The sequence below is a fragment of the Uranotaenia lowii genome, chromosome 2 (genome assembly GCF_029784155.1).
Source record: "Uranotaenia lowii strain MFRU-FL chromosome 2, ASM2978415v1, whole genome shotgun sequence".
In the NCBI taxonomy this organism is placed as follows: domain Eukaryota; kingdom Metazoa; phylum Arthropoda; class Insecta; order Diptera; family Culicidae; genus Uranotaenia; species Uranotaenia lowii.
Genome location: NC_073692.1, coordinates 15,913,554 through 16,057,137, shown reverse-complemented (window position 1 = coordinate 16,057,137; position 143,584 = coordinate 15,913,554). Strand labels below are relative to the sequence as shown.

The following is a 143,584-nucleotide window of genomic DNA, read 5'->3' as shown; positions in this document are numbered from 1 at the left end:
ATTTAAAAGGAAAGGTTTTCTTACATCGTTTGTCACTCATGTTCAACACATAAACTAAAAAAAAATGACTGATAAACAAAATTTTGGAAACATATTTTAATTAATGTTTCAAATTTTCGATAAGTCAAGAAAGTAAGAAATAAATTAGTTTCAAAAGAATTTCTTGGCAAATTTAAAATTAAAAAATCTGGATTCTAAAATAAATGTCCAATCTTGTACAAAACTTACCATGAATAGATGTTAGGAAAATGATAATAATTGTTAATTTTTGTTCATCTAAATTTGGAATTCTTTTCCTCATTTTCAACTGAAGGTTTAGTGAGAAATTCCGCTGTAATTTTTTAATTTGAACAAAAAATATTTATTCGCGATTTAAAATGTGAATTACCGATAACTGAATAAGAAATGAATTTTGAACAGAATTTATTCAATGTTCGATGGTTTAATTAAATTTGATAAAAAGAAGAATATATTTATAATTATTTTAAAAGTGCCAGTTATATAAGCCAGACATTAAACCTTTAATAAAGTAAAATCCTCCAGTTATCAAAATTTCATTTTTGAAGCTTAAATAATAACCTCATGTTCAACTACACTGACAAAGAAATGTTAGAAAATGAGTAATTACCTGAATGATAAAAACTGATGAAAAATTAAAAATAATGAGTTCAAAACATTTGTTATTAATATTGAAAGCACAAATCAAATACAAAGTTAGTTAACACTGCGTATTAAAATTTATTTTTATAGTTGCTACTTAGAACAATTTTTCAAACTTTTTAAATTAATTTAAAAATCATGATCGATCCAAAAAACATGATTTCATATAAAACATATTAATAAAAAGTATTTAAATTTTCAATCGCAGGTTTTTAAGCTTTAAATTACAAGCTCTGAGTATTTTGTCTCTTTTGATTAAAATATTGGGTCCTGAAAGAACTGAAGGTTGAAATTATGTTTTACTATTTAACATTTGGAGTTAAAGGCTTATGGTTGAAGAACAAGAAAAATCAGAATTCAAAAACAAGGAAACAATAAGTTAAAAATATGTCTAAATAAATTTGAAAAGTTTGATTAAAAAAAATCCGGCAAGCTGATTAGAAAATTGAAAAAAAAACTGTACAATAAAATTCGGTAAATTTATTTGAAAATTGAAAAAAAAACAATATGGAAATAAAAAAGATAAGTTTTTAAAATCATTTCAGGAAAAGTTTTTTCAATAAACATGTTTTACCATAACCATTTTGGTGCTTATTTTTTTAAATTATTGATTTGGTAAATAGTGTCCTAAACTAGAAATTTTGTCAAATTCGGCCGAACACATTTAGTTTTGGTGATAAAGAGTTTATTACTAGTAAAATCAAATATTGATAAATAACTGATTATGGAAAAATGTCATTACAAGTATTTTTGACATCATAGCAGAAAGTGAAAAAAAACTTGATTCTATTTAAAGCTGATTAATTCATATAAAACGTTTATTTTTAAATAATATGTTTTTGATTTGAGTTTTTGTAAAAAAAAAGTGCAGAAACTTCTCTTATTATTTTCAAAAGTCGTAACAAAAGCTGATAGAAATATTGCATACATATTTAGATTCGGGGAACCCAAATTAGTTTGAATTCATTGCACCTAAGAAAAATGTAAATTTGGTGGCCTTGTGTAAATTTTTAAAACCCTTTTTTAAGTATTTAGAAGAACAAAAAACACGAAATAAAATTGAGTATGAAATTATTTTTTTTAAGAATATTTCATATCAACATAACATTTGTTATGACATAAAATGTTTTTTAATAAAAAAAAATGGTTCGTTTCAATTTCAATCTTAGTTACACTTCTTAATAAAAACCCATTCTAAAGACGAGATAGGGTTTTTGTATATCAAGTTTTGAGTTCCAATACAAAAGGTTGATTGAACTAAAAATTAAAATCTACAATCAAAGTTAGTTTCAATTCATGAACGTCAAATAATGTCGTAGATCGAAATGTCTGAAGCCAAGGGTGATTCATGCCGAAATTCCGCCGGAGGCGAAAAAAATTTCTGATTGACTGATCAAGTAATTTACCGTTACTACCGTCAATTACTCTTTCATTGGTTTATTTTCGGTGAAAAAAGTGACTTTTGGTGATAAAAGTGACCATTTTTCGGAAAATAGTGACTTTAGTGACCAAATGATGAAAAAAGTGACTTTTTAGTGACTGACCCAAAAAAAGTGACCAAGTCACTAAAAAGTGACTCGCTACCAGCCCTGCTTTCGTTAGCTAGAAACAAACAAAACTCATGTAGGGGCGGGGCGTCCAAGTTTTTTTTTCCATTTTCGAATAGCCAATCAACGTTGAGCAGGCTTGATTTGTCTTTTAAGAAAGATGTCTCTGAAAGAGGCGTTTTTCGTGACGCGAGATCTGTTCGCGAATTTCAATTTGCCCCCCTATAGTGTTGCCGTAAGACGTAATTCTATGTCAAAAAAAATCATACACAGCTTGCAGCGGTCTAATGGAGACTGTTTTGTCACGTTCATTGTGGTGTAACTAGCTAACGCGCCGTTGTACTGAAGTGGAATTGCGGGTTCAAGTTCCGTCGGTGAGCCGTTGTTGTATCTTTTTCAAAAAAATGTATGGTATTTTCGGCTTATGTTCTTTTTTTCTTTGATATCTCATGTTTTTATCTAAAACTTTCCGCCACCTTCGAAAATTTAACAATTAGTTCATAATTGCATTTAAGAGGCGAGTACAAGGTAACAATTGACATTTTTTTTGCACAGAATACCCAGCTCCAATCGAATGTCGATTAAATCGATATTTTCTAAAAACTTCAAAAAAAAACATTGCTTTTTAGTAATTTGTCTGATTAAGACAAAATTATTCAGTAATAATTTGTGTTATCCGTCAAAGTAAAAAAAACATCTTGCGTGTAATCCATTTATTTGGGTGTGTGAGGAAATTACAATACAATGATGCAAGCGATTTTCAAGGTTTTATTGGTCATTATTTGATTGGCATAATTAAATGATATTTGTTAAGATTCTCACATAGAATTTGCTTCAGAAACAGTTGCATCATTTCTATTTAATGGTTATGAAATTTTAAATTTTCCGTGAAATTATAGATTACTCATCATGCAAGTGGAACCAACGTGATAAGAGAACAAAAAAGTGATTTTTCTAGACGAGGGTATTTGAACATCTGTTAGTTTAAACCGGCTAGGAAGGTTGTGCCTTATCGTTGTAATGACCTTCATAACGTTTAAAGTCAACAAACCATTTTGAATAGTCATTGAAATAACTGTAAGGGTATCAACAGATTTTTAGTTTTATTTGTTCTCACAACAATCAATGTTTTTTTTTTTGTACTGATCTGAAACTCAAATCTTTATGATAGAGATAGACTCATATTTTCACAAAAATAATTAATCTTTGAAACACTAGCGATTCTTTCCAAATATTTCAAAAAATTTAGCATTGGTTTCGCAAAAAATAACAGTAACTTCCTAATTCTCTAATTCATACGAAACCATTACGTTTGGTTTTTTTGCATATTTCAGCATAATCCAGTATTGTAACACAATTCAAACTATTTGAACGGGAATATTGAATCATCAATTGAATCAGTCCATCTAAAGGCTATAACAACATCGAACATTGTCTCTTTCAATGTGGAACGACAAGGAGTTTTTATCTTGAGTTCCTATCTCTTTTCTACTCTGAATAACTTTTCTGTCGTAGCTCGTATCACCTTACGGTCTTCGAATCAAATGATTAAGAACACCAAATTTGTAGGGCAATTTGCAGAGCCAAAAAAGTACATTTTACAATTTATCTAGATCAAATGACTTTGAAAATTTCCACACAAATGTGAGGCTCGTTGAGCGACCCCTCAGAGTTAAACAAGTGAGCTGAAATTTGGCATGAGGCTTTCTGGTAAGCCAAATACCGATTTCAGCTCCTTTTTTTTGGAACACCCTAATGCACTAATGCAATAAATTAATGCCCTCGGAATAATTTTTATTTTGTCAAAAATCGACTTTAGAATTTCAAAAATCACGTAAGAAGGGAAAAAGGAAATTCGGAAAATTGAAATAATAATTTCGATGCCAAATAACTTACAAACGCATGAAATGTCGAGATCTTGTGTGCTCCAGTCCCAAAAAGTCGATCTTTGACCAAATTTTTTTTTATAGATGATACCAGAATTCGACGTTTTACGCATTTTTATGTTGTTTGGCTCAACATTCAAATTTGGCGTTTTCTGATTTTTGGTGATTATTTATGGTCATAACCCGAAACTTTGATCGCTTTGAGGCACCCCTTATTTTAGCCCGTTGGAGCTGAAATTTTGCACAAGTTAGTTTTTGAGAGAATTTGTAAAATGTATAAGGTCGGTTTTCGAAATTCGACATGACCCATTTGTTTCAACCTGATGTGCATAAAATCTAATTCTAGAAAATTACGCTTTGAAGTTTTCATATGGGACGATTATCCATACATTTTTTAAAATGTTTGAGATTTCGATCGAATAAAAAGTAAGGAAAATAAAATTCTAAAAATTAAAAAAATTACAAATTTAAATAAAAACATGAAAAATAATTTAGGATAATTATCATAAAATTAACAAGTTTTGCGCTTAAAGCACTTTGACTCTGATCAATTAAAAATTGTTTCCAGTATGATCGTTTGTGGATTATTTGAATTCAATAACGTCATATTATTCGTATGTACCTAGTATGTATGTAGGATATCCACCATGGGTGCACTTATTCACCATAGTTTCGCCAACGCGTGCGCTAATTTGCATCCTTTAGATTACACTAGTTTACAGCATTTACGAACTAAGTAAGGCGAAGATCACTTTTAATGGAAAATCGGGCGGCTGCATCCGAAAACGAATTTAAAAAATCATAGTAGAACAGTTTATTGAGCTATTCTCTAAATATGAGATTTTTGGAAAAATAAAAAAGTACTTATACTTAGATTCAAGATCTGACCATGAGGAGGAGTTGCCTTGAGTCTCCAGCATGAATAGAATTTCAAGGTATTTTGCTCTGGAGGAGCAAAGATATTGGTGTTTTTAATAAACTATTTTCAGCATTGGCTATGAGCTTTTTCTACAGAAGCAACATCTTAAAATTTATAAGACATATTTTTCTATTTAAATCCAAACAAATACTCTACGGTTTCTTCTACTGAATCCAGCAAACAGTCACGATAGTAGGGATCTTTCTGCAGGAATTCCATGATCAATTTATCTCTACTGATCATCCCAAACTCGTGGTACGCAGCTGGATCTTCCTGATGGAGCTCTGCCATGAAACCTTCCGGGAGTTTCACCAAGGCCAGCAGTACACCGGACCACAGCAGTCCCACCAAGCGATAGTGGTCTAAAGTTTCAAGAAACTGTTTTTTCGGTAGAATCGAAGCGATGTTCAGGTTTAAAAGTCTGAGTTTCTCGTCCAATTTACTGTAGTAGTAGTTCACGTAGGTTTCATAATATCTATCCCGATGCTTTCTTCGAGTTAGGAGGTATAAGGCACACCAAAAATCTACTGCAGGAGGTAAATACCGCGACATTTGAAAATCTAACAAAACGCAACTGATAGGTTGGCCAAAGTCTACAGTGTTCGAAGAATTTTCACAAAACTGGAACATAATATTACTGAACCAAAGATCTCTATGGACGAGTACACATTGATAGCAATCAGTTGGCTGGACTAGATCGTAGACTATACTCATTTTGTCCAGCATAGTTGACTCGATAGCTGTACGATATTCGTCTTTATTTGAATATTTTGAAGCTTTCAAAGCGACTTTGAAAATACCCTGTAACAAAAAAAAAATCCTAAAATAGACTCAAAATTTTAAATGTAAGATCTCACCTCCAGACCAACGACAAACCAGCTGTTCTCACGGATAAAAGTTGTTTCTGACATCATTGTGGAAAATTTTGGTTCCAGTTTTTCACCGTTCATTTGCTTATATTCAAGCTCCAATGAGCAAGCGTGCATTTGTGCCATGCGCTCCCAAACCAGCAGCATGTGATCTTGTTCGAAGTCCTGCCCATGTGGCATCGATCGGTATCCTTGAACGTTAAGATCCTCCATGACTAACAAATCATCACGCATGAACCAACAGTTCGGACGCCATTTGATCACTTTGCTCTCGTCTTGATTGAATCTTGAAAGCAGATCTCGGTAACTTCGTGATTCCTTGGTAAATATTCCAAATTTTTGAATGATACTGCGTTGTTCTGGATCACTAAATGGAAGGCACTTGACGAAGTATCGTAGATCTTGTTGGTTCCCTCTTGCCTAAAAAATTAAACTAGGTATATGACTAGCCGTAACGACTTGACAGCGCATTGTGGAAATTTTCTTACATCTTCAATAGTTATCAGCAAAAAAGCTTATTCACCCAAATATCCCGGCTGTCCAGGGACCCTGTCCAGATGGAAGGACAAAACTTTACTTTCAACGAATTGAGGATGTGACTTGCCCACTATCACTACGCAGTCCGCGACTGTGAGAAAATCTTCGAAAGACTGAGCCATTATTAGATTCACTATTTCCACCTGGTAAGAGCTCTATTAACCGTCTGTTCTGGATGCACTTTCCACTGCAACTCATTCTCGCGTGATGATGATGATTGCACCGACGCGCCATTCTAACCTATATCAAACTGCAAATTAGTTTAGAGCTGACGCGAAACTACAGACTGGATCGGTTGTGAAGCTCGGAATTTCCGAGATCAAATTGTTGTTTAAGATTCAGGTTTCAAAGTCACGAAGCGGTTTAGAAAACCCCAAAATAAAGTGAAAATACTTAAATGCATCAGCTAATAAAATTAGGTACATTTCTTAGTTACAAAATGCACATGATTCAGCGCAACTGTCTTATTGTCCAAATGTATGGCGTACAATTAAGTGATTGTACGCATTGAAAACAATCCGGGCTTAAGGCGTCTCAGAAGGCAGACAAATCGTAAGAAAACGAAAAGAACACAGAGCATCGTATTGGATTTTGATTTAAAAAAATATCAACTATTATTATTAAACGCGGTAGAGATGAATATTAAACTTATCTAATTAAATTAAGCGAAATATGAACAGTGTAGACCGCTGCGAGCATTGTATGAAAATTTCAAATTTATGCATTTTTACACCTCCCATAACTTTTTTGGTTGTTTTCACTGCCACAAATAGCAATACAATTTTTGCAAATAATTTCTAAATAAATATATTTGATTGTTAAATATTCAATGATTCTTGCAGTACATTTCTTGTAAAATTAGCTAACTTTTACCCCAAAAAAATATATATTATGTTACGCAAAAAAAATTAAAATATGCTAATTTGCTAATATGCTAATTAAAAATGCTCATTTGAAAGCTGTTTAACCATAGGATGAACATAAAAAATTCAAAAAAAACTGCATAAGTAATGTAAATTGTGACTGTAACTGTAATTGTAACTCATTTAACCTTGACAAAAACAATTTGTGAAAGCTCTAGCGAGCAAAACCTGTCATTTTAAAATAATTTCCATTGAATTCAGATATTTTCATTTTGAAATGGTTATAACTTTTTTCATGAAAAACTTAGCTTCTTCTCATGTTACCAAAAAGAAAGAAGCTTAAGAATAGGCAAAACCCAAACTAAAGACAAACTTCATTTCGAGTTTTTTTTTTAAATTTCTGGATGATTTTATACGCAAAAATTTCTTCCTCCATACAAATTTCCATACAAAATTGAAACGCGTTTTCCTAATTCAGGAATCTACCAAATAATCTCAAATTTTACACTGATGCTTGCTGACCCAAAAGACATTGAAAAAACATATGGGAGCAAAAAGTGTTTTTTTGCAGCGGTCTAGTGTACATACACTGCCGGCCAAAAGTTTGGGATCACCCACTAAAAAACATGCAAATTTTGATCGTTCATATCTCAGCCGTCTAAGGACATATTGAAAATCTTCTGATCTCATTTGAAAGATAATGAGCAATAGCTATCTCGGAGGTATTTTGCCCAAATATAATGTTTTAGTTTTGAACTTAAAACTTAACCTAAAGTTATAACATTTTCAAAAAATTGCACTCAATATTCAAAGCCGATCATCTCGGAATAGGGTGGACCAAATCTCAAAATTTGAGTGGCATTAGAATTCCTGTTCTTTACTTCTCAAAACACAATCAAAAAAATTTGAGAAAAAATTCAAGAATGTATTTTTAATTAATAAAATAGACACTTGAGTTATCGTCCAAAAGTTGTTTTGAGAAGTAAAGAACAGGAATTATAATGCCACTCAAATTTTGAGATTTGGTCCACCCTATCCCGAGATGATCGGCTTTGAATATTGAGTGCAATTTTTTGAAAATGTTATAACTTTAGGTTAAGTTTTAAGTTCAAAACTAAAACATTATATTTGGGCAAAATACCTCCGAGATAGCTATTGCTCATTATCTTTCATATGAGATCAGAAGATTTTCAATATGTCCTAAGACGGCTGAGATATGAACGATCAAAATTTGCATGTTTTTTAGTGGGTGATCCCAAACTTTTGGCCGGCAGTGTAGGTATAAGCCTACGAACCGGAAAGAAATCCTATGAAAATTATCAACTTGAATTTTTTTACCTCGATAATGATTTTCAGCTTAAATTAATAACTTTAAAATTCGTACACAGTTTACAATACATTTTTAAATTTTTATTGTTCTAAGTATTCTAATTATGCATATGTAAGCCGCCATTCGGTGCACAGTTTTCCAAAAGTGCCCAAAGTGGAACTTTTTTCCTAGTGCTTTTGTCTTTCATTTCAGCTGTTAGGTGTCTTCAGAACATTTGCTAGTTAGACTTTTCTTCATAACGTGAAAATATCAAAAGCCTACAACGGTAAAAATTAAACACTAACTTTTATGTATGATGAGATAGAGACATAATTTGTTCAATAAAGTTATATTATCAAAATATGAAAATTTGCTGAAGTAATGAGTGCTCTATCTCTATGCAGTGCAGAGTTATAAAACTTTTAGTTTAAAATATACCTAAAATTAGTTTTTCATACTTAACTATTGTTATTTTGAATCAACAAGAATATAATGTTCTTAACATTTGTTGAGACACTCGATACGCACATTTTGCAATTATGTCTCTAAGACCTTTTCTTTCGAAGTTATCACAATTTCATGTTTTACTTTTCCTTCATTTTGCGATCTGCTAGGGTGAAATGGGGCAAGTGTGGATAAATCAACAAAATACTGCATCTTGAAGCGTGATTCAAGTACTTCAAAATAAGACAGAAATTACTTGTCTCCACTTGCCCGTTTTTCAATACAGTTGGCATAAATAGGTTTAATTCATAGTTTTTAATGAGAAAAGAGATTTCAAATTAAACCATGTTCAAAATGCACATAACTTTATCAATTTTCAACTGAAATCATCAAATAACGCATCGAAATGCATTGAAATTTTACCAGCTTATCGAATAAATTTTTTTTTTAAATTAACAAAAAACTGTTTCATTAAAAATAGTAAAAAACCTTTAAAATTTATTTAAAAAAAACACCTGAATCACCAAATAAAGAGTGTATTAAAAAAAAATGCAACACTTTGTTGGGTGAATAACTTTTGAATTCACGGATGGAAATTGATGAAAATTTCAGTGAAGCTTCCTAGTAATGTAATATGTACGTGTACAAATTTTTGTGACGTTCTGTCAAGTGATTTTTGAGAAAGTCTCCAATGAATGAGTTTTTTTACATTAATTTTTGGGCACCACGTATGCCATTTATAATGCATGCTATGAACCAACCTTTTTTTAAAATCAAGGATATTTTTATATTTCCTGGAGCTTGACCTTCCAAACAATCAAAAATTTTAAATTTGGTCGAAGTCAAATCAAGCCGATTGTCAGTAAAAAATAACATATTTTACCATTTTACCATTTTTTGCGTAATGGCACGATTTCCGATCCGACCAAAACAGAGTATCAGCTTTGTTCGAGTAATTGAAGTGCTATGCAGGATAATGGCTTCCACAGACCGTCAGTTTCCTCAAGTACTAAAAAGACATCAAATTTTTCCATTTTTTCTCCTAGTTTATCTCTGGAACATCCAGGCGAGACGTGTCAACGAAAAGTTTCCGTCTGGAAACCTGTCAGGTGCCCGCTCAAAAGTTCGAATTGCTGTCCATCACGACAATATCTCCCCTCTAGCGGTCCAATCAATTTTCGCACGATTTGACCACCGTATTTTGTTTATTTTACCGGTGGACAACTCAAAAATTCTGTGATGGTTTTCTGTGACGATGTATGTAGATTTCAACTCTCGGATTCATCTTACTTGATTAAAAAAAATGGATAAAGAATTTTACATATGATTTATAAAGAAGATCGCCTTTCTGTTTTTTGGTGATATGTGCTAGGCGAGATGTGAGAATAATGAAATAAAACGTGAGAGATGAGACGTGATTTATAAGACCGTAGGAAGAAGAATAAGAAACTATACCTGAGACAAGAAACGTGAGAAGTCCCAAGTAACCAAAAGTCACATAGCTACTTAATCGTGTACATTAAAAGTTCACATTTGGCTGAAAAAAAGGTACTCCAGAGAAATGAAAACCGATTCTCGTTAGTGCTCAATTTGTACTTCTGAACGAACGTGAATAGTCCATAGAAGTATCATAGTTCATGTATGTGCGTTTTAAAAGACTTGTGTAGTTTTGGTTCCATTCTATTTTTCAAACGAATTTTTTGGTTCTAACTTCTTTGTGAATTGAGTTTTGTCGATAACATTTCCATGGTTTTTAACACTCTCCTGGAAATTTTTCAGAGTTGTTCTTAATTTTTAACAGCGAATGTAATATGGATTATTTGAAAAATAAAGAGGCCGGTAATTTGCACAAAATTTGGCTCAGGGAAATGAATCACGACGTAAATTCTATTTAGCAACATTATTAATCTATCAAAAGGTATACATCATAATAAACATCATAATAATTGAAAGTAAAGTTTTTTTCATTAAATGAACGTAATAGTTTAAAATTTTTATTTACATTTTGTTTTGAAATTTTTATTTGTTAATATTTCTACACACCTATTCTCCTTGATTGTTTCCTTAAAAGCAAAATTGTCACAGTAGGAACAGAGCGGCACCCCCAGCACCTATAGCAAGGTCGTCATTGGCTGGCACGGATGACATGCCAATACTTCAAGTAAGTATGAAATTGCTTCGATAGCTTTTACTTAGGCTCTAATTTTCGTCCGATTTTTTCTCCCCAATAACGAAAAGTAAAAACGGTTTTATTTAAATGATTTTTTGCTGTAAAGGATTGATAAATTGTGGCTGTTATATTTGAGTGCTGTGTTTCAGGGTTGTTAACAGTAAAAAAGTGGAATTTCGTGAAAAGGGGTGATCCTACGCGAACGAGATCAAAGGAGGTTTTCCGAAGAAGGAGCCGTGCGCTAAGAAAAACGGATCTTAAGATAAGTCAGCTCGTTTCCATTTTTCTTTATCTATATTTTTTCAAATTTATCTTTTTAAGTTAATTAGGAAAAAAAGAATATTTTCAAAATTTGAAGCTGAATTTTTGACAGCTTCATAATGGGCTCTCTAGCATTATTATTTTTTGTCAAGGTGATTCAGGAAATAGTTTATTAGGTATTCCTGTTGTGTTTTCATACTTCCAAAAGTTGGATTTTTGGTTTTAACACCGCGTATTTCCAGAAGACGATCAATCGAAATAAAAGATAACTAAAAAGTTAGCCAGTAAGAACACTACAACTTAACGTTTGAAAAACACTTAACGTAAAGCGAAAATCATACACTGTGCTTATCGTTACAATCAACGCACAGTACCTTTTAATTAATTTATTATCCATTGCAAGAATTCGAAGACAACCGGTTTTCATTGCATAAAAACACAAAATTAAAATATATAGCAGGTACAGGTTTTCAAAAGTTTTATCACCACAAGGCTGAAAAAAACAAATTGGGGATTTTCAAGAAAGCATTGATTAAAACTGTTAAATTTGCATTATATTTATAATAATAAACAGTGCTTTAAGTTGAAATAAAACAATAAGGCCCAATAAATAACATATTTCATTATTTATACTTTGATAAATAATTAATAATTCCATAATAATTTTGATAATCATCATGGATATTTATAAATAACAAAATAATTTTATCATCAAAATCTATGTTTGAAGGAAATATATTTTTCATAAAGAGTATGAGGCAAAGAGTTGAATTGCACTGATGAATTCCAAAAACGATTTTATTTAGTTATCACAACCTATAACAAGTTAGAAATTAAATAAAGCAAAAAGGAGATTCACTTCATCCATGAACAAAATTCTTATATTTTCTATATCTTCTTAGAAATTCTCTTCGAAGTTTGATAAATGTCTTAACTCTGAAATATCGTTTATGGAAAAACATAAGTGTATCAGGGATAAGAATTAGGAAAACAAGTTAGTTAAAAAATAAACACATTTTTCATTTTACTAGGTAAAGGTCTTTCTTAGTTTCTTTCAAATGCCTCAAAGACACAAATAGGAGTTTCCTTAAGAAAAATCTAGGAGCCTAGGAGGTGTAGGAAAACTCGATCGCACCATTGACCAAAATGGGTCCTGATCTATAACCTTTTCCCTACTAACACAACCCTTTCCTTGGATATTTAAATATGTATAGATTCGCAGACGTATAGACGGTTTCTATACTTGGTGATATTGACTTACCTTTGTATCTGAATTTTTCAAAACTAACCTTTGGAATACAAAGGGACAAAAGGTTGTTAATTGATCCTATGAAATATCCTACTAACAATCCCTCCTTCATTCCTCATTGACTACTAGGACGTGGCCGGCGCCGTTATTGATCATTTTCAAAGGAGAGCATGAGTTTTGTGCATTGTGAATGAACTGATAGTCCCAAGCACCATTCTTTTGGCCCTTGCATAAAGCTGATGGCCTCGATCAATCACGGAGTAGCAACCATTGGCGACGTAGAACTTGTTCTGCTTAGCCACGCCAGCGATCATGGAATTTGAAGTGCATAAGTAGAACAAAGTCTAATCAAATATGTTATCTGAAATTTTGAATGAATTATCATATCTGAGCACTTCAAGTTCAATGATTTAAGGTGGATATGAGTAGTCAACTAAGCTGAGCTAAGCTAAGCTAATTGCTTCGATAGCTTTTACTTAGCTCGAACTTTCGAATGGAAAAATTTGAAAGCATTTGCTCAACTAGATATAAAAAAGGCAGAGTAGAACATTTACTTTCAACCAGCCTCGGATTTAAAATATGCAAGCCATTCGAAGTATTTGACTCATAAAACTGCTCGAAAATAGCAAAAGCAATTACCTAGTAGAGCTTTATTCATGTCAGCCATTATTCTACAACAGATTTGAGAGTTGAAAGATTTCAAAGACTATGTTCAAAAGTGAACGATATTTTTTTTTCTATTTTTCGGTTTTATTGAAAGTTTCATGCAAAGGCTGAATAGCCTTCTGCTCAGCTTTGATTATAGAAATTGAAAGTTTGGATAAGAATTAAAGTTTTCAGCTGAATTGAATACTATACAGCTTTCGAAAAGGGCTGAGTAAGCTTTTAAGAGATTGTTTTATTGAACTTTTGGTTACTTGGGGTAAGGTTGTGCTATGTAAAAAGTGAGAAACGAGACGCGTTAAATGCATTTATAGATTGCTTTGCAACACAAATTCTACTCTACTCGTTGAACCCTTTCAACAAATACCGATATAGTAGGGATTCCATTCCACTTGTAAAAACCTGCAGTTTTTTAAAGTGAAGTGAATCTGCCATTTTTGATTTCCAGAATGCATCGGACAATTTCTTTCAATACGCATATTTCAAAGAATTCAGGCAACTTCCGGTCATTTATGACAAATCCCAAAATAGCCCGAAGTAACATTAAAAAGTTCCATCCTCGGAAACTTCTCAAGAATTTTTCAATAAAAAGGACCTTCCCCATTGTGAAGAAATATTTACAAAGCTTTGTAAACCTAAATTCCGAACAACCGTGTAAAAATTGATATTTTATGACAACTATCGCTCCTGATAAAATGCTCATCCATTCCCGATTTCCGAAACATCTTAATGTCATCGCTGTAGGCGTATCGCACATATTGGTATGGGAACAGCTGATAATGATAAGCAACCGGTTGGAAGTGATGGACAACAAACGGCCGAGAGGGGATTTATCATCAAGCAAAAACACATCGTTCAGTAGCAATGGTGTTGAGCTTTTGAACAGAGCTACGTGATTAGTATTAATTCTGTTTGGCATTCCTGTGCTGCATATCCCTTGTCAAATGGCTGTGTCTTTAGCGAATCTTGTCAGTCTGAAGGATTGTATAGCTGTTGTAGCCGAATCTCGTCCCCAAAAAGCTCCGGAAAAGATTCTCAACTTCCGAGTTGAACAACTTTCTGATCAACCTGGCTACTTGGGCGAGTACGCTTATTTGCTGGTTACAGTAGAGGATGTCAGTACACTTCTAATTATTGAAAAAATGTAATTAAACTAATTAAGAACTCTGTTTCAGATCAAAGGATGCAACCATGAGCTTCGGTACTTCGTTAAAAGTTTACCATATAGTGATTCCAAGCAGCGAAAGATTGTTCAAGAGTTTGGAATGTTTGCCAAGGAGGCACACATCTACAGGGACTTGTTTGCTCTTTTCGAGCAGTCTCAGGGAAAAGTCACCAAATGGAAACCGAATTGTTGGCTGATGAAAGATGATTTGCTTATTATGGAGGATCTACAAGGGCAAGGTTTCAAGACGATGCCCTATGGACAGGACTTTGATAAAGAGCATATGCTGTTGATGCTCGACTGTATGGCTCAGATGCATGCCTGTTCATTGAATTTGGAGTACAACCGCATGGGTGGAGAAAAATTGGAACCACAGTTTTCACCGATACTTTTTGAGGGAACAATCAAAAGGGACAATACCTGGTTCGAAGTTGGATTAAAGGTATGACAACTAACTTTTCTTGAGTTTCAATTTAAATTACTCTAAGTAATTTTTCAGGCCATCCAGCAAGCAGCTTTATCCTACTCGAAATATTCTGAAAATATAGAATATCGAAAAGTGATCCAAGAAGAAATGATGTCACGAATGGATAAAGTTTATGATCTTGTTCAGCCAACTGATCGCTATCAATGCGTAATAAATCACCGGGATCTATGGTATGGAAACATGATGTTCCAGTTTGCTAAAGGTTCTAAGGATGAATCAGTAGATTACACCAAACCCACGAGCTGTCTATTGATAGACTTCCAACTGTCCAGGTATTTACCTCCGGCAGTGGATTTCCGGTGTGCAGTTTATTTGCTTACGAAAAGAGCCCATCGAGATGAGCTGTTCGAAACTTATGTAGAGCACTATTACAAACAATTAAGCGAAAATCTATCTAAACTAAACCTAAAAGTAGATAACATTTTACCAAAAGGCCAGTTTCTGAAATCGTTATAACACTTCCGCCTGGTTGGACTTCTCTTGTCCGGATACCTGCTGCCGTATGTGAATCTACCGGATGGCTACATGGCAAAGCTCCTACAGAAAGATCCCGATGCGTACTACGAGTTTGGTCTGGTGTGTCGAGATAAGGTGATCCAAGAGCATCTGCAGCAGGGTGGTTACTTCCGGGGATTGTTTTTTGGATGTTATCAACGAAACAGTCGAGTATTTGTTTGGTTTCAAATAGTTTGTCACTGTCAGGAATAAATTCTGAATTTTGTTTTAACTAAACCGAATATTTTTTTTGTTTCTCGCTAGTATGACAAACAAAATTTGTATCTGAAATATGTATCTGAGTCTAAAATCTGAATCAGAAAACTTAATCTGAAATCTGAATCTGAATCTGAAATCTGAAATCTGAATCTGAAATCTGAATCTGAAATCTGAATCTGAAATCTGAATCTGAATCTGAAATCTGAATCTGAAATCTGAATCTGAAATCTGAATCTGAAATCTGAAATCTGAATCTGATATCTGAATCTGAAATCTGAATATGGAATCTGAATCTGAATCTGAAATCTGAATCTGAAATCTGAATCTGAAATCTGAATCTGAAATCTGAAAACTGAATCTGAAATCTGAATCTGAAATCTGAATCTGAAATCTGAAGCTGAAATCTGAATCTGAAATCTGAATCTGAAATCTGAATCTGAAATCTGAATCTGAAATCTGAATCTGAAATCCGAATCTGAAATCTGAAGCTGAAATCTGAATCGGAAATCTGAAATCTGAATCTAAAATCTGAATCTGAAATTTAAATCTGAAATCTGAATCTGAAATCTGAATGTGAAATCTGAAACTGAAATTTGAATCTGAAATCTGAATCTGAATCTAAAATCTAAATTTGAAATCTGAAATCAATCTGCATCCTAAATCTTTTGTTCAACAATGAAATCTGGTTCTCAAATTCGATAGTGAATTAAAAATTAAAAATTGAAAATTAAAATTTGGAATCTTATCATTATGTCAATTAATATAAACTAATTGTTCGTAAGTTGAGTAAAACATATCTGAACTTCTTAACTTTTTATATTTAATTGATTTACTTAAACAAAATGGAATGTCAAAGGAACTTTAGTTCAACCGAAAATTTATCACAGCACCTCGAGAAGGTCTTTTATAATTCCACCGATGCGATCACGATACTCCGGATTTTCCGCCATAATCCTTCGGCACATCCGAATCTTATCATCTCCGCTGAAATTGTTGTACTGTTCGGCCGAGGAAAAAATCTTGTCCACACAAGATCGCGGCAGCAGCGTCACGTGGTTCATAAGAAAGTTATCAATCAAACCGGACGTTACGTAGTGGTCGCAGGAATCGTAAAACTGCTTCTTAGGTAAAATTTCATCCGGCGCCAGGTGCTGTTGGATTATTTCGTTCCGAAGTGTTTGATAGTAGAAATCTAAGAGCTGTTTCCGGTGTTTCTTTCGAAATTCGCCGGTAGTCGTCAAGGTTATAAGCATGTTCAGATCGTAAGCTGGGGGTGCATAGCGAGTGAATTGGAAGTCTACGATCAAACAATCGATGGGCACATTTTCCTCGGAGTATTTGAACATCAAGTTACTTCCCCAGAGATCTCCATGGCAGGCCACATTGCGGAATTTTTCCGACGGTTTCACCAGATCGTAGATTTGGTTAATAAAATTTGGTAGTTTTTTCAAAATATCGTTCAAGTCAGGGTTATCTTTTTCAACGATTTTCACCAACTCCCACAAAACTTCGATTGCATTTTCAAGCTCCGCGACACGTGGATTATTATCGTTGAGAATCCAACAATTTTCGGTTAACGCTTCGGGGAATAATTCCGTAAGGGTACGTCCAGTTTTGGTTTCCAGCAACAAAGAGGAACAGTGGAATCTAGCCAATGCCTTCAAAGCTTGCTCCAGATGTGCCTTATCAAAAATTCCCAGCTTTGCATTGGTTATCGTTCGGAACCCCTCTGAGCTCACGTTCTCTAGCACCAATAGGCTATCATCTTTTCCCAGATAAGCTCGTGGAGCAAAACGACTGCAATTAGACAACTTGGGAAACAAATCTCTATAAAGACGAATCTCCTTGCGGCAGGTTCCAATCGCTTGCAGGTACTCGGCCAACGCAGGAATACCTTGGGACAATCGCTTCAAGAAAAATTTCAAACTTTCATTTGTTTTGACTTCTCCTTCGTCCTTTCGAATCGTTACATTGATTTCCAGGAAAAAGTGGTCTCCCAAATATCCAACACGACTTTTACTGAATGGTACAACTTGTGCACCAATAATTTCTGACACCAGCACCTTAGAATCCGATTGATAAACCCGCAAAATTTCTTCCAGGTCCGTTCGAGTTAGATTGAATTTTGCCGGATCCATTGATTGAAATGCACTTGACCTATCTAAGAGAACGAATGATGGGATGATGTTTTTACAACCGGCTCCAGTCAACTGGCTGTAGATGATGACAAACAAAGCTCTATCAGCCACTGTTTACTGGAATATATGTTTGTGAATGAACAGGGAAAAGCGATAACAACGGAATGTGAGGTGTGTTTGTAATGTGCTTAGGGTTTGTTTTTAAGGGGTGTCCTCAAAAAACTGGGCGCGTGAAAACTATAAAACATATAAATTCTATGATTTAGAAAATGGAAGACATTCTTTCTTTTTCGAATGATATCGACATTTCTAGCTACAAAAGGTAATATTTAAAACTCGGTTGAGTTAATTTAATTTGATTTGATGGCAATTGAAAGACAATTTAAAAAAAGACATTCGAACAACTGACTATCATTCGAGCTTATTTCTGAAGATCATAAAATTGGTGCATATTCATCAACACCATTCGTATCTGTGTAGTTTGACAATGTTCTGTTGAATATCAAAACTCAGGAAAAACGAAACTAGAGAAAAAACATCGAAAAATTTAGATATAAAAATCAAAAGACAGAATGGCACCCAGGTGATTTTTTTAACACTTTCTCCTAATTGAAGTCTCAGATTTTAGAAAAGTATGAATCAGACTCTCTAACTATTTAATTTATTTCTTAATGTGAGTTTCAAACTAAAAAAAAAATAAAAAATTTTTTAAACTCATAATTTGTATGTATGATATTTCTACTTCTCCAAAATTATGAATTTTTGAAATAATGATATTTTCAATAAATAAAAAAGCTACCCTTAGATTGAGCTTTTCAGTAAACAACTTACTAAAAAGATGTGCAATATTATGAAAAGCTAATTTGCAAAAGAGAGTCTTTTTTTTTCATTCTGTGCTCGACCGTTGAGCAGACAAGTTCAGTCGTGCTTTTTGAGCTTCAAGTGGCATAAGTTGTGTTCCCCTACCGTCGCCCAAGATGGGCAAAGGGAAGAAGAGTAATAACTCCAAAAGCAAGAAAGCGGCTGATGCCGAAGGTGGCAAGCAATCGTCGGACTGTGCCTCTCCGAAACGGAAGCGTCCTCCAAGCCATGCTCGCTCGAGAAGCGACCGCTCATAGCGTGAATCCGAGAGTATGGAATCTGCTAGTGAGACCAGTGCATCTCATTTCACTCCCAGCGTGGCCCATTCCCGTTCCTCAGCGACCACGGAACGTTCCTCACGCCTGACGGAAACCCAACCGCATCAATCAACCAACCTGAAATCAAGGTGAAACTCCCGCCACTGGTAGTGAAGGATGTTTCACTTAACAAACTGGTTTAGCTTGCTAGCCACCGTCAACGCCCAAGCTGAATACAAGCTCACGTCAAATGGCATCAAAGTTCTGCTACATGTTAAGGATGAATTTGAACGGATCACAAAGGTTCTGAAGGATTCCAAAACGGAGTTCTTCACCCATGACATCCCCGGCGAAAAACCGTTCAAGGTGGTCATCAGGGGTCTTCCAAACATCGAAACCGAGGTGATTGCGGCTGAAATCAAGAATCGCTACAAGCTGGTTCCCATCAGAATCTTTCGTATAATACGGAAGAATGAAAGCTCCCGAAAACATCCGGATTGTCTCTTTCTGGTACATTTTCAGAAAGGGACAGTTACGCTGAACGCCCTACAAGCTGTCCGATCGCTTTTTTCGATTATCTTCCGGTGGGAACCGTACCGTGGTGGGCATCGTGATGTCACCCAGTGCCAGAGGTGCTTAAGTTTTGGTCATGGTACCCGAAAAAACACTCAACATCCACCTGCCATGTGGCGGAAGCAGCTGAATTCAAGTGTGTGAACTGCGGAGGGGCTCATCAGGGTTCGGACCGCCAACGCCCAAAACGCGAGGAATACAAACAGATCCGAAAGGATGCATCAACCAACCACCAGCCAGGCCGAAACAGGATTCGAGCTGCCCCGACGTTCACTGACGTGAATTTTCCTACTCTGCCAACGCGTGGTTCGGTCCCCAAGCCATCTGCCCAACCTCCCGTTGGTTCATCATCATCCCTCCCTGGATTCCAATGGCAAGCAGCTCAATCAAACAACCAATCCGATCTGTTCTCTGCGGATGAACTGATGGAAATCTTCGTCAACATGACTAGTGCCCTACGCAATTGTCGAAGCAAACCCGAGCAGATCCAAGTGCGCGGAAAATTTATCATCCAATATGGCGTCTTAACCACTAACCATCTTTACTTGGAACACTCGTTCTATTAGAGCGAAAACAATCGAGCTTGCCGATTTTCTTCGTAAGCATAACATCGATGTGGGCTTCTTGACAGAAACCCACCTGAAGTCAGGCGAGAGCTTCTGGTTGCCAGAACACAACATCATTCGACTTGATCGCACCAGCTCTAGGGGGGGGGGGAGGGATGGTGTTGCGATCATCGTAAGAAAGGGTATCCGGTACCTTATCCTGCCACACTTCCGCTCTATTGTGATAGAGTCCCTCGGTGTGGAACTACAGTAATCATCCGGTATTATTCAAGTCATCGTTGTGCACTGCCCCCGTCAGAGTACAGCAACGATCTAGCAGCCCAATTCAAGCAAGACTTGACGGCCATCACTCGCAACAGCTCCCGTTTCGTCGTAGGTGGCGATCTGAACGCTCGTCACGAAGCATGGCGCAACTACCAGCAAAACCAAAACGGGCGACTACTGTTCGACCACTCCCAGCACGGACTGTACACGGTGCAGTTCCCAGACGAGCCCACTTTCATCTTTCCGGCGGGAAATACTTCCACGCTGGACTTCTTCCTAACGAACATCGGCCTATCCAAGCCGGTGACCTACAACGACCTCAGCTCCGATCACCAACCGGTGGTGGCAGAAGTCGATTCCAACGTTACTCCGGTCCCGAGATCTCAGCGCAAGGACTACTATCATGTGAACTGGGTTCACTTCAGCCGTATGGTGGACCGAAACATCGACGAGAACCCACGGTTGAATTTAGAAGAGGACATCGACCTGGCAATCGCGGGACTACAACGAGCCATATCCGTGGCTGACGAGGCTCCCATCCCAAACCTGTCCCTCCTCTTAAAATTGCTGATTCAATTCTTGTCACCCCTGAAGAAAAGGCAAATGCCATAGGCGACCATATTCTTACATCGCATTTGCTTGGCTCTAACGTGCAAAGCCCGCTAGAATCTCAGGTTGCGCAATGCGTCCACAATTTAGATTCCTCCCCTTGTGTCGTCCCTCTATCAGACAAAATTTCTGCTGACCAGATTTGCTCAGCGCTGAAGTTTTCCAAAAATATGAAGGCCCCTGGGTTTGATGGTATCTTTAACCTAATTCTTGAAAAGCTCAGCAACAAAGTATACCAACTACTTAGTACTATTCTTAATAAATGCCTGGAGCTTCACTACTTCCCGATTAGCTGGAAAATAGCCAAAATCATCCCCATCCGTAAACCTGGAAAAGATCCAACATTGCCTTCAAACTACAGACCAATAAGTCTCCTTTCAGCGCTGAGCAAACTTTTTGAGAAGCTTATACTAAAACGGTTGCTTAAGTTTGTGGAGGAACACAAAATTATCCTTCCTGAGCAATTTGATTTCAGGAAAGGGCATTCAACCTCACACCAACTAGTTCGGGTGATAAACAACATCAGAAGGAACAAAAGTGTATCTGAGTCTACAGCCATGGCCCTACTAGACGTCGAGAAAGCGTTTGACAATGTTTGGCATGATGGACTAGTTGTATATCTCATCAAAATCACCCGAAACTATCTTCAGCATAGGTCGTTTAGGGTGTCGTTGAACAGTTGCTTATACGACATCATCTCCATCCCGGCAGGTGTTCCGCAAGGTAGTTTGCTGGGCCCACTACTCTACATCATCTACCCCTCTGACATTCTTCCCCTTGGGGACGGCTGCATGTTTTACCTTTATGCGGATGACACCGCAATTGCCGTTAAGGTAAGAAAGCCCCGTGAAATCACAAACAAACTGCAACGATCCCTAAACACCTTTGCAAACTATGCCAAAACATGGAAAATCAAAATCAAGCCTCAAAGACTCAAGCAATCATGTTTCTCCACAAACAATTCCCAAAACTTAAACCTCCATCCAACTGTACGGTAATCATGGACGGCACAAGGGTCCAATGGTCCACTGAGGTTGTTTACTTAGGACTAATGTTTGACGAAAAACTGCTTTTTAGATCACATATCGAAAGAACGTTAAGCAAATCAGCTTCAGAAACTTCGGTTGCAGTAGGTTCCGATATCAAAACAGCATCAGACTGGCTCCCGCCAAATGTCGAAGATAATTAACCTTTTTGGTGTGATCCAACAGCTTTTACGATTTTAGACTTTTGTATTGTATAATTTTCATACAGAGCTATTGTACATAAATCATATGAAGTGTTTAGTAGGGAACTCCACGCTTTATTCCTCCTCTTGTATGCGGTATTAACCACATGGTTGACCTGGCCGTAGAAATCTCTGCAATGCATTTTTAAATGAAACAGAGATTACTCTGAACAGAAAATTGAAGGACGTAAGTCTTCCATTTTCCAGGATGCTTATATGTTTTGGCTATGTTGGTAAAAGAAGAAGAAGACGAAGGAAAAAGTGTCTAAAAATTGAGCACTAAATCAGATGATCCCACATGTATCACCAATTACCGTCCAATTTCAACGGTTAGTGTTTTTAGTAAAGTATTTGAACAACTTCTAATAAACAGACTAAACTAATTCAAAAATGAAAATAATATTTTATACAACTTGCAATACGGCTTCCAAGCCGACTGCAGTACACTGATAGCTATGTGTGAAGTGATTGATTCGGCCTTTGATACTTAAGATCACGAAATCCTTCTCAAAAAACTTGATCGGTATGGTATAAGAGGTGTTACTAATACCATCATTAAAAGCTACCTTACAGGTCGGAAACAATCCATTTCTATCGACCTAACAGAAAGCTCCTTGGAACCCCTTGATATGGGTGTACCACAAGGCAGTAATATTGGGCCATTATTATTCTTATTATTCATAAACGATTTAAGCAATCTGCCATTAAACGGCATTCCCAGACTGTTTGCGGATGACACTGTTTTGTTTTATCCTGAAAAACGCCCAAACATTAAAGTTAAACGAATGGAAAAAGATTTAGAGAATCTTCACACATATATCAATAATAATTTTCTAACTTTAAACTTATCGAAAACTACATGATCTTTCGTTCGACTAGATAAGTTATCACTAGCAGTAGTCACATTTTTTTTCGCAAATCCTACAATTGAAAAGTTGATAATTCTAAATACTTTGGTTGGCACTGGACGAAGCTCTTTCCTGAAGTCGTCATATAAACAATTTAATCAAAAAAACATCGTCATTGAGTGACATTCTTTGGAGAGTTTGGAACTTTGACCGCGTCATGTTCTTTTGAAATTTTACTTTGCATTTATTCACTTTCAGTTTAACTACCTTACCGCAGTGTGGGGGAGGGCATCTTTGTCTCTTCTTATCCGGTTGCAGAAATTGCAGAATCGTTGTATGAAAACTATCTTTGAAGTACTTTCCTCTATCTTAAAATCTCCCTTACTTTATTCAAATGCATCTTATAATGTTTTGTCCTTACCTATGTTGTGCAGCTTGCAAATATTAATGTACTTGTTCGATAATTTTAACTCCACAAATAATAACCATAATTTATTGTTTAGCTCAGGTACTCGCACTCTAATTACTCGTCAGTCATTCCATTTACTTCCAAATTCGCTGTTCAACATCTTTCGGTCAACGTAGAATCTCATACATTGGATCATTATCCTACAACAGTCTTTCAGAAGTCTTAAAGAGTACTAACAACCGTAGCTCTTTCAAATCCCAAATCATTCGTCACCTCAAAGAAAAACTTCAGTTTTAAATCAAATCACCTTGCCAGTTTTTTTTTTGCGTATTAAAGGGTGATACGGTCAAAATTTGGTCAAGGGAAAAGGCGTGTAAATCGGTCAAATCGTTTATTTAAAAAATCAAATTAAATTTCTTTTTCAAGTTTAATTAGTATAAAATTCAGGAAAAATATTCATTTAGGCTTCCGCTTTTCCAAATCCGAATTGCCGGGCCTTACGCTTAACACCTGCCATCAGATTTTGTACAGCCATCTTGTCCACCTTCTGCCCCGCAGAAAGCCAGTTTGCCTTGCACTGCTGCTCGTCCTTAGCAGTTTTTTTAGTCTTCTTTAGGTTCCGCTTCACAATAGCCCAGTATTTCTCAATTGGTCGGAGCTCTGGCGTGTTGGGAAGATTCTTGTCCTTGGGAACCACCTGCACGTTGTTGGCGGCGTACCACTCCATGGCCTTTTTACCGTAATGGCAAGATGCCAAATCCGGCCCAAACAGTACGGAACAACCGTGTTTCTTCAGGAAAGGCAGCAGACGTTTATTCAAACACTCTTTCACGTAAATTTCTTGGTTGACAGTCCCGGAAGCTATGAAAGCCACAGGTACAAACCAGATATTTTTTCGCAAACTTTGACAGTTTCATTTGCTTGAAAATATCTGCTACCTTTCCCCTTCCTTTTGCCGTATAAAACTCCTGTCCCGGAAGCTCCAATTTCCAATGCTATTATTACATATGTGCAACTTGTAATTTCAATTAGATCCTTCATTAGTTGATGTTAAGAATTTTGGATACAGACATACATTTACTTAAACAAAAAAGAGGCTGCAAGTCAAACGGGATTTGACATATTAAAGACCGCAAAAAAATTCAAACCAGAAAATATCATATTTCAACCAACATTTTCTCGGTAAGTTTGAAGTTTACAATTTTATCTTTTTGAGTTGTTCGAAGTGTGTCCATGGTCCAAAATTCTGTAGAAATTGCACCTTCCGGTGCACGACTTAAACATTGTAATTTGCGTAACTTTCGAATTGTAAAAAACTTTGAATAATCGCTAGTATAGTATCTAACAATAAAAAATTTGGATCAGTTCTTTCATTTCTATTTCGAGAAGCACTAATAGAAATACTTTGAGGTAATTTATTATCTTTCAACAGTAAAAAAAGGGAAAAATAAAGGCATTTACTTACATTAATGTAGGTGCTCAAAACTCGATATCCACGGGCTGGTCCATAATCTTCATCAACTGATTTTCGAGATTGATCTGTTGTGTAAGACAGACACCATTCATCTCGTCGTCGGAATCGTTTTCCTTATCGGTTTTCGGTTTAGGAGAATCGGGATTGGTGGTGGCGTTGTTCGTCGATTCGTCAGATTCCAACGGTTGGCGCTGCTGATGACGTCTATCCTGGACCAGCAGCAACGATTGCAGAAAGTCCTTGCAGAGCAGGCTAATCGGTGCCATCGTGTGGGCGGAGGAGGAAACGATCTGGAAATAATCGGAACAGAGGAAAAATTTATTTAGTTTCATTCATGTGTTACTGACATGTTACAGATGCGAGTATTGAAAATGGAAATGTCAATCAATAGCTAAAAACGAATTTCTTCAAAAATGCACAAGAAGTTGTTGGTTATTTAACATTTCTTGGAATATGAAATGGCCAATCTTTTTTATAGATTTCAACATCCAAAACGCACGTCCTACTCATTATTGTCAGAGCAAGGTGATGAATTGTCAGCACGTGAGTAGAATAGGGCTAAATTTAGTTCATCCACTTTTGGTCCAGCCAAAGTCAGAACGACGACGATATGATAGGGCACTCGAACTTGACTTGCCGTTATATAAGATTCCAAACAGCTAGTTGAAGGGCCAAGGTAATGAGCTCCAATTGAATTAACTACTGATGCTAGCTTCGTACTCCTGAGAGTCGAATCGAGTCAAGATGCTGGTGCAAGTTATTTGCATATGGCGTAATAGTCGTTATTTTTCAATAAGTGAACATATCAATGCGCACTCGTAAATGGGTGAGTTGTTGACACTTTACATATTTACGACAGCAAATATTACACAATGATAACAATCACGACTCCAGTAATCTAATAGAATTTAGAAAAATTGCGGATTATGGAACAGTTTAGGAGTGAGTTGTAAAGAATTAGGCAGAGCATTTCGTACCGTTGAGCCGTCAACACGTACGCCGGAGCATCGTATCGTTGCTGTGTACCTGCAGGAACATTTTACATTATTTATTTTTTCCTTACCTGTATTTCAATCAGCACTTTTCAGTGCTAAAATTATTTTCATTTTCTTTTATTCATATTTTCTCTTTTCTTTCCAGCATGGGGAAGTCTTCGGCCGGCTCAAGGACTGGAAGAAAACGGATTGCTGAACCTAATCCAGGGCCATCTGCCAAAAAAGTTGAAATTTCCAATTCATTCGATGTCCTTCATAACATTGGTGATGAGGAAATATTCATATTTAATTCTGATAAGAGTACTAAGAAACCTTCTTCTTCTTTTTATACTCTTAAAAACGAAAAGATTCCACCAATCACGGTCACGATTCCTGACTTCAATGCCTTTCGAAAAGAAATCGTCACTTCCGTCAAGGATGTGAAGATTTCTTTTCAGATCGGTCGAAGGGGAACTGCTCGTATATTGGCGGAATCTTTTAATGATTTTCAAAAAATTTTAAATTATTTGAATAATAAAAAACACCAATTTTTTACGTACGACACTAGAGGTGATCGTCCTTTTAAAGTTGTACTTCGTGGTCTCACCGGCGATCAGACACCGGATGAGATCACAAATGAATTAAATTCTTTGTTAGGTTTTTCTCCAATTCAAGTTATTCAAATGAGGAAAAGAACCAACACGAATAATACCAGTAGTGTTGGTTTTGCTCCTGAACTTTATTTGATCCATTTTAAAAAGGATCAGGTCAATAATTTGAAAATTTTGGAAAAGGCTCGTCTTATGTTTCATTGTCGAGTAAAATTTGAACCTTTTCGTAAATCCCATACCAATTTTTTACAAAATATTACGCAATGTCGTCGTTGTCAAGCTTTTTGTCATGGCACTAAAAATTGTAGAATGAATGCCAGATGCATGTTTTGCGGCTCATTCGATCATGAAAAATCTAAATGCCTTTTTGGTGGTGATAAGCCAAAAACAGAATTTTTTAAGTGTGCGAATTGCGCAGGTAATCATTCCTCGAATTCTCTAGATTGTCCCGTTAGGGCAAAAATTGTTGCTTCTAGGAAAAACCCCAAAGTTTCCAGAAAAGTTTCTTCTCCTCCTTCCTCTTTTTCGTCTACACACGTCAGACCGGCAAACAACCTGCCTGTTCGCAGTCAGCCTCGGCCTACATTTGAATCACGGCTGGGTAATACCCGAAGTGATTTTAATGTTACCTGGGCTGATTCTGCGCCACAGACTCGTTGTTTATCGTTCTCAGAGGTGGTTGAAAATGGGTTGCCTTCTCCAGGCATAAATAATAAAAATGGGAAAAAACCAAGTCTCAACGTTCATGCGAAGGCTTGGGAAAATCCCCGAAATTCAAATACTTTTTCTTCTCCTTCCTCTTCTGATTCTAACAATTTTGTTGATTTGGGTGAGATTACTGAGGAAAAATTAAAATTTTTGCATCAAAATTTAATGGAAATGATGCAACTTATGTTGAAAGCAAATTCAATGTTTGAAGCTTTCCAAACTTCTTTTAATTATGCTAACAAAATTATTATGACTTTACGATTCCCTCATGGATCCAAATAGATGTTTAAATATTATGAATTGGAACGCTAGATCTTTGCTGGCTAACCAAGACGAGTTCTTTTTATTTTTGAAAACTCAAAACATACATATTGCTGCCATCACCGAAACTTTTTTAAAGCCAGACAATAACTTGAAAAGCAATGCTTTCTTTAAAATTTTACGAAATGATCGACTTGATCGACAAGGTGGGGGTGTAGCTATTGTCATCAATAGTCGTCTCAAATTTAGACTTCTTCCTTCTTTCAATACAAAAGTCTTAGAAACAATTGGAATTGAATTAGAAACTTCTATCGGGAAAATTATAATTGTTGCCGCATATTTGCCTTTTCAATGTAGCGGTGAACAGAAAAATTTTTTGAAGGGAGATTTACAAAAACTCACCAGAAATAAATCTAAATTTTTTATTATTGGTGACTTTAATGCAAAACACCGATCTTGGAATAATATTTCATCAAATTCAAATGGGAATATTTTGTTTAATGACTGCTCTGCAGGTTATTATACTGTTGAATATCCTAATGGGCATACTTGTTTTTCTTCAATTAGAAATCCCTCCACAATTGATTTGGTTCTAACGGATTTAGGCGAGCATTGTAGTCAATTAGTTACTCATGCGGACCTCGATTCAGACCACCTTCCAGTAACTTTTTCTTTATCCCAAAGTCCCATTGAAAACCCTTTAAAATCAACTTTTAATTTTCAAAAGGCTAACTGGGAGCGATATATGAATTTTATTGAACGTAATTTAGATGTAAACGTTCCATTGAATTCAATAGAAGATATTGATTTGGCTGTAGAAAATTTGACAACTTCAATAGTCAATGCTAGAGCCGCTTCAATACCTAAAGTTAAACATAAATTTAATCAACCTTTAATTGATGATGATCTTCAGTTTTTGATACGACTGAAAAACATTCGTCGACGCCAATATCAACGTACTAGGGATCCTTATTTGAAATTAATTTATTGCGACCTTCAAAAAGAGATCAAACGTCGTTTAAATTTCATTCGTAATGAAAATTTTGCTAAAGCAGTAGAGGACATAAAACCCTACTCAAAGCCATTTTGGAAATTAACTAAAATTCTAAAAAAGCCCCAGAAGCCAATTCCTACTTTGAAAGATGGGGATAAACTTCTTTTAACTAATTCAGAAAAAGCTCAAAAATTAGCCCAACAATTTGAGTCTGCTCATGATTTTAATTTAAACGTTGTAAGTCCAATTGATGCTCAAATTTCCCTAGAATTTGATGATATTCTTTCTAAGCAAATTGTGTTTGAAAGTTCTTGTGAGACAAATATTGATGAACTTAAATTGATTTTCAAAAAATTTAAAAATATGAAAGCCCCGGGGGAAGATGGGATTTTCTATATTCTTATTAAAAAGTTGCCTGAAAGCACTTTAAATTTTTTAGTTAAAATCTTCAATAAATGTTTTCACTTGGCTTATTTTCCCAATAAATGGAAAAATGCCAAAGTAACTCCAATTTTGAAACCTGGAAAAAGTGCTTCAGAGCCTTCAAGTTATCGACCAATTAGTTTGCTTCCATCTTTAAGTAAACTATTTGAGAGAGTTATTTTGAATAGAATGATGATTCACATTAATCAGAATTCTATTTTCCCTGATGAACAATTTGGTTTTCGTCATGGACATTCTACTACACATCAACTTTTGAGTGTAACTAATATGATTAACGCTAGCAAATCTGAGGGTTATTCAACTGGTGTTGCTCTTCTTGATATTGAAAAAGCTTTTGACAGTGTTTGGCACAAAGGTTTAGTAGCTAAATTAGCTCGATTTGATTTTCCTGTATATCTCACCAAAATTATTCAAAATTATTTGACTAGCCGAACTTTGCAAGTAAGCTATCAAAATTCATGCTCTGAAAGGATACCCATTAGAGCTGGTGTCCCTCAGGGTAGTATACTTGGGCCTATTTTATACAATATTTTTACTTCTGATCTTCCTGATGTCCCAGAAGGAAAAGGTAGAAGATTATTTGCTGACGATACTTTGCTTTCAGCCAAAGGTCGAAATTTACGGGTGGTACGCAGTAGATTGCAACAAAATTTAAATTCCTTTTTGAATTACTTGAAAATGTGGAAAATTTCTCCTAACGCTTCCAAAACTCAACTTATTTTATTTCCCCATAAGCGAAGAGCAAATTTTTTAAAACCTAATGAAAATCATTCCATAACTTTTAATGGGGTTTCTTTAGAATGGTCTGATCACGTGAAGTACTTGGGACTCACACTTGATCGGAATCTTTCTTTTAAGAATCACATTGAAGATATTCAATCTAAATGTAATAAATACACTAAATCTCTTTATTCTCTCATCAACAGGAAATCCCGGTTGTGTCTGCGAAATAAGATGCTCATCTACAAACAAGTTTTCCGACCAGCGATAATGTATGCAGTTCCGATTTGGTCTAGCTGCTGCGCGACGAGGAAGAAAGCCATCCAGAGGATTCAGAACAAAGTTCTGAAAATGATTTTGCGGCTTCCACCTTGGCACAGCACCGAAGATCTTCATCGGATTGCGGGCATTGAATCGATCGGAGAGATGGCCAACAAAATTATCTCCAACTTCAGAGGCAAATCGATGCAGTCTTCCATCGCAGAGATTCGTTCTCTTTATGTTTAGTTTAATTTTAGGATAGTGTTTAGTTTTAAGTATAAAATATTTTTGCTATTACAGGATGTTCTCCTACATTAAAAACTTGATTGCGCTCAGCAAATTTAAATCTTATAAATAAATTTTTATAATCTAGTTAACTATAGGGCTATGAACAGTTCATTATTGAGCTGAACACCTAGTTTAATGCAATAATGTAATATAAGTGTAATGATGATTTGATACAAATAAAGACATATTTAAAAAAAAAAAAAAAAAAAAAAAAGGCAGAGCATTTACAAAAAATGTATTTATTCAGTAATGAATAGAGTGAAAGTGAAAATTTAACTGAGACTAAAGTCAATGATTACTGCGATAACTCTTTGTCAGTAACTTAGCACGTAGCTGATGGTTGCTATACTTAACATCCCCGCTCAACCAGATAAGCTCAGCTTGGATCACAGCTTCTCGAAAGGTCCTTTCGACAGTCCTTTGGTGAATATATCCGCAATTTGATCCGTTGTAGGTACGTAGATGATTTTGAAGAATCCATCTTGAAGCTTCTCACGAATGAAGTGAAAACGGATTTCAACATGGTTCATTCGCTTGTGTTCCTTCGGTTCCTCCGATATTCGAATGCAAGATTGGTTATCTTCGAACATCGGAACGGGCTTGATGATCTTGATATTTAGTTCCCGCAACAAGTTCCGTAACCAAATACCTTCGCAGATTGCATAGCTCAGCGAAATGTATTCGGCCTCTGTTGACAATAATGCCACACAATTCTGTTTTCGGGTCATCCAGGAAACGGTACTGCCAAAAACTTTAAACACGTTCCCAGATTTCGATTTTCTGTCTTCCAGGTTTCCCCAGTCAGCATCACCATATCCTCGCAAAGGTTCGCCATCGTCCGACCGTTGGTACTCCAATCCATAGTTCACCGTTTGCTTTAGGTACAGCAAAACCCGTTTGAGATTACTCCAGTGTACATTGGTAGGAGCCGATTAGAATCTGCTGAAGTAATTAACAGCTGCGCTGATGTCTGGTCTTGAAGCCAAAGCCAAATAGGTCAAACAACCGATCAGTTCTCGAAACGGCTGCTTGGTCAATTCCTCAACACTTCGGGTCTTCAATTTCAGGTTTGGTTCCAGTGGAGTTGCGCATGGTTTGCGATCTGCCATTTTGAATCTGCTTAGTAGGTTCACGACGTATTTCGGTTGACTAATCTTCATTCGACCGCGCTTCTGATCGTAATCCACCTTCAGCCCAAGAAAATGCTTTATCGGACCCATGTCCCCCATTTCGAAACGCGTAGACAGTTTGGATTTGATGTCCACGACTTCCTCTCGACTGTTTGAGACCAACGAAATGTCATCCACGTACAGCAGCAAATAGACATCATTGTTTTTGTCTTTCTTCGTGTAGAGACAGGTGTCGATCTTCGAACGTTGGGATCCTATTTGTAGCGCAAATTTGTTGAACTCTTCGTTCCAACTCCTCGGTGCTTGTTTGAGCCCATACAAGGACTTCCTCAACCGACAGACGAGATGCGGTCCTCCCCGTTCAAATCCAACAGGCTGACGCATGAAAATTTCGTCCTTCAGGATGTCGTTGAGGAACGCCGTCTTGACATCCATTTGGTGCACATGATGCCCCATTTGATTTGCAACTGCCAACAGCACTCTGAGGGTTGCAATTTTCGCCACAGGAGCATATGTCTCGTCGTAGTCGAAGCCTTTCCTCTGCGAAAAACCTTTGGCCACCAGCCTCGCCTTGTATCGGTCAACATTACCAGCCTCGTCACGCTTGATTCGGAAAACCCACTTGCAAGCTCCCATGTTTCGTTTTTGCTCGAGGATTCCATCTCACTATCGATCGCCTTCTTCCAATCGTCCCAATCGTCACGCTTCTTCAATTCAGCGATCGTCGTCGGAATGTTTTCCACATACGCTTCTGCATTAAGCGCATACGCCAGAATCGAATCATCACTCGCCATCGGGGAACCTGACAAATAAGTACCAGCAGTATTGGCTCCAAAATTGCGGTGGGAGCGCGAAGTCTGGATCGCTGTCTTCGTCATCGGTCGTGCAATCGGCATCAGTCGCCATTTCCGGTTGCGTAGCATCAGCACACTGTTCCGATTCGTCCACACCAGGCTGGCTCGACACCTCAAGGATTTCCGGTTCATGTGTTTTTCTTCACGCCTTGGAAAAACATCATCTGGGCTTGATTCTGGTCCATCACTAGGCTTGACGTCATCTTCAGTAGCAGCTTCAACATAACGGTAAGATTTTTGAACCACACTGGACCATTTCAGATTTTCGTCGAAAATCACATCTCTCGAGATGAACGTTTCCTTGGATCACAAATTCGATAGCCATTGGGAGCGAATCCAACCATTACGTTTTTCTCCGTCTTACTGTCCAACTTTGTCGTTTTGCTTCGGCACCCAAGTGTACGCCACCAAACCAAAAACACGCAATTTGTCGACCTCAGGTTTCCGATCATACCAAATTTCATACGGTGTTTTCTTGCAGTTCACAAAAGACGTAGGACTTTGGTTCAGGATGTAGGCAGCCGAACTCACCGCCTCATCCCACATTTCCTTCGTCAAGACAGCTTCCTGGCTTCCTGCAACATCGATCTCGCTCTCTCCAACAACGTGCGGTTCATCCGCTCAGCTGCTCCATTCTGTTGCGGACTGTACGGTGCGGTTGGCTCCAGTTGAATCCCTTCGGTGCGGCAAAAATTCTTGAAGGAAGCGGACATATACTCCCCACCGTTGTCGCATCGAAGACGGGCAATTTTCGCCCCGAAATAAACTGTTGCTTCTGCCTTGTAGTCCTTGAACTTTTCCAGCACTTCATTCTTCGTCGCTATTGGATACACCACCGTAAAATGGCTAAAATCTTCGATGAATGTGACAAAATAACGTTTGCCATCCCACGTTTTCGGATTGAACGGCCCACAAACGTCGGAGTGTATCAATTCTAGTAGGGGAACGCACCAGGCCATTTAGGGATTTCGGATTTCGTTTCAACCAACCACTCCTCGTCCTCTATGGCATCCGTCAAACAATGCAGCAGCCCTCTATCCTCCATCAGCACCTCGACACGAAATTTGCAGTTGCTGAAGTTCGTGCCGTCAAGCAGCCACAACTTTTCCTCGCCCATCTTGCTGACCACGTTTCACTTCCGAAACAAAAAAAAACTACAAACTACTTCCTTTTACTCTGGGCCCATAACCTACATCTCGACGCTACACTTCGACGGCAACAAGCTAAATTCCGATCCAAACGATCATGTGACCACATCACAACGCTACGAATAATACTGGAACAAAACAACGAATTTCTGGACTTTCCTCTGTTGATGTTCGTTGATTTCGAAAAGGCAAGGCAGTCACAGTAGGCAGAAAGTGCATCGTCGATTGTCGATTTTTCAAATGCTGAAGGCCAGTTTGTTTCCGTCAACAGTTCTGCCACACGATCGATATCACAGTGCCCGAAGTCTAATGCCGTATTCGTTTTCTCCACAAGCGCGGGGCAAAACTTTTTCTGAATAAACAAACAGAATCGTTACCCGGTGCGATGCAAATATAGGGCTACCTTACAATTTTTCATATAACTCGAAGACTATTTAAGATATTGGAACCAAATTTGGCATGGGGAGGTATTTTGATACGAAAAATATTTCAATGATTATTTGAGACCCCTCCCTCTTTCCAGTAGAAAGGGGGAGGGGGCCTCTTTCATATTTTTATACATAACTCAAAAACTAATAAAGCAAATGGAACCAAATTTGGCATGGGAGGGTATTTGGATACAAAAAAAAAAATTTCTATGATTATCTAGGACCCCTCCTTCTTTCCAGTAGGGAGATATAAAGGAGGGAGGGGGCCTCTTTAATAATTTCTTCATAACTCAATAACTAATTAAGCTAATGGAACCAAATTTGGCATGGGCGGGTATTTGGGAACGTGACATATTCTTATGATTGTTTGAGACGCCTTCCTTTTTTCTAGCAGGGAGAAAGGAAAGAGGGAGGGAAGTTTCATACAGTTATTACTGCATATCTCAAGAACTAAAACAGCAAATGGAACCAAATTTGACATGGAACGATATTTGGGTATTAGAAATGCTTCTATGAATATTTGGTATCCCTACTCCTTCAAAGAGGTGGATGAAAAGGGGGGGGTAGAGGTCTCCCTTACAATTTTCAGTATAACTGGAGAGTTGATCGATCAAATTGAACCATATTTGGCATGTGAAAGTATTTGGATACGAGAAATGTTTCTATTGTAAATTGGGGCCCCATCTTTTTTAGCGGAAAGATATAAAGGGGGAAAGGGGGGCTTCCATACAATTTTTTTTGCATAGCTCGAGAATTAATCGAGCAAAAACCAAATTTGGCATCAAAAAGTATTTGAGTACGAAAAATACTTTTTCTATGTGAAACAATTCCTTTCTTGCAGTAGGATGATAGAATTAGGAATAAGGTACACCGGGGTAAGTGTGGACGGGTTTTCGTATAGTTCAACTTTAAAAAATCATAAAAAAATCAGCCGTGGAGCAATTTTGATAAATTGACGTTCAATGTGATGCAGAACATGTTTTTTACAAAAGCTGAAGAGATGAGCTCGGTAGAAGCAAAGCGGAAAAAGTTATCACGCAAATCGTTATGGACGGCTGGTGTCTTCACTTACCCCGCTTTATGGGGTAAGTGTGGACGGTACATTTTCCCTTTGATTTCTCAGGAAATTTTCAAAAAATTTTTGTTTCTTGGTTGAATACGTTACTTTTTTGCTCGAACCGTCCAAAATTTTGAAAAAAGTTCATGATACTATAATTTTAGTGTGTAATTTATGTTACAACACACGAGATCCGATTTCATCAAAAACACAGAACAAATAAGTACTTTACTCAAATTTTCATGATCCGAATGCTTAATATAGCTAAATAATACAACTCATAAAGGATGAAGGACAGAAAATTGAAAAAATGTGTAAACATCAAGTCTTTTTAAAGCCGTCCACACTTACCCCAGGTAGGGGTTGGAGACAAAATTTTAGTTTTTTGTAAATAAACTCTTTTTTCTTAATTTTTAACCGCCGTTTCTTTTCCTAACTGGTTGTTTGGAATGTAAGGATTGTTTCAATGTAGAGTTTTTCATCGAGAGCCAGCTAGTTTAGGAGAAATTTGCAATTGAAAAAGATGCACATCAACTCGACATCGTAGTTGAAAATAGAAAATTCCGAAAAAGTCGCTGTAAACAACCGTTATTGTCTGAATCGTATCTTTTTCACAGTTATTGGATAGATTACAAGTAAATTGAACGTTCTGCATCAAAAGTTTGAAAAAATAGTGCACAGTATTGTTTTTATAGCTATCGTCCACACTTACCCCGCGTCCACACTTACCCCGGTGTACCTTATAGGAAGGGAAGAGGAGGCTTACATTTAACTTTTTTTTTTACAAAATCCGAGAAATTGACAAAACTTAACATGGAAAATCATTTTGGTATGATTCTATGATTATCTGACACACTTTCAGTGAGTAGGTACAAAGGAGGAGGGAGGTGAGCCCAATACAATTGTGTTAGCACGAGTTCTCAACGAATAAGTTCTAACGAAGCCAACAAAAGGACACTTATATGACATGGAAAAGAACTTGGTTACGAGATATGTTCCTACGATTGTTATAGACCCTTACGCTTTACAGTGTAGAAAGGGGAAGAAAGGAGGAGGCTTCATATACATTTTGTTGTAAAGCTTAAAAACTTATCAACCAATGAAACTATATTTGATTATTAAAGATCACGACCTCCATACAGCAAGAGGTGAAGAAAAGGACAGGGGAGGGGGCTCTCTTATCAGTTTTTTAGCATAAATCCAGAACATATCAAGCAAAAACAACCATATTTTATAAGTTAAACTGTTTACGTACAATCAATTTGAAACCCTCCAGACAAATTAAAATTATCAGATCATTAACACAAATTCATAAAGCAAGATTCAGAATATTAGTCTAAGTTATCTTTGTGTTGCAATTCAAAACTCCAGCTGCAGCTCTCATTTTATAGCGGTTGCTCATGAATTATGTTCAGAATGGGGTAGGCTTAATAGCGGCACGTTATCCAAACAAACGGGAAAATTGTGCCTAAATTAAAGGTTACCTTTCAAAACATTTACAATTTTTTTAATCTTGAATATAGAGCTCGGAATTATGAAATTACGTCGTTACATATCAAAACAAGTGCAAATTTTTTTAAAGTAGTTACCTACCTAAATGTTTTTGAATTTTTTTTTCAACCTATAGGGCTTTTGCACAGTGCATTAGTATTAGTAAGCCGTTGGGCAAACAAAAGTTACAGCTTAATGCAAAATGAATACGATTCGAAGAAAGAAAGCTAGTTCTCGAATTTATTTATGAAAACTATCGAAAGTTTTTCAATATGCAGCACATTTTTGAGAAGCCAGTTCATTTGTTTATTTGTTTGCAAATTTGTTTTCTGATTTCGAGTGAGGTTCTTTGAAAAAATTAAGATTCTGTATAGGATACGACTGTTTCCTGAGGATGCAGAGGAAAATATTGCTAAAGATCTTTATAAATTCCGTAACGAAAACACTTAACGTCATGACCCAAATACTTTAACAAAAGATTTTGGGGAACCATTGAGTGTACCTTTCAAACAAATTTTTTTTTTTTTCATTTTTTCTGCTAGTTTATGCACTGCTACTCAATCACATATTCACCTAATTGATTCCACTTGTTAGCCAATAATTTGAAATATACTTATTGGCCCTTTTTTTTAAGAAAACAGGCGCATTTATTTAAGTTAAAAAAAACATTTTCGCTAAATTTTTCCTTTTCCGCATATAAAAACCACTAATGTGTGCCCAACAGACCTCTTGTATGTGTGAGTAGCAAAAGCCCTATAACTAACTGAAACTTTGATAATGCTGCCAAACAACGAATGCAACATATTTCCGTTATCGACAGAGTATGGCTATATTCTACTGATTGAAACAGGTGGCTCACGAAGAATATACAAAGTGCAGAAAGGCAATCAAAATCACTTCCCCACAGTAAATGCGGATTATGAATGGCAAATCAGTAGTGTTTGGCTTTTCTATTTTTTTCCCATTCATTCACAATGCTAATGCAACGATTACAGCGGCAGAAATTATCGATCAGCTTGGAAAGGAGAGGCTGCTCCAATGCTCTTTCCACGCGAATGTAACGAATCTAAATAGAAAATGGTACCTGCCGTAGGAAAAATTTCCATACTTCTAACGCCACTTGTTGTATGGTGGGTTATTGAGGCGTAAGCATCCCTACCGGAAATGTTGGAACAACTAAATGCAGGTTATGTAAGTTTATGATGGGATTCAACATTCGGTAAGCGTGCAGTCGAGGGGGCCAAACGAACAGTTGCATCCTATCCGCGGAACCATGCTGACTTCTCGTTATGCTCGTGCGGCACCATTGAATCCAGACTTGGAGCAGCGTCGCTTCTGTTGCGTTGTTCATGAATTTGATGGCTCTATAAAAGCCATTACGGCTCGAGTTTCATCAATCAATCGGAAGCGGAATTGCTACCAGTGAGGTGCTTGTTTGACTTCTCCAGAGGTGGTTCTCGCAAACCGGTGACCTCCTCTAGGAGTGGATTTTTTTTTCTTTTCGTTTGGTTGATAAGATTTATTTTATTTTCGGGTGGTCCACTTTCAGAATTGTTCAGTCAAAAGGTTACAGTGATACTCGCGCACAGAACTTAAAATATTAACGTAGACCGTGAAAGTGTGCGGTGGCAAGTTTTAGAACCATATCGCGTGTATTGTTCCAATGCTTCAGTAGATTCGGCAACCAGTGCAAAACGTTCGCACAAACTTGAAGGAAACAAATTACATATTCATTCGTTGTTGAATCCTTTAGCCGAGTGGTAATCCTTTTACCGGAGTCACGCTACCAGGCGAAGGCTACGACAGCTCTCGGTAGTTCTCGGTCAAGATTCTGCAACCCTCTTTTGTGCTGTTGTGTCGTTTGATGCTCGTTTGCCGGAAAGGCAAAGGATTTGTGAAAGCGCGCCACTTCATCAACCCGGCCGAGCCTTCGAAAAAGGGGGGTGTACACACTTGAACTGAACAATTCTGTAAAGTGAGTGAAAAAAATTGAAAAAAAAACAGAACAGCCGTCAGCAAGGGAATACAATTGTGTAACGCGACATTCTTTTCCAGCTAGTAGAGTGTAGCAGAAGTGATAGTAAAATTTCCCAAGATCCTGGTACAGTTGTGAGTAGTGGGTGGTGAAATTCGCTTTCTTCCCGAAAGTGCTGGTGCAACGGTCGGCGATGCAGATAGAACGACGACTGGCGGCGCTGATCCTGGCAGTGCTGTGCTGTAGCTTAGGAACCGTCCACAGCTGGCCCATCACCAATCCGGAAATGGTGGACAGTTTGATTTTCTCCAACCCGGAAGCGGTAAATTATGGGTTTTAATTCAACTACGAATCAGCAATGGAAACATTGTTTTATGTATTCGATTGAGAGCGGATTGATTGGTGGTCTTGGTTTTTTTTTTTATTGAATTTCGAAATAGCGACCATCAAACTTCAATATGAGGCCCTCAGACCCAAAAGGGTATAAGTGCAAACATGATCGATTTTGAGTTGATAATTCCAAACAATTCTTAATTCCAACTATATTTGGTGATTTTTCCTGATTTTTATAATTTATTTTAAATATTTTTACCTTCACCCCTTATACCCCTCTTTGGCTTTGTTGAATGAATAACCAATTTTTATTAGAAGTGGCGTTGAAGGAATACGCCTAAATTTATGCTATTAAATTGTTAGAATGTTAGAAAAGTTCTATTTCTAAACATTCAGCGTGGTTAAAAACCAAACTGATGTCAATCATTTACTAAACCAGAAGAATCGCTCTGTCTGAGAGGACATTTTGGGTTATATGAGCTGGCCTGGCGAAATTTCTAGAATAAGTTAAATCGTTCCATTCCACGATGAAAGAAGCGAGTTACATTTCACCCGAAGAAACTGCCACCCTTTTTTTCGGAATTTTTCCCATGGCTTTACATCGCGTGATGTCTCATGCAAATGGGGACGGAAATTTACGACTGTTTTGGGGTACAGAAAAAAAAAACAACTTAGAAAAAACAACTTCCAAACTAGCGGAGCTAATTTGCTATTTTGATGGTTTAGATTTTATCTTCACTGTAGCTACTATTTTGGAAACTCACTGATGGTCTTCAGACGACCGACATCGGCCAAAGGTCAAAGGCACGCTCCGGAATTGGGTCGATTTGATTAGGAATTTATTTGCATAGTGTGTTCTGGATTCAAGTGAATGTCCTTTTGAGATATCTGAAATTTTCATGTTAACTTCGGCATTATATATCACATAAACCGTTGGACAAAACTCTACGAATTTAGTTTTTTTTTTTGAATTATTTGAACTGTATGCTCAATTTGAAAATTTAAGACATTTGAATTATGCTTGTAAGTGTAGCACATTGATGGCGAGCGAAAAAAAACTTCGTATTAAGTCCGCAATGTGTAAAAAGCATTCGAAAATACCACAAAATATCATCTACAAATTGCTCTAGTTTGTCTAACAGTTTTTGAAAAAGTTCGAATCTGACATGAAGCTTTTAGCAAATAAAATTAAAATTACACTGGATACATCGCGAGAATCAAGATAGCGCAATGTTAGAATTTAATTGCATCTTGAAGCGAAGACATTTTCCCAAAAATTGGTTCCGCGATAGATGATTTGGACTCCATGCATGCACAATGGACTGAGGATTATCATTCGCAATTCATAAGCTAACCCTTGAATCTCAAAAACTAGAGATAGCAAAAAAAAAACCAAACATATTAGGATATGTCACCTTCAAATTAGTCAAATTAGCTCTCAACCCCCCGGACAAACGGAAGAACGTAAATTCTGTTACTTTTTGCTATCGAAAAGAAATAAACTAAAAATAATCGATATTATTGCAATAGTTTTTTTTTCTCTTAAATGCTTCACTCAAAACACAATTGTGTATTAGACTGGCCCATAACAAAAAAAATCCTTATATTCCACGCGGCACCCCCTAGATTGGTGTCTCTAGGTGAAAAAATGACATTCTGAAAGTTTCAGGTCAGTTGGCAAAAGCACGAGCTGGCGCAAAGGACTTGAAATTTGTATGGAGATTTTCGGCAAAATGTATGGAAAATCGACATACTTTCACTCTTTGTGTTCTAAAATATGTTTCCAGTATGCTAGAAAGCTCAGAATTTCAGGAATTGTAGTTTAAACAATGACGAACAAGTTTGTAGAAAATTGTGACGCAATACGAGTTGACTGTGATGAGTTATTTGCAATTGAATGTGTGATTTATTTCGCATTTCTTTGATATATCGTGAACGGTGTATGGGCTTAATAATCGCACTATCATGATCGCAGTCACACAATGAAAATATCGAATAGAAAGTTTGTGTCCTTCGCAAAGTTGCGAAAAAAGCTCTTACAAACATTATTGTGGGGCATTTAAACCTTCGAAGAGAAATGTATGATGGTTAAAGCCTTGTCAAAAAAGTCAACTCAAGAACAAAAATATTCTTGTGGTAAAAGGTATGAATGAATTCAGAAATTTAACGTTGAATGATTTAATGAATTCAAAGTCGCTTAAACTTTTCGATCGGTACGATATACCAAAAAGTTTTTGACAATAGATCCTGAGCATTGGAAGACTATCAAAGAATTCAACAAAGGACAACAACGTATAAGCAGTTTAAAGGTAGTAAATGACACTGCAAATTGACCCCTCTTTCCCACCATAAAAAACTTCTCACCCACGACAAAGCCGAAAAATAAATTATTTTGCAAATAATCAGTCATTATCGAAAACTTACCAGAATCAAACAAAATCTTCATTGTTGAAAACTTTCAGGATCTAAGTTTAATATACTTGCTTGATTTGAATAAACAATTTTATTGATTACCAATTTAATATAAACACCAAAAATTTTGAAGAAAGATCATTTAAACCAAAACTCTTTGTTTATACTCAAAACAATGCAGCAGTTCATAGTTTGTTATAAAATAAGCTACAACTTTGCAAAGAACACAAACTTTCTATCTGTTATTCTCATTGTGTGACAATGCGATCAAATTAGTACTAAAAGTCCACCTATACACCGTTTACAATATATCGATGTAATGCGAAAAAAATCACACATTCAATTGCAAATTACTCATTACAGTCAACTCGTATCGCGTCACAATCTTCTACAAACTTGTTTGTTATTGTTTAAACTACAGTTCCTGAAATTCTGAGCTTTCTAGCATACTGGGAACATATTTTAGAATACAAAGAGTGAAAGTATGTCGATTTTCCATACATTTTGCCGAAAATCTCCAAATTTCAAGTCCTTTGCGCCAGCCCGTGCTTCTGCCAAATGACCTGAAACTTTCAGGAAGTCATTTTTTCACCTAAATGCACCAACCTAGAGGGTGCCGCGTTGAAAAAAATGTTGTAAAAATCATCCCATACAAATTTGGGCCAGTCTATTGTGTATGTGAAAAAATCTAAGGAATTTTCTAAGTTTTATTTCAATTTTCGTCACAAACCATTTTAGAAATCAGTTTATTCGACATTTTCAAAAATTTTCAAAGAAATCTTAACATGTTCAAGCTATAAAAAGTATAATTTGAATAATTATGATCGGGGATCGAAAAAAGTAAATTTTCCAAACAATGCGTTTGATAGAAGATGGTTTCCTTTTTAACCAAACAAATTTTCAGCGATCTCTAATTTATTATTATTAAGCTACAAAAAACACCGTGCCGTGCATAAAGATGATTGTCTTGCGTTTAACTCCTAAATTACATTTCCAAATCGGCAACAAAAGGTTCTGGATTCGAAATTTAACTTTAGTTTGATTGTTTTATATGATTGATAGTTTTTTTTTAAATTATTGTAATCGAGTGCGATACTTGAACAAATTTAAAGAGCCTTTTTGAATTTCTCATCTCATTCTTCGAGACAGTTTAGTGGTAATTGTAGAAAAATCAGAGTAGTTTATAAATTTCCAACCTTATGATATTTTTCTTACACATTTCTTGAACTGTTCAATTCTGAATTGAAAATTTAATTTTGAATTTTGGTTTGAATCCCTGATCTTGGAACCAAAACTGAGTTTCGGTTCCTTTTGTTAATTTTCCCGGCTTTGGGTCTGAATTCCCGATTTTTTCTCGGTTTTCCCGGTTCGATTTTCAATTCCCGGTTTTCCCGGTCCTGTGGCCACCCTGAAAACTAAGATCTTTACACTTGTCAAAAGTGTCCCCTGATCATTTCAAGAACGCAATACGTCAAACTGGAGAACGTGAGATCTAGTACTTTCACGGTCAACAGTGGTGTTCTACAAGGGAGTCACTTGGGACCCCTTCTTTTTATCGCTGTTATGAACGAATTTCCTGAAGTGCTGACTGATGTGGTCGTGGCACTTGAGATTTGAAACCTGCAACCTGAGAACTGAGTTTCGAGACCTGAGACAAGAAACACCCACGTGACATCTGGGACCTGACCCATGAGACATGAATCCTGAGATCTGAAACCTAAGTAAGACCTGAGATCTGCGATCAAAAATCTGAGACCTGAACCTGAAAACTCAATATTTTGCATGACGCTAAAGAAGAGTCAGAATGTACGGAAATAGCTGGAAAAGCTCGTTCTCTGGGGGAGATAAGGGCATAAGGCCATAGAGAACAGCTATAATATGTGGATTACATCATTGTTTCGTGTTCAGACACTCAAATAGTCTATTGCCTAATTGGATAAAACTTGAAAAAGTAGATAAAAACGTTCAAAAATGCATTTTAAAATTTTTTGCCGAAAGCTGAAAACCAGTCATTGTAGGGGCATAATGAGAACCCCCTCTGGGGCAGTATAAGCACCATTTTTGGGGCAAGATGAGCGCTTTCTGCCGGGAAATCTAGCAGCGAATTCGACTCGATGAAGTCAACAGACTAATAGAGCTACAGATTGACTTGTTTCATCTGTCGATTTGGCTTATTGGTAAGGTGTCGGAGAGGTAATCTGTAGACTCGAGTTCGATTCCTGGTCAAGGTAATTTTTTTTTTCCATTTATCTTTCATGATCGATGCATTTTGCACTAGACGGTGAGGCGTAGATTCATCGAACAAAGCAGTAACCAAATAATCTAGATCTGTTTGTAAAATTCAAACAATTAACACATGCTCATACATTATGTTTCTGGTGTTTCGTTTGACGGATGATGCTACTAGCAGGTTATGTACCAATAAAAAAAAATCAATCATGAATGGTATGTAAAAAAAAGTCTCCTCGAACAGGAATCGAACTCGAGTCTACTGATTACCTCTCCGACACCTTACCAATAGGCAAAATCGACAGATGAAACAAGTCAAGCACTATTATTCAGTTGACTTCATCGAGTTGAATTCGCTGCTAGATTATACGGCAGAAAACGCTCATCTTGCCCTGATTAAAAGTGCTCTGTTCACCCCAGGTCAACAAATGTAAGTAAAAACGCGCTTTAAAATTGATTTAAGTGAGGAATCAAAAATTTTATAATGGTGAAAATTGAGAAACAATGTGTAAATCATGTTTCAGTGCGTACATTTTAGATCAAGATGATTTAAAGGTCATAAAAGCGTATTAGGTGGTGCTCAAAAATTATAATATTTTCGGCACTTGAGAACCTAACTGGTCTTTATTTCATATTTCTGTAAAGATGATAAGGATATTTCTGTTTTGGTGAAAAATTAATACTATAGGTAGTACGGAACAAATCCTCATAATTTTTTTTTTAAATAAGTACTTTTGTAGAAAAAAGAAGTGTTTATTGTGCCCTGGGTGCTCGTTATGCACTTATCTCCCTATCTACCTGCCCTCCCCCCTCTCTCTATCGTTTGTTCTTTTGCTCGCTTCCAGTTTTGTCGGAGATTATTTTCAGAATTAGAACTGACCGAGAGAAAATAAATTCAGGCGAGTTATCTTGATCGTCTTCGGAAAGAGATTTTTTTTTCTGGGATTTTCATCCTGTCGGATGATTCGTCATATTTATCGCAAAGTGTTAAACAAGCGATAAGCCAGTTATCATAATCAGTTCTGCTCGATTGGCTGCCATGGACATGAGACGGACCTTAAAACCTGAGCCATGAGACAGAGGCGTGAGACCAGAGAAGTGAAAGCGGAATGAGACAATAGAAGTAAGAAGTGGTTTGTGAGAAGTGAAACGTAACACGTTAGAAGTGAGATGTGAGACATGAAAATTGGAAAGTGAGATGTTAGACGTGAGAAGTGGAAAAGAGTCATGGGATATGAGAAAAGAGACGTAACGAGAGAGAGAAGTGAAACGTTAGACGTGAAACGAGGAGTGAGACGTAAGAACAGAGAAGTGAGATGTGAGACCCGAAAAGTGAACAGTGAAAATGATTTTATATGTGAGACGTGTGATAGGTTTCATGTCTCATGTATCAGGTCCTGAGCCAAGCTTCTCTAGACTTAAATTTGTTTCCGAATGAAAAGGACTTTAAAAAAACCGTGTAAAAAGAACCTTAGTGAATTTAGTTATTTGAAATTGTTTTGAGTTTAACCGTGTTAAATAAGGTACACCGGGGTAAGTGTGGACGCGGGGTAAGTGTGGACGATGGCTATAAAAACAATACTGTGCACTATTTTTTCAAACTTTCGATGCAGAACGTTCAATTTACTTGTAATCTATCCAATAACTGTGAAAAAGATACGATTCAGACAATAACGGATGTTTACAGCGACTTTTTCGGAATTTTCTATTTTCAACTACGATGTCGAGTTGATGTGCATCTTTTTCAATTGCAATTTTCTCCTAGACTAGCTGGCTCTCGATGAAAAACTCTACTTTGAAACAATCCTTACATTCCAAACAACCAGTTAGGAAAAGAAACGGCGGTTTAAAATTAAGAAAAAAGAGTTTATTTACAAAAAACTAAAACCTGGGGTAAGTGTGGACGGCTTTAAAAAGACTTGATGTATACACTTTTTTCAATTTTCTGACCTTCATCCTTTATAAGTTGTATTATTTAGCTATATTTAGCATTCGAATCATGAAAATTTGAGTAAAGTACTTACTTGTTCTGTGTTTTTGATAAAATCGGATCTCGTGTGTTGTAACATAAATTACACACTATAATTATAGTATCATGAACTTTTTTCAAAATTTTGGACGGTTCGAGCAATAAAGTAACGTATTCAACCAAGAAAACACAATTTTTTTGAAAATTTCCTGAGAAATCAAAGGGAAAATCTACCGTCCACACTTACCCCATAAAGCGGGGTAAGTGAAGATACCAGCAGTCCATAACGATTTACGTGATAACTTTTTTCGCTTTGCTTCTATCGAGCTCATCTCTTCTTTTGTAAACAACATGTTCTGCATCACATTGAACGTTCATTTATCAAAATTGCTCCACTGCTGATTTTTTAATGATTTTTTAAAGTTGAACTATACGAAAACCCGTCCACACTTACCCCGGTGTACCTTATAATGAATTTCCAAGTTTGAGTGAGATCTAGTAAAAAGAAAAATAACTCCAAATTTGAAACTGGATTAGATTTGGGACCAAATATTTCAAACTTTCTCAAGAACTAGAAACTCAGTTATAGAAAATCTTAAAAATGTATACGTATATGAAACCGCATGAGTACAGCCTCCCAACATAGTTTTTCAGTTTATTCAAGAGACACTATAACCTTTGTCAAAAATCAAGTAAAATCTATTGAATGTATTTCATTGCAATTTTACATCACATAAACATTATTTTTTATCCATTTCAGGCCACCCCCTCCATGAGGGACATCCCTCAGTGGCACTGCCTGCGGTACTTCAAGCACGACATCCACCTGATGCGACGCTGTCGAAACTACCGCTTGCACATGCTCCGGAGACCGAACGACATGATGTAAATCAGGATGGGGCGATAGAAATGTTGGTGCGATGGCTGTCTGAAGAATTAATCGTATAGCAGGATGAAATCGAGAAGAAATGAATCCTAATTACCCAATGGCTACTTACATATACGTTTATATTTCAAGTTCAACGCCTCACCAAAAAAAAAACTGGAACTTCTCGACCCCGTTGGAAAATAACAGCTATCAATGTGATCCATATGCTATTTCAACACTGTACAGATAATAATTTATTATGTTCGGGAGAATTTGTGAAACAATGTTGGTAAAGGTACTTCCTAACGAACAAGTTAAAGGTGTGTAGTTTAACAATGAGAAGAACTTATGTTTCAGTTATAATTTGATCAAATTTCCACTAAAATCTGGAGATCACAATTGGTTCTTCTTATTGATAATGGAACGAAATAAATACATTTGAATTATAATACGCTTTAAATAGAGTCGTACAGACTAACCATACACGGTTGATGAGTTGCTCGACTAGATTATCTCTATCATCTGAACAACTGTACAAAGTAAATATCGGTTCGATGGTTTTTTTCATTCGGCAGGTGATTTCTGTTCCCTGGTAGGTTAAGAGTAAGTAAAACCTAAAATTTTCAACGGCGGTGTAGTATAGAAATATTTGTCATGTGGCATTCAAAGCAAAATCATACCAAATAAACCAATCAATAGAATATCTTTTACAAACATCAGCGAAGAGAGATAACGGGCTTTTATTTCTATGATCTTAATGCTGTGACTTTTAGTATTTAGTTAAAGTATACGGCTCGGAATAATCGGAAAATAAAAACTTTATGAAACCATTAGCCAATAGTTTTCTTTAAGTTGAAGATAACTATCACAGGCCGACACAATCTGGTAAATCTACCGACGACCCAAATGAATTGTCATCTATCGTTAAAATCATGCTGATGAACTCGGATTAAATGAAAATAAATACACCTGACTCACCTCTTTGATGGTACCCTTTCCGGCGACCCCCATTGGACCAGCACCTAGACCGTTGGCAAACGATCCGGCCGTCGAAACAGCAGCACCAGTTGACACCTGCTTCGTTAGCATGGCAGCGAACGGTGTATTTGGTAGCCCGTTGCCAAGCATCTCGTTCATGTACACCACGGGTCCGAGTGATTCCTCATCGCTATCGGACACCAAATGCAGCAGTTCCTGGTTTTCGTTTAGGAAGTACAGCTGCGAAACGGCCTGCCAATCGATGTTCAGCGATTGCGACTTTGGATAGCGTCGGGGAATCCAGGCGGCCCCGTAAACCACCGGCAGATTGCGTCTGTGGTACAGCGGCATCGGGATGTTGGGTAGGAAAATGTATACTGCGATAAAAAAAAAGTTTGTTTAAGATCGTTTGATTAAGTTTAAGATCACTTAATTAACTTACATTCGTTATCGACGGTGAAGGCAGCTATCAAATTTGTAAACGAATCAATAGTAATGCGTTTAACGCTTATGTTAACAGTAACTTGGATCCTTAGGGTCAGCAAGTTCCACACTAGAAGGCGTTTTTCAGTAGTCATCACAACCAGGTGCGAGTGTTCTCCGTGGCAGAATAGGACATGATTGATTTTGGCCAAAGGCTTCATGGCATCTGTTATGCCTTTCTTTTTTGGAGCCGACCGCGATTTTCGACGATGGCTTTTGTCTGCGACTCCAAATATTTTAGTTAAACTACGCAGCATGACCGAGCTTGTCTTTTTATACTGATAATTGCGCAATTTTCGTCTGCTGCGAAACCTTACATCCGAGCATAGCTTATCAACGGTTTCCTGGAGTCGACGTCCAGCCGCGGTTGAAGATTTTTTCGCATTCGCAAGTTTTTCGGCAATTTTCTCTTTCATCTGATTTGACGTTCGACATTGAATTTTCAAATGATGGAATAGTTCAGTTTTTTGTAGAAGTGTAAGCTCATTGGCGAACTTGGCCTTACCGAATAGCGATTTTCTATCATCGGTTGAAAGTTCTTTGACGGATTGGATGTTATCGTCCAAATGGCGGATCTTTTTGCAAGGTTGTACATGCTTGACTAGGCTGGAAGCGTCCTTCTGCTTGAGAATCTCTAACAGTTGTTGCACAACCTTGGATCTTTTTTCTAGGTACTGCTGTTTATTGATGTTGTTGTTTTTTTCCGGAATAGATAAAACAACTCGGTTAACTCCACCATCATTTCCGCCGGGAGCCGAGAGCACACACTTTAACTTGAGGGTCTCGGCGTTCCAGGCACATAGCACATTTCCAAAACCACCCGCCAACAAAGAACCATCCTGGGAGAATGAAATTGACTCCACTGGCAGCCCTTTGTAGTCCACTCGGCCCACACAAATCCAAACCAGTTTCTCCCCTCCACCGGTAACTTCAATTTCTTCCAAGGACCAAATCTTCACACATCGATCTTTCCCGGCGCTAGCACAGACCAGATCACGTTCCTTTAGGCCATTCGAAAACTCCAACCCATTCACACCATCTTGGTGAACATTTTCCACGTTGGTACTCAACTCATAATTTTGGCGGGAGTCGTCGTAGCGCCAGAACTTAAGTCTCGTCTCCGAAGAGTAGCAATTGTCGTTCCAGGTCTCGACCGTAGCCAACCAGTGAGCGTTAACGGCCACGTTCGTAACCACCGTGTTATAAATCACTTGCCTTTGCTCCACGGTATTGTAGTTTCGCAAAGTTATGTCCAGCTGAAAGGAGATTTGGTATAATTTAGAGTATGATTGACAGCAAAAATAGCCATGACAAATTTAAACCCCAACCATTTTGTGGGGAAAAAACCTGACAAACCAAGGAAGTAATAATTATATTCTAGTCCAATAGAGCTCAAATTTTCTTCGGAGTAATCTACCACCTTTAAGAAGAAACAAAAATTTGTAAAGATAAAGTTTCTTACCGTATAAAGTAAACTCCTGCTGTAGGTCGAAAAAAACTGAACGCACCCGACGCGCCCGTTCAGAATCAACGCCTGGGTCCTGGGATTCACTCGCAGGCCTACAGGAAACGCATTGCGCCCGGTGTGGTCGTCGGAAATTCTCGAGAAGCTTTGAACCACGGCTATCTGCTTTTGCAGGGCATTCAGAATTTGAATCCCATTGTCGGCGGTGCAAAGCGCAACCCTAAGGTTTTCCGGTGCCACCGCTATCTGTTGAATTGAGTCCGACAGTCTTGGGAGGATGTCTTTGGTGTCCTGCTTGCCGACCGTCCATTTGATTAGGCATCGTTCCAATCCACCGGAATAGAAATGGGTACCGGTGTGTGAAAATGTGACACACTGCACAGGATTGGCATGCCAGTGGTAAGTTTCCGGAACAGCCGATCTCTGACGGAGGAAGTGTTTGTAAAGGACCACTCTTCCGATGGAATCTCCTACGGCTACAATGTCCTCGGTCGGGTGACAGGAAATAACGGTGGCAGTCACTGAGTTGCAGTGCTTCTTCGTCGTTATTTTTATATGCTTGTGTCTAATTTCGCCATAATTCCACAAGTGTCCGGTTATAAAAGCAAAGAAATTCAATCCTTCTGCACCTGGTGCAAACTTTATAGGTTTCGGAATTGGTGTGTCCGATCTTAAAAAGTGCGTAGCTGTTATAGTGCGCTTCGTAGGACAGTAGATCATAATTGTCGGTACATTCATTTTGTCTCCAACGACCAAAAACGAGGATTCGTTTTGCTCTTTGTACAGAATGCTAAAATGGTTTACTTTTATGTTGTCCATGATAACTTCTCTATTATTTAGTACTCCGGAATTTGCTTTCCAACTCAACAATTCCCCGGTTCTGGTGCAAGCATAGAGCAGCTTTGGATTAAACCGATCAATAATCAAGCCCACGATTTCGAATCCCTCTCCATCATAATCACGGATGCACTCACCGGTGGCCACACTAAAGGCACGTACAATGTTATCCCAAACCACGTACAGGGTGCTGGAAACAGAAGCAATGAAAAAAAAAACAATATGGTCATCTTTTCAAACGAATTTGCAAAATACTTACTCTCCATCCGGTGAAAATACTGGTTCATGGTTGATCATACAACCTCCGGCAATCCGACGGATCCGGAGCCCATCTCCGTCGGCTTCCTGCTGCCGGTCCTGTGCCGCCAGCGATTTGCGATTATCGAAACTCATGTCGGCCGACAAACTATTGTTGAAGCTCGCCGAAGTACTGACGTTGCTGTTGGTGGAATTTGCTACTTCACCAACGACATTATCGATACACATTGTCTTCCGGAGGAACTTTTTTTAAGATATTTAGGCTGTAATAACGTTGAAATTCCGGTTCCGAAAATCACAAGCGTTCACACCAAACCGAAGCACATGCACGTTTTGAATATTTTTGTAAACAAAAACGCACGCGAGTGTTTTTTTCGGAAGACGTCAAATTTGGTAGTCTGTGCTAGCAATCAAATCACTGGTGCTCAATCTGTGAAGAAATAATCGATATTTTCTTAAAGTTATTGAAAATACGTTTAAAAAAGCTTTTGAATTATTTATGAGCATTTTTATATCTCGCGTGAGCTTTCATTACGTCGAATGAAACAAAATTTGAAAAACTGAGATATTCACTAAAAAAGCTTCATTATAACATTATCTACCTATGTGATTGAAAAAACAATCAATTTAAACCCTTTTAATATATAAAATTTAAGACTTCCAAAATTTCAATGTTGCTTACGTCCCTTTTTCCAAACGGCGAATGTGCAGAGGAAGAAAAACCTAGCACATTCGCTATGGATTCCATGAGCAAACAAGTGTGTATAGGTAGAGGTTATCAGAATATCAACCTAGCAATGAATATTATTTCAGATTCTTCTTTTCAAGCGTTCTTAAATCGATACTCAAGCAGGCTTTCGAACGCTGTAAAATAATGCAGCAACGAAAAGAAACCGAACAGCAGCAGTAGCAGCAAACCTAACAACTAACTGCATCAGGCTGAGCGGCAGCAGCCTGCTGCTGTTAGTCACCCAATCACCCGATTCACACTTTTATTACGCATTCACTAATAAATTTATCGCTGCACTCGACAACTTAATAAGTTAACATTCACTATGCCGAGAAAATTGAAAATTTACCGGTAATTGCCTCAGAAACATTTGGGCGTAAGTGCAAGTTGAACGAATCAAAGGACGAATGAGACGAATTTCCCCTCTGGTCGGCAACAGAAAGCTGATCAGCAGCAGTGAGCTGGTTTGACCGATGGCGCACCCGATTCACACATTTCATTATGCATTTACTCACCAATTTACCGCTACACTATAGATATTTCACTTATTAAACAGCCACTACGTCGAGAAAATTGAAAATTTCACATAGTATTTGCATCAGAAACATTTGGGCGTAAGTGCAAGTTGAACGAATCAAAGGACGAAAGAAAAGAGACGAATGAAACAAATTTCCCCTCCAAACGACGAATGCGTTCAGACGTATGAACGATTTATGTTTGAGTATGTCGTATGTTCCTATATGATTAAAAAAAAGCTCTAAAAATTGCAAAAAATTAAATTCATAATGTGGAATATCTGACACAATTAGTTTCCATGAATATTGCGTATTTTTTTAAGGGTTATCGGCGAAGGAATGAAAATAGGATTTGAAAAACACTCTTCAAATTTCAGAAGCGTTTTTCTCGGTTCGGTGTTTCTGTTTCATTCGACGTAATGAAAGCTCACGCGAGATATTATGAATCCATGAAATTATTGCACAGTTTGAACAACAAAACAACGAAAAAACCATAATCGCATAAAAAAATCATAAGGAGAAGGGGGTATGAATTGAAATTTAAAAATCTCTTTTATATGCATCTTTTTTAAATATTAATAACGTTTTCGCCTTTTTGAAGAATACCGCGCGAGTTAAACGTCAAAAATTTAATCGATTTTTCACACAGCGAAACGCTTGTTGTTGTTTATCTCCGCACCGTGAAAGAAGCGCATTTCTGAAAGTTGAACAAAAAATTGAAATTTTAACATGAATTCCGCCACAAAAGTAGGTTAAATGCATTCAATTACCTTAACCACATTCTACTAAATCCTTTCCCTTTCAGGTTGGTGAAATATTTACGGCCGCTGGGGCGGCATTCAACCGACTTGGCGAACTGACGATGCAACTTCATCCCTCTTCCGATTCACCCACTGGGTAAGAATTTCTCCCTCCAAATTTTTTCCGTTTTCTAAATATCTGAATATCTCAGGAGCAAGTGGACAGATGAAGAAATCGAAATGCTCCGATCGGCCGTGACCAGATTTAGCGAAGATCTGAACAAAGTTAGCGAACGTATCAAGGGAAGGACGGTGTAAGGAACTTTTGCTTATTTCCTCTCTAGTGTAGGGTTACCAAATTTGAAACATAGAAGTTGTTATTTTTAGGATTTAGTTTGAATAAGATTTTCATTCTTTGAATTTATCCAATTCATGGAAACGGTTCCTCTTTTTTCATATATTTTTATTATGTGATAAGAAAAATTGATTTTTTTTTGGCATTTTCATCCTGTTGGATGATTCATTCCTAAAAAAAATCGAAAAATGAAATCGAAAATTTAATGAAGAAATTAAATTGAATTCATTTCCAAAAAATCAGAATGCAATACAATTTCTTTAAATTGAACTATTTTTCAAATTCTTTTTTCATAAATGTTTATAATGGAATCAAAAAGTTAGTTAACAGTTTATCAGAAAAAAATGAAAGTAAAAATTGCTTTCCAAACTCAAAGTCACTTAGAAGAACGCAGACACATGTTCTATTCCTGTGGACTTTTCATATTCGTTCAAAAGTACCAATTATGCACTAACAAAAATACGATTGCCATTTTTATCGAATTTAGCCAAATGTGAACTATCAACGTACAAGATCGCAAGGCTGTAAACCATGTAGCTTGCTGCTAGATGATGTGCTTGGTAAAAATTCAGCTATGCATCCCAATCAATGATCGAAATTCGAATCATACTTCGAATGGTTTGGTAACCCTACGTCGTCTGTATTTCTTCATCTGTCCTGGCCGACCATCGGAGGTGACTGGTTCATCTTGGTTATCTTTCAGATCGCAAATCAGGCAAACGCTCAAGAAGAAAGCATTCGAAGACGCAGGAATTCCGCTGAAGCAACAGCAGCAGACGACCACACATTTGGCCGGCCCCCAACAGCAGCTTCCGCAGACGCAAACCATCCTGGTCCAGCAGCAGTCCCACCAACTGGGATCACCTCAGTCGGTCACCACCAGTGGAACCGACCAGCAGCCGACACTGATCGTCAAACAGGAGGATAGCAATGATCCCACTGCTGTGACCGGCTCAGCTGCCGGTGGTTATTTGAATAAGTCTTCCGATGTAAGCTGATTCTTTACCTGCTAATTGATCTTTTTAACATGCATACATATATTTTACGTTTGTTGTATAAATTTTCGTTTGTTTTCTTCGTCCCGTCTCTATTCGACCATGCGCTAACCAAACCCGATATCGAAACACTAACTTGTTTCCCGCCGACTTAAAAAGATGATGATGACCCTGAACCGGCTCAATGTGCCGGACATGGACGTAGACGCCGTCGATGGGGCGACGCTGACTTCCTCTAGTACCGAGATCAAGCTGGAATTCGAACCGGGCGCAGAGGAAGTGACCGGGTGAGATGAGGTGGCCGCCGCTTTCTACTTTGGCGTTCCGCCGCGGGGATAACGGGTGGTGGTGTCCTCTGAAAGCAACCGAAAAAGAAAAGAGAATGAATGAACTATGCACGGGAAGCTCTCTCTTCTACCCATTGCCGAAAGCATCCCTTTTTGAGATTGATTGAGACCTGAAATGAAATATTCTGAATAGAAGCCCAAATGTTTCGCTACCAGGGAACTAGAGTAGTAATCGATGTGTTAAGTATTAAGTGGACGAATTGATAATCCTAATCGTATTAAGAATTCCTTTCGAAATAAAAATAAGACGTGTGATTGTAACGTTGCGGAACGAATGTTCTATTGCAATAAATAAAATTATTAACATTAATTTGAATATTTTTTCTTCAATTTCCGATGTTAAATTGTTAAGTTTTCGATGCTTTTAAGCAGTAGATATCATTATTTAACAGTTTGTTTTTTTTTATAAATGCTGCCCCAACTTTTGATAATTATGAACTAAATATTGTTTGGTCGATTCTCTGCAAAAGCGGAATGTTTTTTTTTTTTCAAATTAAAAAATCTATTTAAAATCTCTAAGAACGAACTTTTAGGAAAAAAAGTTACAGCTTAAAGAATATACAGGGGAAAAATTATATGGTTTAAGGAATGATTTTCAGAAACTGGGTAAAGCAAGAAGATTTTGGAAACACCCAAGAACAATTCATCGTGGATTCGCTACTGCAAAAGCAGGTCAAGAACCATTACCACCTATTACCAATATCTGTAGCCGCAGTTTATCAGCAATGCCTTCAAATCTCGTCTTTCCCAACCATAGGTAATGTACCCTTCGTATGAAAAGCTTTGCACGACCCCAACAGATTAATATCCAAATTGATAGCAGAATGAGACCAAAATAAGACGCATTTTTGTGTTAATTTGTTACGACGAAACAAACTTCGGTATGATTGAGCCTTAAAAATGTTTAACATTCTAATTAAAAACTTTGTTTATTTGATACTTTCTAAACCAAAATTCGGAATGCATACGTAAAATTAAGTAGATTGAAAACAAAGAAAAAGTCGATACAAACTTCCCTTCGTGTACCAAAATAGCTAAAAATAACTGAAGCTTAACCCAATGTTGTTGCAAAAAAAAATCAAGTAAATCGCGCAAGCAAATTGAGCTTCAAGCAAAACCAAGCTATCAACAGCCAAAGCATTTCCGCTGATGGAAGTTTTTTCGTTGTGCTGACGTCGACTGGAGCTCTGTAGACCGTCGGTGAGTAAAATAACAAAAATTTAACATTCTACTCCAAAACCCAGTGGCTGACGTCGGAAGAAGTCTGCCCAAATAGCTGGTGGATAAAACGGCAAGGCTAATCGAACCAGCGGCACAAAACGCATCGCACTCGATTCTGCACGTTGCCGGTGAGTGAATCGGTATTTTTTGTTGGATTTACGGCAAAAATCTAAATCAAATCCTTTTCTTCAACACAATATTCTCGATGAAGCAACCACCGTCGAAGAAGGAGAACCGAAAAGAAGAAGCGTCAAGAAAGCCCCTGGATAAAGGGTGAGTTAGAAAAACTCGAGAAAATTCAGTTTCGGAACTAACGGCAGCATGTCATACTTTCTTACTTCGGGATGAATAAGCAATAACGATGCTTAAAATCCCTCGAGAAAAAAAAATACTTTCTTTCTTTTTTCCTTATTCTTTCCCGGAGTTTTCTCAGCTGTTTCGTTTGGTTCTTTTGGCAGGCAACACAGGCTGGCCGGATGGTGTGGCAATGAGCCGGAGCGGATAACAAATAACTCGGATTCAAGAAGCCCGAAGTGCCAAGGTCGTAGGCACGAAACTGCTGAAGAATCAGGTCATAGGGGCCCAGTGGTACTGGAATCGTGAAAGCGTAGCGACCGAATGATCGGTGCTTAAACCAATGATAGATGTGCTTAGGAGAACATACGGAGATTAGAGGCAGCCAGAGGAAACCGGATCCGCAAGCCGAACGAGGAACTGGACGGACAAGCCGGACCGTGACCTAACCCGCGAGTAGAACTCGCTAGCTGTCCTTATCATCCCGCCATCTAAGCGTGGGAGTTTGCCGGCTCTGTTCAGATCCACCAACGCGCGTGTGCCATCGTTTGGTTCATTGATGACCGTTTGTGACCAAGAGGATGAGCGTTTTCGCTGCTTGTTCATTGCCATTCCGGAGAGGCCTAAAGGCTTTAATGTAAGTACGAACTTCGTTTTGCTTTAAATCATTAAAACATCAAGATGAGTTAAGAATATTGAATCCGATACATTTGTTCGATAAAATTGGGTTAACCATTCAACAGTGTTCAAAATCGCCACTTTTTCTTGTCCTTTAACTTGAAATTCAAATTGAGATGCTGATCGGCTTTTCCATAAAATTTATGTGAGAGTGTTTTCTTCTCAATCGGTTGCAAAATCACGACATTATGACAGAAACATGTACTATTTGTTTATATGCACAACTCCTCTGCTTGACCTTCACACTAAAATTTTATGCCAAGTATCATAACCCTTACTTTTTTTCTTTCTGAACCACTCAGAAAGAAAATCACGGAAATTGATGCTCTCTGGAGCCACGACATTAAATGTAAAGCATATATTTCAATATCTTCGGACTCACATGAGATAGTTTTTGTGTAATTGTTTAATGTATCCAGTGGCTGATTACGTTACGATAGTGCAAATGGAACAATGGAACTTTTTTTTTTGTCAGCTTCTATTACACTCTGGAGCCACGATTTTCGCACTTCATCATTTAAAATCACCTTGATTGTTCGCATTATTTATGACAGAGCCTATGTGTTGAAAGTTGATAATTAAAAGCGTATGAGACAAATTTCCACTCTGGCGACGAATTTTTTCAGACGTATGAACGATTTATGTTTGAAAATGTCATATGTTTCCTATATGATTCAAAAATAGCTCTAAAATTGTATAAAATTAAATTTATTATGTCGAAAATCTCATACCAAAAGTTTCCAATCATATTGCGAATTTTTAAATACTTTTAAAATTTCAAAAGCGTTTTTCTCGTTTCGGTGTTTTTATTTCATTCGAGGTAATAAAAACTCACGCGAGAAATGTTCATGCTACACAAGAATTTTGCCAACTGACTCTATACTGAAGGGCACACGACTGCCTATTTTACCCACAAACCAGACTCTACTCCAATAATGATCTTCCTTGGAGGGAAAATTATCGGCATAAGATTCTATGCCAGACTGGCACTAACAAGCTTTCTCATCTCTGGCATTGTCCTCCAATGCAACAGGATTGCATATGTCTGAAAGCAACCAAATAAAACATATCCTTTACTCTATCACAAGACAATGCAGGATGGAAACAATCAGCCAGCAAGGATATTGTCGAATAATCTACCAAGCGCTGTGTGAGTATGTAAATCGGCATAAACTTATAAAATTATTGCACAAAACACTGAACTTTTAATGTAGACGACCTCTTTTACCGTCCCATGCGTTAATAAAAAAGGGTTGTTAGATTCTAATATCATTCAATTTAAGTATTTTATGATTTCTTTTATTCACTGTTGTATTATCATATCGAACCATAACATTATCGTATCATATTTTTTTTTTATATTTTAATATTATTTCATAACATTATATTACTTATATTATCATTGCACCCATTTATCCTGGTAATATTAAAGGAAATGCATCTGGGGATAACCCAAAGCAATTATTGCAAGCGGAGTGGATTGCCAACCATTGTAGGTTTCTGAGGGTTGGATGCCTTCCCTCGACAACCATCGGCCGTGGAAGCCCTAGAAGTCAATTCGAAGGCCAAGCCACACAGACATAGGCTGGACCTTGCTACCGATGGGGGAATCATACATACATACATACATATGACCTTGTTTACCGTCCCATGGTCCGCCATTCGATAATTAAACAAGTCGGAAGTCTTACCCCGCTCAATCGATCCATCCCTAGGATCATGAACTTACTGAAGTATGCAGCGCAGAAGTTTTGGAGAGCTGATGATGCAACCTTTCCAATGCCATGAGGAACAACTGTAGATCAATGACTGAGGCGCAGTTTTACTCAGTTTAGCGCAAATTCTGTATAAGCTCATACGTTATAGACGGATTACATTAAACGCATAACAGGATCGCCATTGTAGATTCCAAAGTAAAAAGGAAGTTTTGGAGAACACTGACGATGAAGAAAAATCAATTGACCCATTGCACAGTGGTGCAGAACATCAATCACAGAGAACAGACATCGGGCCCCGAACAAAAATTTGTTGAAATCGTGTGTGAGAATACCCACCTAAGTTTCAAACCAAATTCGTAAGTGGACTAACATCCATAAGATGTCGCTACCAGTACACATATTTTTCCATTTTTTCGACACACTTAGAAATTAATACTCATAGCTTATCTCAAATGAGGCCATTGCAATGTATGAGAGTAACACAACTTTTTGTGTAATAAATTTTAAGAACATCTTGATTTTAAAAAAATGCAAATCATATTTCAATAATACTTTAATCGCTGTCATATGTCCCAGCATATGCCCCATATTGTTCAATCAATATTGGCGCTGAATTGAAAGATGAATTCCAAGTTTTAAAGTATGTCTTTCAGTAAATAGTTTTCTAGAACAGAGAATGTGAACATAAATGTTATAATTGTTAATTATGGGTCGGTATTCCGGTTGATCTTATCTTGTAACTCATGTTTATTAATAACTTTAATCATTTCTACTGATTACTAACCCTGAGTTACAAGTTCTCATCTATCGATCTCAGGTAACATCAACCAAAATATCGAGCCATAGTTTACAATTATAACATTTATGTTCACATTTTCTGTTCTAGAAAACTGTTAACTGATAGTAAAATCCCAACACATACTTTAACACTTGGAATTCAACTTTCATTTCAGCGCCAAAATTGTTTGAGCAATATAGGGCATATGACAGCGTTCAATTGTGATTGAAATATGATTTGCATTGTGTTGTGGTATGAGCCTACTTGGTTGAATGATTCAACTGAATCAAAGCAATCGAAAGATTCCTTTTAATTCAACCACGGTAAATGAAAAGTTCATATACCAGTATTTCGATAGCAACTAGTAAGTTGCTATCGAAATACTGGTATATGAACTTTTCATTTACCGTGGTTGGATTAAAAGGAATCTTTCGATTGCTTTGATTCAGATGATTTGCATTTTTTTTAAATCATGATGTTTTAAAATTTATTACACCAAAATTTGTGTTACTGTTGTACATTGCACTTGCCTCCTTTGAGATAAGCGATGAGTATTAATTTCTAAGCGTGTCGAAAAAATGAAAACAAAAATAGATGTACCGGTAGCGACATCTTATGTATGTTAGTCCACTTACGCATTTGGTTTGAAACTTAGGTTGGTATTCACACACACGTGTTGAGCTCCAGCTCGAACTCTGTTCTCTGTGCATCAATCTAGCTGTACGAAATTAATAGCACCCAGGGATGAAGAGATAGACAATTGATATCTTCAGCAACATTGTTCAGTTTTACATGGAGCATATTCTAATATCAAAATTTTAGCGGAGGAGTCCACCAATAGCGAGATAAAAATGCTAACCTTTTTGTTATTGAAATTAGAGCTCTGATGTCTTCAACAAAATTGTTTATCTGATCAAAACACATAAGTTTGTTGAATATGTCAAGTCCTATCCCATTACCCTCAATAGTTACTGTCAAAGAAAAAAAAATCTCTTGAAAAAACAGTTTTTTGAACCTGACACTTTGCAGATTGGATATAGTGGTTCGTTGCCTTTGAAACAAAGTTGTAACAAACAAAGCCATAATTGTCTCATACTTTATGATGGCTTTAGAAGTTGCTGAAGCTCTTTAGAAAGCATTTAGTGTATTTCATTGGCAATTTTGGAAGGCTCGTCCATCGAAAAGTGCACATTTTCGCAATACCCCCCCTTTTTTGTGATTATTTTTGATGATGAGCGGAACCATTTCCATTTGAAATTAGCGGGGAAACCGGTGGAACTAGTAGAGATTTGCCCTAATTTGAATAACAAAAAAGTATGCATTTTTATCTCGCTATCGGTGGACCCCTCGTCAAAAAATTTAAAATTAGAATATGCTCCATGTAAAACTGAACAATGTTGCTGAAGATATCTGGGCGCTATTAATTTCATACAGCTAGACCCGCATAAATAAGGATTGTATCCAAACGATTTCTTAAATAGTCAAACGACTATTTAATGAAGCGTAAAAAAACCTTTAGCAAACGGTTATTCAAACTGTGAAATACTTTAGTTGAACCGTGAAATCCGAATTCACAGTATTTTTAATATGTCGTTAGGTTATGTAATTGTTAAAAACGGTTAAAACACTTATACGGAGGAACTGTTTCACAAACAGTTGAGATAACGTACAAAATTCACTTGTAGAAAAGTTTTTAGTGCATCAAACAGTTACTGCTAAAGTTTTCCTTAAAGTTATCTTGTACCTTAACATTTACAATAATAGTTATGACAAGATTTGACAAAACGTTCTTCCAACGTTACAAAAACGGTATTCAGAACCGTGCGTGATTAGATCACGTACACATACACAAATGTGAGTGGAGTTATCGGATTCGAATAAATAAAATACAACATTTTCTTTTCACTATTTTCTATTATTTTAATTAACTTTTTCCGGTCAGCTTTTATCATCGCCTGCGTATTTCATTTAATTCATGTAGTGGGAGGTCCTCACGGCTGGGGAACTAGAATCGGGCGCTTGCTGTAGGTTGCAGCTAGCTAGAAGCAGTTCCGGCGGCTTTTCTGCCCGGTTCGAACGGCAGCCGAATAATTTTGGGTGATGGTTGCGGTCCCTATCCATGAGCTCCAGGGCCCTAAGAAATCGGCTATTGGAGGCCATAAATACGGGTTTCTGCAAAGAAAAATTAAACAGATTAATAATGGTAGATTGTTTTTGGTGTTTTTAAATGTAACTTACGCTTTTTACCCTTTTCCGCTTTTTTCCCTTCAATTCGTTCCGGGTGGAAGAAATGCGATGGTGGTAAAGATCCGATTGAGGTTCCATTGAAAGGATCCTTTTACCCAGGTGGAGTATCCTGGAGAAGTTGTGAAACGCCAACGGGGCTGGTCGCAGGAATCTTAAACACTGCCAACGGGGCTGGCCGTCCGGACGCATTTGGTTACTGGAATGCATTTTTCCCCCAGCGGGGCAATTTTTTTTAGTCGCCATTTCCTGGGTGTGTATCTGAAAATGAAATACGGGAAATACGGTGAAAAAAACGGAAAGTAAAGAAAATTGATAAAATTTACCTGATTTGTTTGCAATTTATGTTTCGCGGCTAACTTTTTGGGGATAAATTCACGAAAACGCGCGAAACCGGACGGCTGGAACATATCGCGATTTCGAATTTCCGAAGCACTTTTCGTCTGTGGGCAGTGGTGCCAAGTATATCGATTTTTTTTCAGAACAAAAGTTTTTCAAATGTGATTGCTAAATTCTTTGACAGTAATATGTGAAAATATTTAATAAAAATTTTAGATATTGAAAGGTGTGGGAGAGGGGATGGGGGGGGTTGTATTTTATGAGGTAAACATATACTTAAAACGAAACTATGTTTTTTTAAACTTATGTTTGTAGGTGTTTGACAGAACCGTGACATCAATATAATTTATTAATGAATGTGACACAACTAAACTTAAGATTAATGATGTGATACAACTCCAAGGCGTTTATTCAACTGAGCAAAACAAACGTAAATTAATTTTGCAGGCTCTCTTGCTTGAAATTTGGATTCATTGGACCGTCTTGAACCTGGCTGCATGGTATTAATATTCTTAATTAAATGAAAAAGTTTTAAATATATGAATATTTTCATAAATGTGTGCTGATTTTTTTTTTGCAAAACCATCTGGCAGCTCTGATCAGCGTTTCGGTCAATTTTTGACGAGAGTTTGACATAAGTCATGGATGCTAGGTGTAACGGTTTGCGATCATTTTGACATTAAAGAAAACTTGAAGTTAACCGTTCATACTGTGGCATCCTGAAGAAGAGAATAAACCCACGCAATCAGATGAGTGAAGGAGGGGTATTCAAAACTATAAAAGGCAAGGACCGCCAGCGGCAACTCTGAGTCTGGAGAGGAATATCAATATATACACATCAAAATATAACATTGGCGATCAGTGCCAGGAGGAGCACTGCCCTTACCCTCGAAGAGAGTTTAGATTGGTTTAGTTCCGAGGAAGGGGTAGTGCCAGACCAGGAGGTGCAAGATGTCTGGCCCAAGATGCGTAGATGCGTGGTGTCGAAGTTGTTGCGGCGAAGTTTGGTGCAGCGATGCATTTTGCTGGAGTGTGAAAGTGTGGTAACGATGGTACGATGCTAAAGGTGTTGCTGCCGAGAATGTGTCTGTATCCAAAATGTGCGGTGCCGTAGAGGTTACAGTGCCATTTGGATTTCTGGTGTCCTAGATGTTGCGAGGTGGAATGATGCTAAAGACGGCTTTGATTCCATAGTAAGGGTGGAATAAAAGTGGTGTTCCGCTCAATGATAGTGCGTTATGTTTAAATCAATGCCAATGAAAAAATAAGACCCAGTAAAAGGCAATGAATGGGCCATTAAGTGGCTGCACTAGTCGAGTTAGGCTCAAGGCAGTGCTACAGATTTGAAAACTATTGCAGTCGGGATAAGCCCAAGACGCAAACACTAGTCGAGTTTAGCTCAAGGCAGTGTTACCATTTGAGAATTAATGCAGTCGGGTTTAGCCCAAGGCGCAAATAAAAAAAAATAAATGGCATTATCCTGAACCAAGATGCTTGCTAATGGTCAGGCGAAGAAGATAAAATAATAAGAGAAATCCTGAACCGAGTAGAAGCTCATGGTCAGGTAAATAATGGTTTTAAAAACAGTAGAAAAATTAAAATGAAAAGAAAATATCAGTAAATGAGAAAAAGTTTTTCAATACAGATAACGAGAGAATACAATAAAATCTGACAAAAGAAAAAGTTGCTCGAAAGAGATAATAATTTAAAGTAAAAAAAATACTAATTAATACGTTAGAATTGAAAAAAAATTAAAATTATTAAGTGATACAAACAGAAACAAAAGCGAAAAAATTAAAGAGAAAGAACTATCAAATTTGAATCCAGTGTTTATAGAAAGTAAACTCACAACAAAATTAAATGGAAATAAAGAGAAAGTGAACAGTAAAAGGGGAGGACGAGATGAATGTGAAGAAAAATAAAAAGAAGAGAAAAAAGAACAGCATGACAGAAATAAAAAGAAGAAGAAGAATAAAATACTAGTACGTAATATGGAGGTGATGGTGAGAAACATAAAAAGGGTGGTAGAAAGAAATAAAAACAAACATAAACAAGAAAAACATTGATCGATAACTTATCAAGAAATAAAGTGAATGAAAATGATGGCACGATGGTGTCTACTTAAAAAATTAGTAAAACTGAGATGTTCGATTAAAAATGTCCTCAAAATATTCCCATTTATCAATTTTCGTGCAAAGGGTGGATGTGGCATCCTGAAGAAGAGAATAAACCCACGCAATCAGATGAGTGAAGGAGGGGTATTCAAAACTATAAAAGGCAAGGACCGCCAGCGGCAACTCTGAGTCTGGAGAGGAATATCAATATATACACATCAAAATATAACACATACCATTTATGAACCGTTCTGAATACCATCACTTTTCCACATGAACGTTCATATTTCGTTCTTATCGATATCGAACTAAAGTTTAATGTAAAAGCTACGTCTACAGAGACAATCACTATTCCTGGAGCCGTAGATGAATCGTATAGACTGTTTGAGATACAGTTTTTTAGTATGCGGGGATTGATGTTCTGCACTCATTCTAGTTAAACATAAAACAATTGGTGACAGTTTCAATGTACCGTGAAGGCACCAATGGCCGCGCATTTAAGCTATGATGAATGTTCTCTGTGCCGTACAAAAATCGTTTTTTGTGCGATTCTGAAAAGAAAGGCACTGACACGTAGTAAAACTTACGTACTTTAAGGGAAAATTTTAAAAGCGAGAGATTTTTCATTGTAAAGTCACAAAAACCGCGAATTTGTAAAAAGTGTTGGTGTACCAAAGGCCGCGCAAGCTTATGTTGCTTGTTCCAATCGCCGCTCACAAGTGTACCAATGGCCGCGTACTTCTTAATTTGGTTTAAACCGTGAATAAGTTATCCAAACAGTTTAACATGTTGTTTACATGGCTCTAAGGCTCATTGCAAATATTCTCAGGTAAGGATTTTCAAGATTTACACATCAAACACCGATTTGTTTCCATTGTTTTGTGAAACTAGTCTGGTGCAAAATTAGTATGCGACGCCATTTTTACAAAGCATTATTTGGCCGGAAGATATATTGGAACAATTTCGGTCGCGATTTCGATTAAACATCACAGATTTGGCGAGCTGTCTGAAAATCCAAGAGGAAACTGACCAATCAAACTATACAGATCCGAATTGCTAGCCTCAAATTTCCAACATATTGTAGCAATTTTCATTAGATGATCGTTCCTTCTGATATTGTTTCAAAAATTGTGTTTTTTTTAGCCGGTTATATGATGAAAAACATTGATTGGAAAACTTGCCTGTGAATTTTATGCAACCTTTGAGAACTTCCGAAGAACTTATCTATATTTAACTGATGATAAATACTAGAAGACTTTCCGTGCGCGGCGATTGAAACATTCAAAAATCAAGTGTACCAATGGCCGTGCACAACAAAATTGTCATTCTTTCCGCAACAGAACCTTCAAACTGTTCACTTTTTTCTCACAATTGATTCATTATACAGCCACAAATAACTTACCTTCGAAAATTTTTGCCAAAGTGCTCGAATTCAACACAAAAAACTGAATTACAAAATAGGACCCGCTTAGCTCACTTTGCTAAGGACAACAGACAAAATAGCATCCGGCAAAAACGACGATTGTTTTTATTTTTTCCTGACCTCAAAAAGCAAAATAAATTTATTTCTAGTATGGCAAGTGAAAGATACTAAGCGTATGTATCAGAAAATGCGAAACATAGAAATTTTCGTTGTTGAATTTCGGAGAAAATAAAGATTAAAGTTGAAAGTGCGCGGCCTGGTGCTTTCACGGTAGTCCACGAAAAACATTGAAACAGTATTCATAGATGTCGAGAACTAATCCTAGCTCCACCACTAGCAGAACTGTATCAATTTCGACTCTCAGTAGCCGACCGACATTCCTTCTCTCGGCTCTCGCCGATTCCGCGACGATCATCATCATCAACATCGATCGATCCCTCGCTCGGCAGGTCGAGTGAGCGAGCGGGCTAGGCGAGACGATCCTCTCGTCATCGAAGCGCCCCCTTCTTCTCTGTGTGTTCAGCAAGTTGCGGAAGGAATCCCATCCCATCAGCGAACGACGGATGACCCCCAACTCTTCGGTGGCAATAAAATTGAAACCAATTTGCATGAACGATCCGGTTCGAACCGGTCAAACGAAAACGGGCAGATTCTAGCTGGTTCGGCGCCTTCCGAAAAAAAGAGATATAAATAAATATGTATGTCAGAGTAATTTATCTCAATTTTAGTTTTTTTTCTGTTCGCTCTTGTACTTCATAGGTATACCCTTAGCAAGTCAATCAAAGCGGTTTGCTTCTAGGAATAGTTTAAATATAACATTTGCTAGAAATCGGCTTCGGGTGGACTTTGGACCGTGATTCCCGCCCTTTACGTAGCACGTGCTCGATGGATGTTCAACGCTACCGAAAGGGAATCGCCATAACTAGTAGGTAGTGGCGAGAAGATCGAATTTAAGCACCATGAACCGAAGTCGAAGAGTCGAATTTGAGCACGCTTGTTTTCGATGATCAGCTGGCTTGGTAGAAAAAAAAACTGTGAGCAATTTAGAGTGATTCGAGAAATGAAAAAATAGCTCCTAACTAGCAGAGGGTGTTATGTACGCCGATGGTTGTTGGTAAACAGGAATTGATTTGGCCAATGGTTTTTTAGCTACTTCGTTCGTGTCGCCATCGCATCTCGCGGCCCAACCTTGAATCACTATTAGGAAGGGCTATTTTGTAAACAGCATCTCCCAGCAGCAGCGGCAGTTTCGCGAGATGAGTTTTGAATATTTATTTTCGTGAACTTCGTACCCGGACCGTGGCGAAGTGATGGAAATATACCGAGCTGTGATTATTATGCCCTATGTTAAGAGGTTTTAGTTTTCTCACTTTTATTCAGTATAATGATGATTTTAATTTAAAAATCTGTGTTCTGTGTACTAGATTTGAATAATAGGTAGTTGATAAATCCATAAAATCGTTTTATAATACCGTAGCGTGTTGAAAAACTCAAGAATGGCTTGGATGTTTCGCAAAATTTCATCACGGAATTTGAAAAACAAAATTTGCCCAAAAAATTGTCTTGTACAAAGTAATGCCTCAAAATGCTGAAAACTAGACAAACATAAAACATCGAAATAACAAAGGCGATACCAATTACTAAAAACAACAAAAATGACGAAAAGGACATAAAAGACAAAAGTCCCACACTTGAAGCAATCATACAAATGAATTTTTATCATTTTAGTAATATAAATAAAAATTAACATATTTTCTCATCTTGTACTCAATTTATCATTTCTGTATAATTGAAAATCATTCGAAATTTTTCAATAATTTTTTTTTACTACCACTATTGCATTTTTGTAATTTTTAATATTTTTGTAACTTTTGATATGTAGACCCCGTTCGATTATGGCAACACTCCCGATTATTTTGGGTTGCCAAAAACTAACAGTTTTTTCTTATCATTTTTTCACTTATTAGTAAAAAAAATATTATTATTGCTATTACCTTAACTTTTTGTTAATTTCCGACCATTTTTGGCCAGTTTTTAATTGTTTTATCATGTTTTGTATGCATTTGGCACTTTTCTTGTTTTGTTTGTAATGTTAATTTTTTTTTTATCATAGTTGCTATTTTTACCATTCTTTTTAACATTTTTTAGTTATTTTTGTCATTTTTAGTCTTTTCTTTGTACGGTTTGAATGGCTTTTTTAACACGTTCGTCGCCACGCTCATTTTGGTAGTTTTGCTAGCCAGGTCCAAAGAAATTTTCAGAGAGAGAAAGCAAAGAGGGAGAACTCCCATATTTGAAACGTGTGGCGAAGCTGAGCGGCAAACTAAAGTAAGAGAGCGTCACCTGCTTTTTGATGTGACGGGGCCCCCAGGAAATACACCCGTTTGCCGAATATGGGTGACGTGGCGACGAACGTGTTAAACCACATTACCATAGGGGAGAATGGGTGTACTTGATCCCCTTTTCTTATTTTTATCATATCTTTTTGGAAAAAAATAGTAACTCGCCTTCTTTGGCATTTTCTGACAGCGTGTAATTTCAAGTTTATATGCTTCAAAAGTTGGAACGAAACATGAACCAGTAGATGAACTAGAAGCATTTTCGTGGAAGTAAAAAAATTGCGATATTTTTGAAGTTAGGGGGACTTTATCCTTTAGACCTTTATTAGACTTGATACTTCATTACGGGGACCCTAATCCTTGGAAAAAATCAAATAGAATTTCGAAATACAATGTCAATTGACTATTTTGGTTGTTTATGTTCTCATTTCACAATCTATAAATGTCAGAAGTAGAAAATTTTAAAACTTTTTCTCAACCCTAATGACGTTGCATACTTAAAGACGCTATTTTCTAAATTTATGCGAAAATCAACTTTCTTATTACTTTTTGCCAGACAATTATTGTATAAACATCAGTTATTGAATAAATAATCGCAATCTTGTAATCAGCAATGATCACGATCTATTTAGAAAAAAAAAAAAACCTTTTAGAACTCAAGGGATCAATTGAACCCATAATGAACATTTTAGAAAATTTTATCTGAAAAATGTTGAGAGTATACCATCATTCAATTTGTGTACATTTATTGAAAAAACTGTAAAATACAGTTACTTATTGACTCAATGATCGACTTTCCCAAAGACCGCGAGTCATTTTGAAGGCTGAGAAAAAAAGCTATGGAAGTTTTCATTTCGTTTTTTTTTCTAAACCTGCAAAAAAAACGGGAATTTTGACGAAATTTTTCAAGAAAAATTAAACTTAATTAATTCTTTGATATTTTTAAAATAGTAAGTGAAATAATTTCACAGTCTTCAACAAAGTTGTTGAATGAATTAAAATTTTTAATATCCAATATTCAATGACTTTCTTTAGACATCAGAAGAAGTTGTAATTTTATTTTTTGGAATTTCCATAAATTGTTGAATTCAATTTTTTGAAAGCGGTGTATCTCTGATATAAGAATATCTGGGCAATATCTGAGTCCTTGATTGAATAAGGGTAGTAAATGATTAAAAATCAGCTCTTGGTTTTTGTGTTGGTTTATCAGTTATGAAAGATCGATTTTACATAAAACTGATCAATTTAAAAAATTACCTCACGCAAGTGATGGATAACATCTGTTAAATGTTTTGAATTCAGAAAGCCAACATTTTCCAAAATCAGTTATTGAATCATAGGCACCAAAAATGCTGTTCCCCTGTGTAATCGTTACAGACATTTTGGGTTGAATTAAGGATATTGTTTTAGTGGAAAAACAAGAATTTTTTTCGGTCATGTCGATAAGAAATCTATAATCGAACACCCAGTCTTAATTATAAAACTTTCCTTATTTCCGTCATTAATCAAGAACAAAAAATATTTCATTTCATACTAAAATATTAACTTAGCTTTAAACGAAAAAATAATGCCTTGACTAACTCCTATATTACGTTTTTCCAATAAATATTTAATATTTGTTAGCGAGAGTCAAAAGTGCCGGGCGAACTGTGTTCGACAGTGTTTATTCAAATGAACAAAACGAAAAGATATACTTCAAATCTAAAAATACACAAAAGTTTTAGATAACGTTACAACTATACCTAACCTCAACTTACAATCAGTCAACCGAGCAAACTCTTGGCTTGACTTCCTCGCTAACCGGGTACAACGTTTCGGATCCTATTTTGAAATTACAATTTAGTACTGAGGAGAGAATAAATCTAACCAACCAATTACCGTAATTGCACGAAATCGCCTTGTAGCGACCCAATCAATGCGGATCATTGTTGAGCCGAAAATTTCGCGCGTAGGGTTGCGTTCGATGTTAAAAATTGAGGTCTAAAATCTCAACGTGCATAGGTCAAATCAGCTGATTGAACCGATTGCACATATACAGATTCATTAGTGTGCATATTATACAAAAAAGAAAATCCTCCACCTGTACAACATTTTAACGACTTTTCTCCACGGCCATTTTGCTACTATTACTGCAGCTGGTTAGATGTGCCCATCGAAAAATGGTAAGTTGTTTCAATATTAATGCCAGTTTCGATAGTTAATTTATTGTTTTTTTTTTTTGTTTTAGGATCGAGACGGACTGGCCTATGGCCTTTTTAAGAAATGCGGCAGGAGAAGGACACCAAAGCTCTCGCCACGACTCCTTCCGGAATGTACGAAAATTCAAGGTAAATTGCTTAAAATCAGTTCTCGCTCAAAGTAGTAAATTCAGTAAATTTTGTTTCAGCCTTACTTTCGGATTCTTCGCAGACGAAACGTGCACCGTGACGTAAAAAATAACGTTATCAATCAATGGTGATTACAGGACATCCTGACATCCTTCAATAATTTCAATATCGAAATAAAAATATAATTCAAAGCTGAAATTCTAAATTCATTTCCTGTATATTTCCTTTTTAAAATCAATTTAAAAAAAGGCAACAATGGCCAGGTTGCATTACACAGAAAAAAATTTGGACTATCACGTGTCATTGAAAATGGTTATCTGTAAATTAATACAACCTGTAATTTCGAAATCACGTAATTTTTAGTTGATTGGTTGAAAAAAAAAGTTAAAATTATTTAATTTTACAGCAAATGTCCTGTAACAAAAAGGAGCAGGACATGTACTGTAGTTTTACAGGTCACAACATTTATGTTTAAGTGAGAGCATTATTTACAGGCTGGTTTTGAATTTCAGGACTGTAAAATTCGAACGATTGTGGCTAGTGTTTTTGAATGCAGTTTAGAGAATGTTCGTTTTGCGGGATATGAATATCAATTGGTACAGTTCACAAGTAGATAATGAAATTAAAACTACGCATCAATTGTGAAAATTGCAATATTGATTGGCCGATGTATATCAGCGCGATTAGACTCGTTTGCACACATTTCGATTGATTCCGTCGATTAATGGCTTTGTTGACGAGCTGAGGTAAATCTTCCGGCTTGGAAGATGCAACAACAGTACCGACGGCGGAAGGGACCGGAAAATCAGGAGCTGAACATGATGGAGGGGAACTGCATACAGGATAACTAACAGGACGGACCGCTGAGAAACGCCTCCAAACGGGACTAGCACCGGGTGGATTCGAACGAGTACATCCGGCTGCATTATCTGCTGTGAAAATTTTGGTTTGATTGCTAGAAATTTATTCTACGCGAAATTTCACTTTGACTGATTTTTCTGTATGCGATCGTGTTTTGTAGCAAATATTTCACATAACTTTCCATAAACATACTCATGAACGTAAACTAAGTGGATGATAGAAAATCATTTTTGATCATTTTTTCACGAACGTGTAGGTGTACGAGGTGAAAATTCTTATAAGAAAATCGAACAGCTGACTTGCACTTGCTGCTGCGCTTGTTTATATTCATTTTCATTGAGTGTAACGAGATTTCTCGACCTTTTTGTAATATTGTCAGTATTGTGATGTGTTTTCCTTCCGTGAATTTACTACCTGCCCCAACGAATGTTCACGTAAACTTCACTTCTAAATCACCAGCATAGCGGCACTTCCAAATCACCCCAAAGGTAAGAGTCAAAGTTGAAAAAAAAACAAACCCGACAGAATCTGTTTTGTTTGATACCACCGCTAGTTTGGTTGCCTTTTGCAGATCAAAGTGGTGTAACACCGTCGAGTGCCACGGAACTGTCGTTCCACTGTTCCCCTGGGTTAAAGAAGAATCGAAAATAGTAATGGAAAGAAGTAAAAAATCGTTGAGGTCCGCCCAACCCCCTGGCAACTTGACGTTTCCCATACAAATCGCGTGTGCCAGTTTTTTCTGGTTCTCTGGTTCTGTCAAATCGAAAATCGAGCTACTCAACATGTCGAAAGGACCCATATTGAAATATGTTTTCTGTTACTGGTTCAATAACTAAAAAAAAGTTTTGAAATTAGAACTTTTTTCTATGTTTTATGTGAAGTGAATCTGTTTTCAAAAGTTTAGTCTAAGAAATCGAGTAGAGCGTTAATTTGTGTGTCCTACATAAGGTATAAAAGTTCTGGACTGCTTTAAATAAATTACTGATATCCAGTAGTTTTTTGGGACAAGTTTACCTTCCACCGAAACTGTTGAAGACACTCAAGCACAATAAATGTAAAATACAACACAACCCTATCAAACATTAAGAGATTTCCCTAAAGTGCGATGCATATGAGCATTTTAAATAACAAAACAATCACATTATCGCAGAACTTTTGCCATTTTATAGAAAAACTGTTCCTACACAATATATAAATCGGTAGAATATTGAACAAGATTAACAATTTTGGTTAAAACTTTTTTTTATTCATTCAAAAGTTATGAATTTGCCTGATTCTCACTACATTTAATAGTGTGCCCTTTCCATATGCATGACTCGGAAAGTATGTAAACAAGCGGCACACATGCGACATCTGCGATTTTGAAACAGACACACGAAACTCGACCAAACTGTCAAGTTGCCAGGGGGTTGGGTCCGCCACGGAGCATCCAAGTGAGACCAGAAGGAAATATAATCACGGAAAATACTGCTATGCCAGCCTTATAGACAGACGTAAGTTGATTTTCTTGAATATGAAAATGTAATCATTTTATAAATTGTTACAGTTATTATAACTTCATTCCTAAGCCTGGATTATTCTTGATTGATATTGTTGATTGGGACAAATTCACAATCGAGCATAACGGAGATCCTGCCGAAAACATGTCGATAGCAGTTTGCTTAAAAATGATTCTCCTTGGACGCTGGTGCAAATAACAACAGAAGTTTGCAATACTGAATCAAAGATACCCTGGCCGAGAATATTGAGATCCAAAAACTGTCTCCGATGATTTTCACTCGCGAGATGAAACGGTACCTGGATTCACTATGAGCCATTCCCTCACGGAAGAGGGATCCGCACCACCACAGGTGAGCAGTTTTAGCGAAACGAAAATGTTTTTTTTCGCTGTTAAAGAAGTTTCTTTTAAATTCTAGTACAGCGGGTAATATGGAATAAATTCAAAGAAGAACTACGACCCAACCAGGAGCTGGAGATGGAGGTTTTCCGGAAAGGAACCGTTAAAGGTAACAAGCATAGCCAAATAGATTTCCATTCATTTAACATTCGTCCTTTTGATGATCGAATATGTTTAAAATACTGTAAATAATGCTTATTATTTTGTTAAAGGTTGGTTTGGTTCACATCGTTTTAATCTTCGAAATCGGATTCTAAGACATTCTAGAACTAAAAGATTTAAAAAACAAAAAAAAAAAATGCATAGAGCTTTTACAATTTACAAAAGTTCATAAGGCACTAAAACTTTCAAAGTCGGATTCTAAGACATTCTAGAACTAAAAGATTTAGAAAACAAAAAAATGCATAGGGCTTTTACAATTTACAAAAGTTCATAAGGCACTAAAACTTTTGAGGACAGCATTAATTGAAATTAAGGATATTACAGTCAAAACAATGTTCTCATCAACCTTACGATGTGAATCGGTCATTCAATTTTAAACATGAACATTTGTTATTTTTACTAAAATATCCAAATGGTAACATATTTTTATATTTTTATTTTCGAATTCAGGCAACCGGATAATAATGTAGCTCCTTCAAGGAGGCCACCGGGAAAGGATATATTAAACCGAATTGAGGTCACCTATTAGAATTGAACCCTCAGCCAAACAGATTCAGATAAGGTATTTTGTTTGTGTTTTGTAAGATAGACTCCAACACCTTTCTCATTATGCACATTCATTGTTTTTTTTATTAACTCCAACAGGACATACCGGAAGATCAACTCCCACATCTGCTGTTACTGGCAAAGCTAGTACCATTTTATCATGCGCCCGGCAGCTCTACAAGCCCCAATTGTTCAACCAGATGGTATTGGAACTGAACGCCTCGGTCTCGAACCTCAAAGTATCATCGAAAAGTATACCGACTATGTGCAGTTTTGTTTCATCTGTAACTACCTGAGCAAGATTATAACGGTTGTGTAGTCAAGTTGCATCCGGTTTCGGTTTGCACCGCTGGCAGCAGCACAGATTCTTCCCCGGCTGGAGCATGTCGTTGAAGCCGAAAAGTGAGCGATTTAATACATTCCTAAATGAAATGTCATTTTTTTAAATGTTTTTTTTTTCAGTTTAAAATTTCTGAAGACGTAAGAAAGCCCTAATAAGGTTCTGAACGTGTTGCAAGTTGCAAGTACCTGGATAGCATTCAAAGATGTAACCGAGCGTAAAAGCGAGTTTACCAACATCGTTAATTGGTTGCTGAATGTCGGAAAATTCCGGGAAACTTTAGAAAGTATGATTCCATTATTTTCAATGTTTTTGTGAAATTCTAAATTTACCAATTTTTTGTTTCAGAAATTCAAAAGCTGAAATCCAATAAAGGTTGAGCCCTGGAGGATATTCACTACTATATCCATCGGATGGAATTTCCTTCTAGGTTGCAGTTGCTGATTAAAATCGCAGCATTCGAACAAAGGTTGGCCGGACTGTTTTAGCAACGCCCGCCGTATTGGAAACGATTGTATTGGCTTGCCAGCCGCATTTAGACGGAGGAAAAGCATCTTTCGAATATTGAAATTGAACAATAAAATTGTCATGAATGGCATTTAAAAATAGATACGTTTTAGTTTTTATTATTTCTCATTTCATTTCATTCATTTGTTTTATAATGTATCTGAAAAATGAGGTAAAACTACAACCCTGAACAGTGTACGCGGCTTTTAATTACAGGCTCGTAATTTTACAGCAGCCTGTAAAAAAATATGCTCACGTAAAAATAAATGTCGAGTAATTTTTTTACGACCTGTACAATTACGGTGAATGTCCTGCTCCTTTTTGTTACAGGATATTTGCTGTAATTCTACAGTAAATAATTTTTGCTGTGTAGTGTGCGTGTGTGTGTGCACTCACACCAAGGCAGACTCACGTGGTACATACATGTGTGCGAGAGCTGTCATTATGAATCGGGAATGTCATTTCTACTGTATCGGTTGGGCCATTTTCCACTAGAAAACAAAGGGATGGCTAGTAGGCGGCTAGTAGAATTCCTACTAATCTTTCTAGTGGTCCTACTATTCTTTTCCGTCAAAGGGGAACTATCCGAATCCCGCACAGCAATATTGTGGTCCGATTGGACGTAAGGGAATCAGTCCTACCAGATACAGGTTAGGTGTTAAGATGGAAGAAGGATTTACAAAAGGTTTCAACTTACGGTTCCTAATTTGATAATATCGAGACTACTTCGACCTCGATTCTCCTTGCGCGACCACTTAAGCTTCACTTTCTCTTACTACCTGTCTATCAACTTTCAAACTTTCTTTCTAAATTTTCACTCTACTTCTATAATTTCCTCTTCCGAACTATCAACCACGCGCTTTTTTTCTTCCTCTACTAAAATGAACTCTTCTTTTATTTCTTACTCCTCTTTTCTTTTCCCGCTCATCGAGAACTGTCACACGCTGGAGTGTCGTCAGCTCCCGGTCTAATTTTCCTTGTGGCAACAATATTGCTTCCATGCCTTCAAAGGAACTAAATAAAGGGTGGTGTGTCACATAAAATTGCATCACGTAAAAAACGCTGTAGAAATTTAATTTTTATGGAATTGTATCTTCAGCTTATAATTAGGTAAGAGTGTATACATCACGTTGGCCATGCTTCATTGTAAATTTATCGAAAATTTGGAAAAATGTCGTCGAGCGTCGTGAATTAATCCTGCGCACTCATTTCGAGAATCCGGAGTTGTCGGAAGACATCGATAAGATGCTAGGAATCGTCCAATCCACGGTCAGCAGAGTACTAAAACGATACAACGAGACCCTAACCATCGACCGGAAGGTGAAGAACGGCAAAAATGGATGTTCCGTCAGTGAAAAAGATCACAAGCGCGTAGTTAAGCATTTTAGACGTGATCCGAGAAGTTCGGTCCGGGATGTCACCAAAAAGCTGAATTTGTCACGTTCATACGTCCAGCGGACCAAGCAGCGGGAGGGCCTGCGTACATACGAGGTTCAGAAGGATCCTAACCGTGGCGAAAGGCAAAACATGATGGGAAAGACACGAGCCCGGAAGCTGTACACCGAAATGCTGACGAAGCCGCATTGCCTAGTAATGGACGATGAAACCTACATACGTCAAAGCGGACTTTCGTCAGCTGCCGGGCCTGCTGTTCTTCATCGCGGAGGACAAATTCAGCTTTCCGGAGGAGATTTGCAAGCAGAAACTATCCAAGTTTTCCAAAATGTATATGGTGTGGCAAGCGATCTGCTCTTGCGGAAAGCGGAGCGCCCCCTTCGTGACGACCGGCACGGTAAACGGGCAGGTTTACCTTAAACAGTGCCTAAAGAAGCGCTTACTACCACTAGTGAAACAGCACGAGGGCTCGACCATCTTCTGGCCGGAGCTCGCTTCGTGCCACTATCCAAAGGACGTGTTGGAGTGGTACGAAGCCAACGGGGTCATCTTCGAGCCAAAGGAAATAAACCTGCCCAACGCGCCGGAGCTTCACCCAATAGAGAAATATTGGGCGATTATGAAGCAGGCCCTCCGGAAGAATCCATAAGTTGTCAAATCGGAGGCGGACTTCAAGAGAAAATGGATTTCTGTTAAAAACAAGTACAACCTGACGTTGTACAGAACCTTATGGACGGGGTAAAGAAGAAGGTTCGAGCATACGGGCTTGGGCTCGAAGTATGAATAAAAAGAAAATGCCAAAAGTTGTTTAATAGTTTTTATTTTACTGTCTAAAATTTTCAAAAGGATCGCTGGGCGAATTTCTACAGCGTTTTTTTCCGTTATGCAATTTGATGTGACACAGCTTGAATCCTACAGAAAGTCAACAATCTGAATGATTATGGGATAAATGCAACTGTAAACAAGTGACGAGCATATATGATCAAGTTATTGATATTGTCATTTTTTAGTTTAGTAGGGACTGCTATTTTATGATAATTAACAATGTATCGTAGATTTTTTTTTTCATCATACAAAATCGAGGGATGAGGTAGAATCGTAGGTACTTGAATATTGCGTATTTAAACATTTATAAAATAGATTATGTTAAGAGCTTATGCAAACGGACCCCTATCTCTAACTTTAATAATCGACAAGTAGGTAAAACCCCTAGACGGTTCAAGAAATCGGAGCTAAACTAATTTCTCTAATTTCGGTACTAGTAGCTTGTACTAGCGAACTCGCGACACTATTTCGCCTACCTACGTACGAGCCCTTTCTTTTGACGTTTAGCCCGAAATCTCGAAATTTAACTATTTCAGTTTGTTTGCTGTTGCAATCATCGATTCGTTTATTAGTTTGTTTCAGTTCGAGAGGTTTAATTTTTTTTGTGGACTGACTGAGAAAAAATAATGTGTAGAAACAGAAATGAGATGTTTTCGCTATCTCATATTTATCGTTAAGTATAACACAAGGGATAAACCATTTATCCTTACCAGTTCTGCTCGATTTGCCTCCCTGCAAATGCACCTTCAAAGAGCATTTATATTGTGATTAATATGCTGTTAGCATCAAAACATTTCTGCTTCGAAATTTGATTTTCTATTGCAAAAATAAATTAAACATTTCCGCCTCTCAGACAGAGATGTTAAAATCGCGAGTCTACATACTCGCACTTTGCCCTTCTTTGCAGAACGATTTTATTTCGTTAAACTCAATCTGCAATGATGCTATCTAAAGTTCAACTCGGAAAGCATCAGGAAGTAAGCTTCGGGTAAACTCGGCAGGAGTAAACAGCAATCGGGGGAGAAACATCAGCGAAGCAAACGAACAGTTCAGCGAATTAAAGAAAAAATCGTTTTCATTCGGCAGCCGAACACATCAATCGGACAACGCATGGGGGCGTGGCTAAAAGTGATAGATACAAGGGAACGGGAAACGAGCGAGAGAAGGGTGCGAGGAATGTTAACTCGGTCCGTCGGGCAACGATCGCTCGTGAGCATTCGTGTACGGTAAGCTTCGTTCTGTTGTTTCATTGGTGTGATTTTATTCCTGCGAGGAGGGGAAAACATCAACTCGGAACTGTTCTCTTCGTTTTGTGTGCAATCACGTCATGATTGAAACAAAGATAAAATCAATCTGCACACAACAAGTTAAACTCGGAAAAAATCAGCCGAATGATTCTTTCCGAGGCGAGTTTAAACACCGCTGCTCTCAGATTCAGGAAGAGAATTCCTGGGGCCGGTTTCTCCGATCGTTTTCCGACACACACAACTTATTCCTAAGTTAAACTACACTGAACCCGAATTCACTCTTAAAATACACATGATTTTTCACTTAAAAACAAGGATCCAGTGATTTTCTTCCATTCAAGTGCGACATATACATTTCACTTGGCAGTCACTTAAATTGCAAGTGAATTCATCGACATTCACTTCAGTCGTCACTTGAATTTGAAGTGAGAAAAAATATTCACTTCCCCATCACTTGAATTTCAAGTGAATGTCGGGTTGTAATTGTGTTTATTTTCAGAGTTCAAAATAACAAATTGTAAAGAGCAGCTTGTGCTGGATTTGGATTTTCCCAATTCTTTAATAGGCGATTTTGGCGGTAGTTTGTGTTAAACGTGATGTGAGAAAAAGTTATTTGAAGGTGTTTTCATGTTTCAGCTTGTGGGTTGAACTGGACAGATTTTCTGGTTTGCTGCAGGGAAGATTTAGAAGTCGGACTATCCGCAGCAACCGATCTGCCTTGGGATTACGATGGAATTTTCCAACCAATAAATTTATGGCAAAAGCGTAATGTAAGTATTTGAAATCGAAGTGCTGTTCTATAAATGTTATTAAATAAATAAATTTTTATTTAAAAACGCGAGAGATAATTAACTAGAAACTTACTTAGAAATTCAGATAAATTTTACTCGAACGTCAAAGTGTAATTCACTTGACCGGTCACTTAAGTGAATTCACTTGACCCATCACTTAAAATTCAAATGAAATTACGTATGGCGATAATTTACTACAGATGTCACTTATTTTTTAAGTGAAAATTATTTTGGGTGTAAGATATCGTTCATCAGTAAACCCCCAACATGTCGGCCAAAAACGTGTTAACATATTGTGGGGGACAACTTTTCGCACAATCCGGATCAATCTGGTTAGCTTTATGAGTCTTTGTATAATTTATCGGGTTGATGGGCTTAACTTTTTTCATGCATCGACTGACCATTTGACGGTAATGTTAAATTGTTTCGATCAACTTTTTTCGAAGGCAGTCTTAAAATAAGAAAGATAAATTGTTACTTGAGTCATAATTTTTAAATGGGGTGGTCGTTTAGCCTAATGGCTAACCTGTCTGGCTTATAAGCCAGAAGTCCAGCGATCATATCCTACCATACCACCCTAAATCTAGGTTATGGAAATTTTTTAAGGCTTCGGAAGTAAAATGAACACAACAGTGTAACAAAGAAAACGGGAATTGTAAACTCTACAGAGTATAAACATCGCATGAATGCCTCTATAATGAAAAAAAAGGTGTTTTTAAACTGCTACCATAATCAAAACAAGAGGAATCTGGAATTCGAACCCGGCATTCTAAAAAAAACCAATATTCCAATTTTTGGAATATGTATATTTTAGAAGAAAGTTTATAACAATTTTAGGTCCGTTTGTCTAGGATTGATATTCCATATATGAATTCAAAATTAGCAGATAGATGTCTTGTTTTTGTGTTTTCGTTAGCGATTTGCTAAAGATGATTTCGGGTTTGTTATGTTTGATGTCATTGTAGTAGGTGTTCGCCCCATCAGCAGGAAATGTTTCGGATTTTGTTTTTCAACTGTCGACAAATGTCGGGGTTTTTTTTTGTGTAACATATTTTGAAATACGGCAGTCGGCTTCAAGTCAGTGGAATATCCCCCACGAATTCCCAACCACTCCAATACCAGGAAAAAGTCGCGCCGCCATGCCAGTTGGACGTCCGTCGATAAACGTGCAAATACTGAGTTTGTTGGTTTATTGGTGAAGGTTAACTGGCTGGTTAGTCAGTCACCTGGCCACCGACACTAACTGCGGCATCATCAGCCAGCATCGGCTAAAATAAAGCTGAAGGCGCGTGGTGTTGAATTGTAGGTTGTTATTCTTTTTTCTCGCTTTTTGCTATCGAGATGAGATGAAAAACGAGAGGACGCGGTCTGTGACCGGAACAAAAACAGAAAAAAGGGGATTTTTGTATTTCGAGCCGCGATCTTTTCCGTCATAGTGCCCCTGTCTGTAGAGAAGCAGGAACTGAGATTTACTGCTCGGATTGGAGCTTAGGTTTCAAGTATTCAGAACGTCCAAAAATATTATATGGAGGGTCATAGTTTATATTTTAATAGGATATTATTATATTTAACCCCAAGCAAAAATGAAGATTTCTGAATAAGAAAGTTAGAAATATTAAAAAACAAAAACGCCAATAACAAAAATGACAAAAATGAAAAAATAACAAAATTGACAAAAAATGACAAACAAAAATGACAAAAATTACAAAAATGACAAAAATGACAAAAATGACAAAAATGACAAAAATGACAAAAATGACAAAAATGACAAAAATGACAAAAATGACAAAAATGACAAAAATGACAAAAATGACAAAAATGACAAAAATGACAAAAAAGACAAAATGACAAAAATGACAAAAATGACAAAAATGACAAAAATGACAAAAATGACAAAAATGACAAAAATGACAAAAATGACAAAAATGACAAAAATGACAAAAATGACAAAAATGACAAAAATGACAAAAATGACAAAAATGACAAAAATGACAAAAATGACAAAAATGACAAAAATGACAAAAATGACAAAAATGACAAAAATGACAAAAATGACAAAAATGACAAAAATGACAAAAATGACAAAAATGACAAAAATGACAAAAATGACAAAAATGACAAAAATGACAAAAATGACAAAAATGACAAAAATGACAAAAATGACAAAAATGACAAAAATGACAAAAATGACAAAAATGACAAAAATGACAAAAATGACAAAAATGACAAAAATGACAAAAATGACAAAAATGACAAAAATGACAAAAATGACAAAAATGACAAAAATGACAAAAATGACAAAAATGACAAAAATGACAAAAATGACAAAAATGACAAAAATGACAAAAATGACAAAAATGACAAAAATGACAAAAATGACAAAAATGACAAAAATGACAAAAATGACAAAAATGACAAAAATGACAAAAATGACAAAAATGACAAAAATGACAAAAATGACAAAAATGACAAAAATGACAAAAATGACAAAAATGACAAAAATGACAAAAATGACAAAAATGACAAAAATGACAAAAATGACAAAAATGACAAAAATGACAAAAATTAGATAAATTTCAAAAATTATAAAAATTACAAAAATGACAAAAATTACAAAAATGACAAAAACGATTTAAAGGATATAAATGATGTAATTACAAAAATTACAAAAATTACAAAAACTACAAAAATATCATAAGTAATAATTTTTTTAAAAAATTGCAAAAAATACATAAATCATACAAATTTTAAAAATGACAAAAATTACAAAAACCGTCAAAAATGACCAAAATGACAAAATTGACTAAAATGATTTTTTTCATCCCGATTGTCTTTTTTTGACATTTTTTCCTTTTTTTTGTTATTTAAATTCAAATTTTATCATAATCGTCAGTTTTGTCATTTTCGTCATTAACATTTTTGTTATTTTTCAGATTGTTGTTACCTTTTACACTTTTTATTATTTAACCATGCACTGTGCATATTTTAGTAGGATACACTGGAAACCCTCATCGTTCGAATCAAACCCACCCCATTACCCAGTTTATCTGCCATATGTCATTGCACCGGTAGAACCTTGGCGAAGATCTTGAAGGTCTCTGCTGCGGCCACTGTCACAGTCACAGTGCTCCAGTCTTCCTCTCTCTTCATTTCAGGAACCCCTACTGTACTAGCTACTTAGGACTGGAAAACGATCCCCTCTTAGGATGTTCTGATTTCGAATCATTGGTATCGAACCAGATTTGATAATATTGGGTAAAATATTTGTTAAACTCACAATTGCCTTATGACTGTTAATCTTTGGTGGAAACGTTTTATGCAACATAATTTGTAGTGAATCACCCTAACATTCCATCCCATCCCATTCCTCACCCAATTATAGACGGTGTTAGTGGGTAGGTTTATCTACAGAGCAAAAAACCAACCACCTTTTCCTATCGGTTGTGCAAATCGTGGCACAGGTTTATGAGCCAGTCGGAAGAGTAGTGGTCGTGCAAGTTCTTGAGCTGAACTGAGCTGAGCTGAGGTTGAGGTTCATCAAACCCAATGGCCATCGGACGTGTTCCGGTAGAGGTCGTGCAGATCATTGCTCCACAGTCGCTGACGATGATGATGATGCTAGTGTCTATCCTCTGATAGTTCTCTTTATTTTTCAGCAAGTTCACTGCTTCCATTTTTGAGCCAGAGCCGTGTTTTGTTTGCTTTTGAGCAACCACCACCTTTTAGTAGAAGAAGAGCTACCTACTCATTTCGATGGGAGTGTTTTGTACTTGCCTGCTTTTGTTAGGTGATTTAGTGAGTTCGTTATATACCTACTTACTTACTAAACTGTACGTTGAGAAGAATTGTTGTTTTTTTTCTCTTCAAAAAGGGAAGGGTAATTATGTAGCTCAGCAGCCATGATAGCGTTCAACAAAGTCATGGTCAGTTTAGAACTTAACTGATAGGTGTACTTGTAATGCTGGCGAAGATACTGGTTATACGATTCACTTTATCACCTTGAACGGAACGGAAATTCCGGGTTCGTAAAAATGAGTCTAGTAAATAATCTAGTATCTAGGCAAGTACAAAAATATTTCATACACAGACTTTAAATTTAGTGACAGAAAAACTATATGAGGCCCAAATGCAAAGCAACAATTAACTGCTTGAAGATTCGAAAAAGAAAAAAAAAACAAAATTGATGTTCTATTCGCAAATTAGATATTAAAATCTGAAAATTAAAATGAAGATTAAGGTAGAGTAGAGAAAAAAATATCGCGTTTTTTTTATATAATGTCGTAAAAATAATCATCTCAATCAAAAAGTTACAAAAGATTCAAAATTAATAACTTTTCATCCAGAAAAATTTTACAAATCAATAATTCATCGAATTTTTTTTCTTAATTTAAATCTCCATTTTAGTGTTTTTATTAAATTTTAATAATACTTTTAATTCTTGCTGGTGGTGTTTAAAAATTCGAATCGAGACAGGACCAAACAATGCGCGCATTATTTTGTTTTGATTTCTTTTTCATTGCAAAACTAGGCATCATTAAGTTATTGTTATTTCATAAAAATTATTTACATTTCGCTGTATGCCGAATACAAACTAAGAATAAAATTTGATCAGAATTAGTCAAATCAAAAGAGTTTTGCAAGCACAACGATCCCACATTTTGGAATCACTCGATAGCAAAAAGTTCTCTCAAAACGCATTTTTAAACGATGACTGAACATGTCATAAGTGTTTCAGTGAAACCTACACTGGGCAGAAATGAGGTATTAACATATGGAAATTGAGACCCAAATTTTGGCATTCGGGCATAATGATACCACATTTTACTTTCAAGGCATGATAGCAAAACTATATACATAGGTATAATTTTATCATAAAAGTATATATAAAAGTCATAAGTTGATTTGCTACATCTTCAAAAAATCAATTGAATGTATAAAAATAATTTTATTCATTTGTACATCATTTCAAATAACATTTCAATATCTTTACAATGATAGCTGAAACTTGAAATATGAATTGCAACATAAAGAATATCAGTTTTTTTAATTTTTTTTTCAAAACATAATCGAAAATTTGTTTAAAATCAATAGTTAAGAATTGGTTTATTTACCCCTCTTCTCCAATGTGGGGAGACATAAATAATGTCACATTTGGCTCCTCTGGTTGATAAATTTTAGTGTTATACAAAAAAATGAAGCCCCCGTCCCTCGTCCCCGTCTCTACGTTGTATGAAATCCCTTCTTCCATCAAAAGGTTAGGAACTTTTCTCGTACTTGAATTCTATTTTCTTCTCAATTTGGCTCCATTTGCGGAACTACCCTCTCCTTGCTATCGCTCCAGTGAAAGGAGGAAGTAGCCTTAATGATCATAGAAAAAAAAAATTACTGAAAAACTCTCTATTAAATTTGAATAATAAGATCTCGAGTGATCTCCGAATATTGTTAAAAAAAAAAACCATCCTCCCCTTCCAATAGGAAAGAGAGAGGGTCTCAAAACGTAAAAAATAACATTTCTCGTACTCAAATACAGGGTCCGGCAACTTCAACAGTAATTGTTTCGTTGCACACGAAACAGTATTGCACCACCCCTCGTCGCGTTGTTTACATTAAGTCTTAGCTATCATTGGATGTAAGTGTTTCTCTTGTAATCAGGGGTGTTATCCGAAAAAATGGATCCCGAACGGAAACGTAGTGCTGTGGTTGCCTTGTTCCTAGTTGGCAAACGGCAGAAGGACATAGTTCGTGAGCTGTCCGATATAAGTGTGTGCAGAAGTTTTGTATACCGTACAGTTAAAAGATACCTGGAGACCGGAAGTGCCAAAAAACGGCATGGTGGGGGACGCCCTATGTGGTTTATCTATAGGTGGGGACAACCAAAAACTTTAGTATTAGTCCGTTGTATCCATACAGAGTCATATATTAGGCGTCCAAATGTAGCCATAGAAACATACTAGGAGGAATGTTTGGGACGCAAATAAAGTTGTTTATTATTTAGAATTCATAACGTCGCCGTACTAGGCGTCAGGAAAAAAAGCGTTAATAAAAGGGTGCTTTGATTGGGATTTTTCGAATAACATGAAACGTTGCATGTCGTGGATGAATGGCGACTTCAACGTCGAGACGCTCACGAACGTTTTTGACGTAGCAATCAAAACATTGAAAAAAACTGATTCTCACACTCTCGCAAGGGCAGTCTTGTCCCCACCTATAGATAAACCACATAGGGGGTGCCGACCTACTGCGGTGACACCTGCCATGGCAAAGATCGTCAAGAAGCGCCTTAAGAGAAATCTTCGTCGTAGTGCCACTAAATTGGCAGAGGATCTCAACACATCGGATCGAAGTCTCCGTCGGATCCTGAAAGATAAACATCAGACCAAGCCCTACAAGTTCCAAGAGGTTTAAGACCTTATGGTGAACAAGAACGGGTAATAAGAGCGACGGCGCTGCTGAAGAGGGCCGGGGAAGGAAGGTTGAAGAATATCGTGTTTACCGACGAGAAACTCTTCACCGTACAGCAGTTCGTGAATAAGCAGAACGACAGAGTTTGGTTGCCAGACAGATCACGAAGCCGTGTGGACTTGCTGACGGCCACCCGGCGACGGAAACCAGCATCGGTGATGGTTTGGGCCGGAATCACCCGTGATGGCTGGACCTCGTCCCTGGTTTTCGTCCCTGAAGGAGTGAAGATCAACCAAAATACATATCGGGAACTAGTTCTACAGAATGTCGTCGAACCGTGGGCACGTCGACATTTTGGTTCCAGGGATTGAGTTTTCCAACAGCACTCGGCCCCGCACACAGGGGTAAAATATGAAAAAGACGATCAAAACTATTTTCGAGAATGTGCTTCAACCCGAGTGTTCTGTTCCTAAGAAAAGTAAAAAATTACTAATTTTTTTCAATTTTTTTCCTATGATTTTAAATTTATAAGTAACACCAATGTCTCATCAAGAACAGTTGGCCGCATCTCATTGCTGAAATATAACGCATTTTACACAAATATTTACACTGAAATGAGTAATAGAGAGATTGCAAACGCCCTCGCTCATCCAGGGGGCTGGTTATTTTCACGCCAAATATATTTACACACCTTTGTCGGGCCAAGCTCAGATTGGTGCGTAAAACCGAACCCGATGGATGATGAATTTTCCCGGAAAATATACTCCAAAACGAGGATGGTGCCGAAACTAGGCGTTTTAGACCTATAGTGTCTTCGAGACAAATGACCAACATTACAAGGGCTAAAAAATTAGTTTTTTTTTGAAAAATTGATTTATCCACCTAAACGAACACAAACACATACAGGATCTCAATGAAACATGATGTTTCCTCGAAGAGATTCCTTTTTACTTAACTCTAAGCGTACATTTTTCGAGGATATGATGGCTAGCATCTTCCAAATGCTAAAACCACCAACCCACCGAAAGTGTACTATGTATGCCGTGACCGGGATTCGATCTCATACCCCCTGGCTTAGAAGACTTGAAGGCTATCTTCTACGCCACGGGCGGCGGCAGCAGTTAGTTAGAAAAACTAACTTTATAATATCCATTTTAGAGCTATACTGTCTGAGAACAGTTTTTAGCTTGTACCTATTCTAGCAACTTTGCCAAAGAAGTCATTACTGTATCAATAATCGTTTCAAAGTTATGACAATTTTTAGCAAACGATCATCAATTTTCAGTTTTTTCAACATTACTTTTTGGCGAGTGATTTTTCATGTAAAGTGTATTCTAGAGAGTTTTGGAGACGAAGAAGTTGCACACTTTTGCTGAATATACTATATAAAATTTTTGAGGTTTAAACAAGATGTCTTAAAAATACTTATCAAAAATAGACATTTTTAGCTGATTATATCTCCTGAGTTCGGACGAGTTCGGTTACATATTTCACAGTTTTGCAATCAGAAAAGTACCACCTTTCAAACAATATACAACTCAAAGTGGCCAATTATGGTCTTCATAGTGTAAATGTCAATAGAAGTGAGCCAAAAATTAAGTTTTTATACTAATTTTAGCATAACTTCAACTATCAGGCTGCAACGTGTAGGATTTTCAACAGTAGGGGCCTACTTGAACCACTTGGACTTGATATGGTAGATGCCTCCAATGTCCAGTAGTTTCCGAGTCTATAGGGAACAGACAGACAGACAGAAACTCGTTTTTATATATTAAGATTCTATAACGTATAAAAAAAAATTATCATTAAACTTACAAAAAATTTTGCGGTGTCCTAAAAAATAAAAAAAAACATTTCTCGTGCCTTTTCGTATTCTTTTTCATGTGAAATTTGGTTTCATATCTTTGATAAGTTTTCGAGTTGGCAAAAAAAATGTATGGAAGCCTCCGTCCTGCCTTCTATATCCCCTATGGAAGAATGGAGGTGTTTCAAACAATCGTATAGCCATTTATCGTATCACATACTCTCTCTTGCGAAATTTGGTTCTATTTGCTTGATGATTTTGAAATTTTGCAAAAATATCTAAAAGAGCCCCTTCCTCTTTCCTATCTTCCAGCTGAAAGGAGGGAGTGATACCAAATATAAATAGGTACCTTTTTTGTTCTCAAATACCCTTACATTGTTCTCGACTCGAGACATGCAATACACATTGTAAGGAAGTAATCTCCTCCCTTCCTTTCTACGCTTTTAAAGAAGGGAGTATTTAGTCATTGACATATTTCTCGTTTTCAAATACTCTCTCATGCTAAATTTGGTTTCATTAACTTGATTAGTTTTCGAGAAATGTAAAGAAAATACAGAAGCACCACTCTTTTTCTAACTCCTCACTGGAAAAGAAGATGGATTACACAGATTCACGAAAACATTTCGCTTACCTCTATCGTAACTATCATTCTTTGCCCTGCAGGGTGTCTGGCGAGGTAGGTATAGCATGACTACTTTTCTTGTAATACTTCGCGAGGCTCCAGCAGTGATGTCAATTGAATTTATTGTTTATCAATGTGAAAAGACACACCTCTCTTAAATAGCTAATAACTTTTTTGCCTAATGAGATACGAAGTTGCGGTCTTCGACAAAGCTGTTCAGCGGAAAATCTCCTTTAAGAATTTTTTAAATTAGCACACAAACTGTCAGCTGGCTCGGTTCCATAGACGAAAAAAAAAAGATGTTGATTTTTAAGTACAAAATACTCAATTTTCCCATACAAACCTAAAAGTCAAAATTTACTCATGTAAACGTTAATTAAAAATTTTGCAAAAAATCATGTATGAGTTTTGGACCAAGACGAAGCTTTTTAAACCCCAGGGTTTGAGAAATTCAAAAATGACCCCAAATCGACTCAGTCTACTGTACAACCCTCAAAGCACTCTGCAAAGTGACCTTGAACAGGATCTAGGAGAAAATTGACGCTACACTCCGATGCCAACAAGCCGGATTCTGATCCGGAAATCGTGTGTGGACCACATCACAACCCTACGAATAATACTGGAACAAATCAACAAATTTCAGGACTCTCTCCTGCTGGTGTTCGTTGATTTCGAAAAAGTATTCGACCGACTGAACCATGAAACATCTGGGCTGCACTTAGACGTAAAGGAGTCCCAGAAAAACTAGTCCATCACATAGAAGCTCAGTACGAAGCATTTTCGTGCAAGGTTTTGCATGATGGTGTCTTGTTCGGTAACTGCTATAGTTAGACAAGGATGTATCTTATCTTATCACCGCTACTCATTCTCATTGTAAAGGATGAGATCCTGACTGGATCGATCGACTGAACACCGAATCGAGGATTGCCGTGGAATCCTTCAACTATGGAGCAATCAAACGTCCTCGACCTGGCTGACGATATTGTTTTGCTTGCCCAAAACAACCGGATATGCAGAGCAAATCTCGATTTCTTGCGCCCTTTTACGACACCAGCAATGTAGTTCCTCATTCGAAGAAACAAGGAAAACAATTGAAAAAAATGGCAGAAAACAATTGAAAAATACGCCGTCCAGGTCCAGGCCACCGTCTTGAACGAGTTTAACGATGTTTCTCGATGTTCTCTACGGCGTCTTCCCTGGAATGACCCGATCCAACTCCCACCGTACGAGGAAAGGTGTGCTCTGATATGCCTAACCTCACTCGAAAAGCGGCGCGTCGAACTGCAGCAAGGTTTTATATACGACACATTGACCAACCGTATTGACTGTGCTTACATTCTACAACTTGTTAACATTTATGTACCAACGAGAAGACTTCGACAAAGTCAGTATCTTCCTCACCACCGAACTGCATATGGCCAAAACCACCCTATTGACAAGTGTTGTACATATGTGAAAACGTCGTTTTAAAATAGGCTTAAGAAAAATTTCCTAGTTTTTAAGTCATCAGTCTGTACGGTAATTAAACCAAAATATGCACAATATTCACTTCTCATATACCTATGTTGAATGAAATATCTCAGTTATTTGTGGAGGGATAATTAAGAAATCTATATATATATATATAAATGAATGTTTGTCTGTCTGTCTGTTCCCTATAGACTCGGAAACTACTGAACCGATCATCGTCAAAATTGGCATCTGAGGGTTTTTGGGGCCGGAGATGGTTCCTATGATAGTTAAAACCAGTGCTGCAAATTTTCTGAAAGCACGAATGATATTGACTGTGATTTTCTATCAGTGTAAAAAGCTTGAACTGAAATGAACGGAATAGAAAAGTCAACGAATATAAAAGCTTCTGATCGGCTCGGTCATCTTCGTGCCTACGGCAAGCTTTGCGAGTATGTCTATCAGTCAGTAGAAAGCTTACTCGTAAACCCGAACTAACTTGTTTCACTCGACTGCTACGAAAGCGTCTTTCGCTTAGTCGTTTCTGTCACTCACTGCATACGATCAGTGAATGTAGCTTTAGCATTCAATCAGTGTCAGCGAAAGTTGCTGATAATTTCAGTAGGCATTTGTTTTTGCCATTTTCAAAACTTGTAAAATGGGATTCGAAAAGAAAACACGATTGGAAATTCGCTAAGACTAAACGAACAAAGCACTTAATGTATGAGCGTGCGTGAATTGTTTGTATTCTACAAACAGACCTAGATTATTTTGTTATTGCTTTGTTTGATGAATCTACGACTCACCTGACTTCATCGAATTGAATTCGCTGCTAGATTCCCCGGCAAAAACGCACATCTTGCTCTGATTAATGGTGCTCATACTGCCTCAGGGGGGGGTTCTCATTATGCCTCCACAGTGGCTGGTTTTCAGCTTTTGGCAAAATTTTTTAAAATGCATTTTTAAACGTTTTCATCTAGTTTTTCACGCTTCAGCCCGTTAGGACATAGGCTTTTTAAGTGTCTGAACACGAAACAATAATGTAACCTCCATATTATAGCTTTTTTCTATGGTTAAATAACCGTTTTCCTTAAGGTGGCCATTATGCCCCCATCTCCCCTATTGTAAAGTTTAAGTCATATTTGTCAGATTTTTGTACTTTTTTTGCCTTTCTTTCAGAAAGGTATAGTTATCGGTCGATTTGGGAGATCATTAATTATGGGTCTTACACTGCAAAAAATCCACATATTAGGGGTATGTGTCGGCCTATATAGATCTTTGCAATTTGTCTGCCATTTACAAATTATGTGTCACTCATATATTCCGGAAATATTTCAAAGCTGTAGGCGACACATGAAACTTATAAATTTCCACAAATTGATGTTATGTGTGAAATGAAACCGCCTACAAATAGGCTTTAATTTGATATTCAAATTATGTTATTTCAAATCTAGCTTCAGGCGTTTTAAAATAAGAGAGACAGTTGTTTTTTTTCCAATGGTATAATTTTCTAGTAAAATATTTAATGTAAATCATCGACGCTCAACTGCTGTCTTTTTTCAGTGGCTTATCGCCCAGAATATCCAAGGCTACTTTTCAAAATCCAGCGTTCCACTATTGTTAAAGGACTATCTGGAATCCACAAGATAACTTGCTGTGGGAAAAAAATAGAACAAAACATCAAACGCTTTGTGATAATCGTAAGAAAAATAATCTTTTAGAAGTTGAAAATAAATTTACTAACCTTAATTGCCTTTGTTTTTCGCAATAAAATTTCTTTCACTGGTACATACATCGTGTTTTTGTCCAATTGTAGCCATTTTGAAAGGGTGAAATATTTCAATTATCACATTCATATAAGTTATGTGTAAGGAAATGAACACCATATTCAAATCCAATATAAACTAAAACTCAAACATAAATTTTATTTGAATCATATAGTAGCAGAGATTTATGAGCTTATGTGTGAAAGGAACATAATCTTAAAGTGTAGTTTTTTTGCAGTGTAAAGTCTGCTTCATTTAATATTGGAACAAATTCTTTTGCTCATTGTGGCGCTCCTAGTGGACGGATTTGGACACTTTTTTTACACACGTGTCGGGAAATTCATTACCTTTCACCATGTATTTATGTCATAACACCAAACGATAGCATTTTGTAAACAACCGCCATGGAAGCCGAACGGAGGGATCAAATTGTGCACAGTTTTCTTACGAGTACGAGTACGAGAATTTCTTCGAAACAGCAATGAATAATTTTTTTAATTTTTTTTATGAAAGAGTAAAGAAAATGCTACATTTGTATGAAAAACAAATTATGAATTTGTTAATAAATGACTGAACTACACGCAATTGTTTGTGTTCCAATATTAAATGAAGCAGACTTTACATCCGTCGAACTTGGTTAGCACTTGGTCGTACAGCTTTCGAGCACGGATTCTGGCCACATTGTTCTGCTTCAGCGTCCGATTTGGCTGTTTGCTGGCTCGGAATGACCTTATTCCTTCCCGGAGACGAATTCGTCGCACCGTACTGTGAGCGGCCTGGAACTTATTGGCCAAATCGCGGTCTGAAAGATTGGGATTCCTCTTGACGGCCTTGATGACTTTCCCACGCAGTTTCCGATCGACAGTTCCACTCCGACGCTTCGAATGCGGCTTCCGAGCCGTCGTCAATGTTTCCTTGTACTGATTGATAACACGCCATACGGTATTTCTGGGCATTTTAAGCTGTTTAGCTAGCTTCGATGCCGACAACAATGGATTTTCAAGAAAACTGTGCACAATTTGATCTCTCCGTTCGGCTTCCATGGCGGTTGTTTACAAAATGCTATCGTTTGGTGTTATGACATAAATACATGGTGAAAGGTAATGAATTTCCCGACACGTGGGTGAAAAAAGTTTCGAAATCCGTCCACTAGGAGCGCCACAATGAGCAAAAGAATTTGTTCCAATATTAAATGAAGCAGACTTTAGATATACCTTTATAGGTACCTATCGAATCAGCTCGTCGAGTTCTGATGATGTCTGTGTATTTGTGTGTATTTGTGTGAATTTTAGTAAACTTTGTTCTCGCAGTTTTTGTGAAACTGAGCAGTACAATAAAAATGATTTTTATCTTGAAAAATTTGATTTTTTTTCTTCTTCAACCTATAAAAGAAAGAAAAAAAAACAAAATAGTTTGAAAATTAAATTTTCATAGTAATTATCATCAAATCATCACTCCAAAAAACGTGTCAATTTGGCTTGCTAGCCACAACCAGCAATCACTAATCAAGCTGATCGAAAACATGGCGCGAAAAGCGCTTTGTACGCATACACTCCGTGTAATTTCCCGTAAGGAAAACAGAGGGCGCCTTCGATCGAACGTTATACTTGTTTTTATTGACAAATAGATGTCAATTAAACTTGAAAGCCTAAATTTCAATCTTATCATGTAAATGAGTTAAATATTATATGTTAACCAGTTCACCTTTAGGACGAACCGGAACCAAAATTTAATTCTGGGTTTGAAAACCAAAATTAAAGTTCATTTAAAGGAATTGCACCATGGGGTACAACCCCGAAATCGAATGACTCAAGCCCAAGGACTAGACCCTCATATCGCATATTTCTATAGTGATTGCAAGTCCCACCCTGCGCCCAACCATAGATTCTCAAGCACAAATTTCTCTGAGAAGGGGAAAACGACACGAGGACACGGGGACGCGGACGATGCCTGCACACCATCTCATCTTCTCTCTCACGTGCGTTCGTGCTCAGGAAGCTTTTTCCTAAGCACAAACGACAGAAGAGAATTTCGCCCGTGGAAGCAAATTGAATCCAATAAGACAAAGGCTTCTCATTCCTCTCGAGCTTTAAGCTCTCGGGCTAGTTTTTTTGCTCCCTTTTCTATTTCCTCTTCAGATCTAACGTTGCGCGATGAAAGCTTTTCGTTCGCATTTAAAAACCTGTGCAATTGTTGCGTTGTTGTTGTTGGGGTTGGTGTCTGAGGATAACGGCTTGGGTTGGGAGTCAATTCGAACTCTCACTTGCTGAAGCCAATGGAAGATAATAACCAAACAGTAGCGCCACCAAGTCCTCTATAATAGAGTTTAAAGCATTTGGGAATTTTTTTTTTGGAACATGCATATAAATCCGAATGAACCATTTTGGCCAGGATGACCAAAAACAAAATTTTTGTTAATTGACGGAATTGAAAAAATTTACCAAATTGACAAAATTAACAAAATCGACAAATTGACAAAATCGACCAAATTCACAAAATTGGCAGAATTGACAAAATTGAAAAAATTAACAAAATTAACAAAACTGACAAAAATGACAAAATTAACCAAATTGCCAAAATTGAATAACATGACAAAATAGACAAAAATGACAAAATAGACAAAATTGAAAAAAATCAAATATCTTGTCAATTTTGTCAATTTTGGGTATTTTGCGAATTTTGTCGATTTTATCAATTTTGTCATTTTTGTCAATTCTGTAATTTTTTTTTAATTTTGTCAATTTTGTCGATTTTGTCGATTTTGTTAATTTTGTCAATTGGGTAATTTTTTTCAATTCCGTCAATTTTGTCAATTTTGTTTTTGATCATCCTGGCCAAAATGGTTCATTCGGATTTAGTGCATGTTCCAAAAAAAAAATTCAGAAATGCTTTAAACTTTATTATGGAGGACTTGGTGGCGCTACTGTTTGGTTATTATCTTCCATTGGCTTCAGCAAGTGAGAGTTCGAATTGACTCCCAACCCAAGCCGTTATCCTCAGACACCAACCCCAACAACAACAACGCAACAATTGCACAGGTTTTTAAATGCGAACGAAAAGCTTTCATCGCGCAACGTGAGATCTGTAGAGGAAAGAGAAAAGGGAGCAAAAAAACTAGCCCGAGAGCTTAAAGCTCGAGAGGTCTGAGAAGCCTTTGTCTTATTGGATTCAATTTGCTTCCACGGGCGAAATTCTCTTCTGTCGTTTGTGCTTAGGAAACCTGTGTTAAATGCGCAAGCAAAGAGAGCGCAAGCAATCTCTCATTTTTTCTGGAATGGCAACCCGGCGCGAGCAAAACTTGCACGCAAAATGAACAGAATGAACACATGAATGAACTTTTTTTTGAACTGGCAGTTAAGAAAAACTAATTTAATTAAACTAAATTAACGATTTAAACAATGTTAAGCATTTTTGGGTACTAGAAAAAACGCCAACAACTGAACAAAGACCACAAAATCCTTTATTAACGTTCATAACATTCAATTTCCCCGTAAATTCATCATATAAGAACAAACATGACAACATATTGAATTTTTCACTATATTAACTTAATTTGAAAAGTTTGTTCAACAAAAACAAATGCGGCACTAAGCCACTATACTAGGTATGTTGGTTTTGATACTAGAAACAAAACTAAGTACTCAGAATTTTCCCTTACCCCGTGAATTTTCCGGAATTTCCACATAAGTGCATATATGTCGAAATATTGACTTTTTCACTATATTAACTTAATTTGAAAAGTTTGTTCAACAAAAACAAATGCGGCACTAAGCCACTATACTAGGTATGTTGGTTTTGATACTAGAAACAAAACGTAGTACTCAGAATTTTCCCTTACCCCGTGAATTTTCCGGAATTTCCACATCAATGCATATATGTCGAAATATTGACTTTTTCACTATATTAACTTAATTTGAAAAGTTTGTTCAACAAAAACAAATGCGGCACTAAGCCACTATACTAGGTATGTTGGTTTTGATACTAGAAACAAAACGTAGTACTCAGAATTTTCCCTTACCCCGTGAATTTTCCGGAATTTCCACATAAGTGCATATATGTCGAAATATTGACCTTTTCACTATATTAACTTAATTTGAAAAGTTTGTTCAACAAAAACAAATGCGGCACTAAGCCACTATACTAGGTATGTTGGTTTTGATACTAGAAACAAAACGTAGTACTCAGAATTTTCCCTTACCCCGTGAATTTTCCGGAATTTCCACATAAGTGCATATATGTCGAAATATTGACCTTTTCACTATATTAACTTAATTTGAAAAGTTTGTTCAACAAAAACAAATGCGGCACTAAGCCACTATACTAGGTATGTTGGTTTTGATACTAGAAACAAAACGTAGTACTCAGAATTTTCCCTTACCCCGTGAATTTTCCGGAATTTCCACATCAATGCATATATGTCGAAATATTGTTTTTTTCACTATATTAACTTAATTTGAAAAGTTTGTTCAACAAAAACAAATGCGGCACTAAGCCACTATACTAGGTATGTTGGTTTTGATACTAGAAACAAAACGTAGTACTCAGAATTTTCCCTTACCCCGTGAATTTTCCGGAATTTCCACATCAATGCATATATGTCGAAATATTGTTTTTTTCACTATATTAACTTAATTTGAAAAGTTTGTTCAACAAAAACAAATGCGGCACTAAGCCACTATACTAGGTATGTTGGTTTTGATACTAGAAACAAAACGTAGTACTCAGAATTTTCCCTTACCCCGTGAATTTTCCGGAATTTCCACATCAATGCATATATGTCGAAATATTGACTTTTTCACTATATTAACTTAATTTGAAAAGTTTGTTCAACAAAAACAAATGCGGCACTAAGCCACTATACTAGGTATGTTGGTTTTGATACTAGAAACAAAACGTAGTACTCAGAATTTTCCCTTACCCCGTGAATTTTCCGGAATTTCCACATAAGTGCATATATGTCGAAATATTGACCTTTTCACTATATTAACTTAATTTGAAAAGTTTGTTCAACAAAAACAAATGCGGCACTAAGCCACTATACTAGGTATGTTGGTTTTGATACTAGAAACAAAACGTAGTACTCAGAATTTTCCCTTACCCCGTGAATTTTCCGGAATTTCCACATAAGTGCATATATGTCGAAATATTGACCTTTTCACTATATTAACTTAATTTGAAAAGTTTGTTCAACAAAAACAAATGCGGCACTAAGCCACTATACTAGGTATGTTGGTTTTGATACTAGAAACAAAACGTAGTACTCAGAATTTTCCCTTACCCCGTGAATTTTCCGGAATTTCCACATCAATGCATATATGTCGAAATATTGTTTTTTTCACTATATTAACTTAATTTGAAAAGTTTGTTCAACAAAAACAAATGCGGCACTAAGCCACTATACTAGGTATGTTGGTTTTGATACTAGAAACAAAACGTAGTACTCAGAATTTTCCCTTACCCCGTGAATTTTCCGGAATTTCCACATCAATGCATATATGTCGAAATATTGTTTTTTTCACTATATTAACTTAATTTGAAAAGTTTGTTCAACAAAAACAAATGCGGCACTAAGCCACTATACTAGGTATGTTGGTTTTGATACTAGAAACAAAACGTAGTACTCAGAATTTTCCCTTACCCCGTGAATTTTCCGGAATTTCCACATCAATGCATATATGTCGAAATATTGACTTTTTCACTATATTAACTTAATTTGAAAAGTTTGTTCAACAAAAACAAATGCGGCACTAAGCCACTATACTAGGTATGTTGGTTTTGATACTAGAAACAAAACGTAGTACTCAGAATTTTCCCTTACCCCGTGAATTTTCCGGAATTTCCACATAAGTGCATATATGTCGAAATATTGACCTTTTCACTATATTAACTTAATTTGAAAAGTTTGTTCAACAAAAACAAATGCGGCACTAAGCCACTATACTAGGTATGTTGGTTTTGATACTAGAAACAAAACGTAGTACTCAGAATTTTCCCTTACCCCGTGAATTTTCCGGAATTTCCACATCAATGCATATATGTCGAAATATTGTTTTTTTCACTATATTAACTTAATTTGAAAAGTTTGTTCAACAAAAACAAATGCGGCACTAAGCCACTATACTAGGTATGTTGGTTTTGATACTAGAAACAAAACTAAGTACTCAGAATTTTCCCTTACCCCGTGAATTTTCCGGAATTTCCACATAAGTGCATATATGTCGAAATATTGACTTTTTCACTATATTAACTTAATTTGAAAAGTTTGTTCAACAAAAACAAATGCGGCACTAAGCCACTATACTAGGTATGTTGGTTTTGATACTAGAAACAAAACGTAGTACTCAGAATTTTCCCTTACCCCGTGAATTTTCCGGAATTTCCACATCAATGCATATATGTCGAAATATTGACTTTTTCACTATATTAACTTAATTTGAAAAGTTTGTTCAACAAAAACAAATGCGGCACTAAGCCACTATACTAGGTATGTTGGTTTTGATACTAGAAACAAAACGTAGTACTCAGAATTTTCCCTTACCCCGTGAATTTTCCGGAATTTCCACATAAGTGCATATATGTCGAAATATTGACCTTTTCACTATATTAACTTAATTTGAAAAGTTTGTTCAACAAAAACAAATGCGGCACTAAGCCACTATACTAGGTATGTTGGTTTTGATACTAGAAACAAAACGTAGTACTCAGAATTTTCCCTTACCCCGTGAATTTTCCGGAATTTCCACATCAATGCATATATGTCGAAATATTGACTTTTTCACTATATTAACTTAATTTGAAAAGTTTGTTCAACAAAAACAAATGCGGCACTAAGCCACTATACTAGGTATGTTGGTTTTGATACTAGAAACAAAACGTAGTACTCAGAATTTTCCCTTACCCCGTGAATTTTCCGGAATTTCCACATAAGTGCATATATGTCGAAATATTGACCTTTTCACTATATTAACTTAATTTGAAAAGTTTGTTCAACAAAAACAAATGCGGCACTAAGCCACTATACTAGGTATGTTGGTTTTGATACTAGAAACAAAACGTAGTACTCAGAATTTTCCCTTACCCCGTGAATTTTCCGGAATTTCCACATAAGTGCATATATGTCGAAATATTGACCTTTTCACTATATTAACTTAATTTGAAAAGTTTGTTCAACAAAAACAAATGCGGCACTAAGCCACTATACTAGGTATGTTGGTTTTGATACTAGAAACAAAACGTAGTACTCAGAATTTTCCCTTACCCCGTGAATTTTCCGGAATTTCCACATCAATGCATATATGTCGAAATATTGTTTTTTTCACTATATTAACTTAATTTGAAAAGTTTGTTCAACAAAAACAAATGCGGCACTAAGCCACTATACTAAGTATGTTGGTTTTGATACTAGAAACAAAACGTAGTACTCAGAATTTTCCCTTACCCCGTGAATTTTCCGGAATTTCCACATCAATGCATATATGTCGAAATATTGTTTTTTTCACTATATTAACTTAATTTGAAAAGTTTGTTCAACAAAAACAAATGCGGCACTAAGCCACTATACTAGGTATGTTGGTTTTGATACTAGAAACAAAACGTAGTACTCAGAATTTTCCCTTACCCCGTGAATTTTCCGGAATTTCCACATCAATGCATATATGTCGAAATATTGACTTTTTCACTATATTAACTTAATTTGAAAAGTTTGTTCAACAAAAACAAATGCGGCACTAAGCCACTATACTAGGTATGTTGGTTTTGATACTAGAAACAAAACGTAGTACTCAGAATTTTCCCTTACCCCGTGAATTTTCCGGAATTTCCACATAAGTGCATATATGTCGAAATATTGACCTTTTCACTATATTAACTTAATTTGAAAAGTTTGTTCAACAAAAACAAATGCGGCACTAAGCCACTATACTAGGTATGTTGGTTTTGATATTAGAAACAAAACGTAGTACTCAGAATTTTCCCTTACCCCGTGAATTTTCCGGAATTTCCACATAAGTGCATATATGTCGAAATATTCACTTTTTCACTATATTGACTTGATTTGAAAAGTTTGTTCAACAAAAACAAATGCGGCACTAAGCCACTATACTAGGTATGTTGGTTTTGATACTAGAAACAAAACGTAGTACTCAGAATTTTCCCTTACCCCGTGAATTTTCCGGAATTTCCACATCAATGCATATATGTCGAAATATTGACTTTTTCACTATATTAACTTAATTTGAAAAGTTTGTTCAACAAAAACAAATGCGGCACTAAGCCACTATACTAGGTATGTTGGTTTTGATACTAGAAACAAAACGTAGTACTCAGAATTTTCCCTTACCCCGTGAATTTTCCGGAATTTCCACATCAATGCATATATGTCGAAATATTGTTTTTTTCACTATATTAACTTAATTTGAAAAGTTTGTTCAACAAAAACAAATGCGGCACTAAGCCACTATACTAGGTATGTTGGTTTTGATACTAGAAACAAAACTAAGTACTCAGAATTTTCCCTTACCCCGTGAATTTTCCGGAATTTCCACATAAGTGCATATATGTCGAAATATTGACTTTTTCACTATATTAACTTAATTTGAAAAGTTTGTTCAACAAAAACAAATGCGGCACTAAGCCACTATACTAGGTATGTTGGTTTTGATACTAGAAACAAAACGTAGTACTCAGAATTTTCCCTTACCCCGTGAATTTTCCGGAATTTCCACATCAATGCATATATGTCGAAATATTGACTTTTTCACTATATTAACTTAATTTGAAAAGTTTGTTCAACAAAAACAAATGCGGCACTAAGCCACTATACTAGGTATGTTGGTTTTGATACTAGAAACAAAACGTAGTACTCAGAATTTTCCCTTACCCCGTGAATTTTCCGGAATTTCCACATAAGTGCATATATGTCGAAATATTGACCTTTTCACTATATTAACTTAATTTGAAAAGTTTGTTCAACAAAAACAAATGCGGCACTAAGCCACTATACTAGGTATGTTGGTTTTGATACTAGAAACAAAACGTAGTACTCAGAATTTTCCCTTACCCCGTGAATTTTCCGGAATTTCCACATAAGTGCATATATGTCGAAATATTGACCTTTTCACTATATTAACTTAATTTGAAAAGTTTGTTCAACAAAAACAAATGCGGCACTAAGCCACTATACTAGGTATGTTGGTTTTGATACTAGAAACAAAACGTAGTACTCAGAATTTTTCCTTACCCCGTGAATTTTCCGGAATTTCCACATCAATGCATATATGTCGAAATATTGTTTTTTTCACTATATTAACTTAATTTGAAAAGTTTGTTCAACAAAAACAAATGCGGCACTAAGCCACTATACTAGGTATGTTGGTTTTGATACTAGAAACAAAACGTAGTACTCAGAATTTTCCCTTACCCCGTGAATTTTCCGGAATTTCCACATCAATGCATATATGTCGAAATATTGTTTTTTTCACTATATTAACTTAATTTGAAAAGTTTGTTCAACAAAAACAAATGCGGCACTAAGCCACTATACTAGGTATGTTGGTTTTGATACTAGAAACAAAACGTAGTACTCAGAATTTTCCCTTACCCCGTGAATTTTCCGGAATTTCCACATCAATGCATATATGTCGAAATATTGACTTTTTCACTATATTAACTTAATTTGAAAAGTTTGTTCAACAAAAACAAATGCGGCACTAAGCCACTATACTAGGTATGTTGGTTTTGATACTAGAAACAAAACGTAGTACTCAGAATTTTCCCTTACCCCGTGAATTTTCCGGAATTTCCACATAAGTGCATATATGTCGAAATATTGACCTTTTCACTATATTAACTTAATTTGAAAAGTTTGTTCAACAAAAACAAATGCGGCACTAAGCCACTATACTAGGTATGTTGGTTTTGATACTAGAAACAAAACGTAGTACTCAGAATTTTCCCTTACCCCGTGAATTTTCCGGAATTTCCACATAAGTGCGTACATGTCGAAATATTGACTTTTTCACTATATTAACTTAATTTGAAAAGTTTGTTCAACAAAAACAAATGCGGCACTAAGCCACTATACTAGGTATGTTGATTTTGATACTAGAAACAAAATGTAGTACTCAGAATTTTCCCTTACCCCGTGAATTTTCCGGAATTTCCACATAAGTGCATATATGTCGAAATATTCACTTTTTCACTATATTGACTTGATTTGAAAAGTTTGTTCAACAAAAACAAATGCGGCACTAAGCCACTATACTAGGTATGTTGGTTTTGATACTAGAAACAAAACGTAGTACTCAGAATTTTCCCTTACCCCGTGAATTTTCCGGAATTTCCACATAAGTACATATATGTCGAAATATTCACTTTTTCACTATATTGACTTGATTTGAAAAGTTTGTTCAACAAAAACAAATGCGGCACTAAGCCACTATACTGGGTATGTTGGTTTTGATACTAGAAACAAAACGTAGTACTCAGAATTTTCCCTTACCCCGTGAATTTTCCGGAATTTCCACATAAGTGCGTACATGTCGAAATATTGACTTTTTCACTATATTAACTTAATTTGAAAAGTTTGTTCAACAAAAACAAATGCGGCACTAAGCCACTACACTAGGTATGTTGGTTTTGGTACTAGAAACAAAACGTAGTACTCAGAATTTTCCCTTACCCCGTGAATTTTCCGGAATTTCCACATCAATGCATATATGTCGAAATATTGACTTTTTCACTATATTAACTTAATTTGAAAAGTTTGTTCAACAAAAACAAATGCGGCACTAAGCCACTATACTAGGTCTGTTGGTTTTGATACTAGAAACAAAACGTAGTACTCAGAATTTTCCCTTACGCCGTGAATTTTCCGGAATTTCCACATCAATGCATATATGTCAAATATTGTTTTTTTCACTATATTAACTTAATTTGAAAAGTTTGTTCAACAAAAACAAATGCGGCACTAAGCCACTATACTAGGTATGTTGGTTTTGATACTAGAAACAAAACGTAGTACTCAGAATTTTCCCTTACCCCGTGAATTTTCCGGAATTTCCACATAAGTGCATATATGTCGAAATATTGACCTTTTCACTATATTAACTTAATTTGAAAAGTTTGTTCAACAAAAACAAATGCGGCACTAAGCCACTATACTAGGTATGTTGGTTTTGATACTAGAAACAAAACGTAGTACTCAGAATTTTCCCTTACCCCGTGAATTTTCCGGAATTTCCACATCAATGCATATATGTCGAAATATTGTTTTTTTCACTATATTAACTTAATTTGAAAAGTTTGTTCAACAAAAACAAATGCGGCACTAAGCCACTATACTAGGTATGTTGGTTTTGATACTAGAAACAAAACGTAGTACTCAGAATTTTCCCTTACCCCGTGAATTTTCCGGAATTTCCACATAAGTACATATATGTCGAAATATTCACTTTTTCACTATATTGACTTGATTTGAAAAGTTTGTTCAACAAAAACAAATGCGGCACTAAGCCACTATACTGGGTATGTTGGTTTTGATACTAGAAACAAAACGTAGTACTCAGAATTTTCCCTTACCCCGTGAATTTTCCGGAATTTCCACATAAGTGCGTACATGTCGAAATATTGACTTTTTCACTATATTAACTTAATTTGAAAAGTTTGTTCAACAAAAACAAATGCGGCACTAAGCCACTACACTAGGTATGTTGGTTTTGGTACTAGAAACAAAACGTAGTACTCAGAATTTTCCCTTACCCCGTGAATTTTCCGGAATTTCCACATCAATGCATATATGTCGAAATATTGACTTTTTCACTATATTAACTTAATTTGAAAAGTTTGTTCAACAAAAACAAATGCGGCACTAAGCCACTATACTAGGTCTGTTGGTTTTGATACTAGAAACAAAACGTAGTACTCAGAATTTTCCCTTACGCCGTGAATTTTCCGGAATTTCCACATCAATGCATATATGTCAAATATTGTTTTTTTCACTATATTAACTTAATTTGAAAAGTTTGTTCAACAAAAACAAATGCGGCACTAAGCCACTATACTAGGTATGTTGGTTTTGATACTAGAAACAAAACGTAGTACTCAGAATTTTCCCTTACCCCGTGAATTTTCCGGAATTTCCACATAAGTGCATATATGTCGAAATATTGACCTTTTCACTATATTAACTTAATTTGAAAAGTTTGTTCAACAAAAACAAATGCGGCACTAAGCCACTATACTAGGTATGTTGGTTTTGATACTAGAAACAAAACGTAGTACTCAGAATTTTCCCTTACCCCGTGAATTTTCCGGAATTTCCACATCAATGCATATATGTCGAAATATTGTTTTTTTCACTATATTAACTTAATTTGAAAAGTTTGTTCAACAAAAACAAATGCGGCACTAAGCCACTATACTAGGTATGTTGGTTTTGATACTAGAAACAAAACGTAGTACTCAGAATTTTCCCTTACCCCGTGAATTTTCCGGAATTTCCACATCAATGCATATATGTCGAAATATTGTTTTTTTCACTATATTAACTTAATTTGAAAAGTTTGTTCAACAAAAACAAATGCGGCACTAAGCCACTATACTAGGTATGTTGGTTTTGATACTAGAAACAAAACGTAGTACTCAGAATTTTCCCTTACCCCGTGAATTTTCCGGAATTTCCACATCAATGCATATATGTCGAAATATTGACTTTTTCACTATATTAACTTAATTTGAAAAGTTTGTTCAACAAAAACAAATGCGGCACTAAGCCACTATACTAGGTATGTTGGTTTTGATACTAGAAACAAAACGTAGTACTCAGAATTTTCCCTTACCCCGTGAATTTTCCGGAATTTCCACATAAGTACATATATGTCGAAATATTCACTTTTTCACTATATTGACTTGATTTGAAAAGTTTGTTCAACAAAAACAAATGCGGCACTAAGCCACTATACTGGGTATGTTGGTTTTGATACTAGAAACAAAACGTAGTACTCAGAATTTTCCCTTACCCCGTGAATTTTCCGGAATTTCCACATAAGTGCGTACATGTCGAAATATTGACTTTTTCACTATATTAACTTAATTTGAAAAGTTTGTTCAACAAAAACAAATGCGGCACTAAGCCACTATACTAGGTATGTTGATTTTGATACTAGAAACAAAATGTAGTACTCAGAATTTTCCCTTACCCCGTGAATTTTCCGGAATTTCCACATAAGTGCATATATGTCGAAATATTCACTTTTTCACTATATTGACTTGATTTGAAAAGTTTGTTCAACAAAAACAAATGCGGCACTAAGCCACTATACTAGGTATGTTGGTTTTGATACTAGAAACAAAACGTAGTACTCAGAATTTTCCCTTACCCCGTGAATTTTCCGGAATTTCCACATAAGTACATATATGTCGAAATATTCACTTTTTCACTATATTGACTTGATTTGAAAAGTTTGTTCAACAAAAACAAATGCGGCACTAAGCCACTATACTGGGTATGTTGGTTTTGATACTAGAAACAAAACGTAGTACTCAGAATTTTCCCTTACCCCGTGAATTTTCCGGAATTTCCACATAAGTGCGTACATGTCGAAATATTGACTTTTTCACTATATTAACTTAATTTGAAAAGTTTGTTCAACAAAAACAAATGCGGCACTAAGCCACTACACTAGGTATGTTGGTTTTGGTACTAGAAACAAAACGTAGTACTCAGAATTTTCCCTTACCCCGTGAATTTTCCGGAATTTCCACATCAATGCATATATGTCGAAATATTGACTTTTTCACTATATTAACTTAATTTGAAAAGTTTGTTCAACAAAAACAAATGCGGCACTAAGCCACTATACTAGGTCTGTTGGTTTTGATACTAGAAACAAAACGTAGTACTCAGAATTTTCCCTTACGCCGTGAATTTTCCGGAATTTCCACATCAATGCATATATGTCAAATATTGTTTTTTTCACTATATTAACTTAATTTGAAAAGTTTGTTCAACAAAAACAAATGCGGCACTAAGCCACTATACTAGGTATGTTGGTTTTGATACTAGAAACAAAACGTAGTACTCAGAATTTTCCCTTACCCCGTGAATTTTCCGGAATTTCCACATAAGTGCATATATGTCGAAATATTGACCTTTTCACTATATTAACTTAATTTGAAAAGTTTGTTCAACAAAAACAAATGCGGCACTAAGCCACTATACTAGGTATGTTGATTTTGATACTAGAAACAAAATGTAGTACTCAGAATTTTCCCTTACCCCGTGAATTTTCCGGAATTTCCACATAAGTGCATATATGTCGAAATATTCACTTTTTCACTATATTGACTTGATTTGAAAAGTTTGTTCAACAAAAACAAATGCGGCACTAAGCCACTATACTAGGTATGTTGGTTTTGATACTAGAAACAAAACGTAGTACTCAGAATTTTCCCTTACCCCGTGAATTTTCCGGAATTTCCACATAAGTACATATATGTCGAAATATTCACTTTTTCACTATATTGACTTGATTTGAAAAGTTTGTTCAACAAAAACAAATGCGGCACTAAGCCACTATACTGGGTATGTTGGTTTTGATACTAGAAACAAAACGTAGTACTCAGAATTTTCCCTTACCCCGTGAATTTTCCGGAATTTCCACATAAGTGCGTACATGTCGAAATATTGACTTTTTCACTATATTAACTTAATTTGAAAAGTTTGTTCAACAAAAACAAATGCGGCACTAAGCCACTACACTAGGTATGTTGGTTTTGGTACTAGAAACAAAACGTAGTACTCAGAATTTTCCCTTACCCCGTGAATTTTCCGGAATTTCCACATCAATGCATATATGTCGAAATATTGACTTTTTCACTATATTAACTTAATTTGAAAAGTTTGTTCAACAAAAACAAATGCGGCACTAAGCCACTATACTAGGTCTGTTGGTTTTGATACTAGAAACAAAACGTAGTACTCAGAATTTTCCCTTACGCCGTGAATTTTCCGGAATTTCCACATCAATGCATATATGTCAAATATTGTTTTTTTCACTATATTAACTTAATTTGAAAAGTTTGTTCAACAAAAACAAATGCGGCACTAAGCCACTATACTAGGTATGTTGGTTTTGATACTAGAAACAAAACGTAGTACTCAGAATTTTCCCTTACCCCGTGAATTTTCCGGAATTTCCACATAAGTGCATATATGACTTTTTCACTATATTAACTTAATTTGAAAAGTTTGTTCAACAAAAACAAATGCGGCACTAAGCCACTATACTAGGTATGTTGGTTTTGATACTAGAAACAAAACGTAGTACTCAGAATTTTCCCTTACCCCGTGAATTTTCCGGAATTTCCACATAAGTGCATATATGTCGAAATATTGACCTTTTCACTATATTAACTTAATTTGAAAAGTTTGTTCAACAAAAACAAATGCGGCACTAAGCCACTATACTAGGTATGTTGGTTTTGATACTAGAAACAAAACGTAGTACTCAGAATTTTCCCTTACCCCGTGAATTTTCCGGAATTTCCACATAAGTGCATATATGTCGAAATATTGACTTTTTCACTATATTAACTTAATTTGAAAAGTTTGTTCAACAAAAACAAATGCGGCACTAAGCCACTATACTAGGTATGTTGGTTTTGATACTAGAAACAAAACGTAGTACTCAGAATTTTCCCTTACCCCGTGAATTTTCCGGAATTTCCACATAAGTGCATATACATATGTCATCTTTTTTGACTGATTTTTGTATGGAAACGGTATTGTTCTCATGAATCGTGCAAAATTCTATAGAAATCGCATTTTTGGGTGCATCGATACAACTTTTCAAAAACTTAAGACATGCTAGTTTGATATTACAATAATCACTCCGCAAAATTTTAATAAAAAATGTAGCGTAGTTTCTGAGACATTCCAGTTTGAATGGTAAAAGTCCAAAAAGTCCGATTTTCGTAGAATTACTGTAACTCAAGCCACACAAACTCCATAAAGCTCAAAATTTGTTGTTTAATAGTGTGTTAGTTTGGTCTATCTAATGCAGAAAATTTGATCAAAAAATATTATGAGAGTAAAAAGTTATGGAAGTTCAAAATCGAAGTGGCAGTGCGTGTGCTTCCAATTTCTAAACAATTATGAACGGTACTGTAAGTGCATATATGTCGACATATTGACTTTTAAACTGTACTAACTTATTTTCAAAAGTAATTCTAACAACTGATTTTAGTTTGATTTAGATACTAGAAACAAAACATGGTTCAGCAGATTGTACTTTTATCCGACGTTATTTTCGCTTAAATGCACTTCCAGATATTCATTGCTTTTTTATTTTTGTGTTCAGTTTTTGAGTGAAGTGCTCAGAAATTTGGTCAAAAGTGAGCACTTTTTATGATTAATCCCTCAGTTTCCCAATAAGTTGGCATTAAAAATCACAGTGTTGAAATCCTTTGAAATATTGTACACAAGTTTTATGCTGCATGCAAGTTTGGCTAAAAGGATTCATTTGTTAGCTTCATTTTGTGCTTACACCGAACTAAAAATTACTATCAGTTTTACTTGCACATGTTTGCTTATCGTGAATTAATGTGAAGTGATTTTTTTGTAAATCCTATTTAAGTTAACATTTTATATATTTAATATGGTTTTCCCTATGAAACAAACTATACATTATAAAAGCTTGAAATATATTATATTGTTACAAATAATTTGAATTTACATTTTGCTATTGTTTTTACCTTACCGACTCTTCTACTTTTTTCTTTATAACTATTCTAAAAAATCCTTTGTTATCTTTGAAATCTTTGCTATCTTTGCAATCTTTGTTATCTTTGTTATCTTTGTTATCTTTGTTATCTTTGTTATCTTTGTTATCTTCGTTATCTTTGTTATCTTTGTTATCTTTGTTATCTTTGTTATCTTTGTTATCTTTGTCATCTTTGTCATCTTTGTCATCTTTGTCATCTTTGTTATCTTTGTTATCTTTGTTATCTTTGTCATCTTTGTCATCTTTGTTATCTTTGTTATCTTTGTTATCTTTGTTATCTTTGTTATCTTTGTTATCTTTGTTATCTTTGTTATCTTTGTTATCTTTGTTATCTTTGTTATCTTTGTTATCTTTGTTATCTTTGTTATCTTTGTTATCTTTGTTATCTTTGTTATCTTTGTTATCTTTGTTATCTTTGTTATCTTTGTTATCTTTGTTATCTTTGTTATCTTTGTTATCTTTGTTATCTTTGTTATCTTTGTTATCTTTGTTATCTTTGTTATCTTTGTTATCTTTGTTATCTTTGTTATCTTTGTTATCTTTGTTATCTTTGTTATCTTTGTTATCTTTGTTATCTTTGTTATCTTTGTTATCTTTGTTATCTTTGTTATCTTTGTTATCTTTGTTATCTTTGTTATCTTTGTTATCTTTGTTATCTTTGTTATCTTTGTTATCTTTGTTATCTTTGTTATCTTTGTTATCTTTGTTATCTTTGTTATCTTTGTTATCTTTGTTATCTTTGTTATCTTTGTTATCTTTGTTATCTTTGTTATCTTTGTTATCTTTGTTATCTTTGTTATCGTTGTTATCTTTGTTTTCCGTTTTCTGTTTTCTGTTTTCTGTTTTCTGTTTTCTGTTTTCTGTTTTCTGTTTTCTGTTTTCTGTTTTCTTTTGTCTTTTGTCTTTTGTCTTTTGTCTTTTGTCTTTTGTCTTTTGTCTTTTGTCTTTTGTCTTTTGTCTTTTGTCTTTTGTCTTTTGTCTTTTGTCTTTTGTCTTTTGTCTTTTGTCTTTTGTCTTTTGTCTTTTGTCTTTTGTCTTTTGTCTTTTGTCTTTTGTCTTTTGTCTTTTGTCTTTTGTCTTTTGTCTTTTGTCTTTTGTCTTTTGTCTTTTGTCTTTTGTCTTTTGTCTTTTGTCTTTTGTCTTTTGTCTTTTGTCTTTTGTCTTTTGTCTTTTGTCTTTTGTCTTTTGTCTTTTGTCTTTTGTCTTTTGTCTTTTGTCTTTTGTCTTTTGTCTTTTGTCTTTTGTCTTTTGTCTTTTGTCTTTTGTCTTTTGTCTTTTGTCTTTTGTCTTTTGTCTTTTGTCTTTTGTCTTTTGTCTTTTGTCTTTTGTCTTTTGTCTTTTGTCTTTTGTCTTTTGTCTTTTGTCTTTTGTCTTTTGTCTTTTGTCTTTTGTCTTTTGTCTTTTGTCTTTTGTCTTTTGTCTTTTGTCTTTTGTCTTTTGTCTTTTGTCTTTTGTCTTTTGTCTTTTGTCTTTTGTCTTTTGTCTTTTGTCTTTTGTCTTTTGTCTTTTGTCTTTTGTCTTTTGTCTTTTGTCTTTTGTCTTTTGTCTTTTGTCTTTTGTCTTTTGTCTTTTGTCTTTTGTCTTTTGTCTTTTGTCTTTTGTCTTTTGTCTTTTGTCTTTTGTCTTTTGTCTTTTGTCTTTTGTCTTTTGTCTTTTGTCTTTTGTCTTTTGTCTTTTGTCTTTTGTCTTTTGTCTTTTGTCTTTTGTCTTTTGTCTTTTGTCTTTTGTCTTTTGTCTTTTGTCTTTTGTCTTTTGTCTTTTGTCTTTTGTCTTTTGTCTTTTGTCTTTTGTCTTTTGTCTTTTGTCTTTTGTCTTTTGTCTTTTGTCTTTTGTCTTTTGTCTTTTGTCTTTTGTCTTTTGTCTTTTGTCTTTTGTCTTTTGTCTTTTGTCTTTTGTCTTTTGTCTTTTGTCTTTTGTCTTTTGTCTTTTGTCTTTTGTCTTTTGTCTTTTGTCTTTTGTCTTTTGTCTTTTGTCTTTTGTCTTTTGTCTTTTGTCTTTTGTCTTTTGTCTTTTGTCTTTTGTCTTTTGTCTTTTGTCTTTTGTCTTTTGTCTTTTGTCTTTTGTCTTTTGTCTTTTGTCTTTTGTCTTTTGTCTTTTGTCTTTTGTCTTTTGTCTTTTGTCTTTTGTCTTTTGTCTTTTGTCTTTTGTCTTTTGTCTTTTGTCTTTTGTCTTTTGTCTTTTGTCTTTTGTCTTTTGTCTTTTGTCTTTTGTCTTTTGTCTTTTGTCTTTTGTCTTTTGTCTTTTGTCTTTTGTCTTTTGTCTTTTGTCTTTTGTCTTTTGTCTTTTGTCTTTTGTCTTTTGTCTTTTGTCTTTTGTCTTTTGTCTTTTGTCTTTTGTCTTTTGTCTTTTGTCTTTTGTCTTTTGTCTTTTGTCTTTTGTCTTTTGTCTTTTGTCTTTTGTCTTTTGTCTTTTGTCTTTTGTCTTTTGTCTTTTGTCTTTTGTCTTTTGTCTTTTGTCTTTTGTCTTTTGTCTTTTGTCTTTTGTCTTTTGTCTTTTGTCTTTTGTCTTTTGTCTTTTGTCTTTTGTCTTTTGTCTTTTGTCTTTTGTCTTTTGTCTTTTGTCTTTTGTCTTTTGTCTTTTGTCTTTTGTCTTTTGTCTTTTGTCTTTTGTCTTTTGTCTTTTGTCTTTTGTCTTTTGTCTTTTGTCTTTTGTCTTTTGTCTTTTGTCTTTTGTCTTTTGTCTTTTGTCTTTTGTCTTTTGTCTTTTGTCTTTTGTCTTTTGTCTTTGAATTTAAGAATTTAAGAATTTAAGAATTTAAGAATTTAAGAATTTAAGAATTTAAGAATTTAAGAATTTAAGAATTTAAGAATTTAAGAATTTAAGAATTTAAGAATTTAAGAATTTAAGAATTTAAGAATTTAAGAATTTAAGAATTTAAGAATTTAAGAATTTAAGAATTTAAGAATTTAAGAATTTAAGAATTTAAGAATTTAAGAATTTAAGAATTTAAGAATTTAAGAATTTAAGAATTTAAGAATTTAAGAATTTAAGAATTTAAGAATTTAAGAATTTAAGAATTTAAGAATTTAAGAATTTAAGAATTTAAGAATTTAAGAATTTAAGAATTTAAGAATTTAAGAATTTAAGAATTTAAGAATTTAAGAATTTAAGAATTTAAGAATTTAAGAATTTAAGAATTTAAGAATTTAAGAATTTAAGAATTTAAGAATTTAAGAATTTAAGAATTTAAGAATTTAAGAATTTAAGAATTTAAGAATTTAAGAATTTAAGAATTTAAGAATTTAAGAATTTAAGAATTTAAGAATTTAAGAATTTAAGAATTTAAGAATTTAAGAATTTAAGAATTTAAGAATTTAAGAATTTAAGAATTTAAGAATTTAAGAATTTAAGAATTTAAGAATTTAAGAATTTAAGAATTTAAGAATTTAAGAATTTAAGAATTTAAGAATTTAAGAATTTAAGAATTTAAGAATTTAAGAATTTAAGAATTTAAGAATTTAAGAATTTAAGAATTTAAGAATTTAAGAATTTAAGAATTTAAGAATTTAGGAATTTAAGAATTTAAGAATTTAAGAATTTAGGAATTTAAGAATTTAAGAATTTAAGAATTTAAGAATTTAAGAATTTAAGAATTTAAGAATTTAAGAATTTAAGAATTTAAGAATTTAAGAATTTAAGAATTTAAGAATTTAAGAATTTAAGAATTTAAGAATTTAAGAATTTACGAATTTAAGAATTTAAGAATTTAAGAATTTAAGAATCTAAGAATTTAAGAATTTTAGAATTTTAGAATTTAAGAATGTAAGAATTTTAGAATTTTAGAATTTTGGAATTTTAGAATTTTAGAATTTTAGAATTTTAGAATCTTAGGATTTTAGAATATAAGAATTTTAGAAATTAAGATTTAAATTTTTTTTTATTTTACAATTTCAAAATTTTAAAATTTTAAAATATCAGAACTAAAGGATTTTAGAATTTTAGAACTATTATTTCTTAAGTTTTATATGCCTATTTGTTTTTTTCTTTTTTTCATTTTACTGATTTTTACTATCATAATTAAAGAGGCTTTAAGTTTTGAATTTTGGAATGAAGGATTCGAAAACCTGGAAATCCTAGAAATAAACAACACCACTTTATATTATAGAAAGATGAAATTTATTTTTTATCAACATTTTCATAACTGATTGAATGAAAAATGTTACTTATTAATTCAAGCACGTTCTGTTAAGAATAAAAATCTCAATAGACAGTTACTATAGAATATACTCATTTTAATTTCCTGTGAAATCTGGCGCATATGTTTCCAATTGTCATCATTAAATAAAGGTTTCTTAGATGCTAATTATATAAATCCATGCTGCGAAACATGAAATTTCAACATGAGCACTATTTTCAGTGAACAGAAAGTTTTGTTGGGTTCATCTGAGCTGTCATAGCTTTATTTTGATTTCATCGAATTCATCAAATTGTTTATTTTACTGCAAGAAGTGAATGTTTATGTAGCAACTTTTAAAGAAAATTTTATTATTTAAAAAATATGCTTAAATCTAAAGTTAATCATGAATTGGACGAGGCGCCGATCGATGGAGCGTATAAACGGTTGTTTGTTTGCGATCAACGAAAGGTGTCTGCTATGGTAAGTGAATTTTGATTGCAATTTAATAGTGTTTCTTCCGTTCCAAATACTCACCTACTATCTTTAATTCTAGCTTGCTTATATAACCTTGATGGTCGAAATCGCGTCCGAAAACACCGCTGAAGCCGAAAACGATCGACCCATATTTTGTGAATGTGAATCAGAAATGCTTGTGCCCAAGATTTTATTTAAAAAGTAATTGGCGCATCTGGCCGAAAAAACACCAAAAAGGATTGATTAAATTATTTAAATGTGAAAATTATGTTATTGTGTAATTGTGAAATATGAAGTGAAAATAAATTTCTCCAATCTTAAGCAATCATTCCGTGTTATGAATCTTTTGAGTACAATTTTATATAGACTATTTCTTGTTGGTAATTTCTCTACATGAAGAAATTTTTTCCTAAAATTGATGTTTCATTTTATGATAAATTTCCATTCTTTAATAAGTTAGAAAAAAGGTGAATGGTGAAGAGTTTTTCCAAAAATTATGTAGAATCAAGAATTTAAGTTGAGATGATTTGCTTAACAATCACCAAAAAAACAGTTTTACTTCTTAAGGATTAAGTATTCATAGGTAATGAAACATTCCAAATAATTTCGATACGAAATAGGCTAATTTCAAAACGTAAACAAACGGAATGAACTAATGAACGATTTGTTTACAAATCATCAAAATGAGACGATAGAGAGGCTAATTACGCTCTCTTTGCTTGCGTATTTTACTCTGGTCACTCATTGTGAGCTTTTCAAGACATCGATCCGCGTCGTTGCTGAAAAAAGTGTAAAAAAAACATCTAGGCGTTTAAATGAAGTACCTACATCTGGGCGTTTAATAATCGGTGTCAAGTCAATTGAAAGGTGAAGCTGTTTTCTACACTACATAATATGAAATTTTAGAATAATAAAGAAAAAAAACACATTTAAAATCTTGGATTTCGACAATCGTCGAAATCGTTATAATAATCCAAAGCGATTTTTTCACTTATCTCTACGTGCTTTAAAAGGCAATGAAAATCCCAACATAACATAATAAACAATAGATAAAATTATTTTATATTCATAATTTCAACAGTGTTTATATGAAGAGAAAAAAAATAAATTTACTTCCAAGTACACTTATGTAAAATTTCCAAAAATTTAGAGTACTACGTTTTGTATTCATGAATATAATCAATATACCTAGTGAAGAGGCTTGTTGAATTTTTTATTTAAAGTTTATAGAGTGAAAAAAACGCTTTTTGGACATGTATGCACTTATGTGGAAATTCCGGAAAATTTACGGGGCTAGGGAAAATTTTAAGTACATACTAGGTTATGTTTTTAGTATCAAAACGAACATACCAAGTACAGTGACTAAGTGCCACATTTGGTTCTGATAAACAAATTCTTCAAATTTAGTTAGTTCCGTCAACTGAAGTAACATGCAACACTTTTCAACATCAATGGTTTCTCAAAAATTGTTTTGACAGATGATCATACCGCTTATCCATCAAAAGTTTTAAAAGTTGGTGGGATATAAAAAGATGTAGTCATATTTTTTTTCTTATTATTTTAAATTTTCTTAAACATGCGATTTTTATACCTTTCTCAGAAAAAGGGGTTGAATGCAGCAAACTTTCTTTTGAATAAAAAATAAAATGAAAACGTTTAAAAATTAATAGATTTAGATAAGCTTGTGGTGCTATAAATGCCCATGCCCAATGCCAAACACCAATTGCATTAAATTTGGTTTTGTTTGTTTTTTTCAACAATAATGCTTTAGAATACTACAATAAATTCTACTAGCTGAAATCATAAAAATAAATTTTTGAATGGTTGGAATTTTTATGTTAACAAACGCGTGACGGTTAACAACCATATATCCATGAATCAATATGATTTAAATTTATTTGCATCTTAACCCAGACTGGTAAGTGAATTATAATTTTTTTTTCAATATTGGTGACTGTTTGAAAAATATTTTTACACCAAGAGTGTTAGTAATAGAGAGTTTGATATTACTAGGCCAATTTTCATACGGGGTAAATTTTTTTACGGCATCGAAAAATGTTTCAATTTCTTTATCTTTTTCTCGATTTTTTAAATTTTCTATGAGAACCAAAAACTTTACAAACTAGCTTAAGATTTAAAAGATTATGTCATCATCATTTTGTAACCATTAAATGACAACTCGATTGCATTATTATTGAAAACAAAATTGAATAAGAGCTGTGATATACAAATGTTGCATCTAGCCCCTTATGATGCCTGTTTATTGGTATTGTGAAAAAAACGCTTTTCGACATGTATACTCGAATTGTAGAATTTTAAACAAAAAAACATGTTCTAGAATAAAAATGAATTCCAATTTTGTTTTGATTGTGTTGTAAGGTCTCTATTGCACTATGTTATGAAATGTTTTGGTCCTTTGAAGATTGCATAATTATTTTTTTTTTCTAATTTTATTTATGCAAAAATGAAGAAAAATTCAGCTTTAAAAAGGTCAGTTGGTAGTTATTGAGGGTTGAACTGATTGTCATGATTTTTATCCAACCGGTATACTGCCCCTACTCGCATAACAGTCCCATATGAATTTTCGTCATTTTCCATCTAACCTGACAGTTCGTCATTTTGAACATAAGGCTTCAATATAAAACAATAAAAAAAGAGATTTTGTTCTAGAAATTTTGAAAAAAATATCAACTCGTGGCTGTCCCATATGAAATATACCCTCATAACAGTCCCATATGTGAAATATCACGGATTTGGTTTCTTTTCAATGCTTCTTTCGGCGAAATAGTCTTTGATTTATTGCTTCGAATCATTTAAAAAAGATTTAAACTCACTTGATGTCGAATTATGCACACTAGTTCTCGAAGGCAGGTCAGTAAGAAGGAAGGAATGTCTTCCTGAGCAAAAAACTAACCGATGCAATCAAAATCGTAAAAAGATTCAACTTACAATGAAGAATTCACGATATTTTTCCAAAAGTGTGTTTCTTTTTCTGATAACTGCATTTAGAAGTTCAAAAATGATCAAATTTAAGTTTAAGAAAGTAGCTTGGTTAGCAAAACATATTCTGGATGGGACTGTTATGCGAGTAGATTTGAAAAAGGTCTCAAATATGCTCGCATAACAGTCCCATAACGAATAAAATGGTGCTCCCGACGTTACCGATGGCCCAATTTCTAAAATTTCAGGTCGTACGATTTATTATGACAACCTAGAACACATTCCATCAAACGATTTTCGTTTATGCTGAATGTAATGGTTATAGTTTAAAAATATATTCCAAAACAGAAAAAGCTGATTTTCTCGCTTGCTTGTTTTTGCATATGGGACTGTTATGAAAGTAGGGGCAGTATACTACATTCAGTTTTTATGTAGAACAATTAACATCAATAAATTTGTGTTTTGATTACTTTATTGTAGCAAGGATCTTAAACTGCATTGACTTGAACATTTCCATGGAAGACTTTGAACTAATTTTACAGTTTTGCTAATTTGAGTAGGGAAAATCCATTATTTTTCGAACTTTGATGGCCTATTTTATATAAAAATAACCCGAAAATCCAACTTTATCTGTACCGATCTTGAAGAGCAAGAGTTATTCTAGAAAAACAAGTTTTAAAAGTGGAAAGTTTCTCGCAAATTCTTCGAATTATCAACGAAAAAGGCAAATTTCCCAGTAGTTTGACAGATTTATCGTGATTATGACGACACAGTCTGTACCAATACTAGAGCAGGGCTGCCTTGGCACTACCTACTTTTTCTTCATGTTTTACTTTTTCATCATTAGGTGTGTTCAACAAAACTCAATCGAAATCAATTGAAACGGATTGACAGTTGATCAGCTGTTTTTCCAATTGACTTCGATTGATTTCTATCAGGCTGCTGAATGAACAGACAGACACTAATACTAACGCGCTGCTTTTGCTGTCATTTTCTTATACAACTGTGTACTTGGAGATTTCGGGCTTTATTTAATAATGAAAATTATAACAGCAATCGTCTGTTACTGTACTGATGTTTTTATTAAATGAAAAAAAAAACCTTTTTTTGAATGATTTATCGATTCTTAATAAACATGACACCAGCCCGACGGACCTGCCCCAAGTCATTAGCACCACAGCCTCAGCATGACTGCCACAGCACCAACGAATCAGCATGGCTAGCACAGCACCACCGACTCAGTACAGCACCACCGACTCAGCACAGCACCACCGATTCAGCACAGCACCACCGACTCAGCACAGTACCACCTCAGCATGGCTAGCACAGCACCACCGACTCAGCACAGTACCACCTCAGCATGGCTAGCACTGCACCACCGACTTAGCTAACTGGCACAGCAACGACTCCAGCACCCCACAAAGAACACCGCTCCCAAAGAAACAATCAAAAATTAGTCACAACAAACCAAACCAGCTGTTTTTGACAGCAAGCAACTACATGTGTGTTAGTGTAATTGAAACCGATAGAAACGAATCCTGCTCTCGAGCTTGATCGATTTCGATTGGTTTCGATCGACTTCGATTGGCTTCATTGAACGTCAATTGGATTAGTTTCGATCACAACATTGGCTGAGTGAACAACAATTTACCAATCGAAATCGATTGAAACCGATTTCAATTGGCTGTTGAACAGGCTTATTTTGGAGCATAATTCATTTATTGACATTTTGGAAAAGTAAACAAACATTAGCTAAGGATGAACCACTTGCGTTCAAGTAAGCAAAAAGAGACATTTGAGAGGCAGTTAACGCTCTCTTAGCCTGCTCAATCAACAAAGACCACTCACCCTGAGTTCCTCGGGCGTCGCGGCATGGGAAAATCAAAACGTTCCACCCACTTTTGGGGAAATTTCGGAAAACTTTCAGGTTAAGGGAAAATTCTGATATCAACGTTTTCTTAAAAGATTCGAAATCAACACAGTTGCTTATTGCGAATTTTTGTTGTTGAACAAACTTCAAATTATGCTGGAATATGGAAAAATCTAACATTTCGTTCACTATGCACTTATTGGGAAATTCCGGGAAATTCACGAGACCAGGGGATAATCTTAGTACCTACTAGATTTGTTTCTAGTATCAAAACCAACATATCTAGTATAGTGGCTTAGTGCTGCATTTGGTTTTGTTGAACAAACTTTTCGAATTATATTAATATAGTGAAAAATTCAATATAATGACATATATGCATTTATATGGAAATTCAGAAAAAATTCACGGGGTAAGGGAAAATTCTGAGTACTATGTTTTGTTTATAGCACCAAAACCAACATACCTAGTATAGTAGCTTAGTGCCGCATTTGTTTTTGTTGAACAAACTTTTCAAATTCAGTTGCAATTGTGAAAAATTCAATATTTCAACATATGTACACTTATGAGGAAAATCCGGAATATTCACGGGGTAAGGGAAAATTCTGAGTACAACGTTTTGTTTCTAGTATTAAAACTCACATAGCTATCTAGTATATTGGTTTAGTGCCCCATTTGTTTTTCTTGAATAAACTTTTCAAATTAAATTTCTTCTTCAATGGAAATTTGGGAAAATTCACAGGGCCAGGGGAAAATTCTGAGTACTACAATTTGTAACTGGTTTTAAGTTTTGTACAATTTTTTTTTTAAATTGAGTTGGTATAGTGAAAATACAAAATTTTGAAATATATACACTTATATGGAAATAACGGAAAATGTACGGGGTTAGGGAAAACTATAAGTACAAAGTTTTGTGTCAAGGATCTTTAACAAAAATACATACCTAATGCATACTGCAGCATTCTTGGACAAACTTTTCAAATTAATCTTGTAAAGTGTACAATTCAAAATTTCGACATACATATATAGATTTACGTGGAAATTCCTTAAAACTCATATGGTATGGAAAGATTCTGGGTACTATTTTTTTTCAGAATCCAAAAGATCATTGGGGCCGTTCAGATATCACGTGGACAGAAAACTGAAATTTTTTACCCCCTCTTCCCCCAACGTGGACAAGCGTGGACATTTAGCAAACCCCTACCCCCTCCCCGGATTGAGATTGTTTTTATTTTCTAAATCTAATTTGACAGAAAACACTCCCTCTTGCTTTTTTTTTTGTTAAAATGGTTGATTTTGAGAAAAACGAAAAAGCATTTCCTGATATAAAATAATTATATAAATTTTAAATTTCTAAACTTTCGTATATATCACTTGCCTACTAGTTGTTTAAACTTAAACTGGAAAACTTTGCAATTTATAATTTTGATTTAAACATCTTAATATTTTTTCACCCTTAGAAAATATTTTGGAAGTATGTATGTCTAAGTGGACATGACCAAAACTCCTACTCCCCTCTCCGTGGACAAGCGTGGACATTTCCATACACCCCCCTTTCCATAAGTTGTCCACGTGGTATGTGAACGGCCCCTTATCGGTTTAAACAATTGGTGCTACATTTGATTTTGTTGATAAAATTTTTTTGTTCGCATGCACTTCGGTAGTAATTTTAGAACAAGTTTTTATTGCCAGAAGCCTTGCTTAAATATACTTTTGGTGAGTAAGTGCTCAGATGTTTGGTTCAAATTTTAAAGTGTTAAATAATAAAATAACAGTTTATTTATATAGATATTAATAAAAAAAAATCACCAATGTTGAAGTTTTAAAACGAATGCTTTCATACAGCATTTAAAATTCTTAATTATTTTATGGAATAATATGATAACCAGAGTATTAAGGATCATTTTTTACATAAGCAACGTTTTAATTTAAGAATATAACATGTTTGTTCCCTTGCATGTTTATGTTATGTAGATTAACAGCGAATTTTTAGACTATAACTTTATTTGCTAACTCAAATTATTCAATTATTCACTTTAAATTTCCCAATTATGAGTATAACAAGTTAGACGTGAGCCAAAATTGCTTGCAAGTATTCTTTAAGCCGTGCTGCCAAAGAGACAAAATTGGTCACTCATTTTGCTTGCGCGAATCACTCACTGCTTGCGCATTTAACAGCAGTGCTTAGGAAAAAGCTTCCTGAGCACGAACGCACGTGAGAGAGAAGATGAGATGGTGTGCAGGCATCGTCTGCGTCCCCGTGTCCTCGTGTCGTTTTCCCCTTCTCAGAGAAATTTGTGCTTGAGAATCTATGGTTGGGCGCAGGGTGGGACTTGCAATCACTATAGAAATAAATGATGTGAGAGTGAAGTCCCTATGCTTGTCCCATAGACCCATAGACGAAACTTCTGTTCTGAATGTATTTAGTATTCGGTATTCGGTTCGGCCAATGTCTGGACTGTTTAACAAATTCATGATCATAAATCTTTCACTGTCATACGATAGGCTAATGCCTAAACCGTAAAATTGTCAGTTGAATATTTTATCAAGATTGAAGGTTTTGTCAATATTGTCAATTTTTTTACAAATTGTTAGTTTAGTTTAACTTGTCAATCATGACAATTTGATGAATTTTTGACAGTTTATCAATTGACAATTTGACAGAATCGAAAAAAAAACAAAATATACAAAATTTAAAGTATTCGCAATTATGACAAAATTTACAAAAATTACAAAATTGATAAAATTGACAAGATTGACCAAATTGACAAAATTGACAATATTGACAAGATTGACAAAATGGACAAGATTGACACAATCGACAAAACTGACAAAATTGACAAAATTGATAAAACTTGCAAAATTGAAGAAATTGCCAAAATTGACAAAGACGAAATTGGCAAAACTGACAAAATTGACCAAATGGAGAAAATTGACAAAATTGACAAAATATAAAAAATTGACGAAATTGACAAAATTGACAATATTCACAAAATTGAACACATTGACAAAATTGACAAGATTGACAAAATTAACAAAACTGAACAAAGTTGACAAAATTGACAAAATTGTTGAAATTGACAAAATTAACAAAATGACTTAATTGATAAAATCGACAAGATCGTCAAAATTTACAAAATTAGTAAAATTCATAAAATTGATAATATTGATTAAATCGACCAAATTGACAAATTTGACAAATTTCATAAATTTACCAAATCTACAATTTTGAAAAAATTGACAAAATTGACAAAATTGACAAAATTGGCAAAATTAAAAAAATTGACAATATTGACAAAATTGACAAGATTGACAAAATGGAGAAAATCGACAAAATTTACAAAATTAATAAAATTGACAATATTGACAAATTTGACATAATTGACAAAATTAACAAGATTGCAAAATGGCGGATTTGTAAAAAACTGACAAAAATGGTCAAATGACACAATTAAAAATATTGACATTTCGAAATTGTCAAAACTTTTTACTTTCAAATTTAATTTTACCTTTTCTGGTACACTTCGTTGCAGTATCGTATTTTACTCTAGCAATTGTAATTTTATCCAATAATTTTATCAAGTATTTGTTTCTTTAATTGAAAGGATTAATTATTTGAAATTCATGGTCAGGAATCTTTTTTGAATTGTATTCTTAATTTTTATGCCCCTTCCATTTTAAAGTTACCTATTTCTCCAAACAGAGTAAATTGAGTGAGACTAAAATGTCATAGAAACGGAATCATACAAGGCATTCCAGAATCCAGTCATTCAAAAATCTTCAATTAGTTGCAAATAATGTTATTCATTTGAAAATTATGATTATATCAAAATACTTATATCCAATAAAAAACTTTGAAACTTCATTTCTTAAATTCATTTCGGATTGACTGCGTTTAAAATTCTATAATTTTAACTCAGAATTTATTAATCATTTTTTATTATTTTGTGTCATATGAATCCAAATATAATTTACAGGCTGTAAGAAAGGCTACAATCCACTGTCAAGTGTATTAAATCGGGTTTTTTGTCATAATTTTGTCATACTTTACCACATTTGTCATGTTTTGTAATTTTATTACCCAATTTTTGTCATATTTGTGTCTTAATTTTGTTACATGTTGTCGTAATTTTGTCCCCCACATTCGTCCCACACGCTCCCTCGCCAGCGTTCTCCTCGCCAATCCGAACACTTATTTCTCAACCTTCCCACCTCTACACACTATCACGTTTTTTCCTTATCAAAATCCTTAAAAAATAGGAATCTCAGCAGTAATAATTCAATTTCCGCAAGTCTAGTGCATCGAACAAGCTTTGTCACCATTCAACTAAACTCAATGAAAATCGAATCGAGCTTTTTTCACTTTCAGCAATGTTTGCTTGATACTGAAAATGAAGATTGGATAATCTCATGAACCTGCAAAGAGCCTGAATGTATACTGAGCTCCGATGATGCCGATTCGTGAATGAGTATGCAGAGTGCTTTCGGGATTGAGCTTTCTGTTCATTATCTGATGAATGCGGATGGAAATGAACTGAGCGTACACTGCAGTAAATTCAATTGAAAATTGAAAGCTGAAACTGATTATTTGCAGCACTGGTTAAAACCCCCTCCGACTTAAGCGAGGGAGGGCTTCCATACAAAATTTGTAGTTTTTCGAAACAAATAAAAGTCATGACATCCATTTTCACGAGTTTTTTTTCCTTTGGGCGGTTTGTTTTTCGTCTCCATGGTCGAAGCATACTGATCAGTGGGAATATTTTGGCGCGTATTTCTCAACCAAGCATATTATCAATGCAAGGGGTGGCGATGGTGGCCTGGATGTGATTTTTTTTCTACTTGATTCCTAGCTTATTTGTACAGCACATGGTTATGAATTACGCCTAGATATGACCCAGAATGACATTTTGCCGATCGAATAAAACATATACCCCATGTTCAAACGTTCAATTTTTCTCTGTTACAAAAAAATAAAAAAAAAATGTTTTCTTCTAGACATTGTTATTTCGGCCCAAATTCACAACTGAAACGAATAAAGAAATGAAAATGGGACCTTTATGCCTTTGGGAGAATGGTTTTTGGAAATAAACCAACTCCCAGGGGCTTTTTCCTGCTCAATTAAAAAAAAAACTGTAAGCAAAATTTTTATGAGAAATTTTTAAGTATACCGTTAAAGTGTTAAAAACAATATTTCCTCCTGTCAACTTACACCGTGGGACAAGAGCAAACGTCGAACTTTTAAGAAACTCATCCTATGATTCAATATGTTGGAAAGACCAGAAGGGTTATTCCGAATGTTGAAACTGAAGCGGATGTTTAAAATTCTTAAATGTCTTTGTAAATGAAGGTCATTTGCTTTGAACAGCATTCGTTAAAAGTGGAGTAACAAACATAAATTTAAACTGCTGGAATACTGCAGATATATCAATGAAACTTGATAAAACAAACAAACAGAAATACGCATTAAATCCATTTTAAAGCCATTACTCTGACGCATCTGAAAATAAGCTTTGCATTTACACTTGCCCCAATATACGAGACCAATGTTAAATGGTTTTTGCCAACATTTTTGAATATTTGACTTTCAAAGTGAAAATGAAAAACGCTGAGAATTTATTTAGTAATGCAACTGATATTTTTTTTAAAAATTTCTGTTTTTTGCTTTAATAAATTTATTTATAAAAAAAAAATTGCACTGTATAAAATCGATAGTTTTCATATCGTGATAAGTGTTGTTTGGGAAAACTTCAAGCTATAATGTCTCATGTCCATTAGTTTCGCATATGGTGAAACATTTTTTTTAACATAATTTTGGCATCTCTATAAAGTACAATATGCAATAAATTCCACTATGCGAATCTTTTTCTTTCAATAAGAAATTTATTTAAACTCGAGCCGGGTAAATCAGCTTACCTTCTTCAAGCAGTGGGGGACAGAATTGGAAAAGATGGGGGCGCTCCCCTGTAAGTTTAAGATAAAGAGCTTTTCAAAGAAGGGACCATATTTTGAAAAGAGGGTACGGATATTTGGCATAACTTAAAAATAGATGTGACAAATGTTTTTATGAAAGTTCGTAGCTTCCCACTTTGTGAAAAAAGGAGAATATCCATAAATTTTGACATTGTATAAGTAATTAGGAAGCTTTAAAAACAGAGTATAAATTTCATATCTAGAAAAACAAGTTAAGAGATCAAGTTTTAGGTAAAAATATATACCATCTTTGAATTTCAATTCGGAACTCCAGCTACAGCTTTCATTTCAAAGTTGTTAGTTCTGAACTATGATAGGGTTTCTAAATTTGAATAAATTTTTACAAATGACATTTATTTTTGGAAAGGGTAGCAAAGCACACCGGGTCAGCTAGTTATTTATAAAAATATAGCTATAAGTCAGTGTTAATATGTTTCAAAATTTAGGAAAAAAATGGATGAAATGTGTGCCAAACTACAACCGGAAAGGTACCGTAAACTGGGGGTACTTTGATCACCGGGGTAACTTTGATCAACATGAAATTTTTGCAGATAATCATCATGAACTAAGCAAAAAGTTAAAATATCTGATAACTGTTTACTACGTTTGAAAGCTTATGAATTTAGTTACGAATAAGCTAAATTTGGTTTTTATTAGAAGATTTTTGATATTCCTAATAATGTAATTTAAAAAACTTAAAATATCTCGTTTTTCGAAGGCTCACAAACAAACATCTCTCCTGATCAAATTCAAGCATTAAGGAGCAAATGGGTTGTTTAATGTGAAAGTTCAACTTTTTCTTTGTTTAGGTTTAGTTTAGGTGTTATTTTTAAGGTCATTTGGTGATAATGTTTTTATATTGGAAAAAAACGGTGTATTTCCATGAGAAACCCCGTATAGTAAAAATGTCTAAGACCCTATCAAATGGTTCAATTTGAAGAAAAAAAAATACATGGGAACAGTGCGAGGATCTAGGGAATTGCATGAAGGTAAAATTTTATTTGTTTTTGAGGCCAAAAAAAATTAAGAAATTTTTATAATTTTTGCCCCTAGATGTATGCAGCAACATGGTCCATCTTTTGACTATAAATGTTTTTGAAAAAAAAAAACGTTGAAAAACTGGGTATAGTCCTAACAGAAATTACTGTTATTAATGTTTAAGCTTTGTGTGCTTATTGGCACCATAACAAAATTTTTGAAGATATTGCGGTACTTAAAAACCACAGTGATCAAAGTCACCCCGAAACTCGAAATCTGGTTTTGTAACAAACATTCAATTATTACCACCAATGTCTTTTGAATTTACTACAATCAATGATCATGTTTGATACTCCTCACTTCAGTAATGGTTTTAAAAATTTTAGATATTACGAAAAAGCAACCCGTACCAAAATATTCAAAAATGAATGAAAAAAGTGATCAAAGTTCCCCCATTTACGGTACTGAAAATCATGTTCCTTAGCCCCAATTTTTTGAAAAATGGGTTTTTGGTTCTAGAGGGTTAAAGGAACACATAGATTTTTGTTTATAAAACCTGTATTGGTCTAATAAATATGGAAATCATTAGGAATAATCGATTTTAAACCGTGCCAAAATCGAAAGAGATCTTGCAAAAAATATCGTCTCGTAAATTACTCGTAGGTTTTCGTTAGTTATGTAATTGATAAAGAATGAATGATCTGTTTATTGTACAATTTAAAACTCAGAAAATAAATAGAAATTGATCCCGCCGAAGCTGAAATTGATTGATACTCAGAAGAAAAGTTTTACGTCAGCAGCGTCACACGCTATTGATCCATATCTGCATCATGACTGTCAGTAAGTAGGAAGCATCTGCCACTCCCACATCACCAGTAGTATCAATGGGAAATGGGCAGCACGTGGCACTAATGTGTGACTTTCTGGCTCCACTATTCGCTCAATTACCATCATCATCGACTGTCAGCTGGCAAGGGGGCGGACCAAGGTGATGAGCTCAGTTCCGATGCAATTGTTTTATCGCATTCTCAAGTGGTTTAGTCCAAGGACAAAAAACTATTCCCCGGCAAAAGTCATCAATGAATGGATGACGAATTGTTGTTAGTTCACAAAATGTTTGTCTACTGAATGTAGGTAGAAGGTAGCTGTTTACAGTTTCGGAAACCGATCGACATTTGTAGCCGACGATGGCACGTTTATCCGGACAAAACCCGGGCAGGTTCTAATGCGACTGGCAAACAATAAACAACCGACTCGGAACATCTCGAAACACGAATGATTTGCTGTTACAAAAGCGATCCACTTTGAAGTGGACGCTCTTTTCGTGTTTATTTTTTTGGTGTGTCTCTTTCGAAAACAACCGCGCTGATAAACTCCGGATTCCGAGGAACGGGATGACGTCATTTCGGTTCTTTTTCTTTGGCTCCTGGCAACTAACGGTCTTTTTTCTCAAATTCAAAATACCGATCCAACACTTCTTCTAGACACGATCTTGCTAAGTACCTAGTGCGGCCAAGTAAAAACAACACGAGAACAAAATAATGTTTCTAATGGAAGAACGTAAAGTATCGAAACATTTTGGCGACATTGCATCAGACAGGTCAGTTTGCGCACAATGCTGTTCCTACTGAATCCTTTTCTGTGCTGAGCAATTTCCAATCAGATTTGGGTATTGCGTAAGACCGAGTGAAGGGAACGCAATGGACTTGAACCAGAAAAGTGATGCAACATCCAGTCGAAAGTTTCACGATGCGAGGTTAGGTTGATAAGCAGGATTTGCCAGACAATTTTAAAATCTTAGGATTAGAAGATATTTTTTAAGCATTTGTTAAGCTCAGGAACTAGTTTAAAATAACTTTTCATATCTTTTTATGAGATTTTTCAGTTCAATTCAAAAATATTAAAAGTAGGAACTACGAAAATTAGCTCCTTTGAAATTATAGAACACTTAAAATATGTATATTTTTGAATATTTCAAATAGAAATTAAAAAAAAAATAATTATTTCTGCTTATGCAAAAATAAGCATTACTATGTTTTTTAAGTCCTTCTACGAAACACACCGTGTAATGTTTGCATTTTTTCAAATAATATATAACGAACCACAGTGTACAGTAGGGTTTGTCCAATTGCAACTTTTTTTCCAATTTTGAAACCCTGTATTCTAAAAAGTCCCTGATCAAAACGGACGACATAATTTTTATCAGATTTTTAAAATGAGATTTAGGTACCCGTATGTTGATTTGAAAATGTGTATGGAAGAACGAGAAAATTTCTTCGCAGAGTGTCACTTTTTTCGTTTTTTGAGTCTTGGAGAGTAGCCATATAGAAAGTCCATAAAGCTCCATGTAAATATTAAAATTTTCCGTAAAATTTTTAAAATCAAAATTCGAGTACCTTAATCTTATTATAAAAATCTGTTAAAATTATGTCGTTTGTTTTGACCTAATAGGAATCTTTTTAAATTACAGGGTTTTTGAAATTCGACAAAAGTTACACAAGCGACACACCCTAGTATATAGTAAAGTTTCTAATCTTTGTACAGAACGAATAAATGATTTTTAATCTAACCCGCGTTTCAAGCTAAAATTTATCACCAGAAGATCACATTTAAAATTTTAGCAAGTTCTGATCATGGAAAGGGATTGCCTTGAGCCTCATCCCTGAATGGAATTTGAGATATTTTGCTCGGGAGAAACCAAAAACACTGGTAGGGGAAGTGTTCCTAAATGCGCATGTTGGGTAATATGCGCATACAGCCGATTGACGATATGGCTAGAGATTCATCATATCTAATCAGTGCAGTTTGAGGGTAATACGCTTTTAACACATGGCATGGAAAAAATTAAATTGTTATATAAAGTCGGAAAAATTTAAAAATTCAAACAAGATTTTTGTCAGTTTTGTTATAATATATTGAACTTTAATCTTTGTGCGTACAGATTCTGTGAACAAAAATTTTAATGGTTTTTCTTTCTTATTCATCTGGAAATCGGAAATTCAACAAATTGAAGCTTTTGGCAAAGTTGTAGATGATAAGATATTGGAATAAGAGATAGGTTCTGAATGCCCATTTCAAGGCAGGTTAAATGCCTATATCAAGAAAAATAGATTAGTCTTATAAATTTTTTACTTTCTATCATTTAAACATTAAATCTACGCTCAAATCACGATCTTATAGCGAAAAAAAAGAACTTCATACTGATCCGATAAAAATACAATATGAACAAAATATTACCATGAAATATGGCCATATGGCATACTTACCTATGTTTCATGCAAAAGAACTAGTGATGTAAAAAATTTTCACCAAAATTTCAGCCTTGACGTATTCTTAACATCCGTTTCTACCATATTCAATTAATTAATTTCAAAATATTGCAAGTGTAAATGAAATATAGCTTTAAACATAAATATGCGGATTTCGCCCGCTGGTTTCGGAAATCGGCTATTTTGACTTCTTTTATTATAAAATTATTTCCACAAAAACTGTAAGAGATTTTAACAGAAAAATAGTTCTAACGTATAGAAAACAGATGTCCGCTCATGTGCATATAGCTTTCAGACTCCTATCTATCGGAATATGGGAGAAAATGAGTTTTTTTCCTTAATATGCGCATATAGCCCGCCTCTCCCCTATTCTATTAAAAACTTGTTTTCTTAAATGCCCTATCGGTTTTTGACAATATTTTTCTTAAAGCCTCAATCAAAACAAATATTTACTCCAGAACCATACCACGATTCTGCACATGGACAGTCAAAATACTTTTACTATTTACCGGGGTGCTAACAAGTTCTGGCTTTGTATGAGATTGTTAGCCAGATGATTCATGTCGAATTTCAAAAAACGACGATACACACTTTGTAGATAGGCCAAAGACTGACCAGTTCAAAATTTCAGCTCAATCAGACTTTATTTAGGGGTGTTCAAAGCGCTCTAAGTTTTGGTTTTTTGACCTTCAAAAACCATCAAAGGGGGACCAAAGGATACACGATAAATTGAAATTTTTATTTTGATGCCTAGTAACTTAGAAAACGTCAAGATCGAGAGCTATCTCGAAAAAAAAAATTTTTTTCACAAAATCGATTTTCTGGAACTTTTTTAAGATTTTCCGGATTTCCTTTGGTTCCCCTCTTTTCAGTGATTTTTCAAAATTTAAAAGTCGATTTTTGACCACAAATTGTTTTTCCAAATAACACCAGATTTCGACGTTTTATGCATTTTTAAGAAATTTCGCACCAAAATTCAAATGATTTTTTTGAACCCCCTTGGTCCTCCCTTTAGTGATTTTTGAGGGTCGAAAATTCTGAAACTGGTGTGATTTTCCAAATTTTCATAAATCAGTCAAATGAAGGTAAGGCCTTCACCAAAACTGTAATGATTCTCATTTTGCAACGATTCCAAAAACATTATTTGAGAAAAGTGTTTGTAATAATTTCTATGATTTAAAAACTGAATATTTAATTATTTTTCTGAAGCATTTTGCTGAATAGTTGTTCGAAAGTATCGAATTATTATTAATTCTTGTTCAAATTCTTCAATTTTTAAACATATATTTAATTATAGAATAAAATCATCAAAATCATATTCTTAGGAATGAAGCCTTTGGAACGTCATTTTAGTTTTTTTTTTAAATTTCAAGCTCTCATACTAAATTTTTAATTTTATTGGAACTGAATCCAAAGAAAAAATAACTAATTTGCAACGAATTATTTATGAAAAAAGTGAATAGTTCTTTTTTTCATTCTCTCAATATTTTTAAACCATGTTTTATAATGTATGAATTGATGTATGAAACACATTGAATAAAGAGTTAATTTCTGAAAGTTCATATCATTCCGATATTTCAGTGAAAATACATAATCAATTGCAATTGAAATAACCAAACTTTCACCTCGAGTGGATTTTTTAACCTAAATTATTAAGCTAGATTTCTACTCAAATTTTGAAATATTATTGTGTAGGTGAGCTGAAAACAGTATCTGCGAAATAATTGGTGTGAATCCTGAAATCCAGCCGTTGTTCAAAAATTAGAAAAATATCTTCCGAATGTTCAACTTGAGCGATCGCCTTTTTTCTGAGAAAATAGTCGGGGATGACGGAATAGTTTTATTTCATCTGGGAAAAAATAAAATATAGGAAAGTTTTTGGAGCCTATGCTTTAAGAACTGATTTTGGAAATAAATTTCTAAACTCGATTTCAGATTTTATCCATCACCTCTAGTTTCAGAAGTAGTATTTTCAGAATTTTTCGAAAAATGAATAGATATCATTAAAGATGTACGAAATAGTGCGAACAGCCGAATACCGACTATTGGCCCTTTTCAAGTATTCGATGAAAAGAGCATTCTGCAAAAAAATAGTATTGTGAGTTATATTTTAAAAATGATGATAGAATCGATGAAAATATATTTCCCTTTTTGCATAGAAAACAAACAATGCATAAACAACTGCACTCACATACAGGTAACGTGAGCCTCTTACAGCTTTGGAGCAAAAGTACTAATCAAAACAGGCGAAAAACACTATTTTTTGAGCTTTGTATAGAATTTGAAGCATAACTGATATCAAGTTTCAACCAATAATCTATGTTGCACATTTTTAATATAATTATTTGTTACCATGAAATCCTCATAGTTAAAATTCATTTTTATAATTTAATCATAATTTGGTCTCAGAACAACTTTATCGTGACCATTTTTTACCTAATTAACTTAATTTTCAAAGTTTTAAATTAAAGAATGGATTTTTTATAGAAACTATTGATCACTATTAAAATTGTTTAATTGTGATAACGGCTCAAAATGTATGAAGCCCTTTGAGCCAAAGCGGTATAAGTGCATAAAAGCTAATGAAAGACGTAAAATATCACAGTAAATAAGCCTTTGAGAGAAAAATAAATGATTTATTAAAAAAAAGTTACTTGTTTCGAGAAAACACAGTTTTAATTTGATGTGTTTGGCCATTTTCCCAATATTAATCTCAAATTTTTATTTCTTTTTCAAACGTAAAAGTATGAAAGTTGAAATTCTAAATATCTGAAAAATTACCAAATATAGTTTGAATTATGAAGAATCTTTTTAAATCCCTAAATCAAAATCGATCATTTTTTCTACGTCGAGGCAAATACAATCAAATCTCTTTTTTTTTTTTTTTCAAAAAAGTTCAAAATAAGAAAATATTTTACAAAAAAAAATCTGGAATTTAAAGGTATCTGGACAGTTTCGATATCTTTAATTTGTAAAATATGGGCTTTTGAGAATCTCAAATTGAGATGCATTCTATAAAAATCGGAGCTTGCAATGCAAAATAAACCAAGAAATGGAAATGTAGTATTAGATGTAGGCAACCAAAATCGAATCTCTCCAGGTCAACATCTGGGGGAGGGGGATAGGGATTGCTAAATGCCCACTGTTGTGCACGGAGAAGGAGAAAGGGGTAAAAATCTCATTTTTCTGTCCACGTGGTTTCTGAACTGCCCCAAAGGCAATTTAACATTTAAAGGCTCAAGTCTATTTTACGTATAAAAAAGATCGAGATATGTTGGTCTATCAAACATGGAGCCAAACAGATCTGCAATAACTCGTAAGATAATAAAGTTATGGTCGAAATAAGTTTGAAGGTATTTATTGAAAATACGGTGAACATTATAAAAAAATAATCAAACTATTAAAGTTTTAACGAATTTAGTCTGAAAAAAAATTTTCACTAAATATCCAAAAAGCGAAAACAACTCATGACGATTAAATATAACGTTTCAGATTAGCGATACGTTGTTTGATGACAGAGTTTTAACATTTATGAAAAAAAATTAAAAAGCAACTTGAATTTTTAAATTCGGTCCACCCAACTCTGAACTGATCGGGTTGAAATATAAAGTGCGATTTTTTGGAAATTTTCCAACTTTAAGCCAAGTTTAAGTCATATTAAGTTAACATATACATTTTTCCAAAAACATGGAAAATGGTTTCGATCATCGACTTGAATGAGAATGAGATAAAAAGAAATGCAATAAGTCATAAGATGACTGAGATATGACCAAATAAATTTTCTTGTTTTTGAGGGGGTGACCCCAAAATTTTGGCCGGTAGCGTATATAGTCAGCAAATTCTAATTCAACGCTGTAAGTACCTCAACAAAAGTTATTTGGTGAAATTTGTTCCAGGGAATTGCAAAAATTTGGATTCTGTAGAGATTTACTAAGTATTTATCATGAACATGAGCGCGTAAGGCTCGGAAAAGGGGTCGTCAATAAATGATTCTGCAATACGGTTCTGGTTATGCATCGGATTCGAACAAGGAAGCTTTGAATCTTTGATTTAGATTTGTTTTAACTGTATCGAAAACTGTTAAAAAAAATTAAGTTTATCATTTCAATTTTTCCTATTCGGTTTATTGAAGATCAGTATGATTAGATACAATATCATGGTTAACATGAGTCAAAAAATTATGTTCTATTGAATGATCGCATTTTTGATGAAATGCCTTCCATCAGGTTCTGTGCATTTCCTGGATGCTGCCTTCCAATTTTTTCTCGAATATTTCCATACCTTGTGAAACTTTCCCCTCCTTCTTAAAGATCCTTTTCCCAATTGCCCAGTATTCCTCAATCGGTCGGAGATCTGGACAATTTGGTGGATTGTTGTTTTCCTCGACAAATGGATTTTATGTCTAAAAACCACTGCAGTACAGGCTCGGCGTCATGTGCAGATGCCAAATCCTGCCAGAAAAGAGGGGGATACTGATGCTTTTAATAGAGGGGCAGCAATGTTTTTTCAAGCATTCACCTTCGTAAACTTAAGCATTTATTTTACCTTTTGCAAAGAACACAGGTACAAATAGCTTGCCATACATACTTGAACATTCTGGCCAAATTTTTCCATCGCAATCGTGCAGTTAGCATCATCCACTGTTTTCGAAGTGAGTTAAATATCCGATTTTTCTTTTGAATTTTATTTTATCTTGATTCTGAAATTGAGTTATGAAAAATACATTTCAAACCTTGTCAGAAAAAAATTGTTTTATAAACTTGAACAAAAAAAACCTATGTTATGATCACTGAACCAATTTTGCAGTCGAAAATTCGCATATTCCATCTTCATCGTCTTTCAACAGTTTAAAAATTTGCCGAGGCTGGGGCGTGAGATCTTCTGAAATAAATATATTAAAAAAACAAAGACTAATCAATTCCCTTCAGAGTGGTCCCATTTTCTTCTACTCTGAACCGATCCCGGTAGTGTGACATTTCCTCGCACCAAGGAATCAGGTTCACCTTCTGGTTAACCTCGAACGTCCACAGCCGGGTACGGTGACCAGGTCCCCCAGTGCCTATATACTTATGTATGAACCTATTTAGATCGGCTGACATTGACCATTGCCAACGACCCCATGCGGCCGCAGAAGATATGGTCACTATCCTATCTCAATGCCCCCGTTCTGAACTTTTTTGTTTTGCCATCGTTTTGTTAAGATTTGCTGCAAGTCTGCAAGCCAACACCAGACCCAGAATACGCAGTTTTTTGTCCCACATCTCTTACCCACATTTGCAACAAGCACCTCATCGTGGTATTATTTCTTTCAGCAACAGCAGCGGCCAAGTGGTGGATTTGTTGGGGGTACGTACAGCAGACTTCCTTACTAAGTAAGAACCTCCCGCTAAAGTTGTATCTGTGGGGGGATACTTAGATATATGGAGAATGGCGAAGACGCCACTTTACTCTAGTCGACTTGAAGGAAGGATGGGAGCTTAGCCGTGGAAGATGGATGGGTGGGCTGGCCAAGTCTTGCCTTTGACTGTGTCAATAGCACGAGAACGTGCTCGTCCCTGACTGTTTTTTCGGTCGACTTCCACTGATTGTCTGGTTTCCTTTATTTTTTTCTTGTATTTTACACTTACTTAAGACAGATTACAGAAACGTGCTTCTCAAATCTTGAGACAACAAATTGTTCGATCAAGACTTATTTATAAATGTTTCTTGGAGAAAAAAATTCTTTATTGGGTATATTTTTAATTATGAGCATGAACACAAAGTCAATTTGAATACAGACAACCGATTAGTTAATAGGTTCAGATAAATTGAGACTTTATAAAGACGTAACAATAAACGGAAACAATTCTGGATCGATAAAAAACTGCAAGATCTCAAGAAAACTTCACTATGAACAACTGACATCTGAAGAGCTTCTATTTGAAAACTATGGACACTCTATAAAGCTTTTTTCTTGGAAAGGATTATCAAAGATTTTGGATAGTCCCAAGAAACTGTGTAGTATTGGACGCAGAGACGACTGCAACCAGGGGAGAAAGAAACGTGGACAACGTTATACGCACTTACATTTTTTCACATTTCTAGTGTCCCATGCATCGCACTTTTCTGTTTCGTTCAACAATCCAGTGTTGAAATTAACGGATGATTCTTGAATAGCACCACTTTTTCCATAACATCTCTAACATTCAACTTTAAACAAACAATTTCACTAACTCATCAACATCAATTCAATCGAATTGGTTTTCGGTCAGACAAATATTTCCGGTGGCACTTGAATAAAAAAACACGTATTAAACGTTAACCGGTGCGTTCGGATACACACATATGCGCACTTTGCCCCTTACGAAATTGAAATCATACTTTAGAAAGGCTCTCAACATTTAACGATTAAGTCGCATATTGTTGGTTTAAATCAGTGGTGAGCAACCTTTTGACCCAACGAGCTAATTTAAATTTAAAATCTTGTCGACGCAAGTAAATTTTTTTTAATAAATTAGCAGAGCTTCTCGTCGTTTTTTAAAACTACAAATTTTTGGCGAAAACAAATCTCAAAATGGAAAGAGAAAACGAATTCACGTTTTTAAAAATAGAAATTGAACACGACTTTTCAAATATCCGATGAAGAAAAGGTACATCACTAGATCTTCGTCATTTTTAAATTCTCTCAACTTTTCAATAGTGAACAATCGTACTTACAAATTTTTGTTAAAACCGTTGGTACTATTCGTCATCACTTCCTTTTAAAAATCTTCTGGAGCTTACCACAGTGATAACTAATCGTGTGAAAAATACATATTTATTTAAAGAAATCACCGACTTCTTTGATTTTTTCCACAATTAAAACTTGTCCTTAAAGCCAAGATTTTTTCCTACAAACGGTAAAACCCCAGTTTTTTTTTAATTGGATCATTACAAGGTTGTCAAAATCACAGAGAAATGTTCAATTTCACATATTACTAAGCAACTCAATTCTAGAATCAAGAATTACATCCTTGATTCTAGAATTTTTATCCAGATTTTTATAGTTTTTAATCTTATTTAGATATTATTGGGATAGGACTTCGATGTTTGTTATACATTTCTTATCAAATTTTTGAAAAAAAAAGCATCACTAGATGATCATCCTTTTGATTCTAATCACAGAATTTATTATCTATTTTTTTTATCAACAACTAATAATTTTTGTCGTTAACTTTGATGCCGGTTGATTCATGTTGATAAAAAATCTAAAATTGTTCACCCAGACTTTTTTATAAAACTTTCGTAATTTCGTCAAAATTCAGAAATAAAAAAAATTTAAAAAATTTTGCTAAGCATATTTTTTATCATACAACTTTATTTTTGCTTGAAACGAAAATATTGACTTTACTAAAGAACTTTTTTGGATGCTCTTCTGACTCACTTTAATGGATTTTGCTTTTCAAAGTGATAGGATTTAAATATGTAATTAGGAAAATGTATCCTGAATAAAAAAAGCTCCAATATTAGGTTATGCCATTAAACAATATTGAAATTATGCCTTGAACAGAACATAATAAATTCTTAAAATCGTAGAAAAAAAGTTAACAATCTGAATGGTTATGGGACAACTGCAGATAAGTGCATATTTGATCGAGTCATATAAATTTTCCTAACATATGAAATTCCTAATATAATTGTAGGAAAAATTTAGGGAATAAAAATGTGTAAAAAGCTTCGCGGGCCGCTCAAAAGGGTCTCGCGGGCCACATGCGACCACGCTTTGCTCATCTAATTTTTTTTTTATTTAGGGCGAAGAACAGTCCCCTTTTCAAAACTACAGCAAGAGAAATTTAAAACTTTAGGTTGAAAACTATGCACGAAAACGGAACATTTATGATCTAAAATTACATCATCACAACATTGGCGATTACAAAGCTTATTTTTGACAGATCGTTTGCGTACAAGAAAATGTCAACAAATGGGTGGAAACACTAGCTTGTAATAAATCATTATTTTCTCCGACTTTGTAAGGATTTAAAAAAAATAGATACCAACTTCAAGAAGAAGATTTTTATTATTTTTAATCTTTTTTAGATATCATTGGGATAGGATTTCTAAAGCTATGCAAACAAAACAAGCCTTTTTTGCCGAATTGGATAGAATAATTTGTAAAAATTGGCTGCTGAGCATATTTTTTATCATACACCTCTGTTTTTGTTTGAAATGAAAATAATGACTTCACTAACGGAGTTAGTTTCTTATCATCTGTAACTTGCGATTTTTGCCGCTCTTCGAACTTTCTTTAATGGATATTGCTTTTAAAAGTAGTAGAAGCTTATAATCTTTGATTTCTTTCGGAAAACTATTAAAAAAAACAACAATTTCGCAAACAACAACACTTACAATCGTTAACGTCAAAATTCGTTAATGGGCGATGGGCGCGCTCGCAGTCCCGGTATACGATTTCTCGTGTGTTAAACAGAGAGAGAAATAGCCTTCACTCCAATTTCACTCCGATTAGCTGTCATTCTTATGGAAATCTGTGTAAGACTAAAGAGCAGGCTTTATTCTTTTTAGCTGGCCCAATCCCAATCGACTGACTCTTTCGCGAACCTTCGTTTTTCTCTTTTTTTTTTCTTCTTCCCGTTCCTGAAAAGGCCTTTTACACACTGCACAAATAATACTCAATTTGATGAATGTATCTATTAAAATGTTTAACCATCATTTTATTGAGTTCTGATATGCTTCATCTGTATCCTACAATAAGGAAAAACATATTCTAATCCTGAATTTTAAAAAAAATCTCCAGTATTAAGTTATGCCATTAAACAATATACCATTTACCCCTTGAACAGAACATAATCAATGCTTAAAATGCCTGAAAAAGTTAATAATCTGAAAGATTATGGAGCAAATGCAGAAAAGTGCATATTTAATAAAGTCATATAAATTTTCTCAACAATGCATTGTAGAAAAAAGTTGATGCATACAAATTTGAAAAAAAGCTTTGCGGGTCGCACAAAAGGGCCTCGCGGGCCACATGCGGCCGTCGGGCCGTTTATTCCTGATTATGAGAAATTTTCTCACATTTTGGTTTTTTCACCGACCAACTATTTTAAAATGGAAAAAATCACATAGAATTGACTCTCCTACTGGCCTTATTTATTCATATTAAGTTAAGATCAACTTCAATTTTACAAATTGATGTTTTTTTTTCATTATCTGATGGATGGAATTGTGAAAACTGTACTCAACGAAATGTAAAATCGTATATCGCAGCACCTAGATGGCAGCAATGCAGCTTCGAAACAGCGAATTGAGGCGTGTAAATTTAGACCGAAAACGATGCACGAAAAGGGAACAACTTATTGTCGTTTAAAATTATACAGCGATGTAAAATTTGAGATTTTTCTTCCAAATTAAGTGCAATTTATAAGCTCGTAAGACAACTAAGGTATGGTCTAACCAAATCTGCATGTTTTTTTAACGGTCGGACTATTTGGTGAAAATTATCAGAAAATTAATAAACTTAAGCTATAGATTTAATGAAGTCAGTCTTCCAAAATATTTCAACTGAATATCCATAAAGCAAGTTCAACTCATTAGCTGCCAAATCAGCTTACCAGATAGACGATGACAGACGTCGTTTGATAACAGAGATACGCGTGAAATAAAAATGCATGTTTTAGAAGACTGATCCTAAACTTTTAGCCGCTACAGCATACTGCGGGAAGATTTCAAACTTTTAGAAGATAACTTAAGTATCTAATTTATTTACTTAAGTGCATTGCAAATTGTTTGCACAAATTAAAAAAAAATGTTTTGATAACTATGGAAAAAGTATTCGAATGCAACTCGAATTTTGAAATTTGGTCCAACCCAAACTGAGATGATCAGGTTTGAATTTTAAGTGCAGTTTCCAGAAAATGTCGCAAGTTTAAGCGAAGTTCAAGTAATATATACTTTTTGTTAGAAACATGCAATGAGAGTTTTGCTCACGATATTTTGAATGCGATTTAAAGAATTGCTATATGTCATAAGATGGCTGCGATATGATCGATCAGAATTTTCATGTTTTTGAGGGGATGATCCCAAACTTTTGGCCAGCAGTGTAACTATGAAATGCATGGATCAAGTTTGAAAATGAAATGCAAAACCAAATTTGAACCAGGATTCCAAATTATTTTTCATTCCTAATTTCTAATGATGATTCAAACTGAAAGTCAAGAATCCTAAACTGAATACAGAATCCGAAATAAGAAAACAGAAAAACAATTTTGATTTGGGATCAGAAGCTCTGAAATGAGATCAATGTCATTTGACATTGAATAATCAGAACTGAATTTCGATGAACAAGTGAGAATGTTTTTTAAAAATTGTAGCAGAATACTGAATCTGGAACTGAAATGCTCATTTTCAAAGCTCATCTCAGCCTCAGCATCCGGCATACGCTCGGCAATGTGACTTAACGTGGCGTTCAAACACTTGATTAGACCCCGAATTTAAACTTGATTTGCAAAACAAAATCCCGTGACTCACCGAGCCCGAAAACACGTGCCCAGTTGCTGATGATGATAGTTTATTTACTACGAACGATTGGTTGCATTATCATCTCGAGAGCACATCCACCCAATTCGTTCGCGTAATCAATCCGCGCATTCTTGCCTCTTAATCACGCATCGTTCGCGTGTGGGCCAAACTCCAATCCCGCAACAACGGCAGCCGCAACATTTCGTTCGATTTTGTTTTTCGAGTCACAATCAATCAAGCGCCATGCCGCACAAACAACGTTGAGCTAGTTTGAGTAGCACATTTTCTGTTTGTTCTCTCGAAAGACATCGATCGGATCCCTGTTAGTCGAATAGAGGACGACGCGACGACGACGTGGGATTCGTCGCGTAGGCCTCACTCCTGTTCTGCTTGAACGCGAGTTGATATGGATTGACCTCGAATAGGCCGGAACCAAAAGCGACTCTCGGGTGGGAAAAATAGATGATCCCGTGTCTGATTTCTTCCCAGTCCGTGCGTTAATGACACTCAGAGTTTCATGTAATCAACAGTAGCTCCTATAAGGTGTCGAAATTACTTTCGGATAAGCTTTATTAGGTTGGAGTACCTCATGTTTAGAGCAGAGAGGTAAACATTTTAGATTAGAAAAAAAAGAGAAGGAAGCAACATACCTTTGTTGATGACACCCTCCTATAACCATTATATTCATTTATATTTTGAAGGTCGCTTATTTGAACTTACTTAAATTTTCAAGGCGCTAGTTCATTCGGAAGTTAGTCGAACAGCTGTTTCTTATCGTTCTGTCTGAAATTTTTGGAACTGGTTAAAACAGGAAAGATTATTCCTTCTCCTAACCAAGACACGTATTTTCACAGCATGGTAATACCCTGGAAACGTTAAAAACGTCTTTGTCACAAAATGACGGTACACAACTACACAACTTTGGTGTAAATTATTGCCAAATGCCTTGAATTACCATTTGACATTGGTTTGTCATCGGCTCTCGAGCGCCTTCACCGAATAAATATATCTGAACAGTAAAGTAACAAACTTTTAGTTGGGAATGTTTTCTCTCCGTTACGATTAAACCAGCATTCGGTGTTTCGCAAATTTGTACTGTACTAACTCACCACCCTAGCCCCTCTGTTAACATTTGGTGGAAACGAGTGTTTCGGTGAATCATCGATGGCGAATCGTCCTCGTCTAGGTGATTGCTCCTGCTTGCTGTGTGCTACAAAGTTGCGTTGCGATGCTCCACAGAGCCGGTTCACGAATACTGCTGATAAGGATGCACCCAGCTTTTGCAAAAAAAACTTACAACGCTTATGGTGATTGCCGGTAGATGCCCACCACGAGTGCAAGGTGAAATTTTTCGGGGGGCTCTTTTCCTGTCCATTGCTCAGAAATGTACGATAGATGATGTGAAAATTTAATACATTATCCGGTTCGACGGACCAATGTTCATGATCACCTCTCACCGTAAAGTATTTCTTTTAATTTAAAATATTAGTGTTTATAAGGTTTACGCAGATAAATTTTTTTGTGCCGAGTGTATCCCGTTACATAAAAATAAAGATAACAATATTGATTTCTTATATTTTATATTTTTAGTAGGGGATGAGGGGGCTGTAATAGTCGCGGTGACTCAACATTGTTATAAAACTCTAGTTTCGGGAAGGGAAGGGGTATATATCAAGATTTCAAAGATAGTCGATGAATTGATAGTTTCATTCTGTCAAGAGATTCTTCTAACCATCTTTTGATTATTAATATAAATCAAGGTTTCTCGGGAGCAGTTTTCCATTTGAGTTTTCATGCGGGCCATGGTAGTCATAGTTTCAAATGCTTCTGGTTGCTGTCGTTTTTTGTCTGTTGGCCAGTCATATTTTTTGAGTGAGCGTCAAGCTGGTAGTGATTTGACATGAGGCAAGAAACTCAAGTTGAAATGCTTAAACCATACCTTGGGGATAATCGTATGGAGCCAGCGTTCCAGTGGGCCATTATCTCAACTAGACTGCCAAGCGTTAAATCTCGTTTTTATCTCTTCGCAGCGTGTGCCCAATCCATCTCCACTTACGTTCTCGAATTTCGTTTTCTAGCGCCTTTTGAAAGTGGTCTCAGCGATTTTGTTCGTAGATTGTAGTTTATCATATGCAGTGGGTATTTCTGGGGATTGAATTATTCCTCTGGAAGGTGAGATCATTCACCAGAAGGCGAAAAACACGCAGCCAACACTACCGGTTCCACTAATCACAACTAGAGACCGTAAGTTACCCGAGCGAAGCGAAGAGGCGAAACGGCGAAACAATCAGATTAGACGAGGCAAGAAAGGCGCGAGGCGATAGCAATAACCGACTGGATTCCAGAACCTGTCCATCGGCATATTGGATTCTGGCGAAACAACAATGAATTAAATATAAAGTTTGTTACAATACCAGTGTTGCATCCTCGAGTATGCCCTCTCTGCTCTCTCATCAATTGGGGGAGGAGGGTACCCGGTCTTGATTAGTGCTCAAGTCGGGTATCTTATATCAACGCGCCAGCACAAAATTTTACTTCGGAAATCCGAACTTCCGACTTGCGACAAAAAATAGTAAAATTCTAGACTGTCGGAAGTTGCCAGTTCACCAGCGACGTCTCTAAAAATTCCATTTAGATGAACAATAAAGCCTTCACATGGCCAGAGGGAATTCGACCGCCTAATTGGGAAAGAGGTATCGTTCGCCCTTAAAGGGCAAAGAGGGATTCGTTCAACCCCATAGGGTAGAGGTGTCCAATTAGCTCGATAGGTCGACAGCCCTATAGGGTCAAGGGAATCCGTGTGTTGTATGATTTGAGATTTTCACAGGCCAATTTGGACAAGCACTAAAATGGCTAATTAAGATGTTATATAGTTTGACATTAACGAAAAATTGAATAAATTATTAATCGATAGTGAGCCGGGTTTCAGCCCATGGCCGTCGAAAGTAAAAATAAAATAAATAACGTGTAAACCGGTGAAATCGTTTATTTAAAAAATCAAATTAAATTTCTAAAATTCAGGAAAAATATTCAGTTAGGCTTCCGCTTTTCCAAATCCGAATTGCCGGGCCTTACGCTTAACCCCTGCTATCAGATTTTGTACAGCCACCTTGTCCACCTTCTTCGCCGCAGAAAGCCAGTTTGCCTTGAACTGCTGCTCGTCCTTAGCAGTTTTATTGGTCTTCTTTAGGTTCCGGCCGACAATAGCCCAGTATTTCTCAATTGGGCGGAGCTCTGGCGTGTTGGGGAGGGTCTTGTCCTTGGGAACCACCTGCACGTTGTTGGCGGCGTACAACTCCATGGCCTTTTACCGTAATGGCAAGATGCCAAATCCGGCCAAAACAGTACGGAACAGCCGTGTTTCTTCAGGAAAGGCAGCAGACGTTTATTCAAACACTCTTTCACGTAAATTTCTTGGTTGACAGTCCGAGACGTTTTTTGTCTCGATGCACGGTTGTAGACGATACACCCAGCTTATTTGCGGCATCTCGGAGAGAGAGGTTAGGGTTTCGCTTGAAACTACCGGCAACTCTCTTTGTCGTCTCAGCGGCTTCCGGTTTTCGATTTCCCCCCGATCCAGACTTCCTGGCTGTCGACAAACGTTCCCCAAACACTTTAATTACATTTGTAACGGTTGATTTGCCAACTTTTAGCGATTTTGCCAGCTTTGCGAGCGAGCAAAATTTTGATACGCTGTTCTTTTTCCTTGGACGGCATTTTGACAACTGAAGAGTGAATTCCAAAATCAAAATAGTCCTATTTGCCGCTAGTAGTATTCGTGTCACAATTCAGGGCGTATCACTAACACCTTTTCATTTTGGGAACATTAACCTAAAAAACGACCGTGTTCGTCGGCTGGCTGCTCGATTTTTGCACTGGAACTTTTGGAGGTTAATTGTCCCGTTCACATTCGTACACGCCAGTGGGACGCCAGTTAATGTGCGTGAGAAATGTCAAAAACAACTCTATAGGAACAACATTCTACACACACACCTTCAAAATGAGGGGTGTTCAGGTTTTTTAAATGCAAAATTGAAAGAAATACGTCAAGTTGATTTTGACCAAATTTTGACCGTATCACCCTTTACGTAATTAAAAAAAAGGAGAAAATCCTACAGTATGACCTTTTTGCTCTCTCACCATGAGAGCCATATTGAGAGACAAGCGATGTTGAGCAATCGCTAGGACAACTGACCGTTCTAGCATCTAGCTAGCAACCTCGTCAGTTGTGCCTCAATATAATGGGATGAATAAACCCAAGAGGCTTAAAATCCCGAGTAAAACAATAAAACAAATTGTGCCTCAATCTCGAGATGAACCCTAAAAACAGGCCGAAATATTTGGACATCAGATAAAATTCGCCATTTGGCTTTCGCCGGTAAACCGCAATACTGATCCCTGGATCCTAAATCTAGGACCCCGCTATTCTTGGATAGAATTCCAACCCTGATTCATAGCCGTCAATTCGATTTGAATCCACCGATACACCCGTCTGTACACACTAAGAACGCAATTTTTCCCCTCGGAATAATGACCCTCCGAACCTCAGGGAAATTAATGTTTTTATTCAAAATTCGAATGGGAATCCGCCCGAATCTCGAGACGCTTCTCTTTGTTCTGAAATATGGGAAGAAATTTCTACGAATGCACAGGTACTCGAACAAACTTCCTGTATCACGGGGGAATGTCAGCTGTCACCCGTTTTCTATTGCGCTTTTGATAGTTTATCTTTTTCTGTCTTGTGCATGATGTCACGTCTAGTTTCCACTTGTTCGGTAGATTAACAGTCGTTAAGTTAGAAAAATGAGAGTTGATAAAAACCTGGCGGGAGAAGAAGTTTGTTCAAAGGATCTACCAGCGGGGTTCGAATGAACTTCCAGCAGGTCGAGGATGGCCGTCGCGTCGCAGCTTTCATAACATAAAGCTTAGTTCTTTTAGAAATGGGACACTTTCATTTGCCAATAGCTCGTTAACTAGTTATTGGATATTGAAAATTTTGACAGCATTTTGTTGCCTGTAAAAAGTACTATTCGACCTATTTTTTTCAAAATTTAATATTTACGCGTTTTTGAGATATGTACGATGCAAGAGAAAAAGAAAAAAATAATTTTGCACAGTTTCCTTGAAAATACGTCATTATCAAATTGATAGCTGACAAAACCGTTGATTATTCAAAGAATTACTGAGTTTCTGTGGTGGATAAGTATGCAAACACTGTCAATAATGTCCACAAAGTTCAAATCAAGCATTGGAGAGAAGCACATGATCGGCAACAACGGTTCAGGCTCATCAAGGAAGTCGAGTCTCATACCAGCATTTTTAATTTTCAATAAACGAAAAACTAAGGGTAGATCGCTGAAACGTCCAAAACAATTTTCTCCGATAAGCTGAAAGTGTTGCCTAGTGATGACTCATTGAAATCCAACCTCAAACAACCATTTTTTGATAGTTCCAAAGCTCTTAAGCTGAAAAACCGGTACCGAAAAAAAAACGTTCAAAAATGTGGTCAAAAATATTCAAATTTGTTCATTTCGAAACAACTGTATCCACTAAAATGCTTCCAGTTTCCAGTGTCCAGAGAAGAATTGGACCAAAAAGTATCAGAAATTGAAGAAGGAGGGTGAAGCTACCTAAAATATAAATTTTACGAAGTATAAGTTGGAGAAACTGATCAATACCATGACTGAAAAAAGTGTGCGCCGGCCAATGGGAGATACCACGAATAAAGTAGAAATTTCTTTAACAAAAAACGGTAAATATTTTTTTTCAATTTTTTTCATAAAAGTTCATAACATTACCTTCTTTTTCTTCATAGAAAGTATTTCGTTCAAACGAATGGTTTTTTAGATACAGGCATTCGTAAATGTCCCATTTCTAAAAGAACTAAGCTTTAGAAGAACCGCTGAAATTAGCAGCATTATCGAGGCGCTGAAAAGGTTTTTTTTTTAAATACAACATAACGCATAACGAACTGAAAAATAGCGTTCCCATTTTTTTTTTCAGGCAAAATATCGGGGAAATAAAAGCAATCATCAGGACCAGCAGCAGTTTGTTCGAGAGTTCCCTTGTTTTCTTGTAATATGAATATTTAAGTTTTTTTTTTTCTAAAAATAACCTTCTTATATCCTCAAGCATATCACTTGGAAAACTACCAGCTGATGATGGCGCGTCTACCAATCCCAACTAAGATACACGATAAGATTTCCCGTAGAGCCATATCGGAGGCCACTCAACAGAGTACTCGTCAAGTGATTGCGCTGATAACGGGGCACTTCTGAATTAGGTCGGTCACCTTGCCGGGCAGCGCATTTACGACAGTTGCCTGCCTGATAGTCGAGATATTACACAACGTGTGTTTGGATCTCCCTATCCATCAATCCAAATTAGACAGAATGTTAAAGGAAATAAGAATCGCGGTTCCAATGACGCTCGATTTCCCAAACGTCCTTCCCCCAAACCAGTTGCAATTGTAGGTGTAACAGCCTCGGATTGCCGCGGATGAGATAAGATAAACGGAACGGGCTTCCCAAACCCAGAATCTGAACCAACACTATACTGACTGGTGCGCTGGAAGAAAGTCACGCGAATCGTCGCACCTACAAGGTATAGATAGGTAAAGCGGAGCGCCCCGGTTTGATTTGCAATTACGTCTGTAGGCCGGATTCGATCATACGGTGGACGCGTGCTCGCCGGGTGGTTCGCACTATCTCTCCCGGCCAATTCAATGTTTTCCCATTGTCATCGCAATTTAATCTACGGGGTCAATATTTGCCCTATTAC

General features: G+C 35.6%; 7 protein-coding genes and 2 long non-coding RNA genes across 14 annotated transcripts; 5 read left to right on the top strand and 4 right to left on the bottom strand.

Moving 5' to 3' along the window:
- Positions 1–4,921: 4,921 nt before the first annotated feature.
- Positions 4,922–6,656, bottom strand: LOC129749340 (uncharacterized). The gene is made up of 3 exons (XM_055744278.1): positions 6,370–6,656; positions 5,870–6,301; positions 4,922–5,813 (listed from the first exon to the last, which is right to left on the bottom strand). The coding sequence occupies exons 2-3, from the start codon at positions 6,113–6,115 to the stop codon at positions 5,142–5,144; spliced, it is 918 nt and encodes a 305-aa protein (XP_055600253.1). The 5' UTR covers positions 6,116–6,301; positions 6,370–6,656; the 3' UTR covers positions 4,922–5,141.
- Positions 6,657–14,171: 7,515 nt separating this feature from the next.
- On the top strand, positions 14,172–15,725 carry LOC129747915 (uncharacterized). Its single transcript, XM_055742334.1, has 3 exons — positions 14,172–14,492; positions 14,553–14,984; positions 15,042–15,725. Exons 1-3 carry the CDS (start codon positions 14,322–14,324, stop codon positions 15,483–15,485), a joined length of 1,047 nt encoding a protein of 348 aa, XP_055598309.1. The 5' UTR covers positions 14,172–14,321; the 3' UTR covers positions 15,486–15,725.
- Positions 15,726–16,541: 816 nt separating this feature from the next.
- On the bottom strand, positions 16,542–17,970 carry LOC129747119 (uncharacterized). The gene has a single exon (XM_055741152.1). It carries the CDS (start codon positions 17,879–17,881, stop codon positions 16,625–16,627), a length of 1,257 nt encoding a protein of 418 aa, XP_055597127.1. The 5' UTR covers positions 17,882–17,970; the 3' UTR covers positions 16,542–16,624.
- A 6,939-nt stretch (positions 17,971–24,909) lies between these two features.
- Positions 24,910–53,871, bottom strand: LOC129741447 (WD repeat-containing protein 75-like). The gene is made up of 6 exons (XM_055733180.1): positions 53,618–53,871; positions 50,148–50,576; positions 49,049–50,078; positions 47,546–48,842; positions 47,104–47,480; positions 24,910–25,260 (listed from the first exon to the last, which is right to left on the bottom strand). Exons 2-6 carry the CDS (start codon positions 50,372–50,374, stop codon positions 24,976–24,978), a joined length of 3,216 nt encoding a protein of 1,071 aa, XP_055589155.1. The 5' UTR covers positions 50,375–50,576; positions 53,618–53,871; the 3' UTR covers positions 24,910–24,975.
- Positions 37,610–46,958, top strand: LOC129741450 (uncharacterized). Of its 4 annotated transcripts, none has more exons than XM_055733184.1 (3): positions 37,610–37,766; positions 38,395–38,636; positions 46,018–46,958. In XM_055733184.1, the coding sequence occupies exons 2-3, from the start codon at positions 38,508–38,510 to the stop codon at positions 46,144–46,146; spliced, it is 258 nt and encodes an 85-aa protein (XP_055589159.1). In that variant the 5' UTR covers positions 37,610–37,766; positions 38,395–38,507; the 3' UTR covers positions 46,147–46,958. The 4 variants fall into 4 exon arrangements, with proteins under 4 accessions (XP_055589159.1, XP_055589162.1, XP_055589160.1 ...); XM_055733187.1 differs by having other exon boundaries at positions 37,743–37,761; XM_055733185.1 differs by lacking the exon at positions 37,610–37,766 and adding an exon at positions 37,778–38,314.
- Positions 52,000–54,138, top strand: LOC129741448 (chromatin complexes subunit BAP18-like). 2 transcript variants are annotated; one of them, XM_055733181.1, is made up of 5 exons: positions 52,000–52,138; positions 52,197–52,288; positions 52,344–52,445; positions 53,190–53,475; positions 53,641–54,138. In XM_055733181.1, exons 1-5 carry the CDS (start codon positions 52,121–52,123, stop codon positions 53,770–53,772), a joined length of 630 nt encoding a protein of 209 aa, XP_055589156.1. In that variant the 5' UTR covers positions 52,000–52,120; the 3' UTR covers positions 53,773–54,138. The 2 variants fall into 2 exon arrangements, with proteins under 2 accessions (XP_055589156.1, XP_055589157.1); XM_055733182.1 differs by lacking the exon at positions 52,344–52,445.
- Positions 54,139–60,411: 6,273 nt separating this feature from the next.
- LOC129741449 (uncharacterized) lies at positions 60,412–61,242 on the bottom strand. The gene is made up of 3 exons (XM_055733183.1): positions 61,088–61,242; positions 60,756–61,022; positions 60,412–60,689 (listed from the first exon to the last, which is right to left on the bottom strand). Exons 1-3 carry the CDS (start codon positions 61,169–61,171, stop codon positions 60,486–60,488), a joined length of 555 nt encoding a protein of 184 aa, XP_055589158.1. The 5' UTR covers positions 61,172–61,242; the 3' UTR covers positions 60,412–60,485.
- A 7,351-nt stretch (positions 61,243–68,593) lies between these two features.
- LOC129741451 (uncharacterized) lies at positions 68,594–69,512 on the top strand. Its single transcript, XR_008736447.1, has 3 exons — positions 68,594–69,138; positions 69,204–69,303; positions 69,363–69,512. It is a non-coding gene; the product is annotated as an uncharacterized LOC129741451 (long non-coding RNA).
- A 930-nt stretch (positions 69,513–70,442) lies between these two features.
- Positions 70,443–73,679, top strand: LOC129747332 (uncharacterized). 2 transcript variants are annotated; one of them, XR_008737484.1, is made up of 7 exons: positions 70,443–70,652; positions 71,711–72,014; positions 72,081–72,170; positions 72,674–72,785; positions 72,869–73,171; positions 73,232–73,395; positions 73,458–73,679. It is a non-coding gene; the product is annotated as an uncharacterized LOC129747332 (long non-coding RNA). The 2 variants fall into 2 exon arrangements; XR_008737483.1 differs by lacking the exon at positions 70,443–70,652 and adding an exon at positions 70,705–71,657.
- Positions 73,680–143,584: the final 69,905 nt, after the last annotated feature.

What these genes read in the sequence shown, in the direction of transcription:
- LOC129749340 (XM_055744278.1), bottom strand. Translation starts at nt 6,115, where the DNA reads ATGCGTGATGATTTGTTAGTCATGGAGGATCTTAACGTTCAAGGATAC. An exon ending in GGTTTGTCGTTGGTCTGGAG is followed by an intron (nt 5,814 to 5,869) that starts GTGAGATCTTAC and finishes TTTTTGTTACAG; the next exon opens with GGTATTTTCAAAGTCGCTTT.
- LOC129747915 (XM_055742334.1), top strand. Translation starts at nt 14,322, where the DNA reads ATGGCTGTGTCTTTAGCGAATCTTGTCAGTCTGAAGGATTGTATAGCT. An exon ending in TGCTGGTTACAGTAGAGGAT is followed by an intron (nt 14,493 to 14,552) that starts GTCAGTACACTT and finishes ACTCTGTTTCAG; the next exon opens with ATCAAAGGATGCAACCATGA. An exon ending in GGTTCGAAGTTGGATTAAAG is followed by an intron (nt 14,985 to 15,041) that starts GTATGACAACTA and finishes GTAATTTTTCAG; the next exon opens with GCCATCCAGCAAGCAGCTTT.
- LOC129747119 (XM_055741152.1), bottom strand. Translation starts at nt 17,881, where the DNA reads ATGGATCCGGCAAAATTCAATCTAACTCGAACGGACCTGGAAGAAATT.
- LOC129741450 (XM_055733184.1), top strand. Translation starts at nt 38,508, where the DNA reads ATGCAGATAGAACGACGACTGGCGGCGCTGATCCTGGCAGTGCTGTGC. An exon ending in TTTTCTCCAACCCGGAAGCG is followed by an intron (nt 38,637 to 46,017) that starts GTAAATTATGGG and finishes TATCCATTTCAG; the next exon opens with GCCACCCCCTCCATGAGGGA.
- LOC129741447 (XM_055733180.1), bottom strand. Translation starts at nt 50,374, where the DNA reads ATGTGTATCGATAATGTCGTTGGTGAAGTAGCAAATTCCACCAACAGC. An exon ending in CTTCACCGTCGATAACGAAT is followed by an intron (nt 47,481 to 47,545) that starts GTAAGTTAATTA and finishes TTTTTATCGCAG; the next exon opens with TATACATTTTCCTACCCAAC. An exon ending in GAAAGGGTACCATCAAAGAG is followed by an intron (nt 25,261 to 47,103) that starts GTGAGTCAGGTG and finishes GATTATTTCCAG; the next exon opens with ATCGTTTCCTCCTCCGCCCA.
- LOC129741448 (XM_055733181.1), top strand. An exon ending in TCTTCCGATTCACCCACTGG is followed by an intron (nt 52,289 to 52,343) that starts GTAAGAATTTCT and finishes TGAATATCTCAG; the next exon opens with GAGCAAGTGGACAGATGAAG. An exon ending in CGTATCAAGGGAAGGACGGT is followed by an intron (nt 52,446 to 53,189) that starts GTAAGGAACTTT and finishes GTTATCTTTCAG; the next exon opens with ATCGCAAATCAGGCAAACGC.
- LOC129741449 (XM_055733183.1), bottom strand. Translation starts at nt 61,171, where the DNA reads ATGTTCCAGCCGTCCGGTTTCGCGCGTTTTCGTGAATTTATCCCCAAA. An exon ending in ATAAATTGCAAACAAATCAG is followed by an intron (nt 61,023 to 61,087) that starts GTAAATTTTATC and finishes TTTCATTTTCAG; the next exon opens with ATACACACCCAGGAAATGGC. An exon ending in AGCGGAAAAGGGTAAAAAGC is followed by an intron (nt 60,690 to 60,755) that starts GTAAGTTACATT and finishes TTTTCTTTGCAG; the next exon opens with AAACCCGTATTTATGGCCTC.